The following is a 144,179-nucleotide window of genomic DNA, read 5'->3' on the forward strand; positions in this document are numbered from 1 at the left end:
GAGCACAACACATGTAAAAAGGACACAATACTGACAAGAACATTAGACGCCCCACGCTCAACATGTTTCTGGCTGACATATTTTTCATTGCTTATTCACAATCAAAGTAAAAAACTTAAGACCGACAAACACTAACTGTTTACTCTAAACAGTATATGTTACTCCTGGCCCCTTCTCTGCACTGTCTATTGTCTTTGCAATAAACTCCTCTCTTATCTTTCTATAGTCTGTGTTACACTGTACATTATACTTTTGACCCATTCTCTGGGTAGTGTATGTTGTACTCCTGACCTTTTTTCTGTATAGTCTTTATTGTACATTAAAAAGCTATGTTTCACATTACACTTCTGACCTCTTCTCAGCATATTCTGATTCTTTGATATGAAGGGCTTATGGAGCTTCTTTTTTTTTTTTTTTATAAATATTTATTTATTTTCAAGTCTTATACATGTCATTTCAACATTTCTATTATTATAATTATCAAAACAGTAATTTATATGATTTATTTGACCATATATATAAACTTCCTTTTCTTACCACCCCCCCTCCCAAAACTCCCCCTCCCCTCCCCCCCTTCCCTCTCCCACCCACGCTCCACTTTCCTTTTTCTCTCATTAACTCCATATCTTTCTATTCTTCCTAAACCCTATTCTAATTCCACTTCCAGGAATATTATCTCCTCATATATTTCATCTTTACTTTATATTCTTCCCAGACTTTCCATTTTTTATTATACAACTCCAACTTGTCCTCATATGTATAATACAATCTTTCTGTCCCGGATAGCTGATTTACTCTACTTATCCAATCCTCCTAAGTTGGCACCTCTCTTTTCTTCCAGAACCTGGGATCAGACTCTTTGCTGCGGTCAAGTATTGCCATATCCCGAGACTCTTGTATACTTTCGTAGAGAGCTTCGAGATATGGAGGAGACATAGTTCTGGATCCAATCCTATATTGATTTTAGTCATTTTCCCTATTACATAAACTATCTTCCGCCAAAACACCTGTATTTCTGAACACTCCCACCACATGTGATACCACGTGCCAACCTCACCACATCCTCTCCAACACATCCGTGACATCTCCGTATTCATCTTGTGCTCTACATTAGGGGTAATGTGCCATCTATTCAAACACTTATAATTTACTTCTACTTCCCTCATACTAATATTTTCATGAATTAATGTGAACATTTTCCTCTTCTCCTCCTCCTCTATTTTCCTTCCTATATCTCTTTCCCATTTCTCTATGTGCATTAATTTTGTGTCAGTGTCAATCTCCAATAATATCTTGTGTATTTTTGCCATTCCGTGTCTACCATTTCCCCGTGTCTCAAATAATCTCTCAAATGGGTTTCAATCCTTTCTAGTTCTTATGGGCTTAGGGAGACTCTCAAAAAAATACTTCAGTTGGTAATATCTTAATCTATCCATCTTATTAAAAACTTCTCCCTTTCTGTCTTCCATATCCTTATATGACCCAATTTCCTCACCTACCAATATATCTCTCAATTGCGCCTCTTGTTTTATAATCCATTTCCCTGCTATACTATCCATACCCGGGATCAAATATTTTGTGTTCCTAAGTGGTATTAATTGTGAATTAAAAACCCACCCTTTTTGTCTGTGTAATAAATCCCATTCTTTTAGAACATTCAAAGTATACTTACTAGTGCTCTCCTCTAATTCCCTATATTGTGCTGGTACCCAAATACTTTTACTTAAACTTATTCCACTCAGTGCTTTCTCAGTTTTAACCCAACTTTTCTCCGGATTATGGATCCAGTCAAAAATGCTCGCAATAATCCCCGCTCTATAATATCTCCTGAAATCTGGTACTCCCAATCCTCCTCTCTCTTTACTTCTAGTCAATATCTCATAGCCTATTCTAGGTTTTTTATTTCTCCATATATATTTTATCATCATTTTCCTAAGTTCTTTAAAATATGTCTCTGGGAGCTTAATTGGGATCATTTGAAATTTGTATAATACTTTAGGGACAATTATCATCTTTATCAGGTTTATGCGTGCCATCCACGATGGGTTTCCATTTCCCACCCTTCTCAGCTCCACCTTTATCTCATTTAATAGTGCTATATAATTGGCTTTATATAAGTTCGTAGTTGAGGCTGATAATTTTATTCCTAGATATTTTAAATCTTTATCTCTCCAAAGGAAAGGGAATTCCTCTTTTAGTTTTTCCTTTTCTTCATTTTAAAGGTTGATATTTAAAATTTCAGTCTTTGTCGGGTTTATTTTCAGATTCGACAGTTCTCCATACTCACTGAATGCTTTCATTAAATTTGGAAGTGATGTTCTGGGATTTCCTACATAGAACATCAAATCGTCCGCATACGCCGCTACCTTATTTTCTCTATCTCCTATCTTTATTCCTTTTATATCTATATTCTTCCTAATCCTAGACAGCAAGGGCTCCAGTGATAATACATATAACAGTGGGGACAATGGACATCCCTGTCTTGTACCATTTGACATCTTAAAATACTCTGATCTTCCTCCATTTACCATTATGGTGGCGGTAGGCCCTCTATCTAACTCTCCAATCCACCCTCTTATTCTATCTCCCATTCCTAATGCTTCCAGGGTGTCCATCATAAAACCCCAACTTACTCTGTCGAATGCCTTCTCGGCATCTATCGACATCAATATCATTGGGGTTTTCCCTTTCTTGCCCTCTTGTGTAAGCAGCAGTGATCTCAGAGCGTTGTCTCTACCCTCTCTTCCTGGAACAAACCCCACTTGATCTCTATGTATCCACTCCGGCATCAGTTCTTTTAATCTATTTGCCAACACCTTTGCAAATATTTTAGTGTCTACATTCAATAGCGCTATTGGTCGATAACTCGCACATTGCGAGGGATCTTTATCTTCCTTCTGAATCAGTACTATATTAGCCTGTAACGATTCTCCCCTCATCTCCATCCCATTCCCCAAGGCGTTCATATAAGTCTTCATCTTGGGTATTAAAAGCTCTATATATTTTTTATAGTATTTAACTGTGTATCCGTCTGGACCCGGACTTTTCCCTCCCGCCATGCTTTTTAACGCTATTTTTATTTCCTCTGAAGTTATTTCTTCCTCTAAAGAGTTCAGTTGTATTTCTCTTAATTTCGGTAGACCTGCTTCCTCTAGGTATATCTTTCTTTTCCCCCTATTTACTATTTCCATTTTCTTAAACTTATCCTGGGGTATAATATTATACAACTCATTGTAATACTCTTTAAATATTCTGGCAATATCCTTAGTTGAGTGTAGAAATTCACCCTTGGGGTTTCTTATTTTCTCAATATAATTTCTATTTTTCTTCTTTCTTAAAGTTCTCATTAAATACTTTCCCGGCCTATCTCCCCATCTATACCTTTCACATGTTATTTTATTAAAGACTCTTCTTTTTTCTTCCTCCATTACATTCTCTAGTTCTTCTTTCTTCTTTATTAACCCCTGCATTATCTCCTTAGATCTTTCCCTTTTATGCACCTGTTCAAGATCATTTATTTCATTTAATAATCTATTTATCTTTTCTTTCCTTTCTTTATTCTTTTTTGCCCCCATTGCAATGAGCAGACCTCTGATGTAAGCTTTATGAGCTTCCCACACCGTTGCTACCGATACATCCTCTGTCTCGTTCTCTTCAAAAAACCACTCAATTTCCCTCTCAATTCTTCGACTAATCTCTTCATCCATGAGGAGTGCCTCATTCATCCGCCACACATATCCCTCTCTCTCTTCTCTACCCCATCTTAACCTCATTTCTACCGGGGCATGATCCGATAGGGTGCTTACTCCTATTTTTACTTCCCCCACCCATTCTATCATTTGGTGTTCTACTAATATGTAATCTAGTCTAGAATAAGTCTCATGTACTTGCGAAAAGAAAGTATAATCTCTCTCTTTCATATTCCTAATTCTCCAGATGTCCACCAGTTGACACTCATGCATCCTTTTTTTTAACCTTCTCAAGGACTTGCTTTCCTCTCTCCTCACACAGGAAGTGGTATCCATCTTCAGGTCTATACAGAGGTTAAAATCACCCGCCACTAACATACACCCTTTTTTAAAGTCCATCAATCTCTTCAACACTTCTCTCACAAATGTCACTGGCTTCTTATTTGGACTATATATATTTGCTATTGTGCACTCAATTCCCTGTAATTTACCTCTCAAAAATAGGAACCTTCCCTCCGGGTCCGTCAATCTCTCCTCAACCACAAACCTTATATTTTTAGCAAAGCCTATAGCAACTCCTTTTGCTCTTTTAATTGGTGAATCCGCATAAAACCATGTCGGAAAGTATCTGGTTCTCAGTCTAACCTTCGACTCTATCTCTAAGTGTGTTTCTTGCAAGAATATCACTGAGGATTTTCTATGTTGTAGTTCTTTAAATAACCTAAATCTCTTTCCTGGACAATTTAGCCCTTTTACATTATAGGTTATATATTGGATTTCTTCCATCTTACTCTTTTCCTCCTGACTCCTTTTCCTCCTTACTTTCCTCTTTCTTATACCTGTAGAGCGTATTTATCCCGCTAACCTTTTCTCTCCCCTTATCCCTCCCCCCCCTCTTCCCACAATCCCTCCCCTCTCCCTCCCCTCCATCCCCTCCCCCCAACCTCACCACCATCCCTCCCCCCCTCCCCCCTCTTTTTAGGCCTTCACTTTGCCTATTCATCATTTGTGGAACTAACATCCACCTTTGATTTGGTCCTTAGGGCTACACTCCTCCCATGGCTAGCCTCCCCTCCATCCAGATCTCCCTATTGACCCCTTTCTACTTGTACTTCTTAACAAAAAGGGGAAGAATTAGAGCAAAGCTAGAGGACTGAAGGATGAAACAGGAGGCAAATTAGGGAAACGGAGGGGCAGAGAGAAAAAAAAAAAAAAAAAAAAAACATCTCTCCCCTCCACCCCCTTCTTTATGGAGCTTCTATACTGTTCGCAAGTACGTCTCTTAGAGGCTGATCCCTCTTTGCAGATCCCTCTCCTAGGTCGATCACTGTGTAAAGAGGTAAATCGCATCTTAGAGTTCGGAAACGAAGAGTTGGAACTCTGCACTGCTGTCCCGTCTGCGTGCCCAGTCTCGACTGTAAAAGTGGGAAGAAGGTATACCCTTTTACGGAGGATAGACAGCAGGACCTTTTTGCCCTGAATATCAGCTTTACATCCAATCAGCCCTTTTATCTTTGATGCATAGAAAAGTAGACAGACAAATATATAGATTGATAGATAGATAGATAGATAGATAGATAGATACCAACCGGGCATCCGCTTTTACCACAGAGTAAACTCAGACCAAATAATGTTCCAGAAAAGTAATCCACTCTGGCCAGAGCACAACACATGTAAAAAGGACACAATACTGACAAGAACATTAGACGCCCCACGCTCAACATGTTTCTGGCTGACATATTTTTCATTGCTTATTCACAATCAAAGTAAAAAACTTAAGACCGACAAACACTAACTGTTTACTCTAAACAGTATATGTTACTCCTGGCCCCTTCTCTGCACTGTCTATTGTCTTTGCAATAAACTCCTCTCTTATCTTTCTATAGTCTGTGTTACACTGTACATTATACTTTTGACCCATTCTCTGGGTAGTGTATGTTGTACTCCTGACCTTTTTTCTGTATAGTCTTTATTGTACATTAAAAAGCTATGTTTCACATTACACTTCTGACCTCTTCTCAGCATATTCTGATTCTTTGATATGAAGGGCTTATGGAGCTTCTTTTTTTTTTTTTTTATAAATATTTATTTATTTTCAAGTCTTATACATGTCATTTCAACATTTCTATTATTATAATTATCAAAACAGTAATTTATATGATTTATTTGACCATATATATAAACTTCCTTTTCTTACCACCCCCCCTCCCAAAACTCCCCCTCCCCTCCCCCCCTTCCCTCTCCCACCCACGCTCCACTTTCCTTTTTCTCTCATTAACTCCATATCTTTCTATTCTTCCTAAACCCTATTCTAATTCCACTTCCAGGAATATTATCTCCTCATATATTTCATCTTTACTTTATATTCTTCCCAGACTTTCCATTTTTTATTATACAACTCCAACTTGTCCTCATATGTATAATACAATCTTTCTGTCCCGGATAGCTGATTTACTCTACTTATCCAATCCTCCTAAGTTGGCACCTCTCTTTTCTTCCAGAACCTGGGATCAGACTCTTTGCTGCGGTCAAGTATTGCCATATCCCGAGACTCTTGTATACTTTCGTAGAGAGCTTCGAGATATGGAGGAGACATAGTTCTGGATCCAATCCTATATTGATTTTAGTCATTTTCCCTATTACATAAACTATCTTCCGCCAAAACACCTGTATTTCTGAACACTCCCACCACATGTGATACCACGTGCCAACCTCACCACATCCTCTCCAACACATCCGTGACATCTCCGTATTCATCTTGTGCTCTACATTAGGGGTAATGTGCCATCTATTCAAACACTTATAATTTACTTCTACTTCCCTCATACTAATATTTTCATGAATTAATGTGAACATTTTCCTCTTCTCCTCCTCCTCTATTTTCCTTCCTATATCTCTTTCCCATTTCTCTATGTGCATTAATTTTGTGTCAGTGTCAATCTCCAATAATATCTTGTGTATTTTTGCCATTCCGTGTCTACCATTTCCCCGTGTCTCAAATAATCTCTCAAATGGGTTTCAATCCTTTCTAGTTCTTATGGGCTTAGGGAGACTCTCAAAAAAATACTTCAGTTGGTAATATCTTAATCTATCCATCTTATTAAAAACTTCTCCCTTTCTGTCTTCCATATCCTTATATGACCCAATTTCCTCACCTACCAATATATCTCTCAATTGCGCCTCTTGTTTTATAATCCATTTCCCTGCTATACTATCCATACCCGGGATCAAATATTTTGTGTTCCTAAGTGGTATTAATTGTGAATTAAAAACCCACCCTTTTTGTCTGTGTAATAAATCCCATTCTTTTAGAACATTCAAAGTATACTTACTAGTGCTCTCCTCTAATTCCCTATATTGTGCTGGTACCCAAATACTTTTACTTAAACTTATTCCACTCAGTGCTTTCTCAGTTTTAACCCAACTTTTCTCCGGATTATGGATCCAGTCAAAAATGCTCGCAATAATCCCCGCTCTATAATATCTCCTGAAATCTGGTACTCCCAATCCTCCTCTCTCTTTACTTCTAGTCAATATCTCATAGCCTATTCTAGGTTTTTTATTTCTCCATATATATTTTATCATCATTTTCCTAAGTTCTTTAAAATATGTCTCTGGGAGCTTAATTGGGATCATTTGAAATTTGTATAATACTTTAGGGACAATTATCATCTTTATCAGGTTTATGCGTGCCATCCACGATGGGTTTCCATTTCCCACCCTTCTCAGCTCCACCTTTATCTCATTTAATAGTGCTATATAATTGGCTTTATATAAGTTCGTAGTTGAGGCTGATAATTTTATTCCTAGATATTTTAAATCTTTATCTCTCCAAAGGAAAGGGAATTCCTCTTTTAGTTTTTCCTTTTCTTCATTTTAAAGGTTGATATTTAAAATTTCAGTCTTTGTCGGGTTTATTTTCAGATTCGACAGTTCTCCATACTCACTGAATGCTTTCATTAAATTTGGAAGTGATGTTCTGGGATTTCCTACATAGAACATCAAATCGTCCGCATACGCCGCTACCTTATTTTCTCTATCTCCTATCTTTATTCCTTTTATATCTATATTCTTCCTAATCCTAGACAGCAAGGGCTCCAGTGATAATACATATAACAGTGGGGACAATGGACATCCCTGTCTTGTACCATTTGACATCTTAAAATACTCTGATCTTCCTCCATTTACCATTATGGTGGCGGTAGGCCCTCTATCTAACTCTCCAATCCACCCTCTTATTCTATCTCCCATTCCTAATGCTTCCAGGGTGTCCATCATAAAACCCCAACTTACTCTGTCGAATGCCTTCTCGGCATCTATCGACATCAATATCATTGGGGTTTTCCCTTTCTTGCCCTCTTGTGTAAGCAGCAGTGATCTCAGAGCGTTGTCTCTACCCTCTCTTCCTGGAACAAACCCCACTTGATCTCTATGTATCCACTCCGGCATCAGTTCTTTTAATCTATTTGCCAACACCTTTGCAAATATTTTAGTGTCTACATTCAATAGCGCTATTGGTCGATAACTCGCACATTGCGAGGGATCTTTATCTTCCTTCTGAATCAGTACTATATTAGCCTGTAACGATTCTCCCCTCATCTCCATCCCATTCCCCAAGGCGTTCATATAAGTCTTCATCTTGGGTATTAAAAGCTCTATATATTTTTTATAGTATTTAACTGTGTATCCGTCTGGACCCGGACTTTTCCCTCCCGCCATGCTTTTTAACGCTATTTTTATTTCCTCTGAAGTTATTTCTTCCTCTAAAGAGTTCAGTTGTATTTCTCTTAATTTCGGTAGACCTGCTTCCTCTAGGTATATCTTTCTTTTCCCCCTATTTACTATTTCCATTTTCTTAAACTTATCCTGGGGTATAATATTATACAACTCATTGTAATACTCTTTAAATATTCTGGCAATATCCTTAGTTGAGTGTAGAAATTCACCCTTGGGGTTTCTTATTTTCTCAATATAATTTCTATTTTTCTTCTTTCTTAAAGTTCTCATTAAATACTTTCCCGGCCTATCTCCCCATCTATACCTTTCACATGTTATTTTATTAAAGACTCTTCTTTTTTCTTCCTCCATTACATTCTCTAGTTCTTCTTTCTTCTTTATTAACCCCTGCATTATCTCCTTAGATCTTTCCCTTTTATGCACCTGTTCAAGATCATTTATTTCATTTAATAATCTATTTATCTTTTCTTTCCTTTCTTTATTCTTTTTTGCCCCCATTGCAATGAGCAGACCTCTGATGTAAGCTTTATGAGCTTCCCACACCGTTGCTACCGATACATCCTCTGTCTCGTTCTCTTCAAAAAACCACTCAATTTCCCTCTCAATTCTTCGACTAATCTCTTCATCCATGAGGAGTGCCTCATTCATCCGCCACACATATCCCTCTCTCTCTTCTCTACCCCATCTTAACCTCATTTCTACCGGGGCATGATCCGATAGGGTGCTTACTCCTATTTTTACTTCCCCCACCCATTCTATCATTTGGTGTTCTACTAATATGTAATCTAGTCTAGAATAAGTCTCATGTACTTGCGAAAAGAAAGTATAATCTCTCTCTTTCATATTCCTAATTCTCCAGATGTCCACCAGTTGACACTCATGCATCCTTTTTTTTAACCTTCTCAAGGACTTGCTTTCCTCTCTCCTCACACAGGAAGTGGTATCCATCTTCAGGTCTATACAGAGGTTAAAATCACCCGCCACTAACATACACCCTTTTTTAAAGTCCATCAATCTCTTCAACACTTCTCTCACAAATGTCACTGGCTTCTTATTTGGACTATATATATTTGCTATTGTGCACTCAATTCCCTGTAATTTACCTCTCAAAAATAGGAACCTTCCCTCCGGGTCCGTCAATCTCTCCTCAACCACAAACCTTATATTTTTAGCAAAGCCTATAGCAACTCCTTTTGCTCTTTTAATTGGTGAATCCGCATAAAACCATGTCGGAAAGTATCTGGTTCTCAGTCTAACCTTCGACTCTATCTCTAAGTGTGTTTCTTGCAAGAATATCACTGAGGATTTTCTATGTTGTAGTTCTTTAAATAACCTAAATCTCTTTCCTGGACAATTTAGCCCTTTTACATTATAGGTTATATATTGGATTTCTTCCATCTTACTCTTTTCCTCCTGACTCCTTTTCCTCCTTACTTTCCTCTTTCTTATACCTGTAGAGCGTATTTATCCCGCTAACCTTTTCTCTCCCCTTATCCCTCCCCCCCTCTTCCCACAATCCCTCCCCTCTCCCCCCCCTCCATCCCCTCCCCCCAACCTCACCACCATCCCTCCCCCCCTCCCCCCTCTTTTTAGGCCTTCACTTTGCCTATTCATCATTTGTGGAACTAACATCCACCTTTGATTTGGTCCTTAGGGCTACACTCCTCCCATGGCTAGCCTCCCCTCCATCCAGATCTCCCTATTGACCCCTTTCTACTTGTACTTCTTAACAAAAAGGGGAAGAATTAGAGCAAAGCTAGAGGACTGAAGGATGAAACAGGAGGCAAATTAGGGAAACGGAGGGGCAGAGAGAAAAAAAAAAAAAAAAAAAAAAACATCTCTCCCCTCCACCCCCTTCTTTATGGAGCTTCTATACTGTTCGCAAGTACGTCTCTTAGAGGCTGATCCCTCTTTGCAGATCCCTCTCCTAGGTCGATCACTGTGTAAAGAGGTAAATCGCATCTTAGAGTTCGGAAACGAAGAGTTGGAACTCTGCACTGCTGTCCCGTCTGCGTGCCCAGTCTCGACTGTAAAAGTGGGAAGAAGGTATACCCTTTTACGGAGGATAGACAGCAGGACCTTTTTGCCCTGAATATCAGCTTTACATCCAATCAGCCCTTTTATCTTTGATGCATAGAAAAGTAGACAGACAAATATATAGATTGATAGATAGATAGATAGATAGATAGATAGATACCAACCGGGCATCCGCTTTTACCACAGAGTAAACTCAGACCAAATAATGTTCCAGAAAAGTAATCCACTCTGGCCAGAGCACAACACATGTAAAAAGGACACAATACTGACAAGAACATTAGACGCCCCACGCTCAACATGTTTCTGGCTGACATATTTTTCATTGCTTATTCACAATCAAAGTAAAAAACTTAAGACCGACAAACACTAACTGTTTACTCTAAACAGTATATGTTACTCCTGGCCCCTTCTCTTCACTGTCTATTGTCTTTGCAATAAACTCCTCTCTTATCTTTCTATAGTCTGTGTTACACTGTACATTATACTTTTGACCCATTCTCTGGGTAGTGTATGTTGTACTCCTGACCTTTTTTCTGTATAGTCTTTATTGTACATTAAAAAGCTATGTTTCACATTACACTTCTGACCTCTTCTCAGCATATTCTGATTCTTTGATATGAAGGGCTTATGGAGCTTCTTTTTTTTTTTTTTTATAAATATTTATTTATTTTCAAGTCTTATACATGTCATTTCAACATTTCTATTATTATAATTATCAAAACAGTAATTTATATGATTTATTTGACCATATATATAAACTTCCTTTTCTTACCACCCCCCCTCCCAAAACTCCCCCTCCCCTCCCCCCCTTCCCTCTCCCACCCACGCTCCACTTTCCTTTTTCTCTCATTAACTCCATATCTTTCTATTCTTCCTAAACCCTATTCTAATTCCACTTCCAGGAATATTATCTCCTCATATATTTCATCTTTACTTTATATTCTTCCCAGACTTTCCATTTTTTATTATACAACTCCAACTTGTCCTCATATGTATAATACAATCTTTCTGTCCCGGATAGCTGATTTACTCTACTTATCCAATCCTCCTAAGTTGGCACCTCTCTTTTCTTCCAGAACCTGGGATCAGACTCTTTGCTGCGGTCAAGTATTGCCATATCCCGAGACTCTTGTATACTTTCGTAGAGAGTTTCGAGATATGGAGGAGACATAGTTCTGGATCCAATCCTATATTGATTTTAGTCATTTTCCCTATTACATAAACTATCTTCCGCCAAAACACCTGTATTTCTGAACACTCCCACCACATGTGATACCACGTGCCAACCTCACCACATCCTCTCCAACACATCCGTGACATCTCCGTATTCATCTTGTGCTCTACATTAGGGGTAATGTGCCATCTATTCAAACACTTATAATTTACTTCTACTTCCCTCATACTAATATTTTCATGAATTAATGTGAACATTTTCCTCTTCTCCTCCTCCTCTATTTTCCTTCCTATATCTCTTTCCCATTTCTCTATGTGCATTAATTTTGTGTCAGTGTCAATCTCCAATAATATCTTGTGTATTTTTGCCATTCCGTGTCTACCATTTCCCCGTGTCTCAAATAATCTCTCAAATGGGTTTCAATCCTTTCTAGTTCTTATGGGCTTAGGGAGACTCTCAAAAAAATACTTCAGTTGGTAATATCTTAATCTATCCATCTTATTAAAAACTTCTCCCTTTCTGTCTTCCATATCCTTATATGACCCAATTTCCTCCCCTACCAATATATCTCTCAATTGCGCCTCTTGTTTTATAATCCATTTCCCTGCTATACTATCCATACCCGGGATCAAATATTTTGTGTTCCTAAGTGGTATTAATTGTGAATTAAAAACCCACCCTTTTGGTCTGTGTAATAAATCCCATTCTTTTAGAACATTCAAAGTATACTTACTAGTGCTCTCCTCTAATTCCCTATATTGTGCTGGTACCCAAATACTTTTACTTAAACTTATTCCACTCAGTGCTTTCTCAGTTTTAACCCAACTTTTCTCCGGATTATGGATCCAGTCAAAAATTCTCGCAATAATCCCCGCTCTATAATATCTCCTGAAATCTGGTACTCCCAATCCTCCTCTCTCTTTACTTCTAGTCAATATCTCATAGCCTATTCTAGGTTTTTTATTTCTCCATATATATTTTATCATCATTTTCCTAAGTTCTTTAAAATATGTCTCTGGGAGCTTAATTGGGATCATTTGAAATTTGTATAATACTTTAGGGACAATTATCATCTTTATCAGGTTTATGCGTGCCATCCACGATGGGTTTCCATTTCCCACCCTTCTCAGCTCCACCTTTATCTCATTTAATAGTGCTATATAATTGGCTTTATATAAGTTCGTAGTTGAGGCTGATAATTTTATTCCTAGATATTTTAAATCTTTATCTCTCCAAAGGAAAGGGAATTCCTCTTTTAGTTTTTCCTTTTCTTCATTTTAAAGGTTGATATTTAAAATTTCAGTCTTTGTCGGGTTTATTTTCAGATTCGACAGTTCTCCATACTCACTGAATGCTTTCATTAAATTTGGAAGTGATGTTCTGGGATTTCCTACATAGAACATCAAATCGTCCGCATACGCCGCTACCTTATTTTCTCTATCTCCTATCTTTATTCCTTTTATATCTATATTCTTCCTAATCCTAGACAGCAAGGGCTCCAGTGATAATACATATAACAGTGGGGACAATGGACATCCCTGTCTTGTACCATTTGACATCTTAAAATACTCTGATCTTCCTCCATTTACCATTATGGTGGCGGTAGGCCCTCTATCTAACTCTCCAATCCACCCTCTTATTCTATCTCCCATTCCTAATGCTTCCAGGGTGTCCATCATAAAACCCCAACTTACTCTGTCGAATGCCTTCTCGGCATCTATCGACATCAATATCATTGGGGTTTTCCCTTTCTTGCCCTCTTGTGTAAGCAGCAGTGATCTCAGAGCGTTGTCTCTACCCTCTCTTCCTGGAACAAACCCCACTTGATCTCTATGTATCCACTCCGGCATCAGTTCTTTTAATCTATTTGCCAACACCTTTGCAAATATTTTAGTGTCTACATTCAATAGCGCTATTGGTCGATAACTCGCACATTGCGAGGGATCTTTATCTTCCTTCTGAATCAGTACTATATTAGCCTGTAACGATTCTCCCCTCATCTCCATCCCATTCCCCAAGGCGTTCATATAAGTCTTCATCTTGGGTATTAAAAGCTCTATATATTTTTTATAGTATTTAACTGTGTATCCGTCTGGACCCGGACTTTTCCCTCCCGCCATGCTTTTTAACGCTATTTTTATTTCCTCTGAAGTTATTTCTTCCTCTAAAGAGTTCAGTTGTATTTCTCTTAATTTCGGTAGACCTGCTTCCTCTAGGTATATCTTTCTTTTCCCCCTATTTACTATTTCCATTTTCTTAAACTTATCCTGGGGTATAATATTATACAACTCATTGTAATACTCTTTAAATATTCTGGCAATATCCTTAGTTGAGTGTAGAAATTCACCCTTGGGGTTTCTTATTTTCTCAATATAATTTCTATTTTTCTTCTTTCTTAAAGTTCTCATTAAATACTTTCCCGGCCTATCTCCCCATCTATACCTTTCACATGTTATTTTATTAAAGACTCTTCTTTTTTCTTCCTCCATTACATTCTCTAGTTCTTCTTTCTTCTTTATTAACCCCTGCATTATCTCCTTAGATCTTTCCGTTTTATGCACCTGTTCAAGATCATTTATTTCATTTAATAATCTATTTATCTTTTCTTTCCTTTCTTTATTCTTTTTTGCCCCCATTGCAATGAGCAGACCTCTGATGTAAGCTTTATGAGCTTCCCACACCGTTGCTACCGATACATCCTCTGTCTCGTTCTCTTCAAAAAACCACTCAATTTCCCTCTCAATTCTTCGACTAATCTCTTCATCCATGAGGAGTGCCTCATTCATCCACCACACATATCCCTCTCTCTCTTCTCTACCCCATCTTAACCTCATTTCTACCAGGGCATGATCCGATAGGGTGCTTACTCCTATTTTTACTTCCCCCACCCATTCTATCATTTGGTGTTCTACTAATATGTAATCTAGTCTAGAATAAGTCTCATGTACTTGCGAAAAGAAAGTATAATCTCTCTCTTTCATATTCCTAATTCTCCAGATGTCCACCAGTTGACACTCATGCATCCTTTTTTTTAACCTTCTCAAGGACTTGCTTTCCTCTCTCCTCACACAGGTAGTGGTATCCATCTTCAGGTCTATACAGAGGTTAAAATCACCCGCCACTAACATACACCCTTTTTTAAAGTCCATCAATCTCTTCAACACTTCTCTCACAAATGTCACTGGCTTCTTATTTGGACTATATATATTTGCTATTGTGCACTCAATTCCCTGTAATTTACCTCTCAAAAATAGGAACCTTCCCTCCGGGTCCGTCAATCTCTCCTCAACCACAAACCTTATATTTTTAGCAAAGCCTATAGCAACTCCTTTTGCTCTTTTAATTGGTGAATCCGCATAAAACCATGTTGGAAAGTATCTGGTTCTCAGTCTAACCTTCGACTCTATCTCTAAGTGTGTTTCTTGCAAGAATATCACTGAGGATTTTCTATGTTGTAGTTCTTTAAATAACCTAAATCTCTTTCCTGGACAATTTAGCCCTTTTACATTATAGGTTATATATTGGATTTCTTCCATCTTACTCTTTTCCTCCTGACTCCTTTTCCTCCTTACTTTCCTCTTTCTTATACCTGTAGAGCGTATTTATCCCGCTAACCTTTTCTCTCCCCTTATCCCTCCCCCCCCTCTTCCCACAATCCCTCCCCTCTCCCTCCCCTCCATCCCCTCCCCCCAACCTCACCACCATCCCTCCCCCCCTCCCCCCTCTTTTTAGGCCTTCACTTTGCCTATTCATCATTTGTGGAACTAACATCCACCTTTGATTTGGTCCTTAGGGCTACACTCCTCCCATGGCTAGCCTCCCCTCCATCCAGATCTCCCTATTGACCCCTTTCTACTTGTACTTCTTAACAAAAAGGGGAAGAATTAGAGCAAAGCTAGAGGACTGAAGGATGAAACAGGAGGCAAATTAGGGAAACGGAGGGGCAGAGAGAAAAAAAAAAAAAAAAAAAAAAACATCTCTCCCCTCCACCCCCTTCTTTATGGAGCTTCTATACTGTTCGCAAGTACGTCTCTTAGAGGCTGATCCCTCTTTGCAGATCCCTCTCCTAGGTCGATCACTGTGTAAAGAGGTAAATCGCATCTTAGAGTTCGGAAACGAAGAGTTGGAACTCTGCACTGCTGTCCCGTCTGCGTGCCCAGTCTCGACTGTAAAAGTGGGAAGAAGGTATACCCTTTTACGGAGGATAGACAGCAGGACCTTTTTGCCCTGAATATCAGCTTTACATCCAATCAGCCCTTTTATCTTTGATGCATAGAAAAGTAGACAGACAAATATATAGATTGATAGATAGATAGATAGATAGATAGATAGATAGATAGATACCAACCGGGCATCCGCTTTTACCACAGAGTAAACTCAGACCAAATAATGTTCCAGAAAAGTAATCCACTCTGGCCAGAGCACAACACATGTAAAAAGGACACAATACTGACAAGAACATTAGACGCCCCACGCTCAACATGTTTCTGGCTGACATATTTTTCATTGCTTATTCACAATCAAAGTAAAAAACTTAAGACCGACAAACACTAACTGTTTACTCTAAACAGTATATGTTACTCCTGGCCCCTTCTCTGCACTGTCTATTGTCTTTGCAATAAACTCCTCTCTTATCTTTCTATAGTCTGTGTTACACTGTACATTATACTTTTGACCCATTCTCTGGGTAGTGTATGTTGTACTCCTGACCTTTTTTCTGTATAGTCTTTATTGTACATTAAAAAGCTATGTTTCACATTACACTTCTGACCTCTTCTCAGCATATTCTGATTCTTTGATATGAAGGGCTTATGGAGCTTCTTTTTTTTTTTTTTTATAAATATTTATTTATTTTCAAGTCTTATACATGTCATTTCAACATTTCTATTATTATAATTATCAAAACAGTAATTTATATGATTTATTTGACCATATATATAAACTTCCTTTTCTTACCACCCCCCCTCCCAAAACTCCCCCTCCCCTCCCCCCCTTCCCTCTCCCACCCACGCTCCACTTTCCTTTTTCTCTCATTAACTCCATATCTTTCTATTCTTCCTAAACCCTATTCTAATTCCACTTCCAGGAATATTATCTCCTCATATACTTCATCTTTACTTTATATTCTTCCCAGACTTTCCATTTTTTATTATACAACTCCAACTTGTCCTCATATGTATAATACAATCTTTCTGTCCCGGATAGCTGATTTACTCTACTTATCCAATCCTCCTAAGTTGGCACCTCTCTTTTCTTCCAGAACCTGGGATCAGACTCTTTGCTGCGGTCAAGTATTGCCATATCCCGAGACTCTTGTATACTTTCGTAGAGAGCTTCGAGATATGGAGGAGACATAGTTCTGGATCCAATCCTATATTGATTTTAGTCATTTTCCCTATTACATAAACTATCTTCCGCCAAAACACCTGTATTTCTGAACACTCCCACCACATGTGATACCACGTGCCAACCTCACCACATCCTCTCCAACACATCCGTGACATCTCCGTATTCATCTTGTGCTCTACATTAGGGGTAATGTGCCATCTATTCAAACACTTATAATTTACTTCTACTTCCCTCATACTAATATTTTCATGAATTAATGTGAACATTTTCCTCTTCTCCTCCTCCTCTATTTTCCTTCCTATATCTCTTTCCCATTTCTCTATGTGCATTAATTTTGTGTCAGTGTCAATCTCCAATAATATCTTGTGTATTTTTGCCATTCCGTGTCTACCATTTCCCCGTGTCTCAAATAATCTCTCAAATGGGTTTCAATCCTTTCTAGTTCTTATGGGCTTAGGGAGACTCTCAAAAAAATACTTCAGTTGGTAATATCTTAATCTATCCATCTTATTAAAAACTTCTCCCTTTCTGTCTTCCATATCCTTATATGACCCAATTTCCTCCCCTACCAATATATCTCTCAATTGCGCCTCTTGTTTTATAATCCATTTCCCTGCTATACTATCCATACCCGGGATCAAATATTTTGTGTTCCTAAGTGGTATTAATTGTGAATTAAAAACCCACCCTTTTTGTCTGTGTAATAAATCCCATTCTTTTAGAACATTCAAAGTATACTTACTAGTGCTCTCCTCTAATTCCCTATATTGTGCTGGTACCCAAATACTTTTACTTAAACTTATTCCACTCAGTGCTTTCTCAGTTTTAACCCAACTTTTCTCCGGATTATGGATCCAGTCAAAAATTCTCGCAATAATCCCCGCTCTATAATATCTCCTGAAATCTGGTACTCCCAATCCTCCTCTCTCTTTACTTCTAGTCAATATCTCATAGCCTATTCTAGGTTTTTTATTTCTCCATATATATTTTATCATCATTTTCCTAAGTTCTTTAAAATATGTCTCTGGGAGCTTAATTGGGATCATTTGAAATTTGTATAATACTTTAGGGACAATTATCATCTTTATCAGGTTTATGCGTGCCATCCACGATGGGTTTCCATTTCCCACCCTTCTCAGCTCCACCTTTATCTCATTTAATAGTGCTATATAATTGGCTTTATATAAGTTCGTAGTTGAGGCTGATAATTTTATTCCTAGATATTTTAAATCTTTATCTCTCCAAAGGAAAGGGAATTCCTCTTTTAGTTTTTCCTTTTCTTCATTTTAAAGGTTGATATTTAAAATTTCAGTCTTTGTCGGGTTTATTTTCAGATTCGACAGTTCTCCATACTCACTGAATGCTTTCATTAAATTTGGAAGTGATGTTCTGGGATTTCCTACATAGAACATCAAATCGTCCGCATACGCCGCTACCTTATTTTCTCTATCTCCTATCTTTATTCCTTTTATATCTATATTCTTCCTAATCCTAGACAGCAAGGGCTCCAGTGATAATACATATAACAGTGGGGACAATGGACATCCCTGTCTTGTACCATTTGACATCTTAAAATACTCTGATCTTCCTCCATTTACCATTATGGTGGCGGTAGGCCCTCTATCTAACTCTCCAATCCACCCTCTTATTCTATCTCCCATTCCTAATGCTTCCAGGGTGTCCATCATAAAACCCCAACTTACTCTGTCGAATGCCTTCTCGGCATCTATCGACATCAATATCATTGGGGTTTTCCCTTTCTTGCCCTCTTGTGTAAGCAGCAGTGATCTCAGAGCGTTGTCTCTACCCTCTCTTCCTGGAACAAACCCCACTTGATCTCTATGTATCCACTCCGGCATCAGTTCTTTTAATCTATTTGCCAACACCTTTGCAAATATTTTAGTGTCTACATTCAATAGCGCTATTGGTCGATAACTCGCACATTGCGAGGGATCTTTATCTTCCTTCTGAATCAGTACTATATTAGCCTGTAACGATTCTCCCCTCATCTCCATCCCATTCCCCAAGGCGTTCATATAAGTCTTCATCTTGGGTATTAAAAGCTCTATATATTTTTTATAGTATTTAACTGTGTATCCGTCTGGACCCGGACTTTTCCCTCCCGCCATGCTTTTTAACGCTATTTTTATTTCCTCTGAAGTTATTTCTTCCTCTAAAGAGTTCAGTTGTATTTCTCTTAATTTCGGTAGACCTGCTTCCTCTAGGTATATCTTTCTTTTCCCCCTATTTACTATTTCCATTTTCTTAAACTTATCCTGGGGTATAATATTATACAACTCATTGTAATACTCTTTAAATATTCTGGCAATATCCTTAGTTGAGTGTAGAAATTCACCCTTGGGGTTTCTTATTTTCTCAATATAATTTCTATTTTTCTTCTTTCTTAAAGTTCTCATTAAATACTTTCCCGGCCTATCTCCCCATCTATACCTTTCACATGTTATTTTATTAAAGACTCTTCTTTTTTCTTCCTCCATTACATTCTCTAGTTCTTCTTTCTTCTTTATTAACCCCTGCATTATCTCCTTAGATCTTTCCCTTTTATGCACCTGTTCAAGATCATTTATTTCATTTAATAATCTATTTATCTTTTCTTTCCTTTCTTTATTCTTTTTTGCCCCCATTGCAATGAGCAGACCTCTGATGTAAGCTTTATGAGCTTCCCACACCGTTGCTACCGATACATCCTCTGTCTCGTTCTCTTCAAAAAACCACTCAATTTCCCTCTCAATTCTTCGACTAATCTCTTCATCCATGAGGAGTGCCTCATTCATCCGCCACACATATCCCTCTCTCTCTTCTCTACCCCATCTTAACCTCATTTCTACCGGGGCATGATCCGATAGGGTGCTTACTCCTATTTTTACTTCCCCCACCCATTCTATCATTTGGTGTTCTACTAATATGTAATCTAGTCTAGAATAAGTCTCATGTACTTGCGAAAAGAAAGTATAATCTCTCTCTTTCATATTCCTAATTCTCCAGATGTCCACCAGTTGACACTCATGCATCCTTTTTTTTAACCTTCTCAAGGACTTGCTTTCCTCTCTCCTCACACAGGAAGTGGTATCCATCTTCAGGTCTATACAGAGGTTAAAATCACCCGCCACTAACATACACCCTTTTTTAAAGTCCATCAATCTCTTCAACACTTCTCTCACAAATGTCACTGGCTTCTTATTTGGACTATATATATTTGCTATTGTGTCTTCAATTCCCTGTAATTTACCTCTCAAAAATAGGAACCTTCCCTCCGGGTCCGTCAATCTCTCCTCAACCACAAACCTTATATTTTTAGCAAAGCCTATAGCAACTCCTTTTGCTCTTTTAATTGGTGAATCCGCATAAAACCATGTCGGAAAGTATCTGGTTCTCAGTCTAACCTTCGACTCTATCTCTAAGTGTGTTTCTTGCAAGAATATCACTGAGGATTTTCTATGTTGTAGTTCTTTAAATAACCTAAATCTCTTTCCTGGACAATTTAGCCCTTTTACATTATAGGTTATATATTGGATTTCTTCCATCTTACTCTTTTCCTCCTGACTCCTTTTCCTCCTTACTTTCCTCTTTCTTATACCTGTAGAGCGTATTTATCCCGCTAACCTTTTCTCTCCCCTTATCCCTCCCCCCCCCTCTTCCCACAATCCCTCCCCTCTCCCTCCCCTCCATCCCCTCCCCCCAACCTCACCACCATCCCTCCCCCCCCTCCCCCCTCTTTTTAGGCCTTCACTTTGCCTATTCATCATTTGTGGAACTAACATCCACCTTTGATTTGGTCCTTAGTGCTACACTCCTCCCATGGCTAGCCTCCCCTCCATCCAGATCTCCCTATTGACCCCTTTCTACTTGTACTTCTTAACAAAAAGGGGAAGAATTAGAGCAAAGCTAGAGGACTGAAGGATGAAACAGGAGGCAAATTAGGGAAACGGAGGGGCAGAGAGAAAAAAAAAAAAAAAAAAAAAACATCTCTCCCCTCCACCCCCTTCTTTATGGAGCTTCTATACTGTTCGCAAGTACGTCTCTTAGAGGCTGATCCCTCTTTGCAGATCCCTCTCCTAGGTCGATCACTGTGTAAAGAGGTAAATCGCATCTTAGAGTTCGGAAACGAAGAGTTGGAACTCTGCACTGCTGTCCCGTCTGCGTGCCCAGTCTCGACTGTAAAAGTGGGAAGAAGGTATACCCTTTTACGGAGGATAGACAGCAGGACCTTTTTGCCCTGAATATCAGCTTTACATCCAATCAGCCCTTTTATCTTTGATGCATAGAAAAGTAGACAGACAAATATATAGATTGATAGATAGATAGATAGATAGATAGATAGATAGATAGATAGATAGATAGATACCAACCGGGCATCCGCTTTTACCACAGAGTAAACTCAGACCAAATAATGTTCCAGAAAAGTAATCCACTCTGGCCAGAGCACAACACATGTAAAAAGGACACAATACTGACAAGAACATTAGACGCCCCACGCTCAACATGTTTCTGGCTGACATATTTTTCATTGCTTATTCACAATCAAAGTAAAAAACTTAAGACCGACAAACACTAACTGTTTACTCTAAACAGTATATGTTACTCCTGGCCCCTTCTCTGCACTGTCTATTGTCTTTGCAATAAACTCCTCTCTTATCTTTCTATAGTCTGTGTTACACTGTACATTATACTTTTGACCCATTCTCTGGGTAGTGTATGTTGTACTCCTGACCTTTTTTCTGTATAGTCTTTATTGTACATTAAAAAGCTATGTTTCACATTACACTTCTGACCTCTTCTCAGCATATTCTGATTCTTTGATATGAAGGGCTTATGGAGCTTCTTTTTTTTTTTTTTTATAAATATTTATTTATTTTCAAGTCTTATACATGTCATTTCAACATTTCTATTATTATAATTATCAAAACAGTAATTTATATGATTTATTTGACCATATATATAAACTTCCTTTTCTTACCACCCCCCCTCCCAAAACTCCCCCTCCCCTCCCCCCCTTCCCTCTCCCACCCACGCTCCACTTTCCTTTTTCTCTCATTAACTCCATATCTTTCTATTCTTCCTAAACCCTATTCTAATTCCACTTCCAGGAATATTATCTCCTCATATATTTCATCTTTACTTTATATTCTTCCCAGACTTTCCATTTTTTATTATACAACTCCAACTTGTCCTCATATGTATAATACAATCTTTCTGTCCCGGATAGCTGATTTACTCTACTTATCCAATCCTCCTAAGTTGGCACCTCTCTTTTCTTCCAGAACCTGGGATCAGACTCTTTGCTGCGGTCAAGTATTGCCATATCCTGAGACTCTTGTATACTTTCGTAGAGAGCTTCGAGATATGGAGGAGACATAGTTCTGGATCCAATCCTATATTGATTTTAGTCATTTTCCCTATTACATAAACTATCTTCCGCCAAAACACCTGTATTTCTGAACACTCCCACCACATGTGATACCACGTGCCAACCTCACCACATCCTCTCCAACACATCCGTGACATCTCCGTATTCATCTTGTGCTCTACATTAGGGGTAATGTGCCATCTATTCAAACACTTATAATTTACTTCTACTTCCCTCATACTAATATTTTCATGAATTAATGTGAACATTTTCCTCTTCTCCTCCTCCTCTATTTTCCTTCCTATATCTCTTTCCCATTTCTCTATGTGCATTAATTTTGTGTCAGTGTCAATCTCCAATAATATCTTGTGTATTTTTGCCATTCCGTGTCTACCATTTCCCCGTGTCTCAAATAATCTCTCAAATGGGTTTCAATCCTTTCTAGTTCTTATGGGCTTAGGGAGACTCTCAAAAAAATACTTCAGTTGGTAATATCTTAATCTATCCATCTTATTAAAAACTTCTCCCTTTCTGTCTTCCATATCCTTATATGACCCAATTTCCTCCCCTACCAATATATCTCTCAATTGCGCCTCTTGTTTTATAATCCATTTCCCTGCTATACTATCCATACCCGGGATCAAATATTTTGTGTTCCTAAGTGGTATTAATTGTGAATTAAAAACCCACCCTTTTTGTCTGTGTAATAAATCCCATTCTTTTAGAACATTCAAAGTATACTTACTAGTGCTCTCCTCTAATTCCCTATATTGTGCTGGTACCCAAATACTTTTACTTAAACTTATTCCACTCAGTGCTTTCTCAGTTTTAACCCAACTTTTCTCCGGATTATGGATCCAGTCAAAAATTCTCGCAATAATCCCCGCTCTATAATATCTCCTGAAATCTGGTACTCCCAATCCTCCTCTCTCTTTACTTCTAGTCAATATCTCATAGCCTATTCTAGGTTTTTTATTTCTCCATATATATTTTATCATCATTTTCCTAAGTTCTTTAAAATATGTCTCTGGGAGCTTAATTGGGATCATTTGAAATTTGTATAATACTTTAGGGACAATTATCATCTTTATCAGGTTTATGCGTGCCATCCACGATGGGTTTCCATTTCCCACCCTTCTCAGCTCCACCTTTATCTCATTTAATAGTGCTATATAATTGGCTTTATATAAGTTCGTAGTTGAGGCTGATAATTTTATTCCTAGATATTTTAAATCTTTATCTCTCCAAAGGAAAGGGAATTCCTCTTTTAGTTTTTCCTTTTCTTCATTTTAAAGGTTGATATTTAAAATTTCAGTCTTTGTCGGGTTTATTTTCAGATTCGACAGTTCTCCATACTCACTGAATGCTTTCATTAAATTTGGAAGTGATGTTCTGGGATTTCCTACATAGAACATCAAATCGTCCGCATACGCCGCTACCTTATTTTCTCTATCTCCTATCTTTATTCCTTTTATATCTATATTCTTCCTAATCCTAGACAGCAAGGGCTCCAGTGATAATACATATAACAGTGGGGACAATGGACATCCCTGTCTTGTACCATTTGACATCTTAAAATACTCTGATCTTCCTCCATTTACCATTATGGTGGCGGTAGGCCCTCTATCTAACTCTCCAATCCACCCTCTTATTCTATCTCCCATTCCTAATGCTTCCAGGGTGTCCATCATAAAACCCCAACTTACTCTGTCGAATGCCTTCTCGGCATCTATCGACATCAATATCATTGGGGTTTTCCCTTTCTTGCCCTCTTGTGTAAGCAGCAGTGATCTCAGAGCGTTGTCTCTACCCTCTCTTCCTGGAACAAACCCCACTTGATCTCTATGTATCCACTCCGGCATCAGTTCTTTTAATCTATTTGCCAACACCTTTGCAAATATTTTAGTGTCTACATTCAATAGCGCTATTGGTCGATAACTCGCACATTGCGAGGGATCTTTATCTTCCTTCTGAATCAGTACTATATTAGCCTGTAACGATTCTCCCCTCATCTCCATCCCATTCCCCAAGGCGTTCATATAAGTCTTCATCTTGGGTATTAAAAGCTCTATATATTTTTTATAGTATTTAACTGTGTATCCGTCTGGACCCGGACTTTTCCCTCCCGCCATGCTTTTTAACGCTATTTTTATTTCCTCTGAAGTTATTTCTTCCTCTAAAGAGTTCAGTTGTATTTCTCTTAATTTCGGTAGACCTGCTTCCTCTAGGTATATCTTTCTTTTCCCCCTATTTACTATTTCCATTTTCTTAAACTTATCCTGGGGTATAATATTATACAACTCATTGTAATACTCTTTAAATATTCTGGCAATATCCTTAGTTGAGTGTAGAAATTCACCCTTGGGGTTTCTTATTTTCTCAATATAATTTCTATTTTTCTTCTTTCTTAAAGTTCTCATTAAATACTTTCCCGGCCTATCTCCCCATCTATACCTTTCACATGTTATTTTATTAAAGACTCTTCTTTTTTCTTCCTCCATTACATTCTCTAGTTCTTCTTTCTTCTTTATTAACCCCTGCATTATCTCCTTAGATCTTTCCCTTTTATGCACCTGTTCAAGATCATTTATTTCATTTAATAATCTATTTATCTTTTCTTTCCTTTCTTTATTCTTTTTTGCCCCCATTGCAATGAGCAGACCTCTGATGTAAGCTTTATGAGCTTCCCACACCGTTGCTACCGATACATCCTCTGTCTCGTTCTCTTCAAAAAACCACTCAATTTCCCTCTCAATTCTTCGACTAATCTCTTCATCCATGAGGAGTGCCTCATTCATCCGCCACACATATCCCTCTCTCTCTTCTCTACCCCATCTTAACCTCATTTCTACCGGGGCATGATCCGATAGGGTGCTTACTCCTATTTTTACTTCCCCCACCCATTCTATCATTTGGTGTTCTACTAATATGTAATCTAGTCTAGAATAAGTCTCATGTACTTGCGAAAAGAAAGTATAATCTCTCTCTTTCATATTCCTAATTCTCCAGATGTCCACCAGTTGACACTCATGCATCCTTTTTTTTAACCTTCTCAAGGACTTGCTTTCCTCTCTCCTCACACAGGAAGTGGTATCCATCTTCAGGTCTATACAGAGGTTAAAATCACCCGCCACTAACATACACCCTTTTTTAAAGTCCATCAATCTCTTCAACACTTCTCTCACAAATGTCACTGGCTTCTTATTTGGACTATATATATTTGCTATTGTGTCTTCAATTCCCTGTAATTTACCTCTCAAAAATAGGAACCTTCCCTCCGGGTCCGTCAATCTCTCCTCAACCACAAACCTTATATTTTTAGCAAAGCCTATAGCAACTCCTTTTGCTCTTTTAATTGGTGAATCCGCATAAAACCATGTCGGAAAGTATCTGGTTCTCAGTCTAACCTTCGACTCTATCTCTAAGTGTGTTTCTTGCAAGAATATCACTGAGGATTTTCTATGTTGTAGTTCTTTAAATAACCTAAATCTCTTTCCTGGACAATTTAGCCCTTTTACATTATAGGTTATATATTGGATTTCTTCCATCTTACTCTTTTCCTCCTGACTCCTTTTCCTCCTTACTTTCCTCTTTCTTATACCTGTAGAGCGTATTTATCCCGCTAACCTTTTCTCTCCCCTTATCCCTCCCCCCCCCTCTTCCCACAATCCCTCCCCTCTACCTCCCCTCCATCCCCTCCCCCCAACCTCACCACCATCCCTCCCCCCCCTCCCCCCTCTTTTTAGGCCTTCACTTTGCCTATTCATCATTTGTGGAACTAACATCCACCTTTGATTTGGTCCTTAGTGCTACACTCCTCCCATGGCTAGCCTCCCCTCCATCCAGATCTCCCTATTGACCCCTTTCTACTTGTACTTCTTAACAAAAAGGGGAAGAATTAGAGCAAAGCTAGAGGACTGAAGGATGAAACAGGAGGCAAATTAGGGAAACGGAGGGGCAGAGAGAAAAAAAAAAAAAAAAAAAAAACATCTCTCCCCTCCACCCCCTTCTTTATGGAGCTTCTATACTGTTCGCAAGTACGTCTCTTAGAGGCTGATCCCTCTTTGCAGATCCCTCTCCTAGGTCGATCACTGTGTAAAGAGGTAAATCGCATCTTAGAGTTCGGAAACGAAGAGTTGGAACTCTGCACTGCTGTCCCGTCTGCGTGCCCAGTCTCGACTGTAAAAGTGGGAAGAAGGTATACCCTTTTACGGAGGATAGACAGCAGGACCTTTTTGCCCTGAATATCAGCTTTACATCCAATCAGCCCTTTTATCTTTGATGCATAGAAAAGTAGACAGACAAATATATAGATTGATAGATAGATAGATAGATAGATAGATAGATAGATACCAACCGGGCATCCGCTTTTACCACAGAGTAAACTCAGACCAAATAATGTTCCAGAAAAGTAATCCACTCTGGCCAGAGCACAACACATGTAAAAAGGACACAATACTGACAAGAACATTAGACGCCCCACGCTCAACATGTTTCTGGCTGACATATTTTTCATTGCTTATTCACAATCAAAGTAAAAAACTTAAGACCGACAAACACTAACTGTTTACTCTAAACAGTATATGTTACTCCTGGCCCCTTCTCTGCACTGTCTATTGTCTTTGCAATAAACTCCTCTCTTATCTTTCTATAGTCTGTGTTACACTGTACATTATACTTTTGACCCATTCTCTGGGTAGTGTATGTTGTACTCCTGACCTTTTTTCTGTATAGTCTTTATTGTACATTAAAAAGCTATGTTTCACATTACACTTCTGACCTCTTCTCAGCATATTCTGATTCTTTGATATGAAGGGCTTATGGAGCTTCTTTTTTTTTTTTTTTATAAATATTTATTTATTTTCAAGTCTTATACATGTCATTTCAACATTTCTATTATTATAATTATCAAAACAGTAATTTATATGATTTATTTGACCATATATATAAACTTCCTTTTCTTACCACCCCCCCTCCCAAAACTCCCCCTCCCCTCCCCCCCTTCCCTCTCCCACCCACGCTCCACTTTCCTTTTTCTCTCATTAACTCCATATCTTTCTATTCTTCCTAAACCCTATTCTAATTCCACTTCCAGGAATATTATCTCCTCATATATTTCATCTTTACTTTATATTCTTCCCAGACTTTCCATTTTTTATTATACAACTCCAACTTGTCCTCATATGTATAATACAATCTTTCTGTCCCGGATAGCTGATTTACTCTACTTATCCAATCCTCCTAAGTTGGCACCTCTCTTTTCTTCCAGAACCTGGGATCAGACTCTTTGCTGCGGTCAAGTATTGCCATATCCCGAGACTCTTGTATACTTTCGTAGAGAGCTTCGAGATATGGAGGAGACATAGTTCTGGATCCAATCCTATATTGATTTTAGTCATTTTCCCTATTACATAAACTATCTTCCGCCAAAACACCTGTATTTCTGAACACTCCCACCACATGTGATACCACGTGCCAACCTCACCACATCCTCTCCAACACATCCGTGACATCTCCGTATTCATCTTGTGCTCTACATTAGGGGTAATGTGCCATCTATTCAAACACTTATAATTTACTTCTACTTCCCTCATACTAATATTTTCATGAATTAATGTGAACATTTTCCTCTTCTCCTCCTCCTCTATTTTCCTTCCTATATCTCTTTCCCATTTCTCTATGTGCATTAATTTTGTGTCAGTGTCAATCTCCAATAATATCTTGTGTATTTTTGCCATTCCGTGTCTACCATTTCCCCGTGTCTCAAATAATCTCTCAAATGGGTTTCAATCCTTTCTAGTTCTTATGGGCTTAGGGAGACTCTCAAAAAAATACTTCAGTTGGTAATATCTTAATCTATCCATCTTATTAAAAACTTCTCCCTTTCTGTCTTCCATATCCTTATATGACCCAATTTCCTCCCCTACCAATATATCTCTCAATTGCGCCTCTTGTTTTATAATCCATTTCCCTGCTATACTATCCATACCCGGGATCAAATATTTTGTGTTCCTAAGTGGTATTAATTGTGAATTAAAAACCCACCCTTTTTGTCTGTGTAATAAATCCCATTCTTTTAGAACATTCAAAGTATACTTACTAGTGCTCTCCTCTAATTCCCTATATTGTGCTGGTACCCAAATACTTTTACTTAAACTTATTCCACTCAGTGCTTTCTCAGTTTTAACCCAACTTTTCTCCGGATTATGGATCCAGTCAAAAATTCTCGCAATAATCCCCGCTCTATAATATCTCCTGAAATCTGGTACTCCCAATCCTCCTCTCTCTTTACTTCTAGTCAATATCTCATAGCCTATTCTAGGTTTTTTATTTCTCCATATATATTTTATCATCATTTTCCTAAGTTCTTTAAAATATGTCTCTGGGAGCTTAATTGGGATCATTTGAAATTTGTATAATACTTTAGGGACAATTATCATCTTTATCAGGTTTATGCGTGCCATCCACGATGGGTTTCCATTTCCCACCCTTCTCAGCTCCACCTTTATCTCATTTAATAGTGCTATATAATTGGCTTTATATAAGTTCGTAGTTGAGGCTGATAATTTTATTCCTAGATATTTTAAATCTTTATCTCTCCAAAGGAAAGGGAATTCCTCTTTTAGTTTTTCCTTTTCTTCATTTTAAAGGTTGATATTTAAAATTTCAGTCTTTGTCGGGTTTATTTTCAGATTCGACAGTTCTCCATACTCACTGAATGCTTTCATTAAATTTGGAAGTGATGTTCTGGGATTTCCTACATAGAACATCAAATCGTCCGCATACGCCGCTACCTTATTTTCTCTATCTCCTATCTTTATTCCTTTTATATCTATATTCTTCCTAATCCTAGACAGCAAGGGCTCCAGTGATAATACATATAACAGTGGGGACAATGGACATCCCTGTCTTGTACCATTTGACATCTTAAAATACTCTGATCTTCCTCCATTTACCATTATGGTGGCGGTAGGCCCTCTATCTAACTCTCCAATCCACCCTCTTATTCTATCTCCCATTCCTAATGCTTCCAGGGTGTCCATCATCAAACCCCAACTTACTCTGTCGAATGCCTTCTCGGCATCTATCGACATCAATATCATTGGGGTTTTCCCTTTCTTGCCCTCTTGTGTAAGCAGCAGTGATCTCAGAGCGTTGTCTCTACCCTCTCTTCCTGGAACAAACCCCACTTGATCTCTATGTATCCACTCCGGCATCAGTTCTTTTAATCTATTTGCCAACACCTTTGCAAATATTTTAGTGTCTACATTCAATAGCGCTATTGGTCGATAACTCGCACATTGCGAGGGATCTTTATCTTCCTTCTGAATCAGTACTATATTAGCCTGTAACGATTCTCCCCTCATCTCCATCCCATTCCCCAAGGCGTTCATATAAGTCTTCATCTTGGGTATTAAAAGCTCTATATATTTTTTATAGTATTTAACTGTGTATCCGTCTGGACCCGGACTTTTCCCTCCCGCCATGCTTTTTAACGCTATTTTTATTTCCTCTGAAGTTATTTCTTCCTCTAAAGAGTTCAGTTGTATTTCTCTTAATTTCGGTAGACCTGCTTCCTCTAGGTATATCTTTCTTTTCCCCCTATTTACTATTTCCATTTTCTTAAACTTATCCTGGGGTATAATATTATACAACTCATTGTAATACTCTTTAAATATTCTGGCAATTTCCTTAGTTGAGTGTAGAAATTCACCCTTGGGGTTTCTTATTTTCTCAATATAATTTCTATTTTTCTTCTTTCTTAAAGTTCTCATTAAATACTTTCCCGGCCTATCTCCCCATCTATACCTTTCACATGTTATTTTATTAAAGACTCTTCTTTTTTCTTCCTCCATTACATTCTCTAGTTCTTCTTTCTTCTTTATTAACCCCTGCATTATCTCCTTAGATCTTTCCCTTTTATGCACCTGTTCAAGATCATTTATTTCATTTAATAATCTATTTATCTTTTCTTTCCTTTCTTTATTCTTTTTTGCCCCCATTGCAATGAGCAGACCTCTGATGTAAGCTTTATGAGCTTCCCACACCGTTGCTACCGATACATCCTCTGTCTCGTTCTCTTCAAAAAACCACTCAATTTCCCTCTCAATTCTTCGACTAATCTCTTCATCCATGAGGAGTGCCTCATTCATCCGCCACACATATCCCTCTCTCTCTTCTCTACCCCATCTTAACCTCATTTCTACCGGGGCATAATCCGATAGGGTGCTTACTCCTATTTTTACTTCCCCCACCCATTCTATCATTTGGTGTTCTACTAATATGTAATCTAGTCTAGAATAAGTCTCATGTACTTGCGAAAAGAAAGTATAATCTCTCTCTTTCATATTCCTAATTCTCCAGATGTCCACCAGTTGACACTCATGCATCCTTTTTTTTAACCTTCTCAAGGACTTGCTTTCCTCTCTCCTCACACAGGAAGTGGTATCCATCTTCAGGTCTATACAGAGGTTAAAATCACCCGCCACTAACATACACCCTTTTTTAAAGTCCATCAATCTCTTCAACACTTCTCTCACAAATGTCACTGGCTTCTTATTTGGACTATATATATTTGCTATTGTGCACTCAATTCCCTGTAATTTACCTCTCAAAAATAGGAACCTTCCCTCCGGGTCCGTCAATCTCTCCTCAACCACAAACCTTATATTTTTAGCAAAGCCTATAGCAACTCCTTTTGCTCTTTTAATTGGTGAATCCGCATAAAACCATGTCGGAAAGTATCTGGTTCTCAGTCTAACCTTCGACTCTATCTCTAAGTGTGTTTCTTGCAAGAATATCACTGAGGATTTTCTATGTTGTAGTTCTTTAAATAACCTAAATCTCTTTCCTGGACAATTTAGCCCTTTTACATTATAGGTTATATATTGGATTTCTTCCATCTTACTCTTTTCCTCCTGACTCCTTTTCCTCCTTACTTTCCTCTTTCTTATACCTGTAGAGCGTATTTATCCCGCTAACCTTTTCTCTCCCCTTATCCCTCCCCCCCCCTCTTCCCACAATCCCTCCCCTCTCCCTCCCCTCCATCCCCTCCCCCCAACCTCACCACCATCCCTCCCCCCCCTCCCCCCTCTTTTTAGGCCTTCACTTTGCCTATTCATCATTTGTGGAACTAACATCCACCTTTGATTTGGTCCTTAGTGCTACACTCCTCCCATGGCTAGCCTCCCCTCCATCCAGATCTCCCTATTGACCCCTTTCTACTTGTACTTCTTAACAAAAAGGGGAAGAATTAGAGCAAAGCTAGAGGACTGAAGGATGAAACAGGAGGCAAATTAGGGAAACGGAGGGGCAGAGAGAAAAAAAAAAAAAAAAAAAACATCTCTCCCCTCCACCCCCTTCTTTATGGAGCTTCTATACTGTTCGCAAGTACGTCTCTTAGAGGCTGATCCCTCTTTGCAGATCCCTCTCCTAGGTCGATCACTGTGTAAAGAGGTAAATCGCATCTTAGAGTTCGGAAACGAAGAGTTGGAACTCTGCACTGCTGTCCCGTCTGCGTGCCCAGTCTCGACTGTAAAAGTGGGAAGAAGGTATACCCTTTTACGGAGGATAGACAGCAGGACCTTTTTGCCCTGAATATCAGCTTTACATCCAATCAGCCCTTTTATCTTTGATGCATAGAAAAGTAGACAGACAAATATATAGATTGATAGATAGATAGATAGATAGATAGATAGATAGATAGATAGATAGATAGATACCAACCGGGCATCCGCTTTTACCACAGAGTAAACTCAGACCAAATAATGTTCCAGAAAAGTAATCCACTCTGGCCAGAGCACAACACATGTAAAAAGGACACAATACTGACAAGAACATTAGACGCCCCACGCTCAACATGTTTCTGGCTGACATATTTTTCATTGCTTATTCACAATCAAAGTAAAAAACTTAAGACCGACAAACACTAACTGTTTACTCTAAACAGTATATGTTACTCCTGGCCCCTTCTCTGCACTGTCTATTGTCTTTGCAATAAACTCCTCTCTTATCTTTCTATAGTCTGTGTTACACTGTACATTATACTTTTGACCCATTCTCTGGGTAGTGTATGTTGTACTCCTGACCTTTTTTCTGTATAGTCTTTATTGTACATTAAAAAGCTATGTTTCACATTACACTTCTGACCTCTTCTCAGCATATTCTGATTCTTTGATATGAAGGGCTTATGGAGCTTCTTTTTTTTTTTTTTTATAAATATTTATTTATTTTCAAGTCTTATACATGTCATTTCAACATTTCTATTATTATAATTATCAAAACAGTAATTTATATGATTTATTTGACCATATATATAAACTTCCTTTTCTTACCACCCCCCCTCCCAAAACTCCCCCTCCCCTCCCCCCCTTCCCTCTCCCACCCACGCTCCACTTTCCTTTTTCTCTCATTAACTCCATATCTTTCTATTCTTCCTAAACCCTATTCTAATTCCACTTCCAGGAATATTATCTCCTCATATATTTCATCTTTACTTTATATTCTTCCCAGACTTTCCATTTTTTATTATACAACTCCAACTTGTCCTCATATGTATAATACAATCTTTCTGTCCCGGATAGCTGATTTACTCTACTTATCCAATCCTCCTAAGTTGGCACCTCTCTTTTCTTCCAGAACCTGGGATCAGACTCTTTGCTGCGGTCAAGTATTGCCATATCCCGAGACTCTTGTATACTTTCGTAGAGAGTTTCGAGATATGGAGGAGACATAGTTCTGGATCCAATCCTATATTGATTTTAGTCATTTTCCCTATTACATAAACTATCTTCCGCCAAAACACCTGTATTTCTGAACACTCCCACCACATGTTCTACCACGTGCCAACCTCACCACATCCTCTCCAACACATCCGTGACATCTCCGTATTCATCTTGTGCTCTACATTAGGGGTAATGTGCCATCTATTCAAACACTTATAATTTACTTCTACTTCCCTCATACTAATATTTTCATGAATTAATGTGAACATTTTCCTCTTCTCCTCCTCCTCTATTTTCCTTCCTATATCTCTTTCCCATTTCTCTATGTGCATTAATTTTGTGTCAGTGTCAATCTCCAATAATATCTTGTGTATTTTTGCCATTCCGTGTCTACCATTTCCCCGTGTCTCAAATAATCTCTCAAATGGGTTTCAATCCTTTCTAGTTCTTATGGGCTTAGGGAGACTCTCAAAAAAATACTTCAGTTGGTAATATCTTAATCTATCCATCTTATTAAAAACTTCTCCCTTTCTGTCTTCCATATCCTTATATGACCCAATTTCCTCCCCTACCAATATATCTCTCAATTGCGCCTCTTGTTTTATAATCCATTTCCCTGCTATACTATCCATACCCGGGATCAAATATTTTGTGTTCCTAAGTGGTATTAATTGTGAATTAAAAACCCACCCTTTTGGTCTGTGTAATAAATCCCATTCTTTTAGAACATTCAAAGTATACTTACTAGTGCTCTCCTCTAATTCCCTATATTGTGCTGGTACCCAAATACTTTTACTTAAACTTATTCCACTCAGTGCTTTCTCAGTTTTAACCCAACTTTTCTCCGGATTATGGATCCAGTCAAAAATTCTCGCAATAATCCCCGCTCTATAATATCTCCTGAAATCTGGTACTCCCAATCCTCCTCTCTCTTTACTTCTAGTCAATATCTCATAGCCTATTCTAGGTTTTTTATTTCTCCATATATATTTTATCATCATTTTCCTAAGTTCTTTAAAATATGTCTCTGGGAGCTTAATTGGGATCATTTGAAATTTGTATAATACTTTAGGGACAATTATCATCTTTATCAGGTTTATGCGTGCCATCCACGATGGGTTTCCATTTCCCACCCTTCTCAGCTCCACCTTTATCTCATTTAATAGTGCTATATAATTGGCTTTATATAAGTTCGTAGTTGAGGCTGATAATTTTATTCCTAGATATTTTAAATCTTTATCTCTCCAAAGGAAAGGGAATTCCTCTTTTAGTTTTTCCTTTTCTTCATTTTAAAGGTTGATATTTAAAATTTCAGTCTTTGTCGGGTTTATTTTCAGATTCGACAGTTCTCCATACTCACTGAATGCTTTCATTAAATTTGGAAGTGATGTTCTGGGATTTCCTACATAGAACATCAAATCGTCCGCATACGCCGCTACCTTATTTTCTCTATCTCCTATCTTTATTCCTTTTATATCTATATTCTTCCTAATCCTAGACAGCAAGGGCTCCAGTGATAATACATATAACAGTGGGGACAATGGACATCCCTGTCTTGTACCATTTGACATCTTAAAATACTCTGATCTTCCTCCATTTACCATTATGGTGGCGGTAGGCCCTCTATCTAACTCTCCAATCCACCCTCTTATTCTATCTCCCATTCCTAATGCTTCCAGGGTGTCCATCATCAAACCCCAACTTACTCTGTCGAATGCCTTCTCGGCATCTATCGACATCAATATCATTGGGGTTTTCCCTTTCTTGCCCTCTTGTGTAAGCAGCAGTGATCTCAGAGCGTTGTCTCTACCCTCTCTTCCTGGAACAAACCCCACTTGATCTCTATGTATCCACTCCGGCATCAGTTCTTTTAATCTATTTGCCAACACCTTTGCAAATATTTTAGTGTCTACATTCAATAGCGCTATTGGTCGATAACTCGCACATTGCGAGGGATCTTTATCTTCCTTCTGAATCAGTACTATATTAGCCTGTAACGATTCTCCCCTCATCTCCATCCCATTCCCCAAGGCGTTCATATAAGTCTTCATCTTGGGTATTAAAAGCTCTATATATTTTTTATAGTATTTAACTGTGTATCCGTCTGGACCCGGACTTTTCCCTCCCGCCATGCTTTTTAACGCTATTTTTATTTCCTCTGAAGTTATTTCTTCCTCTAAAGAGTTCAGTTGTATTTCTCTTAATTTCGGTAGACCTGCTTCCTCTAGGTATATCTTTCTTTTCCCCCTATTTACTATTTCCATTTTCTTAAACTTATCCTGGGGTATAATATTATACAACTCATTGTAATACTCTTTAAATATTCTGGCAATTTCCTTAGTTGAGTGTAGAAATTCACCCTTGGGGTTTCTTATTTTCTCAATATAATTTCTATTTTTCTTCTTTCTTAAAGTTCTCATTAAATACTTTCCCGGCCTATCTCCCCATCTATACCTTTCACATGTTATTTTATTAAAGACTCTTCTTTTTTCTTCCTCCATTACATTCTCTAGTTCTTCTTTCTTCTTTATTAACCCCTGCATTATCTCCTTAGATCTTTCCCTTTTATGCACCTGTTCAAGATCATTTATTTCATTTAATAATCTATTTATCTTTTCTTTCCTTTCTTTATTCTTTTTTGCCCCCATTGCAATGAGCAGACCTCTGATGTAAGCTTTATGAGCTTCCCACACCGTTGCTACCGATACATCCTCTGTCTCGTTCTCTTCAAAAAACCACTCAATTTCCCTCTCAATTCTTCGACTAATCTCTTCATCCATGAGGAGTGCCTCATTCATCCGCCACACATATCCCTCTCTCTCTTCTCTACCCCATCTTAACCTCATTTCTACCGGGGCATGATCCGATAGGGTGCTTACTCCTATTTTTACTTCCCCCACCCATTCTATCATTTGGTGTTCTACTAATATGTAATCTAGTCTAGAATAAGTCTCATGTACTTGCGAAAAGAAAGTATAATCTCTCTCTTTCATATTCCTAATTCTCCAGATGTCCACCAGTTGACACTCATGCATCCTTTTTTTTAACCTTCTCAAGGACTTGCTTTCCTCTCTCCTCACACAGGAAGTGGTATCCATCTTCAGGTCTATACAGAGGTTAAAATCACCCGCCACTAACATACACCCTTTTTTAAAGTCCATCAATCTCTTCAACACTTCTCTCACAAATGTCACTGGCTTCTTATTTGGACTATATATATTTGCTATTGTGCACTCAATTCCCTGTAATTTACCTCTCAAAAATAGGAACCTTCCCTCCGGGTCCGTCAATCTCTCCTCAACCACAAACCTTATATTTTTAGCAAAGCCTATAGCAACTCCTTTTGCTCTTTTAATTGGTGAATCCGCATAAAACCATGTCGGAAAGTATCTGGTTCTCAGTCTAACCTTCGACTCTATCTCTAAGTGTGTTTCTTGCAAGAATATCACTGAGGATTTTCTATGTTGTAGTTCTTTAAATAACCTAAATCTCTTTCCTGGACAATTTAGCCCTTTTACATTATAGGTTATATATTGGATTTCTTCCATCTTACTCTTTTCCTCCTGACTCCTTTTCCTCCTTACTTTCCTCTTTCTTATACCTGTAGAGCGTATTTATCCCGCTAACCTTTTCTCTCCCCTTATCCCTCCCCCCCCCTCTTCCCACAATCCCTCCCCTCTCCCTCCCCTCCATCCCCTCCCCCCAACCTCACCACCATCCCTCCCCCCCCTCCCCCCTCTTTTTAGGCCTTCACTTTGCCTATTCATCATTTGTGGAACTAACATCCACCTTTGATTTGGTCCTTAGTGCTACACTCCTCCCATGGCTAGCCTCCCCTCCATCCAGATCTCCCTATTGACCCCTTTCTACTTGTACTTCTTAACAAAAAGGGGAAGAATTAGAGCAAAGCTAGAGGACTGAAGGATGAAACAGGAGGCAAATTAGGGAAACGGAGGGGCAGAGAGAAAAAAAAAAAAAAAAAAAAACATCTCTCCCCTCCACCCCCTTCTTTATGGAGCTTCTATACTGTTCGCAAGTACGTCTCTTAGAGGCTGATCCCTCTTTGCAGATCCCTCTCCTAGGTCGATCACTGTGTAAAGAGGTAAATCGCATCTTAGAGTTCGGAAACGAAGAGTTGGAACTCTGCACTGCTGTCCCGTCTGCGTGCCCAGTCTCGACTGTAAAAGTGGGAAGAAGGTATACCCTTTTACGGAGGATAGACAGCAGGACCTTTTTGCCCTGAATATCAGCTTTACATCCAATCAGCCCTTTTATCTTTGATGCATAGAAAAGTAGACAGACAAATATATAGATTGATAGATAGATAGATAGATAGATAGATAGATAGATACCAACCGGGCATCCGCTTTTACCACAGAGTAAACTCAGACCAAATAATGTTCCAGAAAAGTAATCCACTCTGGCCAGAGCACAACACATGTAAAAAGGACACAATACTGACAAGAACATTAGACGCCCCACGCTCAACATGTTTCTGGCTGACATATTTTTCATTGCTTATTCACAATCAAAGTAAAAAACTTAAGACCGACAAACACTAACTGTTTACTCTAAACAGTATATGTTACTCCTGGCCCCTTCTCTGCACTGTCTATTGTCTTTGCAATAAACTCCTCTCTTATCTTTCTATAGTCTGTGTTACACTGTACATTATACTTTTGACCCATTCTCTGGGTAGTGTATGTTGTACTCCTGACCTTTTTTCTGTATAGTCTTTATTGTACATTAAAAAGCTATGTTTCACATTACACTTCTGACCTCTTCTCAGCATATTCTGATTCTTTGATATGAAGGGCTTATGGAGCTTCTTTTTTTTTTTTTTTATAAATATTTATTTATTTTCAAGTCTTATACATGTCATTTCAACATTTCTATTATTATAATTATCAAAACAGTAATTTATATGATTTATTTGACCATATATATAAACTTCCTTTTCTTACCACCCCCCCTCCCAAAACTCCCCCTCCCCTCCCCCCCTTCCCTCTCCCACCCACGCTCCACTTTCCTTTTTCTCTCATTAACTCCATATCTTTCTATTCTTCCTAAACCCTATTCTAATTCCACTTCCAGGAATATTATCTCCTCATATATTTCATCTTTACTTTATATTCTTCCCAGACTTTCCATTTTTTATTATACAACTCCAACTTGTCCTCATATGTATAATACAATCTTTCTGTCCCGGATAGCTGATTTACTCTACTTATCCAATCCTCCTAAGTTGGCACCTCTCTTTTCTTCCAGAACCTGGGATCAGACTCTTTGCTGCGGTCAAGTATTGCCATATCCCGAGACTCTTGTATACTTTCGTAGAGAGTTTCGAGATATGGAGGAGACATAGTTCTGGATCCAATCCTATATTGATTTTAGTCATTTTCCCTATTACATAAACTATCTTCCGCCAAAACACCTGTATTTCTGAACACTCCCACCACATGTTCTACCACGTGCCAACCTCACCACATCCTCTCCAACACATCCGTGACATCTCCGTATTCATCTTGTGCTCTACATTAGGGGTAATGTGCCATCTATTCAAACACTTATAATTTACTTCTACTTCCCTCATACTAATATTTTCATGAATTAATGTGAACATTTTCCTCTTCTCCTCCTCCTCTATTTTCCTTCCTATATCTCTTTCCCATTTCTCTATGTGCATTAATTTTGTGTCAGTGTCAATCTCCAATAATATCTTGTGTATTTTTGCCATTCCGTGTCTACCATTTCCCCGTGTCTCAAATAATCTCTCAAATGGGTTTCAATCCTTTCTAGTTCTTATGGGCTTAGGGAGACTCTCAAAAAAATACTTCAGTTGGTAATATCTTAATCTATCCATCTTATTAAAAACTTCTCCCTTTCTGTCTTCCATATCCTTATATGACCCAATTTCCTCCCCTACCAATATATCTCTCAATTGCGCCTCTTGTTTTATAATCCATTTCCCTGCTATACTATCCATACCCGGGATCAAATATTTTGTGTTCCTAAGTGGTATTAATTGTGAATTAAAAACCCACCCTTTTGGTCTGTGTAATAAATCCCATTCTTTTAGAACATTCAAAGTATACTTACTAGTGCTCTCCTCTAATTCCCTATATTGTGCTGGTACCCAAATACTTTTACTTAAACTTATTCCACTCAGTGCTTTCTCAGTTTTAACCCAACTTTTCTCCGGATTATGGATCCAGTCAAAAATTCTCGCAATAATCCCCGCTCTATAATATCTCCTGAAATCTGGTACTCCCAATCCTCCTCTCTCTTTACTTCTAGTCAATATCTCATAGCCTATTCTAGGTTTTTTATTTCTCCATATATATTTTATCATCACTTTCCTAAGTTCTTTAAAATATGTCTCTGGGAGCTTAATTGGGATCATTTGAAATTTGTATAATACTTTAGGGACAATTATCATCTTTATCAGGTTTATGCGTGCCATCCACGATGGGTTTCCATTTCCCACCCTTCTCAGCTCCACCTTTATCTCATTTAATAGTGCTATATAATTGGCTTTATATAAGTTGAGGCTGATAATTTTATTCCTAGATATTTTAAATCTTTATCTCTCCAAAGGAAAGGGAATTCCTCTTTTAGTTTTTCCTTTTCTTCATTTTAAAGGTTGATATTTAAAATTTCAGTCTTTGTCGGGTTTATTTTCAGATTCGACAGTTCTCCATACTCACTGAATGCTTTCATTAAATTTGGAAGTGATGTTCTGGGATTTCCTACATAGAACATCAAATCGTCCGCATACGCCGCTACCTTATTTTCTCTATCTCCTATCTTTATTCCTTTTATATCTATATTCTTCCTAATCCTAGACAGCAAGGGCTCCAGTGATAATACATATAACAGTGGGGACAATGGACATCCCTGTCTTGTACCATTTGACATCTTAAAATACTCTGATCTTCCTCCATTTACCATTATGGTGGCGGTAGGCCCTCTATCTAACTCTCCAATCCACCCTCTTATTCTATCTCCCATTCCTAATGCTTCCAGGGTGTCCATCATCAAACCCCAACTTACTCTGTCGAATGCCTTCTCGGCATCTATCGACATCAATATCATTGGGGTTTTCCCTTTCTTGCCCTCTTGTGTAAGCAGCAGTGATCTCAGAGCGTTGTCTCTACCCTCTCTTCCTGGAACAAACCCCACTTGATCTCTATGTATCCACTCCGGCATCAGTTCTTTTAATCTATTTGCCAACACCTTTGCAAATATTTTAGTGTCTACATTCAATAGCGCTATTGGTCGATAACTCGCACATTGCGAGGGATCTTTATCTTCCTTCTGAATCAGTACTATATTAGCCTGTAACGATTCTCCCCTCATCTCCATCCCATTCCCCAAGGCGTTCATATAAGTCTTCATCTTGGGTATTAAAAGCTCTATATATTTTTTATAGTATTTAACTGTGTATCCGTCTGGACCCGGACTTTTCCCTCCCGCCATGCTTTTTAACGCTATTTTTATTTCCTCTGAAGTTATTTCTTCCTCTAAAGAGTTCAGTTGTATTTCTCTTAATTTCGGTAGACCTTCTTCCTCTAGGTATATCTTTCTTTTCCCCCTATTTACTATTTCCATTTTCTTAAACTTATCCTGGGGTATAATATTATACAACTCATTGTAATACTCTTTAAATATTCTGGCAATATCCTTAGTTGAGTGTAGAAATTCACCCTTGTGGTTTCTTATTTTCTCAATATAATTTCTATTTTTCTTCTTTCTTAAAGTTCTCATTAAATACTTTCCCGGCCTATCTCCCCATCTATACCTTTCACATGTTATTTTATTAAAGACTCTTCTTTTTTCTTCCTCCATTACATTCTCTAGTTCTTCTTTCTTCTTTATTAACCCCTGCATTATCTCCTTAGATCTTTCCCTTTTATGCACCTGTTCAAGATCATTTATTTCATTTAATAATCTATTTATCTTTTCTTTCCTTTCTTTATTCTTTTTTGCCCCCATTGCAATGAGCAGACCTCTGATGTAAGCTTTATGAGCTTCCCACACCGTTGCTACCGATACATCCTCTGTCTCGTTCTCTTCAAAAAACCACTCAATTTCCCTCTCAATTCTTCGACTAATCTCTTCATCCATGAGGAGTGCCTCATTCATCCGCCACACATATCCCTCTCTCTCTTCTCTACCCCATCTTAACCTCATTTCTACCGGGGCATGATCCGATAGGGTGCTTACTCCTATTTTTACTTCCCCCACCCATTCTATCATTTGGTGTTCTACTAATATGTAATCTAGTCTAGAATAAGTCTCATGTACTTGCGAAAAGAAAGTATAATCTCTCTCTTTCATATTCCTAATTCTCCAGATGTCCACCAGTTGACACTCATGCATCCTTTTTTTTAACCTTCTCAAGGACTTGCTTTCCTCTCTCCTCACACAGGAAGTGGTATCCATCTTCAGGTCTATACAGAGGTTAAAATCACCCGCCACTAACATACACCCTTTTTTAAAGTCCATCAATCTCTTCAACACTTCTCTCACAAATGTCACTGGCTTCTTATTTGGACTATATATATTTGCTATTGTGCACTCAATTCCCTGTAATTTACCTCTCAAAAATAGGAACCTTCCCTCCGGGTCCGTCAATCTCTCCTCAACCACAAACCTTATATTTTTAGCAAAGCCTATAGCAACTCCTTTTGCTCTTTTAATTGGTGAATCCGCATAAAACCATGTCGGAAAGTATCTGGTTCTCAGTCTAACCTTCGACTCTATCTCTAAGTGTGTTTCTTGCAAGAATATCACTGAGGATTTTCTATGTTGTAGTTCTTTAAATAACCTAAATCTCTTTCCTGGACAATTTAGCCCTTTTACATTATAGGTTATATATTGGATTTCTTCCATCTTACTCTTTTCCTCCTGACTCCTTTTCCTCCTTACTTTCCTCTTTCTTATACCTGTAGAGCGTATTTATCCCGCTAACCTTTTCTCTCCCCTTATCCCTCCCCCCCCTCTTCCCACAATCCCTCCCCTCTCCCTCCCCTCCATCCCCTCCCCCCAACCTCACCACCATCCCTCCCCCCCTCCCCCCTCTTTTTAGGCCTTCACTTTGCCTATTCATCATTTGTGGAACTAACATCCACCTTTGATTTGGTCCTTAGGGCTACACTCCTCCCATGGCTAGCCTCCCCTCCATCCAGATCTCCCTATTGACCCCTTTCTACTTGTACTTCTTAACAAAAAGGGGAAGAATTAGAGCAAAGCTAGAGGACTGAAGGATGAAACAGGAGGCAAATTAGGGAAACGGAGGGGCAGAGAGAAAAAAAAAAAAAAAAAAAAACATCTCTCCCCTCCACCCCCTTCTTTATGGAGCTTCTATACTGTTCGCAAGTATGTCTCTTAGAGGCTGATCCCTCTTTGCAGATCCCTCTCCTAGGTCGATCACTGTGTAAAGAGGTAAATCGCATCTTAGAGTTCGGAAACGAAGAGTTGGAACTCTGCACTGCTGTCCCGTCTGCGTGCCCAGTCTCGACTGTAAAAGTGGGAAGAAGGTATACCCTTTTACGGAGGATAGACAGCAGGACCTTTTTGCCCTGAATATCAGCTTTACATCCAATCAGCCCTTTTATCTTTGATGCATAGAAAATTAGACAGACAAATATATAGATTGATAGATAGATAGATAGATAGATAGATACCAACCGGGCATCCGCTTTTACCACAGAGTAAACTCAGACCAAATAATGTTCCAGAAAAGTAATCCACTCTGGCCAGAGCACAACACATGTAAAAAGGACACAATACTGACAAGAACATTAGACGCCCCACGCTCAACATGTTTCTGGCTGACATATTTTTCATTGCTTATTCACAATCAAAGTAAAAAACTTAAGACCGACAAACACTAACTGTTTACTCTAAACAGTATATGTTACTCCTGGCCCCTTCTCTGCACTGTCTATTGTCTTTGCAATAAACTCCTCTCTTATCTTTCTATAGTCTGTGTTACACTGTACATTATACTTTTGACCCATTCTCTGGGTAGTGTATGTTGTACTCCTGACCTTTTTTCTGTATAGTCTTTATTGTACATTAAAAAGCTATGTTTCACATTACACTTCTGACCTCTTCTCAGCATATTCTGATTCTTTGATATGAAGGGCTTATGGAGCTTCTTTTTTTTTTTTTTTATAAATATTTATTTATTTTCAAGTCTTATACATGTCATTTCAACATTTCTATTATTATAATTATCAAAACAGTAATTTATATGATTTATTTGACCATATATATAAACTTCCTTTTCTTACCACCCCCCCTCCCAAAACTCCCCCTCCCCTCCCCCCCTTCCCTCTCCCACCCACGCTCCACTTTCCTTTTTCTCTCATTAACTCCATATCTTTCTATTCTTCCTAAACCCTATTCTAATTCCACTTCCAGGAATATTATCTCCTCATATATTTCATCTTTACTTTATATTCTTCCCAGACTTTCCATTTTTTATTATACAACTCCAACTTGTCCTCATATGTATAATACAATCTTTCTGTCCCGGATAGCTGATTTACTCTACTTATCCAATCCTCCTAAGTTGGCACCTCTCTTTTCTTCCAGAACCTGGGATCAGACTCTTTGCTGCGGTCAAGTATTGCCATATCCCGAGACTCTTGTATACTTTCGTAGAGAGCTTCGAGATATGGAGGAGACATAGTTCTGGATCCAATCCTATATTGATTTTAGTCATTTTCCCTATTACATAAACTATCTTCCGCCAAAACACCTGTATTTCTGAACACTCCCACCACATGTGATACCACGTGCCAACCTCACCACATCCTCTCCAACATATCCGTGACATCTCCGTATTCATCTTGTGCTCTACATTAGGGGTAATGTGCCATCTCTTCAAACACTTATAATTTACTTCTACTTCCCTCATACTAATATTTTCATGAATTAATGTGAACATTTTCCTCTTCTCCTCCTCCTCTATTTTCCTTCCTATATCTCTTTCCCATTTCTCTATGTGCATTAATTTTGTGTCAGTGTCAATCTCCAATAATATCTTGTGTATTTTTGCCATTCCGTGTCTACCATTTCCCCGTGTCTCAAATAATCTCTCAAATGGGTTTCAATCCTTTCTAGTTCTTATGGGCTTAGGGAGACTCTCAAAAAAATACTTCAGTTGGTAATATCTTAATCTATCCATCTTATTAAAAACTTCTCCCTTTCTGTCTTCCATATCCTTATATGACCCAATTTCCTCCCCTACCAATATATCTCTCAATTGCGCCTCTTGTTTTATAATCCATTTCCCTGCTATACTATCCATACCCGGGATCAAATATTTTGTGTTCCTAAGTGGTATTAATTGTGAATTAAAAACCCACCCTTTTGGTCTGTGTAATAAATCCCATTCTTTTAGAACATTCAAAGTATACTTACTAGTGCTCTCCTCTAATTCCCTATATTGTGCTGGTACCCAAATACTTTTACTTAAACTTATTCCACTCAGTGCTTTCTCAGTTTTAACCCAACTTTTCTCCGGATTATGGATCCAGTCAAAAATTCTCGCAATAATCCCCGCTCTATAATATCTCCTGAAATCTGGTACTCCCAATCCTCCTCTCTCTTTACTTCTAGTCAATATCTCATAGCCTATTCTAGGTTTTTTATTTCTCCATATATATTTTATCATCATTTTCCTAAGTTCTTTAAAATATGTCTCTGGGAGCTTAATTGGGATCATTTGAAATTTGTATAATACTTTAGGGACAATTATCATCTTTATCAGGTTTATGCGTGCCATCCACGATGGGTTTCCATTTCCCACCCTTCTCAGCTCCACCTTTATCTCATTTAATAGTGCTATATAATTGGCTTTATATAAGTTCGTAGTTGAGGCTGATAATTTTATTCCTAGATATTTTAAATCTTTATCTCTCCAAAGGAAAGGGAATTCCTCTTTTAGTTTTTCCTTTTCTTCATTTTAAAGGTTGATATTTAAAATTTCAGTCTTTGTCGGGTTTATTTTCAGATTCGACAGTTCTCCATACTCACTGAATGCTTTCATTAAATTTGGAAGTGATGTTCTGGGATTTCCTACATAGAACATCAAATCGTCCGCATACGCCGCTACCTTATTTTCTCTATCTCCTATCTTTATTCCTTTTATATCTATATTCTTCCTAATCCTAGACAGCAAGGGCTCCAGTGATAATACATATAACAGTGGGGACAATGGACATCCCTGTCTTGTACCATTTGACATCTTAAAATACTCTGATCTTCCTCCATTTACCATTATGGTGGCGGTAGGCCCTCTATCTAACTCTCCAATCCACCCTCTTATTCTATCTCCCATTCCTAATGCTTCCAGGGTGTCCATCATAAAACCCCAACTTACCCTGTCGAATGCCTTCTCGGCATCTATCGACATCAATATCATTGGGGTTTTCCCTTTCTTGCCCTCTTGTGTAAGCAGCAGTGATCTCAGAGCGTTGTCTCTACCCTCTCTTCCTGGAACAAACCCCACTTGATCTCTATGTATCCACTCCGGCATCAGTTCTTTTAATCTATTTGCCAACACCTTTGCAAATATTTTAGTGTCTACATTCAATAGCGCTATTGGTCGATAACTCGCACATTGCGAGGGATCTTTATCTTCCTTCTGAATCAGTACTATATTAGCCTGTAACGATTCTCCCCTCATCTCCATCCCATTCCCCAAGGCGTTCATATAAGTCTTCATCTTGGGTATTAAAAGCTCTATATATTTTTTATAGTATTTAACTGTGTATCCGTCTGGACCCGGACTTTTCCCTCCCGCCATGCTTTTTAACGCTATTTTTATTTCCTCTGAAGTTATTTCTTCCTCTAAAGAGTTCAGTTGTATTTCTCTTAATTTCGGTAGACCTGCTTCCTCTAGGTATATCTTTCTTTTCCCCCTATTTACTATTTCCATTTTCTTAAACTTATCCTGGGGTATAATATTATACAACTCATTGTAATACTCTTTAAATATTCTGGCAATATCCTTAGTTGAGTGTAGAAATTCACCCTTGGGGTTTCTTATTTTCTCAATATAATTTCTATTTTTCTTCTTTCTTAAAGTTCTCATTAAATACTTTCCCGGCCTATCTCCCCATCTATACCTTTCACATGTTATTTTATTAAAGACTCTTCTTTTTTCTTCCTCCATTACATTCTCTAGTTCTTCTTTCTTCTTTATTAACCCCTGCATTATCTCCTTAGATCTTTCCCTTTTATGCACCTGTTCAAGATCATTTATTTCATTTAATAATCTATTTATCTTTTCTTTCCTTTCTTTATTCTTTTTTGCCCCCATTGCAATGAGCAGACCTCTGATGTAAGCTTTATGAGCTTCCCACACCGTTGCTACCGATACATCCTCTGTCTCGTTCTCTTCAAAAAACCACTCAATTTCCCTCTCAATTCTTCGACTAATCTCTTCATCCATGAGGAGTGCCTCATTCATCCGCCACACATATCCCTCTCTCTCTTCTCTACCCCATCTTAACCTCATTTCTACCGGGGCATGATCCGATAGGGTGCTTACTCCTATTTTTACTTCCCCCACCCATTCTATCATTTGGTGTTCTACTAATATGTAATCTAGTCTAGAATAAGTCTCATGTACTTGCGAAAAGAAAGTATAATCTCTCTCTTTCATATTCCTAATTCTCCAGATGTCCACCAGTTGACACTCATGCATCCTTTTTTTTAACCTTCTCAAGGACTTGCTTTCCTCTCTCCTCACACAGGAAGTGGTATCCATCTTCAGGTCTATACAGAGGTTAAAATCACCCGCCACTAACATACACCCTTTTTTAAAGTCCATCAATCTCTTCAACACTTCTCTCACAAATGTCACTGGCTTCTTATTTGGACTATATATATTTGCTATTGTGCACTCAATTCCCTGTAATTTACCTCTCAAAAATAGGAACCTTCCCTCCGGGTCCGTCAATCTCTCCTCAACCACAAACCTTATATTTTTAGCAAAGCCTATAGCAACTCCTTTTGCTCTTTTAATTGGTGAATCCGCATAAAACCATGTCGGAAAGTATCTGGTTCTCAGTCTAACCTTCGACTCTATCTCTAAGTGTGTTTCTTGCAAGAATATCACTGAGGATTTTCTATGTTGTGGTTCTTTAAATAACCTAAATCTCTTTCCTGGACAATTTAGCCCTTTTACATTATAGGTTATATATTGGATTTCTTCCATCTTACTCTTTTCCTCCTGACTCCTTTTCCTCCTTACTTTCCTCTTTCTTATACCTGTAGAGCGTATTTTTCCCGCTAACCTTTTCTCTCCCCTTATACCTCCCCCCCCCTCTTCCCACAATCCCTCCCCTCTCCCTCCCCTCCATCCCCTCCCCCCAACCTCACCACCATCCCTCCCCCCTCCCCCCTCTTTTTAGGCCTTCACTTTGCCTATTCATCATTTGTGGAACTAACATCCACCTTTGATTTGGTCCTTAGGGCTACACTCCTCCCATGGCTAGCCTCCCCTCCATCCAGATCTCCCTATTGACCCCTTTCTACTTGTACTTCTTAACAAAAAGGGGAAGAATTAGAGCAAAGCTAGAGGACTGAAGGATGAAACAGGAGGCAAATTAGGGAAACGGAGGGGCAGAGAGAAAAAAAAAAAAAAAAAAAAAACATCTCTCCCCTCCACCCCCTTCTTTATGGAGCTTCTATACTGTTCGCAAGTACGTCTCTTAGAGGCTGATCCCTCTTTGCAGATCCCTCTCCTAGGTCGATCACTGTGTAAAGAGGTAAATCGCATCTTAGAGTTCGGAAACGAAGAGTTGGAACTCTGCACTGCTGTCCCGTCTGCGTGCCCAGTCTCGACTGTAAAAGTGGGAAGAAGGTATACCCTTTTACGGAGGATAGACAGCAGGACCTTTTTGCCCTGAATATCAGCTTTACATCCAATCAGCCCTTTTATCTTTGATGCATAGAAAAGTAGACAGACAAATATATAGATTGATAGATAGATAGATAGATAGATAGATAGATACCAACCGGGCATCCGCTTTTACCACAGAGTAAACTCAGACCAAATAATGTTCCAGAAAAGTAATCCACTCTGGCCAGAGCACAACACATGTAAAAAGGACACAATACTGACAAGAACATTAGACGCCCCACGCTCAACATGTTTCTGGCTGACATATTTTTCATTGCTTATTCACAATCAAAGTAAAAAACTTAAGACCGACAAACACTAACTGTTTACTCTAAACAGTATATGTTACTCCTGGCCCCTTCTCTGCACTGTCTATTGTCTTTGCAATAAACTCCTCTCTTATCTTTCTATAGTCTGTGTTACACTGTACATTATACTTTTGACCCATTCTCTGGGTAGTGTATGTTGTACTCCTGACCTTTTTTCTGTATAGTCTTTATTGTACATTAAAAAGCTATGTTTCACATTACACTTCTGACCTCTTCTCAGCATATTCTGATTCTTTGATATGAAGGGCTTATGGAGCTTCTTTTTTTTTTTTTTTTATAAATATTTATTTATTTTCAAGTCTTATACATGTCATTTCAACATTTCTATTATTATAATTATCAAAACAGTAATTAATATGATTTATTTGACCATATATATAAACTTCCTTTTCTTACCACCCCCCCTCCCAAAACTCCCCCTCCCCTCCCCCCCTTCCCTCTCCCACCCACGCTCCACTTTCCTTTTTCTCTCATTAACTCCATATCTTTCTATTCTTCCTAAACCCTATTCTAATTCCACTTCCAGGAATATTATCTCCTCATATATTTCATCTTTACTTTATATTCTTCCCAGACTTTCCATTTTTTATTATACAACTCCAACTTGTCCTCATATGTATAATACAATCTTTCTGTCCCGGATAGCTGATTTACTCTACTTATCCAATCCTCCTAAGTTGGCACCTCTCTTTTCTTCCAGAACCTGGGATCAGACTCTTTGCTGCGGTCAAGTATTGCCATATCCTGAGACTCTTGTATACTTTCGTAGAGAGCTTCGAGATATGGAGGAGACATAGTTCTGGATCCAATCCTATATTGATTTTAGTCATTTTCCCTATTACATAAACTATCTTCCGCCAAAACACCTGTATTTCTGAACACTCCCACCACATGTGATACCACGTGCCAACCTCACCACATCCTCTCCAACACATCCGTGACATCTCCGTATTCATCTTGTGCTCTACATTAGGGGTAATGTGCCATCTATTCAAACACTTATAATTTACTTCTACTTTCCTCATACTAATATTTTCATGAATTAATGTGAACATTTTCCTCTTCTCCTCCTCCTCTATTTTCCTTCCTATATCTCTTTCCCATTTCTCTATGTGCATTAATTTTGTGTCAGTGTCAATCTCCAATAATATCTTGTGTATTTTTGCCATTCCGTGTCTACCATTTCCCCGTGTCTCAAATAATCTCTCAAATGGGTTTCAATCCTTTCTAGTTCTTATGGGCTTAGGGAGACTCTCAAAAAAATACTTCAGTTGGTAATATCTTAATCTATCCATCTTATTAAAAACTTCTCCCTTTCTGTCTTCCATATCCTTATATGACCCAATTTCCTCCCCTACCAATATATCTCTCAATTGCGCCTCTTGTTTTATAATCCATTTCCCTGCTATACTATCCATACCCGGGATCAAATATTTTGTGTTCCTAAGTGGTATTAATTGTGAATTAAAAACCCACCCTTTTGGTCTGTGTAATAAATCCCATTCTTTTAGAACATTCAAAGTATACTTACTAGTGCTCTCCTCTAATTCCCTATATTGTGCTGGTACCCAAATACTTTTACTTAAACTTATTCCACTCAGTGCTTTCTCAGTTTTAACCCAACTTTTCTCCGGATTATGGATCCAGTCAAAAATTCTCGCAATAATCCCCGCTCTATAATATCTCCTGAAATCTGGTACTCCCAATCCTCCTCTCTCTTTACTTCTAGTCAATATCTCATAGCCTATTCTAGGTTTTTTATTTCTCCATATATATTTTATCATCATTTTCCTAAGTTCTTTAAAATATGTCTCTGGGAGCTTAATTGGGATCATTTGAAATTTGTATAATACTTTAGGGACAATTATCATCTTTATCAGGTTTATGCGTGCCATCCACGATGGGTTTCCATTTCCCACCCTTCTCAGCTCCACCTTTATCTCATTTAATAGTGCTATATAATTGGCTTTATATAAGTTCGTAGTTGAGGCTGATAATTTTATTCCTAGATATTTTAAATCTTTATCTCTCCAAAGGAAAGGGAATTCCTCTTTTAGTTTTTCCTTTTCTTCATTTTAAAGGTTGATATTTAAAATTTCAGTCTTTGTCGGGTTTATTTTCAGATTTGACAGTTCTCCATACTCACTGAATGCTTTCATTAAATTTGGAAGTGATGTTCTGGGATTTCCTACATAGAACATCAAATCGTCCGCATACGCCGCTACCTTATTTTCTCTATCTCCTATCTTTATTCCTTTTATATCTATATTCTTCCTAATCCTAGACAGCAAGGGCTCCAGTGATAATACATATAACAGTGGGGACAATGGACATCCCTGTCTTGTACCATTTGACATCTTAAAATACTCTGATCTTCCTCCATTTACCATTATGGTGGCGGTAGGCCCTCTATCTAACTCTCCAATCCACCCTCTTATTCTATCTCCCATTCCTAATGCTTCCAGGGTGTCCATCATAAAACCCCAACTTACTCTGTCGAATGCCTTCTCGGCATCTATCGACATCAATATCATTGGGGTTTTCCCTTTCTTGCCCTCTTGTGTAAGCAGCAGTGATCTCAGAGCGTTGTCTCTACCCTCTCTTCCTGGAACAAACCCCACTTGATCTCTATGTATCCACTCCGGCATCAGTTCTTTTAATCTATTTGCCAACACCTTTGCAAATATTTTAGTGTCTACATTCAATAGCGCTATTGGTCGATAACTCGCACATTGCGAGGGATCTTTATCTTCCTTCTGAATCAGTACTATATTAGCCTGTAACGATTCTCCCCTCATCTCCATCCCATTCTCCAAGGCGTTCATATAAGTCTTCATCTTGGGTATTAAAAGCTCTATATATTTTTTATAGTATTTAACTGTGTATCCGTCTGGACCCGGACTTTTCCCTCCCGCCATGCTTTTTAACGCTATTTTTATTTCCTCTGAAGTTATTTCTTCCTCTAAAGAGTTCAGTTGTATTTCTCTTAATTTCGGTAGACCTGCTTCCTCTAGGTATACCTTTCTTTTCCCCCTATTTACTATTTCCATTTTCTTAAACTTATCCTGGGGTATAATATTATACAACTCATTGTAATACTCTTTAAATATTCTGGCAATATCCTTAGTTGAGTGTAGAAATTCACCCTTGGGGTTTCTTATTTTCTCAATATAATTTCTATTTTTCTTCTTTCTTAAAGTTCTCATTAAATACTTTCCCGGCCTATCTCCCCATCTATACCTTTCACATGTTATTTTATTAAAGACTCTTCTTTTTTCTTCCTCCATTACATTCTCTAGTTCTTCTTTCTTCTTTATTAACCCCTGCATTATCTCCTTAGATCTTTCCCTTTTATGCACCTGTTCAAGATCATTTATTTCATTTAATAATCTATTTATCTTTTCTTTCCTTTCTTTATTCTTTTTTGCCCCCATTGCAATGAGCAGACCTCTGATGTAAGCTTTATGAGCTTCCCACACCGTTGCTACCGATACATCCTCTGTCTCGTTCTCTTCAAAAAACCACTCAATTTCCCTCTCAATTCTTCGACTAATCTCTTCATCCATGAGGAGTGCCTCATTCATCCGCCACACATATCCCTCTCTCTCTTCTCTACCCCATCTTAACCTCATTTCTACCGGGGCATGATCCGATAGGGTGCTTACTCCTATTTTTACTTCCCCCACCCATTCTATCATTTGGTGTTCTACTAATATGTAATCTAGTCTAGAATAAGTCTCATGTACTTGCGAAAAGAAAGTATAATCTCTCTCTTTCATATTCCTAATTCTCCAGATGTCCACCAGTTGACACTCATGCATCCTTTTTTTTAACCTTCTCAAGGACTTGCTTTCCTCTCTCCTCACACAGGAAGTGGTATCCATCTTCAGGTCTATACAGAGGTTAAAATCACCCGCCACTAACATACACCCTTTTTTAAAGTCCATCAATCTCTTCAACACTTCTCTCACAAATGTCACTGGCTTCTTATTTGGACTATATATATTTGCTATTGTGCACTCAATTCCCTGTAATTTACCTCTCAAAAATAGGAACCTTCCCTCCGGGTCCGTCAATCTCTCCTCAACCACAAACCTTATATTTTTAGCAAAGCCTATAGCAACTCCTTTTGCTCTTTTAATTGGTGAATCCGCATAAAACCATGTCGGAAAGTATCTGGTTCTCAGTCTAACCTTCGACTCTATCTCTAAGTGTGTTTCTTGCAAGAATATCACTGAGGATTTTCTATGTTGTAGTTCTTTAAATAACCTAAATCTCTTTCCTGGACAATTTAGCCCTTTTACATTATAGGTTATATATTGGATTTCTTCCATCTTACTCTTTTCCTCCTGACTCCTTTTCCTCCTTACTTTCCTCTTTCTTATACCTGTAGAGCGTATTTATCCCGCTAACCTTTTCTCTCCCCTTATCCCTCCCCCCCCCCTCTTCCCACAATCCCTCCCCTCTCCCTCCCCTCCATCCCCTCCCCCCAACCTCACCACCATCCCTCCCCCCCCTCCCCCCTCTTTTTAGGCCTTCACTTTGCCTATTCATCATTTGTGGAACTAACATCCACCTTTGATTTGGTCCTTAGTGCTACACTCCTCCCATGGCTAGCCTCCCCTCCATCCAGATCTCCCTATTGACCCCTTTCTACTTGTACTTCTTAACAAAAAGGGGAAGAATTAGAGCAAAGCTAGAGGACTGAAGGATGAAACAGGAGGCAAATTAGGGAAACGGAGGGGCAGAGAGAAAAAAAAAAAAAAAAAAAAAAACTTCTCTCCCCTCCACCCCCTTCTTTATGGAGCTTCTATACTGTTCGCAAGTACGTCTCTTAGAGGCTGATCCCTCTTTGCAGATCCCTCTCCTAGGTCGATCACTGTGTAAAGAGGTAAATCGCATCTTAGAGTTCGGAAACGAAGAGTTGGAACTCTGCACTGCTGTCCCGTCTGCGTGCCCAGTCTCGACTGTAAAAGTGGGAAGAAGGTATACCCTTTTACGGAGGATAGACAGCAGGACCTTTTTGCCCTGAATATCAGCTTTACATCCAATCAGCCCTTTTATCTTTGATGCATAGAAAAGTAGACAGACAAATATATAGATTGATAGATAGATAGATAGATAGATAGATAGATAGATACCAACCGGGCATCCGCTTTTACCACAGAGTAAACTCAGACCAAATAATGTTCCAGAAAAGTAATCCACTCTGGCCAGAGCACAACACATGTAAAAAGGACACAATACTGACAAGAACATTAGACGCCCCACGCTCAACATGTTTCTGGCTGACATATTTTTCATTGCTTATTCACAATCAAAGTAAAAAACTTAAGACCGACAAACACTAACTGTTTACTCTAAACAGTATATGTTACTCCTGGCCCCTTCTCTGCACTGTCTATTGTCTTTGCAATAAACTCCTCTCTTATCTTTCTATAGTCTGTGTTACACTGTACATTATACTTTTGACCCATTCTCTGGGTAGTGTATGTTGTACTCCTGACCTTTTTTCTGTATAGTCTTTATTGTACATTAAAAAGCTATGTTTCACATTACACTTCTGACCTCTTCTCAGCATATTCTGATTCTTTGATATGAAGGGCTTATGGAGCTTCTTTTTTTTTTTTTTATAAATATTTATTTATTTTCAAGTCTTATACATGTCATTTCAACATTTCTATTATTATAATTATCAAAACAGTAATTTATATGATTTATTTGACCATATATATAAACTTCCTTTTCTTACCACCCCCCCTCCCAAAACTCCCCCTCCCCTCCCCCCCTTCCCTCTCCCACCCACGCTCCACTTTCCTTTTTCTCTCATTAACTCCATATCTTTCTATTCTTCCTAAACCCTATTCTAATTCCACTTCCAGGAATATTATCTCCTCATATATTTCATCTTTACTTTATATTCTTCCCAGACTTTCCATTTTTTATTATACAACTCCAACTTGTCCTCATATGTATAATACAATCTTTCTGTCCCGGATAGCTGATTTACTCTACTTATCCAATCCTCCTAAGTTGGCACCTCTCTTTTCTTCCAGAACCTGGGATCAGACTCTTTGCTGCGGTCAAGTATTGCCATATCCTGAGACTCTTGTATACTTTCGTAGAGAGCTTCGAGATATGGAGGAGACATAGTTCTGGATCCAATCCTATATTGATTTTAGTCATTTTCCCTATTACATAAACTATCTTCCGCCAAAACACCTGTATTTCTGAACACTCCCACCACATGTGATACCACGTGCCAACCTCACCACATCCTCTCCAACACATCCGTGACATCTCCGTATTCATCTTGTGCTCTACATTAGGGGTAATGTGCCATCTATTCAAACACTTATAATTTACTTCTACTTCCCTCATACTAATATTTTCATGAATTAATGTGAACATTTTCCTCTTCTCCTCCTCCTCTATTTTCCTTCCTATATCTCTTTCCCATTTCTCTATGTGCATTAATTTTGTGTCAGTGTCAATCTCCAATAATATCTTGTGTATTTTTGCCATTCCGTGTCTACCATTTCCCCGTGTCTCAAATAATCTCTCAAATGGGTTTCAATCCTTTCTAGTTCTTATGGGCTTAGGGAGACTCTCAAAAAAATACTTCAGTTGGTAATATCTTAATCTATCCATCTTATTAAAAACTTCTCCCTTTCTGTCTTCCATATCCTTATATGACCCAATTTCCTCCCCTACCAATATATCTCTCAATTGCGCCTCTTGTTTTATAATCCATTTCCCTGCTATACTATCCATACCCGGGATCAAATATTTTGTGTTCCTAAGTGGTATTAATTGTGAATTAAAAACCCACCCTTTTTGTCTGTGTAATAAATCCCATTCTTTTAGAACATTCAAAGTATACTTACTAGTGCTCTCCTTTAATTCCCTATATTGTGCTGGTACCCAAATACTTTTACTTAAACTTATTCCACTCAGTGCTTTCTCAGTTTTAACCCAACTTTTCTCCGGATTATGGATCCAGTCAAAAATTCTCGCAATAATCCCCGCTCTATAATATCTCCTGAAATCTGGTACTCCCAATCCTCCTCTCTCTTTACTTCTAGTCAATATCTCATAGCCTATTCTAGGTTTTTTATTTCTCCATATATATTTTATCATCATTTTCCTAAGTTCTTTAAAATATGTCTCTGGGAGCTTAATTGGGATCATTTGAAATTTGTATAATACTTTAGGGACAATTATCATCTTTATCAGGTTTATGCGTGCCATCCACGATGGGTTTCCATTTCCCACCCTTCTCAGCTCCACCTTTATCTCATTTAATAGTGCTATATAATTGGCTTTATATAAGTTCGTAGTTGAGGCTGATAATTTTATTCCTAGATATTTTAAATCTTTATCTCTCCAAAGGAAAGGGAATTCCTCTTTTAGTTTTTCCTTTTCTTCATTTTAAAGGTTGATATTTAAAATTTCAGTCTTTGTCGGGTTTATTTTCAGATTCGACAGTTCTCCATACTCACTGAATGCTTTCATTAAATTTGGAAGTGATGTTCTGGGATTTCCTACATAGAACATCAAATCGTCCGCATACGCCGCTACCTTATTTTCTCTATCTCCTATCTTTATTCCTTTTATATCTATATTCTTCCTAATCCTAGACAGCAAGGGCTCCAGTGATAATACATATAACAGTGGGGACAATGGACATCCCTGTCTTGTACCATTTGACATCTTAAAATACTCTGATCTTCCTCCATTTACCATTATGGTGGCGGTAGGCCCTCTATCTAACTCTCCAATCCACCCTCTTATTCTATCTCCCATTCCTAATGCTTCCAGGGTGTCCATCATAAAACCCCAACTTACTCTGTCGAATGCCTTCTCGGCATCTATCGACATCAATATCATTGGGGTTTTCCCTTTCTTGCCCTCTTGTGTAAGCAGCAGTGATCTCAGAGCGTTGTCTCTACCCTCTCTTCCTGGAACAAACCCCACTTGATCTCTATGTATCCACTCCGGCATCAGTTCTTTTAATCTATTTGCCAACACCTTTGCAAATATTTTAGTGTCTACATTCAATAGCGCTATTGGTCGATAACTCGCACATTGCGAGGGATCTTTATCTTCCTTCTGAATCAGTACTATATTAGCCTGTAACGATTCTCCCCTCATCTCCATCCCATTCCCCAAGGCGTTCATATAAGTCTTCATCTTGGGTATTAAAAGCTCTATATATTTTTTATAGTATTTAACTGTGTATCCGTCTGGACCCGGACTTTTCCCTCCCGCCATGCTTTTTAACGCTATTTTTATTTCCTCTGAAGTTATTTCTTCCTCTAAAGAGTTCAGTTGTATTTCTCTTAATTTCGGTAGACCTGCTTCCTCTAGGTATATCTTTCTTTTCCCCCTATTTACTATTTCCATTTTCTTAAACTTATCCTGGGGTATAATATTATACAACTCATTGTAATACTCTTTAAATATTCTGGCAATATCCTTAGTTGAGTGTAGAAATTCACCCTTGGGGTTTCTTATTTTCTCAATATAATTTCTATTTTTCTTCTTTCTTAAAGTTCTCATTAAATACTTTCCCGGCCTATCTCCCCATCTATACCTTTCACATGTTATTTTATTAAAGACTCTTCTTTTTTCTTCCTCCATTACATTCTCTAGTTCTTCTTTCTTCTTTATTAACCCCTGCATTATCTCCTTAGATCTTTCCCTTTTATGCACCTGTTCAAGATCATTTATTTCATTTAATAATCTATTTATCTTTTCTTTCCTTTCTTTATTCTTTTTTGCCCCCATTGCAATGAGCAGACCTCTGATGTAAGCTTTATGAGCTTCCCACACCGTTGCTACCGATACATCCTCTGTCTCGTTCTCTTCAAAAAACCACTCAATTTCCCTCTCAATTCTTCGACTAATCTCTTCATCCATGAGGAGTGCCTCATTCATCCGCCACACATATCCCTCTCTCTCTTCTCTACCCCATCTTAACCTCATTTCTACCGGGGCATGATCCGATAGGGTGCTTACTCCTATATTTACTTCCCCCCACCCATTCTATCATTTGGTGTTCTACTAATATGTAATCTAGTCTAGAATAAGTCTCATGTACTTGCGAAAAGAAAGTATAATCTCTCTCTTTCATATTCCTAATTCTCCAGATGTCCACCAGTTGACACTCATGCATCCTTTTTTTTAACCTTCTCAAGGACTTGCTTTCCTCTCTCCTCACACAGGAAGTGGTATCCATCTTCAGGTCTATACAGAGGTTAAAATCACCCGCCACTAACATACACCCTTTTTTAAAGTCCATCAATCTCTTCAACACTTCTCTCACAAATGTCACTGGCTTCTTATTTGGACTATATATATTTGCTATTGTGCACTCAATTCCCTGTAATTTACCTCTCAAAAATAGGAACCTTCCCTCCGGGTCCGTCAATCTCTCCTCAACCACAAACCTTATATTTTTAGCAAAGCCTATAGCAACTCCTTTTGCTCTTTTAATTGGTGAATCCGCATAAAACCATGTCGGAAAGTATCTGGTTCTCAGTCTAACCTTCGACTCTATCTCTAAGTGTGTTTCTTGCAAGAATATCACTGAGGATTTTCTATGTTGTAGTTCTTTAAATAACCTAAATCTCTTTCCTGGACAATTTAGCCCTTTTACATTATAGGTTATATATTGGATTTCTTCCATCTTACTCTTTTCCTCCTGACTCCTTTTCCTCCTTACTTTCCTCTTTCTTATACCTGTAGAGCGTATTTATCCCGCTAACCTTTTCTCTCCCCTTATCCCTCCCCCCCCCTCTTCCCACAATCCCTCCCCTCTCCCTCCCCTCCATCCCCTCCCCCCAACCTCACCACCATCCCTCCCCCCCCTCCCCCCTCTTTTTAGGCCTTCACTTTGCCTATTCATCATTTGTGGAACTAACATCCACCTTTGATTTGGTCCTTAGTGCTACACTCCTCCCATGGCTAGCCTCCCCTCCATCCAGATCTCCCTATTGACCCCTTTCTACTTGTACTTCTTAACAAAAAGGGGAAGAATTAGAGCAAAGCTAGAGGACTGAAGGATGAAACAGGAGGCAAATTAGGGAAACGGAGGGGCAGAGAGAAAAAAAAAAAAAAAAAAAAAAAAAAAACATCTCTCCCCTCCACCCCCTTCTTTATGGAGCTTCTATACTGTTCGCAAGTACGTCTCTTAGAGGCTGATCCCTCTTTGCAGATCCCTCTCCTAGGTCGATCACTGTGTAAAGAGGTAAATCGCATCTTAGAGTTCGGAAACGAAGAGTTGGAACTCTGCACTGCTGTCCCGTCTGCGTGCCCAGTCTCGACTGTAAAAGTGGGAAGAAGGTATACCCTTTTACGGAGGATAGACAGCAGGACCTTTTTGCCCTGAATATCAGCTTTACATCCAATCAGCCCTTTTATCTTTGATGCATAGAAAAGTAGACAGACAAATATATAGATTGATAGATAGATAGATACCAACCGGGCATCCGCTTTTACCACAGAGTAAACTCAGACCAAATAATGTTCCAGAAAAGTAATCCACTCTGGCCAGAGCACAACACATGTAAAAAGGACACAATACTGACAAGAACATTAGACGCCCCACGCTCAACATGTTTCTGGCTGACATATTTTTCATTGCTTATTCACAATCAAAGTAAAAAACTTAAGACCGACAAACACTAACTGTTTACTCTAAACAGTATATGTTACTCCTGGCCCCTTCTCTGCACTGTCTATTGTCTTTGCAATAAACTCCTCTCTTATCTTTCTATAGTCTGTGTTACACTGTACATTATACTTTTGACCCATTCTCTGGGTAGTGTATGTTGTACTCCTGACCTTTTTTCTGTATAGTCTTTATTGTACATTAAAAAGCTATGTTTCACATTACACTTCTGACCTCTTCTCAGCATATTCTGATTCTTTGATATGAAGGGCTTATGGAGCTTCTTTTTTTTTTTTTTATAAATATTTATTTATTTTCAAGTCTTATACATGTCATTTCAACATTTCTATTATTATAATTATCAAAACAGTAATTTATATGATTTATTTGACCATATATATAAACTTCCTTTTCTTACCACCCCCCCTCCCAAAACTCCCCCTCCCCTCCCCCCCTTCCCTCTCCCACCCACGCTCCACTTTCCTTTTTCTCTCATTAACTCCATATCTTTCTATTCTTCCTAAACCCTATTCTAATTCCACTTCCAGGAATATTATCTCCTCATATATTTCATCTTTACTTTATATTCTTCCCAGACTTTCCATTTTTTATTATACAACTCCAACTTGTCCTCATATGTATAATACAATCTTTCTGTCCCGGATAGCTGATTTACTCTACTTATCCAATCCTCCTAAGTTGGCACCTCTCTTTTCTTCCAGAACCTGGGATCAGACTCTTTGCTGCGGTCAAGTATTGCCATATCCTGAGACTCTTGTATACTTTCGTAGAGAGCTTCGAGATATGGAGGAGACATAGTTCTGGATCCAATCCTATATTGATTTTAGTCATTTTCCCTATTACATAAACTATCTTCCGCCAAAACACCTGTATTTCTGAACACTCCCACCACATGTGATACCACGTGCCAACCTCACCACATCCTCTCCAACACATCCGTGACATCTCCGTATTCATCTTGTGCTCTACATTAGGGGTAATGTGCCATCTATTCAAACACTTATAATTTACTTCTACTTCCCTCATACTAATATTTTCATGAATTAATGTGAACATTTTCCTCTTCTCCTCCTCCTCTATTTTCCTTCCTATATCTCTTTCCCATTTCTCTATGTGCATTAATTTTGTGTCAGTGTCAATCTCCAATAATATCTTGTGTATTTTTGCCATTCCGTGTCTACCATTTCCCCGTGTCTCAAATAATCTCTCAAATGGGTTTCAATCCTTTCTAGTTCTTATGGGCTTAGGGAGACTCTCAAAAAAATACTTCAGTTGGTAATATCTTAATCTATCCATCTTATTAAAAACTTCTCCCTTTCTGTCTTCCATATCCTTATATGACCCAATTTCCTCCCCTACCAATATATCTCTCAATTGCGCCTCTTGTTTTATAATCCATTTCCCTGCTATACTATCCATACCCGGGATCAAATATTTTGTGTTCCTAAGTGGTATTAATTGTGAATTAAAAACCCACCCTTTTTGTCTGTGTAATAAATCCCATTCTTTTAGAACATTCAAAGTATACTTACTAGTGCTCTCCTCTAATTCCCTATATTGTGCTGGTACCCAAATACTTTTACTTAAACTTATTCCACTCAGTGCTTTCTCAGTTTTAACCCAACTTTTCTCCGGATTATGGATCCAGTCAAAAATTCTCGCAATAATCCCCGCTCTATAATATCTCCTGAAATCTGGTACTCCCAATCCTCCTCTCTCTTTACTTCTAGTCAATATCTCATAGCCTATTCTAGGTTTTTTATTTCTCCATATATATTTTATCATCATTTTCCTAAGTTCTTTAAAATATGTCTCTGGGAGCTTAATTGGGATCATTTGAAATTTGTATAATACTTTAGGGACAATTATCATCTTTATCAGGTTTATGCGTGCCATCCACGATGGGTTTCCATTTCCCACCCTTCTCAGCTCCACCTTTATCTCATTTAATAGTGCTATATAATTGGCTTTATATAAGTTCGTAGTTGAGGCTGATAATTTTATTCCTAGATATTTTAAATCTTTATCTCTCCAAAGGAAAGGGAATTCCTCTTTTAGTTTTTCCTTTTCTTCATTTTAAAGGTTGATATTTAAAATTTCAGTCTTTGTCGGGTTTATTTTCAGATTCGACAGTTCTCCATACTCACTGAATGCTTTCATTAAATTTGGAAGTGATGTTCTGGGATTTCCTACATAGAACATCAAATCGTCCGCATACGCCGCTACCTTATTTTCTCTATCTCCTATCTTTATTCCTTTTATATCTATATTCTTCCTAATCCTAGACAGCAAGGGCTCCAGTGATAATACATATAACAGTGGGGACAATGGACATCCCTGTCTTGTACCATTTGACATCTTAAAATACTCTGATCTTCCTCCATTTACCATTATGGTGGCGGTAGGCCCTCTATCTAACTCTCCAATCCACCCTCTTATTCTATCTCCCATTCCTAATGCTTCCAGGGTGTCCATCATAAAACCCCAACTTACTCTGTCGAATGCCTTCTCGGCATCTATCGACATCAATATCATTGGGGTTTTCCCTTTCTTGCCCTCTTGTGTAAGCAGCAGTGATCTCAGAGCGTTGTCTCTACCCTCTCTTCCTGGAACAAACCCCACTTGATCTCTATGTATCCACTCCGGCATCAGTTCTTTTAATCTATTTGCCAACACCTTTGCAAATATTTTAGTGTCTACATTCAATAGCGCTATTGGTCGATAACTCGCACATTGCGAGGGATCTTTATCTTCCTTCTGAATCAGTACTATATTAGCCTGTAACGATTCTCCCCTCATCTCCATCCCATTCCCCAAGGCGTTCATATAAGTCTTCATCTTGGGTATTAAAAGCTCTATATATTTTTTATAGTATTTAACTGTGTATCCGTCTGGACCCGGACTTTTCCCTCCCGCCATGCTTTTTAACGCTATTTTTATTTCCTCTGAAGTTATTTCTTCCTCTAAAGAGTTCAGTTGTATTTCTCTTAATTTCGGTAGACCTGCTTCCTCTAGGTATATCTTTCTTTTCCCCCTATTTACTATTTCCATTTTCTTAAACTTATCCTGGGCTATAATATTATACAACTCATTGTAATACTCTTTAAATATTCTGGCAATATCCTTAGTTGAGTGTAGAAATTCACCCTTGGGGTTTCTTATTTTCTCAATATAATTTCTATTTTTCTTCTTTCTTAAAGTTCTCATTAAATACTTTCCCGGCCTATCTCCCCATCTATACCTTTCACATGTTATTTTATTAAAGACTCTTCTTTTTTCTTCCTCCATTACATTCTCTAGTTCTTCTTTCTTCTTTATTAACCCCTGCATTATCTCCTTAGATCTTTCCCTTTTATGCACCTGTTCAAGATCATTTATTTCATTTAATAATCTATTTATCTTTTCTTTCCTTTCTTTATTCTTTTTTGCCCCCATTGCAATGAGCAGACCTCTGATGTAAGCTTTATGAGCTTCCCACACCGTTGCTACCGATACATCCTCTGTCTCGTTCTCTTCAAAAAACCACTCAATTTCCCTCTCAATTCTTCGACTAATCTCTTCATCCATGAGGAGTGCCTCATTCATCCGCCACACATATCCCTCTCTCTCTTCTCTACCCCATCTTAACCTCATTTCTACCGGGGCATGATCCGATAGGGTGCTTACTCCTATTTTTACTTCCCCCCACCCATTCTATCATTTGGTGTTCTACTAATATGTAATCTAGTCTAGAATAAGTCTCATGTACTTGCGAAAAGAAAGTATAATCTCTCTCTTTCATATTCCTAATTCTCCAGATGTCCACCAGTTGACACTCATGCATCCTTTTTTTTAACCTTCTCAAGGACTTGCTTTCCTCTCTCCTCACACAGGAAGTGGTATCCATCTTCAGGTCTATACAGAGGTTAAAATCACCCGCCACTAACATACACCCTTTTTTAAAGTCCATCAATCTCTTCAACACTTCTCTCACAAATGTCACTGGCTTCTTATTTGGACTATATATATTTGCTATTGTGCACTCAATTCCCTGTAATTTACCTCTCAAAAATAGGAACCTTCCCTCCGGGTCCGTCAATCTCTCCTCAACCACAAACCTTATATTTTTAGCAAAGCCTATAGCAACTCCTTTTGCTCTTTTAATTGGTGAATCCGCATAAAACCATGTCGGAAAGTATCTGGTTCTCAGTCTAACCTTCGACTCTATCTCTAAGTGTGTTTCTTGCAAGAATATCACTGAGGATTTTCTATGTTGTAGTTCTTTAAATAACCTAAATCTCTTTCCTGGACAATTTAGCCCTTTTACATTATAGGTTATATATTGGATTTCTTCCATCTTACTCTTTTCCTCCTGACTCCTTTTCCTCCTTACTTTCCTCTTTCTTATACCTGTAGAGCGTATTTATCCCGCTAACCTTTTCTCTCCCCTTATCCCTCCCCCCCTTCCCACAATCCCTCCCCTCTCCCTCCCCTCCATCCCCTCCCCCCAACCTCACCACCATCCCTCCCCCCCCTCCCCCCTCTTTTTAGGCCTTCACTTTGCCTATTCATCATTTGTGGAACTAACATCCACCTTTGATTTGGTCCTTAGGGCTACACTCCTCCCATGGCTAGCCTCCCCTCCATCCAGATCTCCCTATTGACCCCTTTCTACTTGTACTTCTTAACAAAAAGGGGAAGAATTAGAGCAAAGCTAGAGGACTGAAGGATGAAACAGGAGGCAAATTAGGGACACGGAGGGGCAGAGAGAAAAAAAAAAAAAAAAAAAAAAACCATCTCTCCCCTCCACCCCCTTCTTTATGGAGCTTCTATACTGTTCGCAAGTACGTCTCTTAGAGGCTGATCCCTCTTTGCAGATCCCTCTCCTAGGTCGATCACTGTGTAAAGAGGTAAATCGCATCTTAGAGTTCGGAAACGAAGAGTTGGAACTCTGCACTGCTGTCCCGTCTGCGTGCCCAGTCTCGACTGTAAAAGTGGGAAGAAGGTATACCCTTTTACGGAGGATAGACAGCAGGACCTTTTTGCCCTGAATATCAGCTTTACATCCAATCAGCCCTTTTATCTTTGATGCATAGAAAAGTAGACAGACAAATATATAGATTGATAGATAGATAGATACCAACCGGGCATCCGCTTTTACCACAGAGTAAACTCAGACCAAATAATGTTCCAGAAAAGTAATCCACTCTGGCCAGAGCACAACACATGTAAAAAGGACACAATACTGACAAGAACATTAGACGCCCCACGCTCAACATGTTTCTGGCTGACATATTTTTCATTGCTTATTCACAATCAAAGTAAAAAACTTAAGACCGACAAACACTAACTGTTTACTCTAAACAGTATATGTTACTCCTGGCCCCTTCTCTGCACTGTCTATTGTCTTTGCAATAAACTCCTCTCTTATCTTTCTATAGTCTGTGTTACACTGTACATTATACTTTTGACCCATTCTCTGGGTAGTGTATGTTGTACTCCTGACCTTTTTTCTGTATAGTCTTTATTGTACATTAAAAAGCTATGTTTCACATTACACTTCTGACCTCTTCTCAGCATATTCTGATTCTTTGATATGAAGGGCTTATGGAGCTTCTTTTTTTTTTTTTTATAAATATTTATTTATTTTCAAGTCTTATACATGTCATTTCAACATTTCTATTATTATAATTATCAAAACAGTAATTTATATGATTTATTTGACCATATATATAAACTTCCTTTTCTTACCACCCCCCCTCCCAAAACTCCCCCTCCCCTCCCCCCCTTCCCTCTCCCACCCACGCTCCACTTTCCTTTTTCTCTCATTAACTCCATATCTTTCTATTCTTCCTAAACCCTATTCTAATTCCACTTCCAGGAATATTATCTCCTCATATATTTCATCTTTACTTTATATTCTTCCCAGACTTTCCATTTTTTATTATACAACTCCAACTTGTCCTCATATGTATAATACAATCTTTCTGTCCCGGATAGCTGATTTACTCTACTTATCCAATCCTCCTAAGTTGGCACCTCTCTTTTCTTCCAGAACCTGGGATCAGACTCTTTGCTGCGGTCAAGTATTGCCATATCCTGAGACTCTTGTATACTTTCGTAGAGAGCTTCGAGATATGGAGGAGACATAGTTCTGGATCCAATCCTATATTGATTTTAGTCATTTTCCCTATTACATAAACTATCTTCCGCCAAAACACCTGTATTTCTGAACACTCCCACCACATGTGATACCACGTGCCAACCTCACCACATCCTCTCCAACACATCCGTGACATCTCCGTATTCATCTTGTGCTCTACATTAGGGGTAATGTGCCATCTATTCAAACACTTATAATTTACTTCTACTTCCCTCATACTAATATTTTCATGAATTAATGTGAACATTTTCCTCTTCTCCTCCTCCTCTATTTTCCTTCCTATATCTCTTTCCCATTTCTCTATGTGCATTAATTTTGTGTCAGTGTCAATCTCCAATAATATCTTGTGTATTTTTGCCATTCCGTGTCTACCATTTCCCCGTGTCTCAAATAATCTCTCAAATGGGTTTCAATCCTTTCTAGTTCTTATGGGCTTAGGGAGACTCTCAAAAAAATACTTCAGTTGGTAATATCTTAATCTATCCATCTTATTAAAAACTTCTCCCTTTCTGTCTTCCATATCCTTATATGACCCAATTTCCTCCCCTACCAATATATCTCTCAATTGCGCCTCTTGTTTTATAATCCATTTCCCTGCTATACTATCCATACCCGGGATCAAATATTTTGTGTTCCTAAGTGGTATTAATTGTGAATTAAAAACCCACCCTTTTTGTCTGTGTAATAAATCCCATTCTTTTAGAACATTCAAAGTATACTTACTAGTGCTCTCCTCTAATTCCCTATATTGTGCTGGTACCCAAATACTTTTACTTAAACTTATTCCACTCAGTGCTTTCTCAGTTTTAACCCAACTTTTCTCCGGATTATGGATCCAGTCAAAAATTCTCGCAATAATCCCCGCTCTATAATATCTCCTGAAATCTGGTACTCCCAATCCTCCTCTCTCTTTACTTCTAGTCAATATCTCATAGCCTATTCTAGGTTTTTTATTTCTCCATATATATTTTATCATCATTTTCCTAAGTTCTTTAAAATATGTCTCTGGGAGCTTAATTGGGATCATTTGAAATTTGTATAATACTTTAGGGACAATTATCATCTTTATCAGGTTTATGCGTGCCATCCACGATGGGTTTCCATTTCCCACCCTTCTCAGCTCCACCTTTATCTCATTTAATAGTGCTATATAATTGGCTTTATATAAGTTCGTAGTTGAGGCTGATAATTTTATTCCTAGATATTTTAAATCTTTATCTCTCCAAAGGAAAGGGAATTCCTCTTTTAGTTTTTCCTTTTCTTCATTTTAAAGGTTGATATTTAAAATTTCAGTCTTTGTCGGGTTTATTTTCAGATTCGACAGTTCTCCATACTCACTGAATGCTTTCATTAAATTTGGAAGTGATGTTCTGGGATTTCCTACATAGAACATCAAATCGTCCGCATACGCCGCTACCTTATTTTCTCTATCTCCTATCTTTATTCCTTTTATATCTATATTCTTCCTAATCCTAGACAGCAAGGGCTCCAGTGATAATACATATAACAGTGGGGACAATGGACATCCCTGTCTTGTACCATTTGACATCTTAAAATACTCTGATCTTCCTCCATTTACCATTATGGTGGCGGTAGGCCCTCTATCTAACTCTCCAATCCACCCTCTTATTCTATCTCCCATTCCTAATGCTTCCAGGGTGTCCATCATAAAACCCCAACTTACTCTGTCGAATGCCTTCTCGGCATCTATCGACATCAATATCATTGGGGTTTTCCCTTTCTTGCCCTCTTGTGTAAGCAGCAGTGATCTCAGAGCGTTGTCTCTACCCTCTCTTCCTGGAACAAACCCCACTTGATCTCTATGTATCCACTCCGGCATCAGTTCTTTTAATCTATTTGCCAACACCTTTGCAAATATTTTAGTGTCTACATTCAATAGCGCTATTGGTCGATAACTCGCACATTGCAAGGGATCTTTATCTTCCTTCTGAATCAGTACTATATTAGCCTGTAACGATTCTCCCCTCATCTCCATCCCATTCCCCAAGGCGTTCATATAAGTCTTCATCTTGGGTATTAAAAGCTCTATATATTTTTTATAGTATTTAACTGTGTATCCGTCTGGACCCGGACTTTTCCCTCCCGCCATGCTTTTTAACGCTATTTTTATTTCCTCTGAAGTTATTTCTTCCTCTAAAGAGTTCAGTTGTATTTCTCTTAATTTCGGTAGACCTGCTTCCTCTAGGTATATCTTTCTTTTCCCCCTATTTACTATTTCCATTTTCTTAAACTTATCCTGGGGTATAATATTATACAACTCATTGTAATACTCTTTAAATATTCTGGCAATATCCTTAGTTGAGTGTAGAAATTCACCCTTGGGGTTTCTTATTTTCTCAATATAATTTCTATTTTTCTTCTTTCTTAAAGTTCTCATTAAATACTTTCCCGGCCTATCTCCCCATCTATACCTTTCACATGTTATTTTATTAAAGACTCTTCTTTTTTCTTCCTCCATTACATTCTCTAGTTCTTCTTTCTTCTTTATTAACCCCTGCATTATCTCCTTAGATCTTTCCCTTTTATGCACCTGTTCAAGATCATTTATTTCATTTAATAATCTATTTATCTTTTCTTTCCTTTCTTTATTCTTTTTTGCCCCCATTGCAATGAGCAGACCTCTGATGTAAGCTTTATGAGCTTCCCACACCGTTGCTACCGATACATCCTCTGTCTCGTTCTCTTCAAAAAACCACTCAATTTCCCTCTCAATTCTTCGACTAATCTCTTCATCCATGAGGAGTGCCTCATTCATCCGCCACACATATCCCTCTCTCTCTTCTCTACCCCATCTTAACCTCATTTCTACCGGGGCATGATCCGATAGGGTGCTTACTCCTATTTTTACTTCCCCCACCCATTCTATCATTTGGTGTTCTACTAATATGTAATCTAGTCTAGAATAAGTCTCATGTACTTGCGAAAAGAAAGTATAATCTCTCTCTTTCATATTCCTAATTCTCCAGATGTCCACCAGTTGACACTCATGCATCCTTTTTTTTAACCTTCTCAAGGACTTGCTTTCCTCTCTCCTCACACAGGAAGTGGTATCCATCTTCAGGTCTATACAGAGGTTAAAATCACCCGCCACTAACATACACCCTTTTTTAAAGTCCATCAATCTCTTCAACACTTCTCTCACAAATGTCACTGGCTTCTTATTTGGACTATATATATTTGCTATTGTGCACTCAATTCCCTGTATTTTACCTCTCAAAAATAGGAACCTTCCCTCCGGGTCCGTCAATCTCTCCTCAACCACAAACCTTATATTTTTAGCAAAGCCTATAGCAACTCCTTTTGCTCTTTTAATTGGTGAATCCGCATAAAACCATGTCGGAAAGTATCTGGTTCTCAGTCTAACCTTCGACTCTATCTCTAAGTGTGTTTCTTGCAAGAATATCACTGAGGATTTTCTATGTTGTAGTTCTTTAAATAACCTAAATCTCTTTCCTGGACAATTTAGCCCTTTTACATTATAGGTTATATATTGGATTTCTTCCATCTTACTCTTTTCCTCCTGACTCCTTTTCCTCCTTACTTTCCTCTTTCTTATACCTGTAGAGCGTATTTATCCCGCTAACCTTTTCTCTCCCCTTATCCCTCCCCCCCTTCCCACAATCCCTCCCCTCTCCCTCCCCTCCATCCCCTCCCCCCAACCTCACCACCATCCCTCCCCCCCCTCCCCCCTCTTTTTAGGCCTTCACTTTGCCTATTCATCATTTGTGGAACTAACATCCACCTTTGATTTGGTCCTTAGGGCTACACTCCTCCCATGGCTAGCCTCCCCTCCATCCAGATCTCCCTATTGACCCCTTTCTACTTGTACTTCTTAACAAAAAGGGGAAGAATTAGAGCAAAGCTAGAGGACTGAAGGATGAAACAGGAGGCAAATTAGGGACACGGAGGGGCAGAGAGAAAAAAAAAAAAAAAAAAAAAAAACCATCTCTCCCCTCCACCCCCTTCTTTATGGAGCTTCTATACTGTTCGCAAGTACGTCTCTTAGAGGCTGATCCCTCTTTGCAGATCCCTCTCCTAGGTCGATCACTGTGTAAAGAGGTAAATCGCATCTTAGAGTTCGGAAACGAAGAGTTGGAACTCTGCACTGCTGTCCCGTCTGCGTGCCCAGTCTCGACTGTAAAAGTGGGAAGAAGGTATACCCTTTTACGGAGGATAGACAGCAGGACCTTTTTGCCCTGAATATCAGCTTTACATCCAATCAGCCCTTTTATCTTTGATGCATAGAAAAGTAGACAGACAAATATATAGATTGATAGATAGATAGATACCAACCGGGCATCCGCTTTTACCACAGAGTAAACTCAGACCAAATAATGTTCCAGAAAAGTAATCCACTCTGGCCAGAGCACAACACATGTAAAAAGGACACAATACTGACAAGAACATTAGACGCCCCACGCTCAACATGTTTCTGGCTGACATATTTTTCATTGCTTATTCACAATCAAAGTAAAAAACTTAAGACCGACAAACACTAACTGTTTACTCTAAACAGTATATGTTACTCCTGGCCCCTTCTCTGCACTGTCTATTGTCTTTGCAATAAACTCCTCTCTTATCTTTCTATAGTCTGTGTTACACTGTACATTATACTTTTGACCCATTCTCTGGGTAGTGTATGTTGTACTCCTGACCTTTTTTCTGTATAGTCTTTATTGTACATTAAAAAGCTATGTTTCACATTACACTTCTGACCTCTTCTCAGCATATTCTGATTCTTTGATATGAAGGGCTTATGGAGCTTCTTTTTTTTTTTTTTATAAATATTTATTTATTTTCAAGTCTTATACATGTCATTTCAACATTTCTATTATTATAATTATCAAAACAGTAATTTATATGATTTATTTGACCATATATATAAACTTCCTTTTCTTACCACCCCCCCTCCCAAAACTCCCCCTCCCCTCCCCCCCTTCCCTCTCCCACCCACGCTCCACTTTCCTTTTTCTCTCATTAACTCCATATCTTTCTATTCTTCCTAAACCCTATTCTAATTCCACTTCCAGGAATATTATCTCCTCATATATTTCATCTTTACTTTATATTCTTCCCAGACTTTCCATTTTTTATTATACAACTCCAACTTGTCCTCATATGTATAATACAATCTTTCTGTCCCGGATAGCTGATTTACTCTACTTATCCAATCCTCCTAAGTTGGCACCTCTCTTTTCTTCCAGAACCTGGGATCAGACTCTTTGCTGCGGTCAAGTATTGCCATATCCCGAGACTCTTGTATACTTTCGTAGAGAGCTTCGAGATATGGAGGAGACATAGTTCTGGATCCAATCCTATATTGATTTTAGTCATTTTCCCTATTACATAAACTATCTTCCGCCAAAACACCTGTATTTCTGAACACTCCCACCACATGTGATACCACGTGCCAACCTCACCACATCCTCTCCAACACATCCGTGACATCTCCGTATTCATCTTGTGCTCTACATTAGGGGTAATGTGCCATCTATTCAAACACTTATAATTTACTTCTACTTCCCTCATACTAATATTTTCATGAATTAATGTGAACATTTTCCTCTTCTCCTCCTCCTCTATTTTCCTTCCTATATCTCTTTCCCATTTCTCTATGTGCATTAATTTTGTGTCAGTGTCAATCTCCAATAATATCTTGTGTATTTTTGCCATTCCGTGTCTACCATTTCCCCGTGTCTCAAATAATCTCTCAAATGGGTTTCAATCCTTTCTAGTTCTTATGGGCTTAGGGAGACTCTCAAAAAAATACTTCAGTTGGTAATATCTTAATCTATCCATCTTATTAAAAACTTCTCCCTTTCTGTCTTCCATATCCTTATATGACCCAATTTCCTCCCCTACCAATATATCTCTCAATTGCGCCTCTTGTTTTATAATCCATTTCCCTGCTATACTATCCATACCCGGGATCAAATATTTTGTGTTCCTAAGTGGTATTAATTGTGAATTAAAAACCCACCCTTTTTGTCTGTGTAATAAATCCCATTCTTTTAGAACATTCAAAGTATACTTACTAGTGCTCTCCTCTAATTCCCTATATTGTGCTGGTACCCAAATACTTTTACTTAAACTTATTCCACTCAGTGCTTTCTCAGTTTTAACCCAACTTTTCTCCGGATTATGGATCCAGTCAAAAATTCTCGCAATAATCCCCGCTCTATAATATCTCCTGAAATCTGGTACTCCCAATCCTCCTCTCTCTTTACTTCTAGTCAATATCTCATAGCCTATTCTAGGTTTTTTATTTCTCCATATATATTTTATCATCATTTTCCTAAGTTCTTTAAAATATGTCTCTGGGAGCTTAATTGGGATCATTTGAAATTTGTATAATACTTTAGGGACAATTATCATCTTTATCAGGTTTATGCGTGCCATCCACGATGGGTTTCCATTTCCCACCCTTCTCAGCTCCACCTTTATCTCATTTAATAGTGCTATATAATTGGCTTTATATAAGTTCGTAGTTGAGGCTGATAATTTTATTCCTAGATATTTTAAATCTTTATCTCTCCAAAGGAAAGGGAATTCCTCTTTTAGTTTTTCCTTTTCTTCATTTTAAAGGTTGATATTTAAAATTTCAGTCTTTGTCGGGTTTATTTTCAGATTCGACAGTTCTCCATACTCACTGAATGCTTTCATTAAATTTGGAAGTGATGTTCTGGGATTTCCTACATAGAACATCAAATCGTCCGCATACGCCGCTACCTTATTTTCTCTATCTCCTATCTTTATTCCTTTTATATCTATATTCTTCCTAATCCTAGACAGCAAGGGCACAAGTGATAATACATATAACAGTGGGGACAATGGACATCCCTGTCTTGTACCATTTGACATCTTAAAATACTCTGATCTTCCTCCATTTACCATTATGGTGGCGGTAGGCCCTCTATCTAACTCTCCAATCCACCCTCTTATTCTATCTCCCATTCCTAATGCTTCCAGGGTGTCCATCATAAAACCCCAACTTACTCTGTCGAATGCCTTCTCGGCATCTATCGACATCAATATCATTGGGGTTTTCCCTTTCTTGCCCTCTTGTGTAAGCAGCAGTGATCTCAGAGCGTTGTCTCTACCCTCTCTTCCTGGAACAAACCCCACTTGATCTCTATGTATCCACTCCGGCATCAGTTCTTTTAATCTATTTGCCAACACCTTTGCAAATATTTTAGTGTCTACATTCAATAGCGCTATTGGTCGATAACTCGCACATTGCGAGGGATCTTTATCTTCCTTCTGAATCAGTACTATATTAGCCTGTAACGATTCTCCCCTCATCTCCATCCCATTCCCCAAGGCGTTCATATAAGTCTTCATCTTGGGTATTAAAAGCTCTATATATTTTTTATAGTATTTAACTGTGTATCCGTCTGGACCCGGACTTTTCCCTCCCGCCATGCTTTTTAACGCTATTTTTATTTCCTCTGAAGTTATTTCTTCCTCTAAAGAGTTCAGTTGTATTTCTCTTAATTTCGGTAGACCTGCTTCCTCTAGGTATATCTTTCTTTTCCCCCTATTTACTATTTCCATTTTCTTAAACTTATCCTGGGGTATAATATTATACAACTCATTGTAATACTCTTTAAATATTCTGGCAATATCCTTAGTTGAGTGTAGAAATTCACCCTTGGGGTTTCTTATTTTCTCAATATAATTTCTATTTTTCTTCTTTCTTAAAGTTCTCATTAAATACTTTCCCGGCCTATCTCCCCATCTATACCTTTCACATGTTATTTTATTAAAGACTCTTCTTTTTTCTTCCTCCATTACATTCTCTAGTTCTTCTTTCTTCTTTATTAACCCCTGCATTATCTCCTTAGATCTTTCCCTTTTATGCACCTGTTCAAGATCATTTATTTCATTTAATAATCTATTTATCTTTTCTTTCCTTTCTTTATTCTTTTTTGCCCCCATTGCAATGAGCAGACCTCTGATGTAAGCTTTATGAGCTTCCCACACCGTTGCTACCGATACATCCTCTGTCTCGTTCTCTTCAAAAAACCACTCAATTTCCCTCTCAATTCTTCGACTAATCTCTTCATCCATGAGGAGTGCCTCATTCATCCGCCACACATATCCCTCTCTCTCTTCTCTACCCCATCTTAACCTCATTTCTACCGGGGCATGATCCGATAGGGTGCTTACTCCTATTTTTACTTCCCCCACCCATTCTATCATTTGGTGTTCTACTAATATGTAATCTAGTCTAGACTAAGTCTCATGTACTTGCGAAAAGAAAGTATAATCTCTCTCTTTCATATTCCTAATTCTCCAGATGTCCACCAGTTGACACTCATGCATCCTTTTTTTTAACCTTCTCAAGGACTTGCTTTCCTCTCTCCTCACACAGGAAGTGGTATCCATCTTCAGGTCTATACAGAGGTTAAAATCACCCGCCACTAACATACACCCTTTTTTAAAGTCCATCAATCTCTTCAACACTTCTCTCACAAATGTCACTGGCTTCTTATTTGGACTATATATATTTGCTATTGTGCACTCAATTCCCTGTAATTTACCTCTCAAAAATAGGAACCTTCCCTCCGGGTCCGTCAATCTCTCCTCAACCACAAACCTTATATTTTTAGCAAAGCCTATAGCAACTCCTTTTGCTCTTTTAATTGGTGAATCCGCATAAAACCATGTCGGAAAGTATCTGGTTCTCAGTCTAACCTTCGACTCTATCTCTAAGTGTGTTTCTTGCAAGAATATCACTGAGGATTTTCTATGTTGTAGTTCTTTAAATAACCTAAATCTCTTTCCTGGACAATTTAGCCCTTTTACATTATAGGTTATATATTGGATTTCTTCCATCTTACTCTTTTCCTCCTGACTCCTTTTCCTCCTTACTTTCCTCTTTCTTATACCTGTAGAGCGTATTTATCCCGCTAACCTTTTCTCTCCCCTTATCCCTCCCCCCCTTCCCACAATCCCTCCCCTCTCCCTCCCCTCCATCCCCTCCCCCCAACCTCACCACCATCCCTCCCCCCCCTCCCCCCTCTTTTTAGGCCTTCACTTTGCCTATTCATCATTTGTGGAACTAACATCCACCTTTGATTTGGTCCTTAGGGCTACACTCCTCCCATGGCTAGCCTCCCCTCCATCCAGATCTCCCTATTGACCCCTTTCTACTTGTACTTCTTAACAAAAAGGGGAAGAATTAGAGCAAAGCTAGAGGACTGAAGGATGAAACAGGAGGCAAATTAGGGACACGGAGGGGCAGAGAGAAAAAAAAAAAAAAAAAAAAAACCATCTCTCCCCTCCACCCCCTTCTTTATGGAGCTTCTATACTGTTCGCAAGTACGTCTCTTAGAGGCTGATCCCTCTTTGCAGATCCCTCTCCTAGGTCGATCACTGTGTAAAGAGGTAAATCGCATCTTAGAGTTCGGAAACGAAGAGTTGGAACTCTGCACTGCTGTCCCGTCTGCGTGCCCAGTCTCGACTGTAAAAGTGGGAAGAAGGTATACCCTTTTACGGAGGATAGACAGCAGGACCTTTTTGCCCTGAATATCAGCTTTACATCCAATCAGCCCTTTTATCTTTGATGCATAGAAAAGTAGACAGACAAATATATAGATTGATAGATAGATAGATACCAACCGGGCATCCGCTTTTACCACAGAGTAAACTCAGACCAAATAATGTTCCAGAAAAGTAATCCACTCTGGCCAGAGCACAACACATGTAAAAAGGACACAATACTGACAAGAACATTAGACGCCCCACGCTCAACATGTTTCTGGCTGACATATTTTTCATTGCTTATTCACAATCAAAGTAAAAAACTTAAGACCGACAAACACTAACTGTTTACTCTAAACAGTATATGTTACTCCTGGCCCCTTCTCTGCACTGTCTATTGTCTTTGCAATAAACTCCTCTCTTATCTTTCTATAGTCTGTGTTACACTGTACATTATACTTTTGACCCATTCTCTGGGTAGTGTATGTTGTACTCCTGACCTTTTTTCTGTATAGTCTTTATTGTACATTAAAAAGCTATGTTTCACATTACACTTCTGACCTCTTCTCAGCATATTCTGATTCTTTGATATGAAGGGCTTATGGAGCTTCTTTCTTTTTTTTTTTTATAAATATTTATTTATTTTCAAGTCTTATACATGTCATTTCAACATTTCTATTATTATAATTATCAAAACAGTAATTTATATGATTTATTTGACCATATATATAAACTTCCTTTTCTTACCACCCCCCCTCCCAAAACTCCCCCTCCCCTCCCCCCCTTCCCTCTCCCACCCACGCTCCACTTTCCTTTTTCTCTCATTAACTCCATATCTTTCTATTCTTCCTAAACCCTATTCTAATTCCACTTCCAGGAATATTATCTCCTCATATATTTCATCTTTACTTTATATTCTTCCCAGACTTTCCATTTTTTATTATACAACTCCAACTTGTCCTCATATGTATAATACAATCTTTCTGTCCCGGATAGCTGATTTACTCTACTTATCCAATCCTCCTAAGTTGGCACCTCTCTTTTCTTCCAGAACCTGGGATCAGACTCTTTGCTGCGGTCAAGTATTGCCATATCCCGAGACTCTTGTATACTTTCGTAGAGAGCTTCGAGATATGGAGGAGACATAGTTCTGGATCCAATCCTATATTGATTTTAGTCATTTTCCCTATTACATAAACTATCTTCCGCCAAAACACCTGTATTTCTGAACACTCCCACCACATGTGATACCACGTGCCAACCTCACCACATCCTCTCCAACACATCCGTGACATCTCCGTATTCATCTTGTGCTCTACATTAGGGGTAATGTGCCATCTATTCAAACACTTATAATTTACTTCTACTTCCCTCATACTAATATTTTCATGAATTAATGTGAACATTTTCCTCTTCTCCTCCTCCTCTATTTTCCTTCCTATATCTCTTTCCCATTTCTCTATGTGCATTAATTTTGTGTCAGTGTCAATCTCCAATAATATCTTGTGTATTTTTGCCATTCCGTGTCTACCATTTCCCCGTGTCTCAAATAATCTCTCAAATGGGTTTCAATCCTTTCTAGTTCTTATGGGCTTAGGGAGACTCTCAAAAAAATACTTCAGTTGGTAATATCTTAATCTATCCATCTTATTAAAAACTTCTCCCTTTCTGTCTTCCATATCCTTATATGACCCAATTTCCTCCCCTACCAATATATCTCTCAATTGCGCCTCTTGTTTTATAATCCATTTCCCTGCTATACTATCCATACCCGGGATCAAATATTTTGTGTTCCTAAGTGGTATTAATTGTGAATTAAAAACCCACCCTTTTTGTCTGTGTAATAAATCCCATTCTTTTAGAACATTCAAAGTATACTTACTAGTGCTCTCCTCTAATTCCCTATATTGTGCTGGTACCCAAATACTTTTACTTAAACTTATTCCACTCAGTGCTTTCTCAGTTTTAACCCAACTTTTCTCCGGATTATGGATCCAGTCAAAAATTCTCGCAATAATCCCCGCTCTATAATATCTCCTGAAATCTGGTACTCCCAATCCTCCTCTCTCTTTACTTCTAGTCAATATCTCATAGCCTATTCTAGGTTTTTTATTTCTCCATATATATTTTATCATCATTTTCCTAAGTTCTTTAAAATATGTCTCTGGGAGCTTAATTGGGATCATTTGAAATTTGTATAATACTTTAGGGACAATTATCATCTTTATCAGGTTTATGCGTGCCATCCACGATGGGTTTCCATTTCCCACCCTTCTCAGCTCCACCTTTATCTCATTTAATAGTGCTATATAATTGGCTTTATATAAGTTCGTAGTTGAGGCTGATAATTTTATTCCTAGATATTTTAAATCTTTATCTCTCCAAAGGAAAGGGAATTCCTCTTTTAGTTTTTCCTTTTCTTCATTTTAAAGGTTGATATTTAAAATTTCAGTCTTTGTCGGGTTTATTTTCAGATTCGACAGTTCTCCATACTCACTGAATGCTTTCATTAAATTTGGAAGTGATGTTCTGGGATTTCCTACATAGAACATCAAATCGTCCGCATACGCCGCTACCTTATTTTCTCTGTCTCCTATCTTTATTCCTTTTATATCTATATTCTTCCTAATCCTAGACAGCAAGGGCTCCAGTGATAATACATATAACAGTGGGGACAATGGACATCCCTGTCTTGTACCATTTGACATCTTAAAATACTCTGATCTTCCTCCATTTACCATTATGGTGGCGGTAGGCCCTCTATCTAACTCTCCAATCCACCCTCTTATTCTATCTCCCATTCCTAATGCTTCCAGGGTGTCCATCATAAAACCCCAACTTACTCTGTCGAATGCCTTCTCGGCATCTATCGACATCAATATCATTGGGGTTTTCCCTTTCTTGCCCTCTTGTGTAAGCAGAAGTGATCTCAGAGCGTTGTCTCTACCCTCTCTTCCTGGAACAAACCCCACTTGATCTCTATGTATCCACTCCGGCATCAGTTCTTTTAATCTATTTGCCAACACCTTTGCAAATATTTTAGTGTCTACATTCAATAGCGCTATTGGTCGATAACTCGCACATTGCGAGGGATCTTTATCTTCCTTCTGAATCAGTACTATATTAGCCTGTAACGATTCTCCCCTCATCTCCATCCCATTCCCCAAGGCGTTCATATAAGTCTTCATCTTGGGTATTAAAAGCTCTATATATTTTTTATAGTATTTAACTGTGTATCCGTCTGGACCCGGACTTTTCCCTCCCGCCATGCTTTTTAACGCTATTTTTATTTCCTCTGAAGTTATTTCTTCCTCTAAAGAGTTCAGTTGTATTTCTCTTAATTTCAGTAGACCTGCTTCCTCTAGGTATATCTTTCTTTTCCCCCTATTTACTATTTCCATTTTCTTAAACTTATCCTGGGGTATAATATTATACAACTCATTGTAATACTCTTTAAATATTCTGGCAATATCCTTAGTTGAGTGTAGAAATTCACCCTTGGGGTTTCTTATTTTCTCAATATAATTTCTATTTTTCTTCTTTCTTAAAGTTCTCATTAAATACTTTCCCGGCCTATCTCCCCATCTATACCTTTCACATGTTATTTTATTAAAGACTCTTCTTTTTTCTTCCTCCATTACATTCTCTAGTTCTTCTTTCTTCTTTATTAACCCCTGCATTATCTCCTTAGATCTTTCCCTTTTATGCACCTGTTCAAGATCATTTATTTCATTTAATAATCTATTTATCTTTTCTTTCCTTTCTTTATTCTTTTTTGCCCCCATTGCAATGAGCAGACCTCTGATGTAAGCTTTATGAGCTTCCCACACCGTTGCTACCGATACATCCTCTGTCTCGTTCTCTTCAAAAAACCACTCAATTTCCCTCTCAATTCTTCGACTAATCTCTTCATCCATGAGGAGTGCCTCATTCATCCGCCACACATATCCCTCTCTCTCTTCTCTACCCCATCTTAACCTCATTTCTACCGGGGCATGATCCGATAGGGTGCTTACCCCTATTTTTACTTCCCCCACCCATTCTATCATTTGGTGTTCTACTAATATGTAATCTAGTCTAGAATAAGTCTCATGTACTTGCGAAAAGAAAGTATAATCTCTCTCTTTCATATTCCTAATTCTCCAGATGTCCACCAGTTGACACTCATGCATCCTTTTTTTTAACCTTCTCAAGGACTTGCTTTCCTCTCTCCTCACACAGGAAGTGGTATCCATCTTCAGGTCTATACAGAGGTTAAAATCACCCGCCACTAACATACACCCTTTTTTAAAGTCCATCAATCTCTTCAACACTTCTCTCACAAATGTCACTGGCTTCTTATTTGGACTATATATATTTGCTATTGTGCACTCAATTCCCTGTAATTTACCTCTGAAAAATAGGAACCTTCCCTCCGGGTCCGTCAATCTCTCCTCAACCACAAACCTTATATTTTTAGCAAAGCCTATAGCAACTCCTTTTGCTCTTTTAATTGGTGAATCCGCATAAAACCATGTCGGAAAGTATCTGGTTCTCAGTCTAACCTTCGACTCTATCTCTAAGTGTGTTTCTTGCAAGAATATCACTGAGGATTTTCTATGTTGTAGTTCTTTAAATAACCTAAATCTCTTTCCTGGACAATTTAGCCCTTTTACATTATAGGTTATATATTGGATTTCTTCCATCTTACTCTTTTCCTCCTGACTCCTTTTCCTCCTTACTTTCCTCTTTCTTATACCTGTAGAGCGTATTTATCCCGCTAACCTTTTCTCTTCCCTTATCCCTCCCCCCCCCTTCCCACAATCCCTCCCCTCTCCCTCCCCTCCATCCCCTCCCCCCAACCTCACCACCATCCCTCCCCCCCCTCCCCCCTCTTTTTAGGCCTTCACTTTGCCTATTCATCATTTGTGGAACTAACATCCACCTTTGATTTGGTCCTTAGGGCTACACTCCTCCCATGGCTAGCCTCCCCTCCATCCAGATCTCCCTATTGACCCCTTTCTACTTGTACTTCTTAACAAAAAGGGGAAGAATTAGAGCAAAGCTAGAGGACTGAAGGATGAAACAGGAGGCAAATTAGGGACACGGAGGGGCAGAGAGAAAAAAAAAAAAAAAAAAAAAAACATCTCTCCCCTCCACCCCCTTCTTTATGGAGCTTCTATACTGTTCGCAAGTACGTCTCTTAGAGGCTGATCCCTCTTTGCAGATCCCTCTCCTAGGTCGATCACTGTGTAAAGAGGTAAATCGCATCTTAGAGTTCGGAAACGAAGAGTTGGAACTCTGCACTGCTGTCCCGTCTGCGTGCCCAGTCTCGACTGTAAAAGTGGGAAGAAGGTATACCCTTTTACAGAGGATAGACAGCAGGACCTTTTTGCCCTGAATATCAGCTTTACATCCAATCAGCCCTTTTATCTTTGATGCATAGAAAAGTAGACAGACAAATATATATATTGATAGATAGATAGATACCAACCGGGCATCCGCTTTTACCACAGAGTAAACTCAGACCAAATAATGTTCCAGAAAAGTAATCCACTCTGGCCAGAGCACAACACATGTAAAAAGGACACAATACTGACAAGAACATTAGACGCCCCACGCTCAACATGTTTCTGGCTGACATATTTTTCATTGCTTATTCACAATCAAAGTAAAAAACTTAAGACCGACAAACACTAACTGTTTACTCTAAACAGTATATGTTACTCCTGGCCCCTTCTCTGCACTGTCTATTGTCTTTGCAATAAACTCCTCTCTTATCTTTCTATAGTCTGTGTTACACTGTACATTATACTTTTGACCCATTCTCTGGGTAGTGTATGTTGTACTCCTGACCTTTTTTCTGTATAGTCTTTATTGTACATTAAAAAGCTATGTTTCACATTACACTTCTGACCTCTTCTCAGCATATTCTGATTCTTTGATATGAAGGGCTTATGGAGCTTCTTTTTTTTTTTTTTTTATAAATATTTATTTATTTATTTTCAAGTCTTATACATGTCATTTCAACATTTCTATTATTATAATTATCAAAACAGTAATTTATATGATTTATTTGACCATATATATAAACTTCCTTTTCTTACCATCCCCCCTCCCAAAACTCCCCCTCCCCTCCCCCCCTTCCCTCTCCCACCCACGCTCCACTTTCCTATTTCTCTCATTAACTCCATATCTTTCTATTCTTCCTAAACCCTATTCTAATTCCACTTCCAGGAATATTATCTCCTCATATATTTCATCTTTACTTTATATTCTTCCCAGACTTTCCATTTTTTATTATACAACTCCAACTTGTCCTCATATGTATAATACAATCTTTCTGTCCCGGATAGCTGATTTACTCTACTTATCCAATCCTCCTAAGTTGGCACCTCTCTTTTCTTCCAGAACCTGGGATCAGACTCTTTGCTGCGGTCAAGTATTGCCATATCCCGAGACTCTTGTATACTTTCGTAGAGAGCTTCGAGATATGGAGGAGACATAGTTCTGGATCCAATCCTATATTGATTTTAGTCATTTTCCCTATTACATAAACTATCTTCCGCCAAAACACCTGTATTTCTGAACACTCCCACCACATGTGATACCACGTGCCAACCTCACCACATCCTCTCCAACACATCCGTGACATCTCCGTATTCATCTTGTGCTCTACATTAGGGGTAATGTGCCATCTATTCAAACACTTATAATTTACTTCTACTTCCCTCATACTAATAATTTCATGAATTAATGTGAACATTTTCCTCTTCTCCTCCTCCTCTATTTTCCTTCCTATATCTCTTTCCCATTTCTCTATGTGCATTAATTTTGTGTCAGTGTCAATCTCCAATAATATCTTGTGTATTTTTGCCATTCCGTGTCTACCATTTCCCCGTGTCTCAAATAATCTCTCAAATGGGTTTCAATCCTTTCTAGTTCTTATGGGCTTAGGGAGACTCTCAAAAAAATACTTCAGTTGGTAATATCTTAATCTATCCATCTTATTAAAAACTTCTCCCTTTCTGTCTTCCATATCCTTATATGACCCAATTTCCTCCCCTACCAATATATCTCTCAATTGCGCCTCTTGTTTTATAATCCATTTCCCTGCTATACTATCCATACCCGGGATCAAATATTTTGTGTTGCTAAGTGGTATTAATTGTGAATTAAAAACCCACCCTTTTTGTCTGTGTAATAAATCCCATTCTTTTAGAACATTCAAAGTATACTTACTAGTGCTCTCCTCTAATTCCCTATATTGTGCTGGTACCCAAATACTTTTACTTAAACTTATTCCACTCAGTGCTTTCTCAGTTTTAACCCAACTTTTCTCCGGATTATGGATCCAGTCAAAAATTCTCGCAATAATCCCCGCTCTATAATATCTCCTGAAATCTGGTACTCCCAATCCTCCTCTCTCTTTACTTCTAGTCAATATCTCATAGCCTATTCTAGGTTTTTTATTTCTCCATATATATTTTATCATCATTTTCCTAAGTTCTTTAAAATATGTCTCTGGGAGCTTAATTGGGATCATTTGAAATTTGTATAATACTTTAGGGACAATTATCATCTTTATCAGGTTTATGCGTGCCATCCACGATGGGTTTCCATTTCCCACCCTTCTCAGCTCCACCTTTATCTCATTTAATAGTGCTATATAATTGGCTTTATATAAGTTCGTAGTTGAGGCTGATAATTTTATTCCTAGATATTTTAAATCTTTATCTCTCCAAAGGAGAGGGAATTCCTCTTTTAGTTTTTCCTTTTCTTCATTTTAAAGGTTGATATTTAAAATTTCAGTCTTTGTCGGGTTTATTTTCAGATTCGACAGTTCTCCATACTCACTGAATGCTTTCATTAAATTTGGAAGTGATGTTCCCACACCGTTGCTACCGATACATCCTCTGTCTCGTTCTCTTCAAAAAACCACTCAATTTCCCTCTCAATTCTTCGACTAATCTCTTCATCCATGAGGAGTGCCTCATTCATCCGCCACACATATCCCTCTCTCTCTTCTCTACCCCATCTTAACCTCATTTCTACCGGGGCATGATCCGATAGGGTGCTTACTCCTATTTTTACTTCCCCCACCCATTCTATCATTTGGTGTTCTACTAATATGTAATCTAGTCTAGAATAAGTCTCATGTACTTGCGAAAAGAAAGTATAATCTCTCTCTTTCATATTCCTAATTCTCCAGATGTCCACCAGTTGACACTCATGCATCCTTTTTTTTAACCTTCTCAAGGACTTGCTTTCCTCTCTCCTCACACAGGAAGTGGTATCCATCTTCAGGTCTATACAGAGGTTAAAATCACCCGCCACTAACATACACCCTTTTTTAAAGTCCATCAATCTCTTCAACACTTCTCTCACAAATGTCACTGGCTTCTTATTTGGACTATATATATTTGCTATTGTGCACTCAATTCCCTGTAATTTACCTCTCAAAAATAGGAACCTTCCCTCCGGGTCCGTCAATCTCTCCTCAACCTCAAACCTTATATTTTTAGCAAAGCCTATAGCAACTCCTTTTGCTCTTTTAATTGGTGAATCCGCATAAAACCATGTCGGAAAGTATCTGGTTCTCAGTCTAACCTTCGACTCTATCTCTAAGTGTGTTTCTTGCAAGAATATCACTGAGGATTTTCTATGTTGTAGTTCTTTAAATAACCTAAATCTCTTTCCTGGACAATTTAGCCCTTTTACATTATAGGTTATATATTGGATTTCTTCCATCTTACTCTTTTCCTCCTGACTCCTTTTCCTCCTTACTTTCCTCTTTCTTATACCTGTAGAGCGTATTTATCCCGCTAACCTTTTCTCTCCCCTTATCCCTCCCCCCCCCTCTTCCCACAATCCCTCCCCTCTCCCTCCCCTCCATCCCCTCCCCCCAACCTCACCACCATCCCTCCCCCCCTCCCCCCTCTTTTTAGGCCTTCACTTTGCCTATTCATCATTTGTGGAACTAACATCCACCTTTGATTTGGTCCTTAGGGCTACACTCCTCCCATGGCTAGCCTCCCCTCCATCCAGATCTCCCTATTGACCCCTTTCTACTTGTACTTCTTAACAAAAAGGGGAAGAATTAGAGCAAAGCTAGAGGACTGAAGGATGAAACAGGAGGCAAATTAGGGACACGGAGGGGCAGAGAGAAAAAAAAAAAAAAAAAAACCATCTCTCCCCTCCACCCCCTTCTTTATGGAGCTTCTATACTGTTCGCAAGTACGTCTCTTAGAGGCTGATCCCTCTTTGCAGATCCCTCTCCTAGGTCGATCACTGTGTAAAGAGGTAAATCGCATCTTAGAGTTCGGAAACGAAGAGTTGGAACTCTGCACTGCTGTCCCGTCTGCGTGCCCAGTCTCGACTGTAAAAGTGGGAAGAAGGTATACCCTTTTACGGAGGATAGACAGCAGGACCTTTTTGCCCTGAATATCAGCTTTACATCCAATCAGCCCTTTTATCTTTGATGCATAGAAAAGTAGACAGACAAATATATAGATTGATAGATAGATAGATACCAACCGGGCATCCGCTTTTACCACAGAGTAAACTCAGACCAAATAATGTTCCAGAAAAGTAATCCACTCTGGCCAGAGCACAACACATGTAAAAAGGACACAATACTGACAAGAACATTAGACGCCCCACGCTCAACATGTTTCTGGCTGACATATTTTTCGTTGCTTATTCACAATCAAAGTAAAAAACTTAAGACCGACAAACACTAACTGTTTACTCTAAACAGTATATGTTACTCCTGGCCCCTTCTCTGCACTGTCTATTGTCTTTGCAATAAACTCCTCTCTTATCTTTCTATAGTCTGTGTTACACTGTACATTATACTTTTGACCCATTCTCTGGGTAGTGTATGTTGGATGTTGTACTCCTGACCTTTTTTCTGTATAGTCTTTATTGTACATTAAAAAGCTATGTTTCACATTACACTTCTGACCTCTTCTCAGCATATTCTGATTCTTTGATATGAAGGGCTTATGGAGCTTCTTTTTTTTTTTTTTATAAATATTTATTTATTTTCAAGTCTTATACATGTCATTTCAACATTTCTATTATTATAATTATCAAAACAGTAATTTATATGATTTATTTGACCATATATATAAACTTCCTTTTCTTACCATCCCCCCTCCCAAAACTCCCCCTCCCCTCCCCCCCTTCCCTCTCCCACCCACGCTCCACTTTCCTTTTTCTCTCATTAACTCCATATCTTTCTATTCTTCCTAAACCCTATTCTAATTCCACTTCCAGGAATATTATCTCCTCATATATTTCATCTTTACTTTATATTCTTCCCAGACTTTCCATTTTTTATTATACAACTCCAACTTGTCCTCATATGTATAATACAATCTTTCTGTCTCGGATAGCTGATTTACTCTACTTATCCAATCCTCCTAAGTTGACACCTCTCTTTTCTTCCAGAACCTGGGATCAGACTCTTTGCTGCGGTCAAGTATTGCCATATCCCGAGACTCTTGTATACTTTCGTAGAGAGCTTCGAGATATGGAGGAGACATAGTTCTGGATCCAATCCTATATTGATTTTAGTCATTTTCCCTATTACATAAACTATCTTCCGCCAAAACACCTGTATTTCTGAACACTCCCACCACATGTGATACCACGTGCCAACCTCACCACATCCTCTCCAACACATCCGTGACATCTCCGTATTCATCTTGTGCTCTACATTAGGGGTAATGTGCCATCTATTCAAACAATTATAATTTACTTCTACTTCCCTCATACTAATATTTTCATGAATTAATGTGAACATTTTCCTCTTCTCCTCCTCCTCTATTTTCCTTCCTATATCTCTTTCCCATTTCTCTATGTGCATTAATTTTGTGTCAGTGTCAATCTCCAATAGTATCTTGTGTATTTTTGCCATTCCGTGTCTACCATTTCCCCGTGTCTCAAATAATCTCTCAAATGGGTTTCAATCCTTTCTAGTTCTTATGGGCTTAGGGAGACTCTCAAAAAAATACTTCAGTTGGTAATATCTTAATCTATCCATCTTATTAAAAACTTCTCCCTTTCAGTCTTCCATATCCTTATATGACCCAATTTCCTCCCCTACCAATATATCTCTCAATTGCGCTTCTTGTTTTATAATCCATTTCCCTGCTATACTATCCATACCCGGGATCAAATATTTTGTGTTCCTAAGTGGTATTAATTGTGAATTAAAAACCCACCCTTTTTGTCTGTGTAATAAATCCCATTCTTTTAGAACATTCAAATTATACTTACTAGTTCTCTCCTCTAATTCCCTATATTGTGCTGGTACCCAAATACTTTTACTTAAACTTATTCCACTCAGTGCTTTCTCAATTTTAACCCAACTTTTCTCCGGATTATGGATCCAGTCAAAAATTGTCGCAATAATCCCCGCTCTATAATATCTCCTGAAATCTGGTACTCCCAATCCTCCTCTCTCTTTACTTCTAGTCAATATCTCATAGCCTATTCTAGGTTTTTTATTTCTCCATATATATTTTATCATCATTTTCCTAAGTTCTTTAAAATATGTCTCTGGGAGCTTAATTGGGATCATTTGAAATTTGTATAATACTTTAGGGACAATTATCATTTTTATCAGGTTTATGCGTGCCATCCACGATGGGTTTCCATTTCCCACCCTTCTCAGCTCCACCTTTATCTCATTTAATAGTGCTATATAATTGGCTTTATATAAGTTCGTAGTTGAGGCTGATAATTTTATTCCTAGATATTTTAAATCTTTATCTCTCCAAAGGAGAGGGAATTCCTCTTTTAGTTTTTCCTTTTCTTCATTTTAAAGGTTGATATTTAAAATTGCAGTCTTTGTCGGGTTTATTTTCAGATTTGACAGTTCTCCATACTCACTCAATGCTTTCATTAAATTTGGAAGTGATGTTCTGGGATTTCCTACATAGAAAATCAAATCGTCCGCATACGCCGCTACCTTATTTTCTCTATCTCCTATCTTTATTCCTTTTATATCTATATTCTTCCTAATCCTAGACAGCAAGGGCTCCAGTGATAATACATATAACAGTGGGGACAATGGACATCCCTGTCTTGTACCATTTGACATCTTAAAATACTCTGATCTTCCTCCATTTACCATTATGGTGGCGGTAGGCCCTCTATCTAACTCTCCAATCCACCCTCTTATTCTATCTCCCATTCCTAATGCTTCCAGGGTGTCCATCATAAAACCCCAACTTACTCTGTCGAATGCCTTCTCGGCATCGATCGACATCAATATCATTGGGGTTTTCCCTTTCTTGCCCTCTTGTGTAAGCAGCAGTGATCTCAGAGCGTTGTCTCTACCCGCTCTTCCTGGAACAAACCCCACTTGATCTCTATGTATCCACTCCGGCATCCGTTCTTTTAATCTATTTGCCAACACCTTTGCAAATATTTTAGTGTCTACATTCAATAGCGCTATTGGTCGATAACTCGCACATTGCGAGGGATCTTTATCTTCCTTCTGAATCAGTACTATATTAGCCTGTAACGATTCTCCCCTCATCTCCATCCCATTCCCCAAGGCGTTCATATAAGTCTTCATCTTGGGTATTAAAAGCTCTATATATTTTTTATAGTATTTAACTGTGTATCCGTCTGGACCCGGACTTTTCCCTCCCGCCATGCTTTTTAACGCTATTTTTATTTCCTCTGAAGTTATTTCTTCCTCTAAAGAGTTCAGTTGTATTTCTCTTAATTTCGGTAGACCTGCTTCCTCTAGGTATATCTTTCTTTTCCCCCTATTTACTATTTTCATTTTCTTAAACTTATCCTGGGGTATAATATTATACAACTCATTGTAATACTCTTTAAATATTCTGGCAATATCCTTAGTTGAGTGTAGAAATTCACCCTTGGGGTTTCTTATTTTCTCAATATAATTTCTATTTTTCTTCTTTCTTAAAGTTCTCATTAAATACTTTCCCGGCCTATCTCCCCATCTATACCTTTCACATGTTATTTTATTAAAGACTCTTCTTTTTTCTTCCTCCATTACATTCTCTAGTTCTTCTTTCTTCTTTATTAACCCCTGCATTATCTCCTTAGATCTTTCCCTTTTATGCACCTGTTCAAGATCATTTATTTCATTTAATAATCTATTTATCTTTTCTTTCCTTTCTTTATTCTTTTTTGCCCCCATTGCAATGAGCAGACCTCTGATGTAAGCTTTATGAGCTTCCCACACCGTTGCTACCGATACATCCTCTGTCTCGTTCTCTTCAAAAAACCACTCAATTTCCCTCTCAATTCTTCGACTAATCTCTTCATCCATGAGGAGTGCCTCATTCATCCGCCAAACATATCCCTCTCTCTCTTCTCTACCCCATCTTAACCTCATTTCTACCGGGGCATGATCCGATAGGGTGCTTACTCCTATTTTTACTTCCCCCACCCATTCTATCATTTGGTGTTCTACTAATATGTAATCTAGTCTAGAATAAGTCTCATGTACTTGCGAAAAGAAAGTATAATCTCTCTCTTTCATATTCCTAATTCTCCAGATGTCCACCAGTTGACACTCATGCATCCTTTTTTTTAACCTTCTCAAGGACTTGCTTTCCTCTCTCCTCACACAGGAAGTGGTATCCATCTTCAGGTCTATACAGAGGTTAAAATCACCCGCCACTAACATACACCCTTTTTTAAAGTCCATCAATCTCTTCAACACTTCTCTCACAAATGTCACTGGCTTCTTATTTGGACTATATATATTTGCTATTGTGCACTCAATTCCCTGTAATTTACCTCTGAAAAATAGGAACCTTCCCTCCGGGTCCGTCAATCTCTCCTCAACCACAAACCTTATATTTTTAGCAAAGCCTATAGCAACTCCTTTTGCTCTTTTAATTGGTGAATCCGCATAAAACCATGTCGGAAAGTATCTGGTTCTTATTGTAACCTTCGACTCTATCTCTAAGTGTGTTTCTTGCAAGAATATCACTGAGGATTTTCTATGTTGTAGTTCTTTAAATAACCTAAATCTCTTTCCTGGACAATTTAGCCCTTTTACATTATAGGTTATATATTGGATTTCTTCCATCTTACTCTTTTCCTCCTGACTCCTTTTCCTCCTTACTTTCCTCTTTCTTATACCTGTAAAGCGTATTTATCCCGCTAACCTTTTCTCTCCCCTTATCCCTCCCCCCCCCTCTTCCCACAATCCCTCCCCTCCATCCCCTCCCCCCCCTCCATCCCCTCCCCCCAACCTCACCACCATCCCCCCCCCCCTCTTTTTAGGCCTTCACTTTGCCTATTCATCATTTGTGGAACTAACATCCACCTTTGATTTGGTCCTTAGGGCTACACTCCTCCCATGGCTAGCCTCCCCTCCATCCAGATCTCCCTATTGACCCCTTTCTACTTGTACTTCTTAACAAAAAGGGGAAGAATTAGAGCAAAGCTAGAGGACTGAAGGATGAAACAGGAGGCAAATTAGGGACACGGAGGGGCAGAGAGAAAAAAAAAAAAAACATCTCTCCCCTCCACCCCCTTCTTTATAGAGCTTCTATACTGTTCGCAAGTACGTCTCTTAGAGGCTGATCCCTCTTTGCAGATCCCTCTCCTAGGTCGATCACTGTGTAAAGAGGTAAACCGCATCTTAGAGTTCGGAAACGAAGAGTTGGAACTCTGCACTGCTGTCCCGTCTGCGTGCCCAGTCTCGACTGTAAAAGTGGGAAGAAGGTATACCCTTTTACGGAGGATAGAAAGCAGGACCTTTTTGCCCTGAATATCAGTTTTACATCCAATCAGACCTTTTGTCTTTCATGCATAGAAAAGTTGACAGACAAATATATAGATTGATAGATAGATAGATACCAACCGGGCATCCGCTTTTACCACAGAGTAAACTCAGACCAAATAATGTTCCAGAAAAGTAATCCACTCTGGCCAGAGCACAACACATGTAAAAAGGACACAATACTGACAAGAACATTAGACGCCCCACGCTCAACATTTTTCTGGCTAACATATTTTTCATTGCTTATTCACAATCAAAGTAAAAAACTTAAGACCGACAAACACTAACTGTTTACTCTAAACAGTATATGTTACTCCTGGCCCCTTCTCTGCACTGTCTATTGTCTTTGCAATAAACTCCTCTCTTATCTTTCTGTAGTCTGTGTTACACTGTACATTATACTTTTGACCCATTCTCTGGGTAGTGTATGTTGTATGTTGTACTCCTGACCTTTTTTCTGTATAGTCTTTATTGTACATTAAAAAGCTATGTTTCACATTACACTTCTGACCTCTTCTCAGCATATTCTGATTCTTTGATATGAAGGGCTTATGGAGCTTCTTTTTTTTTTTTTTTATAAATATTTATTTATTTTCAAGTCTTATACATGTCATTTCAACATTTCTATTATTATAATTATCAAAACAGTAATTTATATGATTTATTTGACCATATATATAAACTTCCTTTTCTTACCATCCCCCCTCCCAAAACTCCCCCTCCCCTCCCCCCCTTCCCTCTCCCACCCACGCTCCACTTTCCTATTTCTCTCATTAACTCCATATCTTTCTATTCTTCCTAAACCCTATTCTAATTCCACTTCCAGGAATATTATCTCCTCATATATTTCATCTTTACTTTATATTCTTCCCAGACTTTCCATTTTTTATTATACAACTCCAACTTGTCCTCATATGTATAATACAATCTTTCTGTCCCGGATAGCTGATTTACTCTACTTATCCAATCCTCCTAAGTTGGCACCTCTCTTTTCTTCCAGAACCTGGGATCAGACTCTTTGCTGCGGTCAAGTATTGCCATATCCCGAGACTCTTGTATACTTTTGTAGAGAGTTTCGAGATATGGAGGAGACATAGTTCTGGATCCAATCCTATATTGATTTTAGTCATTTTCCCTATTACATAAACTATCTTCCGCCAAAACACCTGTATTTCTGAACACTCCCACCACATGTGATACCACGTGCCAACCTCACCACATCCTCTCCAACACATCCGTGACATCTCCGTATTCATCTTGTGCTCTACATTAGGGGTAATGTGCCATCTATTCAAACACTTATAATTTACTTCTACTTCCCTCATACTAATATTTTCATGAATTAATGTGAACATTTTCCTCTTCTCCTCCTCCTCTATTTTCCTTCCTATATCTCTTTCCCATTTCTCTATGTGCATTAATTTTGTGTCAGTGTCAATCTCCAATAATATCTTGTGTATTTTTGCCATTCCGTGTCTACCATTTCCCCGTGTCTCAAATAATCTCTCAAATGGGTTTCAATCCTTTCTAGTTCTTATGGGCTTAGGGAGACTCTCAAAAAAATACTTCAGTTGGTAATATCTTAATCTATCCATCTTATTAAAAACTTCTCCCTTTCTGTCTTCCATATCCTTATATGACCCAATTTCCTCCCCTACCAATATATCTCTCAATTGCGCCTCTTGTTTTATAATCCATTTCCCTGCTATACTATCCATACCCGGGATCAAATATTTTGTGTTCCTAAGTGGTATTAATTGTGAATTAAAAACCCACCCTTTTTGTCTGTGTAATAAATCCCATTCTTTTAGAACATTCAAAGTATACTTACTAGTGCTCTCCTCTAATTCCCTATATTGTGCTGGTACCCAAATACTTTTACTTAAACTTATTCCACTCAGTGCTTTCTCAGTTTTAACCCAACTTTTCTCCGGATTATGGATCCAGTCAAAAATTCTCGCAATAATCCCCGCTCTATAATATCTCCTGAAATCTGGTACTCCCAATCCTCCTCTCTCTTTACTTCTAGTCAATATCTCATAGCCTATTCTAGGTTTTTTATTTCTCCATATATATTTTATCATCATTTTCCTAAGTTCTTTAAAATATGTCTCTGGGAGCTTAATTGGGATCATTTGAAATTTGTATAATACTTTAGGGACAATTATCATCTTTATCAGGTTTATGCGTGCCATCCACGATGGGTTTCCATTTCCCACCCTTCTCAGCTCCACCTTTATCTCATTTAATAGTGCTATATAATTGGCTTCATAAAAGTTCGTAGTTGAGGCTGATAATTTTATTCCTAGATATTTTAAATCTTTATCTCTCTAAAGGAAAGGGAATTCCTCTTTTAGTTTTTCCTTTTCTTCATTTTAAAGGTTGATATTTAAAATGTCAGTCTTTGTCGGGTTTATTTTCAGATTCGACAGTTCTCCATACTCACTGAATGCTTTCATTAAATTTGGAAGTGATGTTCTGGGATTTCCTACATAGAACATCAAATCGTCCGCATACGCCGCTACCTTATTTTCTCTATCTCCTATCTTTATTCCTTTTATATCTATATTCTTCCTAATCCTAGACAGCAAGGGCTCCAGTGATAATACATATAACAGTGGGGACAATGGACATCCCTGTCTTGTACCATTTGACATCTTAAAATACTCTGATCTTCCTCCATTTACCATTATGGTGGCGGTAGGCCCTCTATCTAACTCTCCAATCCACCCTCTTATTCTATCTCCCATTCCTAATGCTTCCAGGGTGTCCATCATAAAACCCCAACTTACTCTGTCGAATGCCTTCTCGGCATCTATCGACATCAATATCATTGGGGTTTTCCCTTTCTTGCCCTCTTGTGTAAGCAGCAGTGATCTCAGAGCGTTGTCTCTACCCTCTCTTCCTGGAACAAACCCCACTTGATCTCTATGTATCCACTCCGGCATCAGTTCTTTTAATCTATTTGCCAACACCTTTGCAAATATTTTAGTGTCTACATTCAATAGCGCTATTGGTCGATAACTCGCACATTGCGAGGGATCTTTATCTTCCTTCTGAATCAGTACTATATTAGCCTGTAACGATTCTCCCCTCATCTCCATCCCATTCCCGAAGGCGTTCATATAACTCTTCATCTTGGGTATTAAAAGCTCTATATATTTTTTATAGTATTTAACTGTGTATCCGTCTGGACCCGGACTTTTCCCTCCCGCCATGCTTTTTAACGCTATTTTTATTTCCTCTGAAGTTATTTCTTCCTCTAAAGAGTTCAGTTGTATTTCTCTTAATTTCGGTAGACCTGCTTCCTCTAGGTATATCTTTCTTTTCCCCCTATTTGCTATTTCCATTTTCTTAAACTTATCCTGGGGTATAATATTATACAACTCATTGTAATACTCTTTAAATATTCTGGCAATATCCTTAGTTGAGTGTAGAAATTCACCCTTGGGGTTTCTTATTTTTTCAATATAATTTCTATTTTTCTTCTTTCTTAAAGTTCTCATTAAATACTTTCCCGTCCTATCTCCCCATCTATACTTTTCACATGTTATTTTATTAAAGACTCTTCTTTTTTCTTCCTCCATTACATTCTCTAGTTCTTCTTTCTTCTTTATTAACCCCTGCATTATCTCCTTAGATCTTTCCCTTTTATGCACCTGTTCAAGATCATTTATTTCATTTAATAATCTATTTATCTTTTCTTTCCTTTCTTTATTCTTTTTTGCCCCCATTGCAATGAGCAGACCTCTGATGTAAGCTTTATGAGCTTCCCACACCGTTGCTACCGATACATCCTCTGTCTCGTTCTCTTCAAAAAACCACTCAATTTCCCTCTCAATTCTTCGACTAATCTCTTCATCCATGAGGAGTGCCTCATTCATCCGCCACACATATCCCTCTCTCTCTTCTCTACCCCATCTTAACCTCATTTCTACCAGGGCATGATCCGATAGGGTGCTTACTCCTATTTTTACTTCCCCCACCCATTCTATCATTTGGTGTTCTACTAATATGTAATCTAGTCTAGAATAAGTCTCATGTACTTGCGAAAAGAAAGTATAATCTCTCTCTTTCATATTCCTAATTCTCCAGATGTCCACCAGTTGACACTCATGCATCCTTTTTTTTAACCTTCTCAAGGACTTGCTTTCCTCTCTCCTCACACAGGAAGTGGTATCCATCTTCAGGTCTATACAGAGGTTAAAATCACCCGCCACTAACATACACCCTTTTTTAAAGTCCATCAATCTCTTCAACACTTCTCTCACAAATGTCACTGGCTTCTTATTTGGACTATATATATTTGCTATTGTGCACTCAATTCCCTGTAATTTACCTCTCAAAAATAGGAACCTTCCCTCCGGGTCCGTCAATCTCTCCTCAACCACAAACCTTATATTTTTAGCAAAGCCTATAGCAACTCCTTTTGCTCTTTTAATTGGTGAATCCGCATAAAACCATGTCGGAAAGTATCTGGTTCTCAGTCTAACCTTCGACTCTATCTCTAAGTGTGTTTCTTGCAAGAATATCACTGAGGATTTTCTATGTTGTAGTTCTTTAAATAACCTAAATCTCTTTCCTGGACAATTTAGCCCTTTTACATTATAGGTTATATATTGGATTTCTTCCATCTTACTCTTTTCCTCCTGACTCCTTTTCCGCCTTACTTTCCTCTTTCTTATACCTGTAGAGCGTATTTATCCCGCTAACCTTTTCTCTCCCCTTATCCCTCCCCCCCCTCTTCCCACAATCCCTCCCCTCTCCCTCCTCTCCATCCCCTCCCCCCAACCTCACCACCATCCCTCCCCCCCCCCCTCTTTTTAGGCCTTCACTTTGCCTATTCATCATTTGTGGAACTAACATCCACCTTTGATTTGGTCCTTAGGGCTACACTCCTCCCATGGCTAGCCTCCCCTCCATCCAGATCTCCCTATTGACCCCTTTCTACTTGTACTTCTTAACAAAAAGGGGAAGAATTAGAGCAAAGCTAGAGGACTGAAGGATGAAACAGGAGGCAAATTAGGGACACGGAGGGGCAGAGAGAAAAAAAAAAAAAAAAAAAACCATCTCTCCCCTCCACCGCCTTCTTTATGGAGCTTCTATACTGTTCGCAAGTACGTCTCTTAGAGGCTGATCCCTCTTTGCAGATCCCTCTCCTAGGTCGATCACTGTGTAAAGAGGTAAATCGCATCTTAGAGTTCGGAAACGAAGAGTTGGAACTCTGCACTGCTGTCCCGTCTGCGTGCCCAGTCTCAACTGTAAAAGTGGGAAGAAGGTATACCCTTTTACGGAGGATAGACAGCAGGACCTTTTTGCCCTGAATATCAGCTTTACATCCAATCAGCCCTTTTATCTTTGATGCATAGAAAAGTAGACAGACAAATATATAGATTGATAGATAGATAGATACCAACCGGGCATCCTCTTTTACCACAGAGTAAACTCAGACCAAATAATGTTCCAGAAAAGTAATCCACTCTGGCCAGAGCACAACACATGTAAAAAGGACACAATACTGACAAGAACATTAGACGCCCCACGCTCAACATGTTTCTGGCTGACATATTTTTCATTGCTTATTCACAATCAAAGTAAAAAACTTAAGACCGACAAACACTAACTGTTTACTGTAAACAGTATATGTTACTCCTGGCCCCTTCTCTGCACTGTCTATTGTCTTTGCAATAAACTCCTCTCTTATCTTTCTATAGTCTGTGTTACACTGTACATTATACTTTTGACCCATTCTCTGGGTAGTGTATGTTGTACTCCTGACCTTTTTTCTGTATAGTCTTTACTGTACATTAAAAAGCTATGTTTCACATTACACTTCTGACCTCTTCTCAGCATATTCTGATTCTTTGATATGAAGGGCTTATGGAGCTTCTTTTTTTTTTTTTTTATAAATATTTATTTATTTTCAAGTCTTATACATGTCATTTCAACATTTCTATTATTATAATTATCAAAACAGTAATTTATATGATTTATTTGACCATATATATAAACTTCCTTTTCTTACCATCCCCCCTCCCAAAACTCCCCCTCCCCTCCCCCCCTTCCCTCTCCCACCCACGCTCCACTTTCCTATTTCTCTCATTAACTCCATATCTTTCTATTCTTCCTAAACCCTATTCTAATTCCACTTCCAGGAATATTATCTCCTCATATATTTCATCTTTACTTTATATTCTTCCCAGACTTTCCATTTTTTATTATACAACTCCAACTTGTCCTCATATGTATAATACAATCTTTCTGTCCCGGATAGCTGATTTACTCTACTTATCCAATCCTCCTAAGTTGGCACCTCTCTTTTCTTCCAGAACCTGGGATCAGACTCTTTGCTGCGGTCAAGTATTGCCATATCCCGAGACTCTTGTATACTTTCGTAGAGAGCTTCGAGATAAGGAGGAGACATAGTTCTGGATCCAATCCTATATTGATTTTAGTCATTTTCCCTATTACATAAACTATCTTCCGCCAAAACACCTGTATTTCTGAACACTCCCACCACATGTGATACCACGTGCCAACCTCACCACATCCTCTCCAACACATCCGTGACATCTCCGTATTCATCTTGTGCTCTACATTAGGGGTAATGTGCCATCTATTCAAACACTTATAATTTACTTCTACTTCCCTCATACTAATATTTTCATGAATTAATGTGAACATTTTCCTCTTCTCCTCCTCCTCTATTTTCCTTCCTATATCTCTTTCCCATTTCTCTATGTGCATTAATTTTGTGTCAGTGTCAATCTCCAATAATATCTTGTGTATTTTTGCCATTCCGTGTCTACCATTTCCCCGTGTCTCAAATAATCTCTCAAATGGGTTTCAATCCTTTCTAGTTCTTATGGGCTTAGGGAGACTCTCAAAAAAATACTTCAGTTGGTAATATCTTAATCTATCCATCTTATTAAAAACTTCTCCCTTTCTGTCTTCCATATCCTTATATGACCCAATTTCCTCCCCTACCAATATATCTCTCAATTGCGCCTCTTGTTTTATAATCCATTTCCCTGCTATACTATCCATACCCGGGATCAAATATTTTGTGTTCCTAAGTGGTATTAATTGTGAATTAAAAACCCACCCTTTTTGTCTGTGTAATAAATCCCATTCTTTTAGAACATTCAAAGTATACTTACTAGTGCTCTCCTCTAATTCCCTATATTGTGCTGGTACCCAAATACTTTTACTTAAACTTATTCCACTCAGTGCTTTCTCAGTTTTAACCCAACTTTTCTCCGGATTATGGATCCAGTCAAAAATTCTCGCAATAATCCCCACTCTATAATATCTCCTGAAATCTGGTACTCCCAATCCTCCTCTCTCTTTACTTCTAGTCAATATCTCATAGCCTATTCTAGGTTTTTTATTTCTCCATATATATTTTATCATCATTTTCCTAAGTTCTTTAAAATATGTCTCTGGGAGCTTAATTGGGATCATTTGAAATTTGTATAATACTTTAGGGACAATTATCATCTTTATCAGGTTTATGCGTGCCATCCACGATGGGTTTCCATTTCCCACCCTTCTCAGCTCCGCCTTTATCTCATTTATTAGTGCTATATAATTGGCTTTATATAAGTTCGTAGTTGAGGCTGATAATTTTATTCCTAGATATTTTAAATCTTTATCTCTCCAAAGGAAAGGGAATTCCTCTTTTAGTTTTTCCTTTTCTTCATTTTAAAGGTTGATATTTAAAATGTCAGTCTTTGTCGGGTTTATTTTCAGATTCGACAGTTCTCCATACTCACTGAATGCTTTCATTAAATTTGGAAGTGATGTTCTGGGATTTCCTACATAGAACATCAAATCGTCCGCATACTCCGCTACCTTATTTTCTCTATCTCCTATCTTTATTCCTTTTATATCTATATTCTTCCTAATCCTAGACAGCAAGGGCTCCAGTGATAATACATATAACAGTGGGGACAATGGACATCCCTGTCTTGTACCATTTGACATCTTAAAATACTCTGATCTTCCTCCATTTACCATTATGGTGGCGGTAGGCCCTCTATCTAACTCTCCAATCCACCCTCTTATTCTATCTCCCATTCCTAATGCTTCCAGGGTGTCCATCATAAAACCCCAACTTACTCTGTCGAATGCCTTCTCGGCATCTATCGACATCAATATCATTGGGGTTTTCCCTTTCTTGCCCTCTTGTGTAAGCAGCAGTGATCTCAGAGCGTTGTCTCTACCCTCTCTTCCTGGAACAAACCCCACTTGATCTCTATGTATCCACTCCGGCATCAGTTCTTTTAATCTATTTGCCAACACCTTTGCAAATATTTTAGTGTCTACATTCAATAGCGCTATTGGTCGATAACTCGCACATTGCGAGGGATCTTTATCTTCCTTCTGAATCAGTACTATATTAGCCTGTAACGATTCTCCCCTCATCTCCATCCCATTCCCCAAGGCGTTCATATAACTCTTCATCTTGGGTATTAAAAGCTCTATATATTTTTTATAGTATTTAACTGTGTATCCGTCTGGACCCGGACTTTTCCCTCCCGCCATGCTTTTTAACGCTATTTTTATTTCCTCTGAAGTTATTTCTTCCTCTAAAGAGTTCAGTTGTATTTCTCTTAATTTCGGTAGACCTGCTTCCTCTAGGTATATCTTTCTTTTCCCCCTATTTGCTATTTCCATTTTCTTAAACTTATCCTGGGGTATAATATTATACAACTCATTGTAATACTCTTTAAATATTCTGGCAATATCCTTAGTTGAGTGTAGAAATTCACCCTTGGGGTTTCTTATTTTTTCAATATAATTTCTATTTTTCTTCTTTCTTAAAGTTCTCATTAAATACTTTCCCGTCCTATCTCCCCATCTATACCTTTCACATGTTATTTTATTAAAGACTCTTCTTTTTTCTTCCTCCATTACATTCTCTAGTTCTTCTTTCTTCTTTATTAACCCCTGCATTATCTCCTTAGATCTTTCCCTTTTATGCACCTGTTCAAGATCATTTATTTCATTTAATAATCTATTTATCTTTTCTTTCCTTTCTTTATTCTTTTTTGCCCCCATTGCAATGAGCAGACCTCTGATGTAAGCTTTATGAGCTTCCCAAACCGTTGCTACCGATACATCCTCTGTCTCGTTCTCTTCAAAAAACCACTCAATTTCCCTCTCAATTCTTCGACTAATCTCTTCATCCATGAGGAGTGCCTCATTCATCCGCCACACATATCCCTCTCTCTCTTCTCTACCCCATCTTAACCTCATTTCTACCGGGGCATGATCCGATAGGGTGCTTACTCCTATTTTTACTTCCCCCACCCATTCTATCATTTGGTGTTCTACTAATATGTAATCTAGTCTAGAATAAGTCTCATGTACTTGCGAAAAGAAAGTATAATCTCTCTCTTTCATATTCCTAATTCTCCAGATGTCCACCAGTTGACACTCATGCATCCTTTTTTTTAACCTTCTCAAGGACTTGCTTTCCTCTCTCCTCACACAGGAAGTGGTATCCATCTTCAGGTCTATACAGAGGTTAAAATCACCCGCCACTAACATACACCCTTTTTTAAAGTCCATCAATCTCTTCAACACTTCTCTCACAAATGTCACTGGATTCTTATTTGGACTATATATATTTGCTATTGTGCACTCAATTCCCTGTAATTTACCTCTCAAAAATAGGAACCTTCCCTCCGGGTCCGTCAATCTCTCCTCAACCACAAACCTTATATTTTTAGCAAAGCCTATAGCAACTCCTTTTGCTCTTTTAATTGGTGAATCCGCATAAAACCATGTCGGAAAGTATCTGGTTCTCAGTCTAACCTTCGACTCTATCTCTAAGTGTGTTTCTTGCAAGAATATCACTGAGGATTTTCTATGTTGTAGTTCTTTAAATAACCTAAATCTCTTTCCTGGACAATTTAGCCCTTTTACATTATAGGTTATATATTGGATTTCTTCCATCTTACTCTTTTCCTCCTGACTCCTTTTCCGCCTTACTTTCCTCTTTCTTATACCTGTAGAGCGTATTTATCCCGCTAACCTTTTCTCTCCCCTTATCCCTCCCCCCCCTCTTCCCACAATCCCTCCCCTCTCCCTCCTCTCCATCCCCTCCCCCCAACCTCACCACCATCCCTCCCCCCCTCCCCCCTCTTTTTAGGCCTTCACTTTGCCTATTCATCATTTGTGGAACTAACATCCACCTTTGATTTGGTCCTTAGGGCTACACTCCTCCCATGGCTAGCCTCCCCTCCATCCAGATCTCCCTATTGACCCCTTTCTACTTGTACTTCTTAACAAAAAGGGGAAGAATTAGAGCAAAGCTAGAGGACTGAAGGATGAAACAGGAGGCAAATTAGGGACACGGAGGGGCAGAGAGAAAAAAAAAAAAAAAAAAAACATCTCTCCCCTCCACCGCCTTCTTTATGGAGCTTCTATACTGTTCGCAAGTACGTCTCTTAGAGGTTGATCCCTCTTTGCAGATCCCTCTCCTAGGTCGATCACTGTGTAAAGAGGTAAATCGCATCTTAGAGTTCGGAAACGAAGAGTTGGAACTCTGCACTGCTGTCCCGTCTGCGTGCCCAGTCTCGACTGTAAAAGTGGGAAGAAGGTATACCCTTTTACGGAGGATAGACAGCAGGACCTTTTTGCCCTGAATATCAGCTTTACATCCATTCAGCCCTTTTATCTTTGATGCATAGAAAAGTAGACAGACAAATATATAGATTGATAGATAGATAGATACCAACCGGGCATCCTCTTTTACCACAGAGTAAACTCAGACCAAATAATGTTCCAGAAAAGTAATCCACTCTGGCCAGAGCACAACACATGTAAAAAGGACACAATACTGACAAGAACATTAGACGCCCCACGCTCAACATGTTTCTGGCTGACATATTTTTCATTGCTTATTCACAATCAAAGTAAAAAACTTAAGACCGACAAACACTAACTGTTTACTGTAAACAGTATATGTTACTCCTGGCCCCTTCTCTGCACTGTCTATTGTCTTTGCAATAAACTCCTCTCTTATCTTTCTATAGTCTGTGTTACACTGTACATTATACTTTTGACCCATTCTCTGGGTAGTGTATGTTGTACTCCTGACCTTTTTTCTGTATAGTCTTTATTGTACATTAAAAAGCTATGTTTCACATTACACTTCTGACCTCTTCTCAGCATATTCTGATTCTTTGATATGAAGGGCTTATGGAGCTTCTTTTTTTTTTTTTTATAAATATTTATTTTCAAGTCTTATACATGTCATTTCAACATTTCTATTATTATAATTATCAAAACAGTAATTTATATGATTTATTTGACCATATATATAAACTTCCTTTTCTTACCATCCCCCCTCCCAAAACTCCCCCTCCCCTCCCCCCCTTCCCTCTCCCACCCACGCTCCACTTTCCTATTTCTCTCATTAACTCCATATCTTTCTATTCTTCCTAAACCCTATTCTAATTCCACTTCCAGGAATATTATCTCCTCATATATTTCATCTTTACTTTATATTCTTCCCAGACTTTCCATTTTTTATTATACAACTCCAACTTGTCCTCATATGTATAATACAATCTTTCTGTCCCGGATAGCTGATTTACTCTACTTATCCAATCCTCCTAAGTTGGCACCTCTCTTTTCTTCCAGAACCTGGGATCAGACTCTTTGCTGCGGTCAAGTATTGCCATATCCCGAGACTCTTGTATACTTTCGTAGAGAGCTTCGAGATAAGGAGGAGACATAGTTCTGGATCCAATCCTATATTGTTTTTAGTCATTTTCCCTATTACATAAACTATCTTCCGCCAAAACACCTGTATTTCTGAACACTCCCACCACATGTGATACCACGTGCCAACCTCACCACATCCTCTCCAACACATCCGTGACATCTCCGTATTCATCTTGTGCTCTACATTAGGGGTAATGTGCCATCTATTCAAACACTTATAATTTACTTCTACTTCCCTCATACTAATATTTTCATGAATTAATGTGAACATTTTCCTCTTCTCCTCCTCCTCTATTTTCCTTCCTATATCTCTTTCCCATTTCTCTATGTGCATTAATTTTGTGTCAGTGTCAATCTCCAATAATATCTTGTGTATTTTTGCCATTCCGTGTCTACCATTTCCCCGTGTCTCAAATAATCTCTCAAATGGGTTTCAATCCTTTCTAGTTCTTATGGGCTTAGGGAGACTCTCAAAAAAATACTTCAGTTGGTAATATCTTAATCTATCCATCTTATTAAAAACTTCTCCCTTTCTGTCTTCCATATCCTTATATGACCCAATTTCCTCCCCTACCAATATATCTCTCAATTGCGCCTCTTGTTTTATAATCCATTTCCCTGCTATACTATCCATACCCGGGATCAAATATTTTGTGTTCCTAAGTGGTATTAATTGTGAATTAAAAACCCACCCTTTTTGTCTGTGTAATAAATCCCATTCTTTTAGAACATTCAAAGTATACTTACTAGTGCTCTCCTCTAATTCCCTATATTGTGCTGGTACCCAAATACTTTTACTTAAACTTATTCCACTCAGTGCTTTCTCAGTTTTAACCCAACTTTTCTCCGGATTATGGATCCAGTCAAAAATTCTCGCAATAATCCCCGCTCTATAATATCTCCTGAAATCTGGTACTCCCAATCCTCCTCTCTCTTTACTTCTAGTCAATATCTCATAGCCTATTCTAGGTTTTTTATTTCTCCATATATATTTTATCATCATTTTCCTAAGTTCTTTAAAATATGTCTCTGGGAGCTTAATTGGGATCATTTGAAATTTGTATAATACTTTAGGGACAATTATCATCTTTATCAGGTTTATGCGTGCCATCCACGATGGGTTTCCATTTCCCACCCTTCTCAGCTCCACCTTTATCTCATTTAATAGTGCTATATAATTGGCTTTATATAAGTTCGTAGTTGAGGCTGATAATTTTATTCCTAGATATTTTAAATCTTTATCTCTCCAAAGGAAAGGGAATTCCTCTTTTAGTTTTTCCTTTTCTTCATTTTAAAGGTTGATATTTAAAATGTCAGTCTTTGTCGGGTTTATTTTCAGATTCGACAGTTCTCCATACTCACTGAATGCTTTCATTAAATTTGGAAGTGATGTTCTGGGATTTCCTACATAGAACATCAAATCGTCCGCATACGCCGCTACCTTATTTTCTCTATCTCCTATCTTTATTCCTTTTATATCTATATTCTTCCTAATCCTAGACAGCAAGGGCTCCAGTGATAATACATATAACAGTGGGGACAATGGACATCCCTGTCTTGTACCATTTGACATCTTAAAATACTCTGATCTTCCTCCATTTACCATTATGGTGGCGGTAGGCCCTCTATCTAACTCTCCAATCCACCCTCTTATTCTATCTCCCATTCCTAATGCTTCCAGGGTGTCCATCATAAAACCCCAACTTACTCTGTCGAATGCCTTCTCGGCATCTATCGACATCAATATCATTGGGGTTTTCCCTTTCTTGCCCTCTTGTGTAAGCAGCAGTGATCTCAGAGCGTTGTCTCTACCCTCTCTTCCTGGAACAAACCCCACTTGATCTCTATGTATCCACTCCGGCATCAGTTCTTTTAATCTATTTGCCAACACCTTTGCAAATATTTTAGTGTCTACATTCAATAGCGCTATTGGTCGATAACTCGCACATTGCGAGGGATCTTTATCTTCCTTCTGAATCAGTACTATATTAGCCTGTAACGATTCTCCCCTCATCTCCATCCCATTCCCGAAGGCGTTCATATAACTCTTCATCTTGGGTATTAAAAGCTCTATATATTTTTTATAGTATTTAACTGTGTATCCGTCTGGACCCGGACTTTTCCCTCCCGCCATGCTTTTTAACGCTATTTTTATTTCCTCTGAAGTTATTTCTTCCTCTAAAGAGTTCAGTTGTATTTCTCTTAATTTCGGTAGACCTGCTTCCTCTAGGTATATCTTTCTTTTCCCCCTATTTGCTATTTCCATTTTCTTAAACTTATCCTGGGGTATAATATTATACAACTCATTGTAATACTCTTTAAATATTCTGGCAATATCCTTAGTTGAGTGTAGAAATTCACCCTTGGGGTTTCTTATTTTTTCAATATAATTTCTATTTTTCTTCTTTCTTAAAGTTCTCATTAAATACTTTCCCGTCCTATCTCCCCATCTATACTTTTCACATGTTATTTTATTAAAGACTCTTCTTTTTTCTTCCTCCATTACATTCTCTAGTTCTTCTTTCTTCTTTATTAACCCCTGCATTATCTCCTTAGATCTTTCCCTTTTATGCACCTGTTCAAGATCATTTATTTCATTTAATAATCTATTTATCTTTTCTTTCCTTTCTTTATTCTTTTTTGCCCCCATTGCAATGAGCAGACCTCTGATGTAAGCTTTATGAGCTTCCCACACCGTTGCTACCGATACATCCTCTGTCTCGTTCTCTTCAAAAAACCACTCAATTTCCCTCTCAATTCTTCGACTAATCTCTTCATCCATGAGGAGTGCCTCATTCATCCGCCACACATATCCCTCTCTCTCTTCTCTACCCCATCTTAACCTCATTTCTACCGGGGCATGATCCGATAGGGTGCTTACTCCTATTTTTACTTCCCCCACCCATTCTATCATTTGGTGTTCTACTAATATGTAATCTAGTCTAGAATAAGTCTCATGTACTTGCGAAAAGAAAGTATAATCTCTCTCTTTCATATTCCTAATTCTCCAGATGTCCACCAGTTGACACTCATGCATCCTTTTTTTTAACCTTCTCAAGGACTTGCTTTCCTCTCTCCTCACACAGGAAGTGGTATCCATCTTCAGGTCTATACAGAGGTTAAAATCACCCGCCACTAACATACACCCTTTTTTAAAGTCCATCAATCTCTTCAACACTTCTCTCACAAATGTCACTGGCTTCTTATTTGGACTATATATATTTGCTATTGTGCACTCAATTCCCTGTAATTTACCTCTCAAAAATAGGAACCTTCCCTCCGGGTCCGTCAATCTCTCCTCAACCACAAACCTTATATTTTTAGCAAAGCCTATAGCAACTCCTTTTGCTCTTTTAATTGGTGAATCCGCATAAAACCATGTCGGAAAGTATCTGGTTCTCAGTCTAACCTTCGACTCTATCTCTAAGTGTGTTTCTTGCAAGAATATCACTGAGGATTTTCTATGTTGTAGTTCTTTAAATAACCTAAATCTCTTTCCTGGACAATTTAGCCCTTTTACATTATAGGTTATATATTGGATTTCTTCCATCTTACTCTTTTCCTCCTGACTCCTTTTCCGCCTTACTTTCCTCTTTCTTATACCTGTAGAGCGTATTTATCCCGCTAACCTTTTCTCTCCCCTTATCCCTCCCCCCCCTCTTCCCACAATCCCTCCCCTCTCCCTCCTCTCCATCCCCTCCCCCCAACCTCACCACCATCCCTCCCCCCCCCCCTCTTTTTAGGCCTTCACTTTGCCTATTCATCATTTGTGGAACTAACATCCACCTTTGATTTGGTCCTTAGGGCTACACTCCTCCCATGGCTAGCCTCCCCTCCATCCAGATCTCCCTATTGACCCCTTTCTACTTGTACTTCTTAACAAAAAGGGGAAGAATTAGAGCAAAGCTAGAGGACTGAAGGATGAAACAGGAGGCAAATTAGGGACACGGAGGGGCAGAGAGAAAAAAAAAAAAAAAAAAAACCATCTCTCCCCTCCACCGCCTTCTTTATGGAGCTTCTATACTGTTCGCAAGTACGTCTCTTAGAGGCTGATCCCTCTTTGCAGATCCCTCTCCTAGGTCGATCACTGTGTAAAGAGGTAAATCGCATCTTAGAGTTCGGAAACGAAGAGTTGGAACTCTGCACTGCTGTCCCGTCTGCGTGCCCAGTCTCAACTGTAAAAGTGGGAAGAAGGTATACCCTTTTACGGAGGATAGACAGCAGGACCTTTTTGCCCTGAATATCAGCTTTACATCCAATCAGCCCTTTTATCTTTGATGCATAGAAAAGTAGACAGACAAATATATAGATTGATAGATAGATAGATACCAACCGGGCATCCTCTTTTACCACAGAGTAAACTCAGACCAAATAATGTTCCAGAAAAGTAATCCACTCTGGCCAGAGCACAACACATGTAAAAAGGACACAATACTGACAAGAACATTAGACGCCCCACGCTCAACATGTTTCTGGCTGACATATTTTTCATTGCTTATTCACAATCAAAGTAAAAAACTTAAGACCGACAAACACTAACTGTTTACTGTAAACAGTATATGTTACTCCTGGCCCCTTCTCTGCACTGTCTATTGTCTTTGCAATAAACTCCTCTCTTATCTTTCTATAGTCTGTGTTACACTGTACATTATACTTTTGACCCATTCTCTGGGTAGTGTATGTTGTACTCCTGACCTTTTTTCTGTATAGTCTTTATTGTACATTAAAAAGCTATGTTTCACATTACACTTCTGACCTCTTCTCAGCATATTCTGATTCTTTGATATGAAGGGCTTATGGAGCTTCTTTTTTTTTTTTTTTATAAATATTTATTTATTTTCAAGTCTTATACATGTCATTTCAACATTTCTATTATTATAATTATCAAAACAGTAATTTATATGATTTATTTGACCATATATATAAACTTCCTTTTCTTACCATCCCCCCTCCCAAAACTCCCCCTCCCCTCCCCCCCTTCCCTCTCCCACCCACGCTCCACTTTCCTATTTCTCTCATTAACTCCATATCTTTCTATTCTTCCTAAACCCTATTCTAATTCCACTTCCAGGAATATTATCTCCTCATATATTTCATCTTTACTTTATATTCTTCCCAGACTTTCCATTTTTTATTATACAACTCCAACTTGTCCTCATATGTATAATACAATCTTTCTGTCCCGGATAGCTGATTTACTCTACTTATCCAATCCTCCTAAGTTGGCACCTCTCTTTTCTTCCAGAACCTGGGATCAGACTCTTTGCTGCGGTCAAGTATTGCCATATCCCGAGACTCTTGTATACTTTCGTAGAGAGCTTCGAGATAAGGAGGAGACATAGTTCTGGATCCAATCCTATATTGATTTTAGTCATTTTCCCTATTACATAAACTATCTTCCGCCAAAACACCTGTATTTCTGAACACTCCCACCACATGTGATACCACGTGCCAACCTCACCACATCCTCTCCAACACATCCGTGACATCTCCGTATTCATCTTGTGCTCTACATTAGGGGTAATGTGCCATCTATTCAAACACTTATAATTTACTTCTACTTCCCTCATACTAATATTTTCATGAATTAATGTGAACATTTTCCTCTTCTCCTCCTCCTCTATTTTCCTTCCTATATCTCTTTCCCATTTCTCTATGTGCATTAATTTTGTGTCAGTGTCAATCTCCAATAATATCTTGTGTATTTTTGCCATTCCGTGTCTACCATTTCCCCGTGTCTCAAATAATCTCTCAAATGGGTTTCAATCCTTTCTAGTTCTTATGGGCTTAGGGAGACTCTCAAAAAAATACTTCAGTTGGTAATATCTTAATCTATCCATCTTATTAAAAACTTCTCCCTTTCTGTCTTCCATATCCTTATATGACCCAATTTCCTCCCCTACCAATATATCTCTCAATTGCGCCTCTTGTTTTATAATCCATTTCCCTGCTATACTATCCATACCCGGGATCAAATATTTTGTGTTCCTAAGTGGTATTAATTGTGAATTAAAAACCCACCCTTTTTGTCTGTGTAATAAATCCCATTCTTTTAGAACATTCAAAGTATACTTACTAGTGCTCTCCTCTAATTCCCTATATTGTGCTGGTACCCAAATACTTTTACTTAAACTTATTCCACTCAGTGCTTTCTCAGTTTTAACCCAACTTTTCTCCGGATTATGGATCCAGTCAAAAATTCTCGCAATAATCCCCACTCTATAATATCTCCTGAAATCTGGTACTCCCAATCCTCCTCTCTCTTTACTTCTAGTCAATATCTCATAGCCTATTCTAGGTTTTTTATTTCTCCATATATATTTTATCATCATTTTCCTAAGTTCTTTAAAATATGTCTCTGGGAGCTTAATTGGGATCATTTGAAATTTGTATAATACTTTAGGGACAATTATCATCTTTATCAGGTTTATGCGTGCCATCCACGATGGGTTTCCATTTCCCACCCTTCTCAGCTCCGCCTTTATCTCATTTATTAGTGCTATATAATTGGCTTTATATAAGTTCGTAGTTGAGGCTGATAATTTTATTCCTAGATATTTTAAATCTTTATCTCTCCAAAGGAAAGGGAATTCCTCTTTTAGTTTTTCCTTTTCTTCATTTTAAAGGTTGATATTTAAAATGTCAGTCTTTGTCGGGTTTATTTTCAGATTCGACAGTTCTCCATACTCACTGAATGCTTTCATTAAATTTGGAAGTGATGTTCTGGGATTTCCTACATAGAACATCAAATCGTCCGCATACGCCGCTACCTTATTTTCTCTATCTCCTATCTTTATTCCTTTTATATCTATATTCTTCCTAATCCTAGACAGCAAGGGCTCCAGTGATAATACATATAACAGTGGGGACAATGGACATCCCTGTCTTGTACCATTTGACATCTTAAAATACTCTGATCTTCCTCCATTTACCATTATGGTGGCGGTAGGCCCTCTATCTAACTCTCCAATCCACCCTCTTATTCTATCTCCCATTCCTAATGCTTCCAGGGTGTCCATCATAAAACCCCAACTTACTCTGTCGAATGCCTTCTCGGCATCTATCGACATCAATATCATTGGGGTTTTCCCTTTCTTGCCCTCTTGTGTAAGCAGCAGTGATCTCAGAGCGTTGTCTCTACCCTCTCTTCCTGGAACAAACCCCACTTGATCTCTATGTATCCACTCCGGCATCAGTTCTTTTAATCTATTTGCCAACACCTTTGCAAATATTTTAGTGTCTACATTCAATAGCGCTATTGGTCGATAACTCGCACATTGCGAGGGATCTTTATCTTCCTTCTGAATCAGTACTATATTAGCCTGTAACGATTCTCCCCTCATCTCCATCCCATTCCCCAAGGCGTTCATATAACTCTTCATCTTGGGTATTAAAAGCTCTATATATTTTTTATAGTATTTAACTGTGTATCCGTCTGGACCCGGACTTTTCCCTCCCGCCATGCTTTTTAACGCTATTTTTATTTCCTCTGAAGTTATTTCTTCCTCTAAAGAGTTCAGTTGTATTTCTCTTAATTTCGGTAGACCTGCTTCCTCTAGGTATATCTTTCTTTTCCCCCTATTTGCTATTTCCATTTTCTTAAACTTATCCTGGGGTATAATATTATACAACTCATTGTAATACTCTTTAAATATTCTGGCAATATCCTTAGTTGAGTGTAGAAATTCACCCTTGGGGTTTCTTATTTTTTCAATATAATTTCTATTTTTCTTCTTTCTTAAAGTTCTCATTAAATACTTTCCCGTCCTATCTCCCCATCTATACCTTTCACATGTTATTTTATTAAAGACTCTTCTTTTTTCTTCCTCCATTACATTCTCTAGTTCTTCTTTCTTCTTTATTAACCCCTGCATTATCTCCTTAGATCTTTCCCTTTTATGCACCTGTTCAAGACCATTTATTTCATTTAATAATCTATTTATCTTTTCTTTCCTTTCTTTATTCTTTTTTGCCCCCATTGCAATGAGCAGACCTCTGATGTAAGCTTTATGAGCTTCCCAAACCGTTGCTACCGATACATCCTCTGTCTCGTTCTCTTCAAAAAACCACTCAATTTCCCTCTCAATTCTTCGACTAATCTCTTCATCCATGAGGAGTGCCTCATTCATCCGCCACACATACCCCTCTCTCTCTTCTCTACCCCATCTTAACCTCATTTCTACCGGGGCATGATCCGATAGGGTGCTTACTCCTATTTTTACTTCCCCCACCCATTCTATCATTTGGTGTTCTACTAATATGTAATCTAGTCTAGAATAAGTCTCATGTACTTGCGAAAAGAAAGTATAATCTCTCTCTTTCATATTCCTAATTCTCCAGATGTCCACCAGTTGACACTCATGCATCCTTTTTTTTAACCTTCTCAAGGACTTGCTTTCCTCTCTCCTCACACAGGAAGTGGTATCCATCTTCAGGTCTATACAGAGGTTAAAATCACCCGCCACTAACATACACCCTTTTTTAAAGTCCATCAATCTCTTCAACACTTCTCTCACAAATGTCACTGGATTCTTATTTGGACTATATATATTTGCTATTGTGCACTCAATTCCCTGTAATTTACCTCTCAAAAATAGGAACCTTCCCTCCGGGTCCGTCAATCTCTCCTCAACCACAAACCTTATATTTTTAGCAAAGCCTATAGCAACTCCTTTTGCTCTTTTAATTGGTGAATCCGCATAAAACCATGTCGGAAAGTATCTGGTTCTCAGTCTAACCTTCGACTCTATCTCTAAGTGTGTTTCTTGCAAGAATATCACTGAGGATTTTCTATGTTGTAGTTCTTTAAATAACCTAAATCTCTTTCCTGGACAATTTAGCCCTTTTACATTATAGGTTATATATTGGATTTCTTCCATCTTACTCTTTTCCTCCTGACTCCTTTTCCGCCTTACTTTCCTCTTTCTTATACCTGTAGAGCGTATTTATCCCGCTAACCTTTTCTCTCCCCTTATCCCTCCCCCCCCTCTTCCCACAATCCCTCCCCTCTCCCTCCTCTCCATCCCCTCCCCCCAACCTCACCACCATCCCTCCCCCCCTCCCCCCTCTTTTTAGGCCTTCACTTTGCCTATTCATCATTTGTGGAACTAACATCCACCTTTGATTTGGTCCTTAGGGCTACACTCCTCCCATGGCTAGCCTCCCCTCCATCCAGATCTCCCTATTGACCCCTTTCTACTTGTACTTCTTAACAAAAAGGGGAAGAATTAGAGCAAAGCTAGAGGACTGAAGGATGAAACAGGAGGCAAATTAGGGACACGGAGGGGCAGAGAGAAAAAAAAAAAAAAAAAAAACCATCTCTCCCCTCCACCGCCTTCTTTATGGAGCTTCTATACTGTTCGCAAGTACGTCTCTTAGAGGCTGATCCCTCTTTGCAGATCCCTCTCCTAGGTCGATCACTGTGTAAAGAGGTAAATCGCATCTTAGAGTTCGGAAACGAAGAGTTGGAACTCTGCACTGCTGTCCCGTCTGCGTGCCCAGTCTCGACTGTAAAAGTGGGAAGAAGGTATACCCTTTTACGGAGGATAGACAGCAGGACCTTTTTGCCCTGAATATCAGCTTTACATCCATTCAGCCCTTTTATCTTTGATGCATAGAAAAGTAGACAGACAAATATATAGATTGATAGATAGATAGATACCAACCGGGCATCCTCTTTTACCACAGAGTAAACTCAGACCAAATAATGTTCCAGAAAAGTAATCCACTCTGGCCAGAGCACAACACATGTAAAAAGGACACAATACTGACAAGAACATTAGACGCCCCACGCTCAACATGTTTCTGGCTGACATATTTTTCATTGCTTATTCACAATCAAAGTAAAAAACTTAAGACCGACAAACACTAACTGTTTACTCTAAACAGTATATGTTACTCCTGGCCCCTTCTCTGCACTGTCTATTGTCTTTGCAATAAACTCCTCTCTTATCTTTCTATAGTCTGTGTTACACTGTACATTATACTTTTGACCCATTCTCTGGGTAGTGTATGTTGTACTCCTGACCTTTTTTCTGTATAGTCTTTATTGTACATTAAAAAGCTATGTTTCACATTACACTTCTGACCTCTTCTCAGCATATTCTGATTCTTTGATATGAAGGGCTTATGGAGCTTCTTTTTTTTTTTTTTATAAATATTTATTTTCAAGTCTTATACATGTCATTTCAACATTTCTATTATTATAATTATCAAAACAGTAATTTATATGATTTATTTGACCATATATATAAACTTCCTTTTCTTACCATCCCCCCTCCCAAAACTCCCCCTCCCCTCCCCCCCTTCCCTCTCCCACCCACGCTCCACTTTCCTATTTCTCTCATTAACTCCATATCTTTCTATTCTTCCTAAACCCTATTCTAATTCCACTTCCAGGAATATTATCTCCTCATATATTTCATCTTTACTTTATATTCTTCCCAGACTTTCCATTTTTTATTATACAACTCCAACTTGTCCTCATATGTATAATACAATCTTTCTGTCCCGGATAGCTGATTTACTCTACTTATCCAATCCTCCTAAGTTGGCACCTCTCTTTTCTTCCAGAACCTGGGATCAGACTCTTTGCTGCGGTCAAGTATTGCCATATCCCGAGACTCTTGTATACTTTCGTAGAGAGCTTCGAGATAAGGAGGAGACATAGTTCTGGATCCAATCCTATATTGTTTTTAGTCATTTTCCCTATTACATAAACTATCTTCCGCCAAAACACCTGTATTTCTGAACACTCCCACCACATGTGATACCACGTGCCAACCTCACCACATCCTCTCCAACAAATCCGTGACATCTCCGTATTCATCTTGTGCTCTACATTAGGGGTAATGTGCCATCTATTCAAACACTTATAATTTACTTCTACTTCCCTCATACTAATATTTTCATGAATTAATGTGAACATTTTCCTCTTCTCCTCCTCCTCTATTTTCCTTCCTATATCTCTTTCCCATTTCTCTATGTGCATTAATTTTGTGTCAGTGTCAATCTCCAATAATATCTTGTGTATTTTTGCCATTCCGTGTCTACCATTTCCCCGTGTCTCAAATAATCTCTCAAATGGGTTTCAACCCTTTCTAGTTCTTATGGGCTTAGGGAGACTCTCAAAAAAATACTTCAGTTGGTAATATCTTAATCTATCCATCTTATTAAAAACTTCTCCCTTTCTGTCTTCCATATCCTTATATGACCCAATTTCTTCCCCTACCAATATATCTCTCAATTGCGCCTCTTGTTTTATAATCCATTTCCCTGCTATACTATCCATACCCGGGATCAAATATTTTGTGTTCCTAAGTGGTATTAATTGTGAATTAAACACCCACCCTTTTTGTCTGTGTAATAAATCCCATTCTTTTAGAACATTCAAAGTATACTTACTAGTGCTCTCCTCTAATTCCCTATATTGTGCTGGTACCCAAATACTTTTACTTAAACTTATTCCACTCAGTGCTTTCTCAGTTTTAACCCAACTTTTCTCCGGATTATGGATCCAGTCAAAAATTCTCGCAATAATCCCCGCTCTATAATATCTCCTGAAATCTGGTACTCCCAATCCTCCTCTCTCTTTACTTCTAGTCAATATCTCATAGCCTATTCTAGGTTTTTTATTTCTCCATATATATTTTATCATCATTTTCCTAAGTTCTTTAAAATATGTCTCTGGGAGCTTAATTGGGATCATTTGAAATTTGTATAATACTTTAGGGACAATTATCATCTTTATCAGGTTTATGCGTGCCATCCACGATGGGTTTCCATTTCCCACCCTTCTCAGCTCCACCTTTATCTCATTTAATAGTGCTATATAATTGGCTTTATATAAGTTCGTAGTTGAGGCTGATAATTTTATTCCTAGATATTTTAAATCTTTATTTCTCCAAAGGAAAGGGAATTCCTCTTTTAGTTTTTCCTTTTCTTCATTTTAAAGGTTGATATTTAAAATTTCAGTCTTTGTCGGGTTTATTTTCAGATTCGACAGTTCTCCATACTCACTGAATGCTTTCATTAAATTTGGAAGTGATGTTCTGGGATTTCCTACATAGAACATCAAATCGTCCGCATACGCCGCTACCTTATTTTCTCTATCTCCTATCTTTATTCCTTTTATATCTATATTCTTCCTAATCCTAGACAGCTAGGGCTCCAGTGATAATACATATAACAGTGGGGACAATGGACATCCCTGTCTTGTACCATTTGACATCTTAAAATACTCTGATCTTCCTCCATTTACCATTATGGTGGCGGTAGGCCCTCTATCTAACTCTCCAATCCACCCTCTTATTCTATCTCCCATTCCTAATGCTTCCAGGGTGTCCATCATAAAACCCCAACTTACTCTGTCGAATGCCTTCTCGGCATCTATCGACATCAATATCATTGGGGTTTTCCCTTTCTTGCCCTCTTGTGTAAGCAGCAGTGATCTCAGAGCGTTGTCTCTACCCTCTCTTCCTGGAACAAACCCCACTTGATCTCTATGTATCCACTCCGGCATCAGTTCTTTTAATCTATTTGCCAACACCTTTGCAAATATTTTAGTGTCTACATTCAATAGCGCTATTGGTCGATAACTCGCACATTGCGAGGGATCTTTATCTTCCTTCTGAATCAGTACTATATTAGCCTGTAACGATTCTCCCCTCATCTCCATCCCATTCTCCAAGGCGTTCATATAACTCTTCATCTTGGGTATTAAAAGCTCTATATATTTTTTATAGTATTTAACTGTGTATCCGTCTGGACCCGGACTTTTCCCTCCCGCCATGCTTTTTAACGCTATTTTTATTTCCTCTGAAGTTATTTCTTCCTCTAAAGAGTTCAGTTGTATTTCTCTTAATTTCGGTAGACCTGCTTCCTCTAGGTATATCTTTCTTTTCCCCCTATTTGCTATTTCCATTTTCTTAAACTTATCCTGGGGTATAATATTATACAACTCATTGTAATACTCTTTAAATATTCTGGCAATATCCTTAGTTGAGTGTAGAAATTCACCCTTGGGGTTTCTTATTTTTTCAATATAATTTCTATTTTTCTTCTTTCTTAAAGTTCTCATTAAATACTTTCCCGTCCTATCTCCCCATCTATACTTTTCACATGTTATTTTATTAAAGACTCTTCTTTTTTCTTCCTCCATTACATTCTCTAGTTCTTCTTTCTTCTTTATTAACCCCTGCATTATCTCCTTAGATCTTTCCCTTTTATGCACCTGTTCAAGATCATTTATTTCATTTAATAATCTATTTATCTTTTCTTTCCTTTCTTTATTCTTTTTTGCCCCCATTGCAATGAGCAGACCTCTGATGTAAGCTTTATGAGCTTCCCACACCGTTGCTACCGATACATCCTCTGTCTCGTTCTCTTCAAAAAACCACTCAATTTCCCTCTCAATTCTTCGACTAATCTCTTCATCCATGAGGAGTGCCTCATTCATCCGCCACACATATCCCTCTCTCTCTTCTCTACCCCATCTTAACCTCATTTCTACCGGGGCATGATCCGATAGGGTGCTTACTCCTATTTTTACTTCCCCCACCCATTCTATCATTTGGTGTTCTACTAATATGTAATCTAGTCTAGAATAAGTCTCATGTACTTGCGAAAAGAAAGTATAATCTCTCTCTTTCATATTCCTAATTCTCCAGATGTCCACCAGTTGACACTCATGCATCCTTTTTTTTAACCTTCTCAAGGACTTGCTTTCCTCTCTCCTCACACAGGAAGTGGTATCCATCTTCAGGTCTATACAGAGGTTAAAATCACCCGCCACTAACATACACCCTTTTTTAAAGTCCATCAATCTCTTCAACACTTCTCTCACAAATGTCACTGGCTTCTTATTTGGACTATATATATTTGCTATTGTGCACTCAATTCCCTGTAATTTACCTCTCAAAAATAGGAACCTTCCCTCCGGGTCCGTCAATCTCTCCTCAACCACAAACCTTATATTTTTAGCAAAGCCTATAGCAACTCCTTTTGCTCTTTTAATTGGTGAATCCGCATAAAACCATGTCGGAAAGTATCTGGTTCTCAGTCTAACCTTCGACTCTATCTCTAAGTGTGTTTCTTGCAAGAATATCACTGAGGATTTTCTATGTTGTAGTTCTTTAAATAACCTAAATCTCTTTCCTGGACAATTTAGCCCTTTTACATTATAGGTTATATATTGGATTTCTTCCATCTTACTCTTTTCCTCCTGACTCCTTTTCCGCCTTACTTTCCTCTTTCTTATACCTGTAGAGCGTATTTATCCCGCTAACCTTTTCTCTCCCCTTATCCCTCCCCCCCCTCTTCCCACAATCCCTCCCCTCTCCCTCCTCTCCATCCCCTCCCCCCAACCTCACCACCATCCCTCCCCCCTCCCCCCTCTTTTTAGGCCTTCACTTTGCCTATTCATCATTTGTGGAACTAACATCCACCTTTGATTTGGTCCTTAGGGCTACACTCCTCCCATGGCTAGCCTCCCCTCCATCCAGATCTCCCTATTGACCCCTTTCTACTTGTACTTCTTAACAAAAAGGGGAAGAATTAGAGCAAAGCTAGAGGACTGAAGGATGAAACAGGAGGCAAATTAGGGACACGGAGGGGCAAAGAGAAAAAAAAAACAAAAAAAAACCATCTCTCCCCTCCACCGCCTTCTTTATGGAGCTTCTATACTGTTCGCAAGTACGTCTCTTAGAGGCTGATCCCTCTTTGCAGATCCCTCTCCTAGGTCGATCACTGTGTAAAGAGGTAAATCGCATCTTAGAGTTCGGAAACGAAGAGTTGGAACTCTGCACTGCTGTCCCGTCTGCGTGCCCAGTCTCGACTGTAAAAGTGGGAAGAAGGTATACCCTTTTACGGAGGATAGACAGCAGGACCTTTTTGCCCTGAATATCAGCTTTACATCCATTCAGCCCTTTTATCTTTGATGCATAGAAAAGTAGACAGACAAATATATAGATTGATAGATAGATAGATACCAACCGGGCATCCTCTTTTACCACAGAGTAAACTCAGACCAAATAATGTTCCAGAAAAGTAATCCACTCTGGCCAGAGCACAACACATGTAAAAAGGACACAATACTGACAAGAACATTAGACGCCCCACGCTCAACATGTTTCTGGCTGACATATTTTTCATTGCTTATTCACAATCAAAGTAAAAAACTTAAGACCGACAAACACTAACTGTTTACTCTAAACAGTATATGTTACTCCTGGCCCCTTCTCTGCACTGTCTATTGTCTTTGCAATAAACTCCTCTCTTATCTTTCTATAGTCTGTGTTACACTGTACATTATACTTTTGACCCATTCTCTGGGTAGTGTATGTTGTACTCTTGACCTTTTTTCTGTATAGTCTTTATTGTACATTAAAAAGCTATGTTTCACATTACACTTCTGACCTCTTCTCAGCATATTCTGATTCTTTGATATGAAGGGCTTATGGAGCTTCTTTTTTTTTTTTTTATAAATATTTATTTTCAAGTCTTATACATGTCATTTCAACATTTCTATTATTATAATTATCAAAACAGTAATTTATATGATTTATTTGACCATATATATAAACTTCCTTTTCTTACCATCCCCCCTCCCAAAACTCCCCCTCCCCTCCCCCCCTTCCCTCTCCCACCCACGCTCCACTTTCCTATTTCTCTCATTAACTCCATATCTTTCTATTCTTCCTAAACCCTATTCTAATTCCACTTCCAGGAATATTATCTCCTCATATATTTCATCTTTACTTTATATTCTTCCCAGACTTTCCATTTTTTATTATACAACTCCAACTTGTCCTCATATGTATAATACAATCTTTCTGTCCCGGATAGCTGATTTACTCTACTTATCCAATCCTCCTAAGTTGGCACCTCTCTTTTCTTCCAGAACCTGGGATCAGACTCTTTGCTGCGGTCAAGTATTGCCATATCCCGAGACTCTTGTATACTTTCGTAGAGAGCTTCGAGATAAGGAGGAGACATAGTTCTGGATCCAATCCTATATTGTTTTTAGTCATTTTCCCTATTACATAAACTATCTTCCGCCAAAACACCTGTATTTCTGAACACTCCCACCACATGTGATACCACGTGCCAACCTCACCACATCCTCTCCAACACATCCGTGACATCTCCGTATTCATCTTGTGCTCTACATTAGGGGTAATGTGCCATCTATTCAAACACTTATAATTTACTTCTACTTCCCTCATACTAATATTTTCATGAATTAATGTGAACATTTTCCTCTTCTCCTCCTCCTCTATTTTCCTTCCTATATCTCTTTCCCATTTCTCTATGTGCATTAATTTTGTGTCAGTGTCAATCTCCAATAATATCTTGTGTATTTTTGCCATTCCGTGTCTACCATTTCCCCGTGTCTCAAATAATCTCTCAAATGGGTTTCAATCCTTTCTAGTTCTTATGGGCTTAGGGAGACTCTCAAAAAAATACTTCAGTTGGTAATATCTTAATCTATCCATCTTATTAAAAACTTCTCCCTTTCTGTCTTCCATATCCTTATATGACCCAATTTCCTCCCCTACCAATATATCTCTCAATTGCGCCTCTTGTTTTATAATCCATTTCCCTGCTATACTATCCATACCCGGGATCAAATATTTTGTGTTCCTAAGTGGTATTAATTGTGAATTAAAAACCCACCCTTTTTGTCTGTGTAATAAATCCCATTCTTTTAGAACATTCAAAGTATACTTACTAGTGCTCTCCTCTAATTCCCTATATTGTGCTGGTACCCAAATACTTTTACTTAAACTTATTCCACTCAGTGCTTTCTCAGTTTTAACCCAACTTTTCTCCGGATTATGGATCCAGTCAAAAATTCTCGCAATAATCCCCGCTCTATAATATCTCCTGAAATCTGGTACTCCCAATCCTCCTCTCTCTTTACTTCTAGTCAATATCTCATAGCCTATTCTAGGTTTTTTATTTCTCCATATATATTTTATCATCATTTTCCTAAGTTCTTTAAAATATGTCTCAGGGAGCTTAATTGGGATCATTTGAAATTTGTATAATACTTTAGGGACAATTATCATCTTTATCAGGTTTATGCGTGCCATCCACGATGGGTTTCCATTTCCCACCCTTCTCAGCTCCACCTTTATCTCATTTAATAGTGCTATATAATTGGCTTTATATAAGTTCGTAGTTGAGGCTGATAATTTTATTCCTAGATATTTTAAATCTTTATCTCTCCAAAGGAAAGGGAATTCCTCTTTTAGTTTTTCCTTTTCTTCATTTTAAAGGTTGATATTTAAAATGTCAGTCTTTGTCGGGTTTATTTTCAGATTCGACAGTTCTCCATACTCACTGAATGCTTTCATTAAATTTGGAAGTGATGTTCTGGGATTTCCTACATAGAACATCAAATCGTCCGCATACGCCGCTACCTTATTTTCTCTATCTCCTATCTTTATTCCTTTTATATCTATATTCTTCCTAATCCTAGACAGCAAGGGCTCCAGTGATAATACATATAACAGTGGGGACAATGGACATCCCTGTCTTGTACCATTTGACATCTTAAAATACTCTGATCTTCCTCCATTTACCATTATGGTGGCGGTAGGCCCTCTATCTAACTCTCCAATCCACCCTCTTATTCTATCTCCCATTCCTAATGCTTCCAGGGTGTCCATCATAAAACCCCAACTTACTCTGTCGAATGCCTTCTCGGCATCTATCGACATCAATATCATTGGGGTTTTCCCTTTCTTGCCCTCTTGTGTAAGCAGCAGTGATCTCAGAGCGTTGTCTCTACCCTCTCTTCCTGGAACAAACCCCACTTGATCTCTATGTATCCACTCCGGCATCAGTTCTTTTAATCTATTTGCCAACACCTTTGCAAATATTTTAGTGTCTACATTCAATAGCGCTATTGGTCGATAACTCGCACATTGCAAGGGATCTTTATCTTCCTTCTGAATCAGTACTATATTAGCCTGTAACGATTCTCCCCTCATCTCCATCCCATTCTCCAAGGCGTTCATATAACTCTTCATCTTGGGTATTAAAAGCTCTATATATTTTTTATAGTATTTAACTGTGTATCCGTCTGGACCCGGACTTTTCCCTCCCGCCATGCTTTTTAACGCTATTTTTATTTCCTCTGAAGTTATTTCTTCCTCTAAAGAGTTCAGTTGTATTTCTCTTAATTTCGGTAGACCTGCTTCCTCTAGGTATATCTTTCTTTTCCCCCTATTTGCTATTTCCATTTTCTTAAACTTATCCTGGGGTATAATATTATACAACTCATTGTAATACTCTTTAAATATTCTGGCAATATCCTTAGTTGAGTGTAGAAATTCACCCTTGGGGTTTCTTATTTTTTCAATATAATTTCTATTTTTTTCTTCTTTCTTAAAGTTCTCATTAAATACTTTCCCGTCCTATCTCCCCATCTATACTTTTCACATGTTATTTTATTAAAGACTCTTCTTTTTTCTTCCTCCATTACATTCTCTAGTTCTTCTTTCTTCTTTATTAACCCCTGCATTATCTCCTTAGATCTTTCCCTTTTATGCACCTGTTCAAGATCATTTATTTCATTTAATAATCTATTTATCTTTTCTTTCCTTTCTTTATTCTTTTTTGCCCCCATTGCAATGAGCAGACCTCTGATGTAAGCTTTATGAGCTTCCCACACCGTTGCTACCGATACATCCTCTGTCTCGTTCTCTTCAAAAAACCACTCAATTTCCCTCTCAATTCTTCGACTAATCTCTTCATCCATGAGGAGTGCCTCATTCATCCGCCACACATATCCCTCTCTCTCTTCTCTACCCCATCTTAACCTCATTTCTACCGGGGCATGATCCGATAGGGTGCTTACTCCTATTTTTACTTCCCCCACCCATTCTATCATTTGGTGTTCTACTAATATGTAATCTAGTCTAGAATAAGTCTCATGTACTTGCGAAAAGAAAGTATAATCTCTCTCTTTCATATTCCTAATTCTCCAGATGTCCACCAGTTGACACTCATGCATCCTTTTTTTTAACCTTCTCAAGGACTTGCTTTCCTCTCTCCTCACACAGGAAGTGGTATCCATCTTCAGGTCTATACAGAGGTTAAAATCACCCGCCACTAACATACACCCTTTTTTAAAGTCCATCAATCTCTTCAACACTTCTCTCACAAATGTCACTGGCTTCTTATTTGGACTATATATATTTGCTATTGTGCACTCAATTCCCTGTAATTTACCTCTCAAAAATAGGAACCTTCCCTCCGGGTCCGTCAATCTCTCCTCAACCACAAACCTTATATTTTTAGCAAAGCCTATAGCAACTCCTTTTGCTCTTTTAATTGGTGAATCCGCATAAAACCATGTCGGAAAGTATCTGGTTCTCAGTCTAACCTTCGACTCTATCTCTAAGTGTGTTTCTTGCAAGAATATCACTGAGGATTTTCTATGTTGTAGTTCTTTAAATAACCTAAATCTCTTTCCTGGACAATTTAGCCCTTTTACATTATAGGTTATATATTGGATTTCTTCCATCTTACTCTTTTCCTCCTGACTCCTTTTCCGCCTTACTTTCCTCTTTCTTATACCTGTAGAGCGTATTTATCCCGCTAACCTTTTCTCTCCCCTTATCCCTCCCCCCCCTCTTCCCACAATCCCTCCCCTCTCCCTCCTCTCCATCCCCTCCCCCCAACCTCACCACCATCCCTCCCCCCCTCCCCCCTCTTTTTAGGCCTTCACTTTGCCTATTCATCATTTGTGGAACTAACATCCACCTTTGATTTGGTCCTTAGGGCTACACTCCTCCCATGGCTAGCCTCCCCTCCATCCAGATCTCCCTATTGACCCCTTTCTACTTGTACTTCTTAACAAAAAGGGGAAGAATTAGAGCAAAGCTAGAGGACTGAAGGATGAAACAGGAGGCAAATTAGGGACACGGAGGGGCAGAGAGAAAAAAAAACAAAAAAAAAACCATCTCTCCCCTCCACCGCCTTCTTTATGGAGCTTCTATACTGTTCGCAAGTACGTCTCTTAGAGGCTGATCCCTCTTTGCAGATCCCTCTCCTAGGTCGATCACTGTGTAAAGAGGTAAATCGCATCTTAGAGTTCGGAAACGAAGAGTTGGAACTCTGCACTGCTGTCCCGTCTGCGTGCCCAGTCTCGACTGTAAAAGTGGGAAGAAGGTATACCCTTTTACGGAGGATAGACAGCAGGACCTTTTTGCCCTGAATATCAGCTTTACATCCATTCAGCCCTTTTATCTTTGATGCATAGAAAAGTAGACAGACAAATATATAGATTGATAGATAGATAGATACCAACCGGGCATCCTCTTTTACCACAGAGTAAACTCAGACCAAATAATGTTCCAGAAAAGTAATCCACTCTGGCCAGAGCACAACACATGTAAAAAGGACACAATACTGACAAGAACATTAGACGCCCCACGCTCAACATGTTTCTGGCTGACATATTTTTCATTGCTTATTCACAATCAAAGTAAAAAACTTAAGACCGACAAACACTAACTGTTTACTCTAAACAGTATATGTTACTCCTGGTCCCTTCTCTGCACTGTCTATTGTCTTTGCAATAAACTCCTCTCTTATCTTTCTATAGTCTGTGTTACACTGTACATTATACTTTTGACCCATTCTCTGGGTAGTGTATGTTGTACTCCTGACCTTTTTTCTGTATAGTCTTTATTGTACATTAAAAAGCTATGTTTCACATTACACTTCTGACCTCTTCTCAGCATATTCTGATTCTTTGATATGAAGGGCTTATGGAGCTTCTTTTTTTTTTTTTTATAAATATTTATTTTCAAGTCTTATACATGTCATTTCAACATTTCTATTATTATAATTATCAAAACAGTAATTTATATGATTTATTTGACCATATATATAAACTTCCTTTTCTTACCATCCCCCCTCCCAAAACTCCCCCTCCCCTCCCCCCCTTCCCTCTCCCACCCACGCTCCACTTTCCTATTTCTCTCATTAACTCCATATCTTTCTATTCTTCCTAAACCCTATTCTAATTCCACTTCCAGGAATATTATCTCCTCATATATTTCATCTTTACTTTATATTCTTCCCAGACTTTCCATTTTTTATTATACAACTCCAACTTGTCCTCATATGTATAATACAATCTTTCTGTCCCGGATAGCTGATTTACTCTACTTATCCAATCCTCCTAAGTTGGCACCTCTCTTTTCTTCCAGAACCTGGGATCAGACTCTTTGCTGCGGTCAAGTATTGCCATATCCCGAGACTCTTGTATACTTTCGTAGAGAGCTTCGAGATAAGGAGGAGACATAGTTCTGGATCCAATCCTATATTGATTTTAGTCATTTTCCCTATTACATAAACTATCTTCCGCCAAAACACCTGTATTTCTGAACACTCCCACCACATGTGATACCACGTGCCAACCTCACCACATCCTCTCCAACACATCCGTGACATCTCCGTATTCATCTTGTGCTCTACATTAGGGGTAATGTGCCATCTATTCAAACACTTATAATTTACTTCTACTTCCCTCATACTAATATTTTCATGAATTAATGTGAACATTTTCCTCTTCTCCTCCTCCTCTATTTTCCTTCCTATATCTCTTTCCCATTTCTCTATGTGCATTAATTTTGTGTCATTGTCAATCTCCAATAATATCTTGTGTATTTTTGCCATTCCGTGTCTACCATTTCCCCGTGTCTCAAATAATCTCTCAAATGGGTTTCAATCCTTTCTAGTTCTTATGGGCTTAGGGAGACTCTCAAAAAAATACTTCAGTTGGTAATATCTTAATCTATCCATCTTATTAAAAACTTCTCCCTTTCTGTCTTCCATATCCTTATATGACCCAATTTCCTCCCCTACCAATATATCTCTCAATTGCGCCTCTTGTTTTATAATCCATTTCCCTGCTATACTATCCATACCCGGGATCAAATATTTTGTGTTCCTAAGTGGTATTAATTGTGAATTAAAAACCCACCCTTTTTGTCTGTGTAATAAATCCCATTCTTTTAGAACATTCAAAGTATACTTACTAGTGCTCTCCTCTAATTCCCTATATTGTGCTGGTACCCAAATACTTTTACTTAAACTTATTCCACTCAGTGCTTTCTCAGTTTTAACCCAACTTTTCTCCGGATTATGGATCCAGTCAAAAATTCTCGCAATAATCCCCGCTCTATAATATCTCCTGAAATCTGGTACTCCCAATCCTCCTCTCTCTTTACTTCTAGTCAATATCTCATAGCCTATTCTAGGTTTTTTATTTCTCCATATATATTTTATCATCATTTTCCTAAGTTCTTTAAAATATGTCTCTGGGAGCTTAATTGGGATCATTTGAAATTTGTATAATACTTTAGGGACAATTATCATCTTTATCAGGTTTATGCGTGCCATCCACGATGGGTTTCCATTTCCCACCCTTCTCAGCTCCACCTTTATCTCATTTAATAGTGCTATATAATTGGCTTTATATAAGTTTGTAGTTGAGGCTGATAATTTTATTCCTAGATATTTTAAATCTTTATCTCTCCAAAGGAAAGGGAATTCCTCTTTTAGTTTTTCCTTTTCTTCATTTTAAAGGTTGATATTTAAAATGTCAGTCTTTGTCTGGTTTATTTTCAGATTCGACAGTTCTCCATACTCACTGAATGCTTTCATTAAATTTGGAAGTGATGTTCTGGGATTTCCTACATAGAACATCAAATCGTCCGCATACGCCGCTACCTTATTTTCTCTATCTCCTATCTTTATTCCTTTTATATCTATATTCTTCCTAATCCTAGACAGCAAGGGCTCCAGTGATAATACATATAACAGTGGGGACAATGGACATCCCTGTCTTGTACCATTTGACATCTTAAAATACTCTGATCTTCCTCCATGTACCATTATGGTGGCGGTAGGCCCTCTATCTAACTCTCCAATCCACCCTCTTATTCTATCTCCCATTCCTAATGCTTCCAGGGTGTCCATCATAAAACCCCAACTTACTCTGTCGAATGCCTTCTCGGCATCTATCGACATCAATATCATTGGGGTTTTCCCTTTCTTGCCCTCTTGTGTAAGCAGCAGTGATCTCAGAGCGTTGTCTCTACCCTCTCTTCCTGGAACAAACCCCACTTGATCTCTATGTATCCACTCCGGCATCAGTTCTTTTAATCTATTTGCCAACACCTTTGCAAATATTTTAGTGTCTACATTCAATAGCGCTATTGGTCGATAACTCGCACATTGCGAGGGATCTTTATCTTCCTTCTGAATCAGTACTATATTAGCCTGTAACGATTCTCCCCTCATCTCCATCCCATTCCCCAAGGCGTTCATATAAGTCTTCATCTTGGGTATTAAAAGCTCTATATATTTTTTATAGTATTTAACTGTGTATCCGTCTGGACCCGGACTTTTCCCTCCCGCCATGCTTTTTAACGCTATTTTTATTTCCTCTGAAGTTATTTCTTCCTCTAAAGAGTTCAGTTGTATTTCTCTTAATTTCGGTAGACCTGCTTCCTCTAGGTATATCTTTCTTTTCCCCCTATTTGCTATTTCCATTTTATTAAACTTATCCTGGGGTATAATATTATACAACTCATTGTAATACTCTTTAAATATTCTGGCAATATCCTTAGTTGAGTGTAGAAATTCACCCTTGGGGTTTCTTATTTTTTCAATATAATTTCTATTTTTCTTCTTTCTTAAAGTTCTCATTAAATACTTTCCCGGCCTATCTCCCCATCTATACCTTTCACATGTTATTTTATTAAAGACTCTTCTTTTTTCTTCCTCCATTACATTCTCTAGTTCTTCTTTCTTCTTTATTAACCCCTGCATTATCTCCTTAGATCTTTCCCTTTTATGCACCTGTTCAAGATCATTTATTTCATTTAATAATCTATTTATCTTTTCTTTCCTTTCTTTATTCTTTTTTGCCCCCATTGCAATGAGCAGACCTCTGATGTAAGCTTTATGAGCTTCCCAAACCGTTGCTACCGATACATCCTCTGTCTCGTTCTCTTCAAAAAACCACTCAATTTCCCTCTCAATTCTTCGACTAATCTCTTCATCCATGAGGAGTGCCTCATTCATCCGCCACACATATCTCTCTCTCTCTTCTCTACCCCATCTTAGCCTCATTTCTACCGGGGCATGATCCGATAGGGTGCTTACTCCTATTTTTACTTCCCCCACCCATTCTATCATTTGGTGTTCTACTAATATGTAATCTAGTCTAGAATAAGTCTCATGTACTTGCGAAAAGAAAGTATAATCTCTCTCTTTCATATTCCTAATTCTCCAGATGTCCACCAGTTGACACTCATGCATCCTTTTTTTTAACCTTCTCAAGGACTTGGTTTCCTCTCTCCTCACACAGGAAGTGGTATCCATCTTCAGGTCTATACAGAGGTTAAAATCACCCGCCACTAACATACACCCTTTTTTAAAGTCCATCAATCTCTTCAACACTTCTCTCACAAATGTCACTGGCTTCTTATTTGGACTATATATATTTGCTATTGTGCACTCAATTCCCTGTAATTTACCTCTCAAAAATAGGAACCTTCCCTCCGGGTCCGTCAATCTCTCCTCAACCACAAACCTTATATTTTTAGCAAAGCCTATAGCAACTCCTTTTGCTCTTTTAATTGGTGAATCCGCATAAAACCATGTCGGAAAGTATCTGGTTCTCAGTCTAACCTTCGACTCTATCTCTAAGTGTGTTTCTTGCAAGAATATCACTGAGGATTTTCTATGTTGTAGTTCTTTAAATAACCTAAATCTCTTTCCTGGACAAATTAGCCCTTTTACATTATAGGTTATATATTGGATTTCTTCCATCTTACTCTTTTCCTCCTGACTCCTTTTCCGCCTTACTTTCCTCTTTCTTATACCTGTAGAGCGTATTTATCCCGCTAACCTTTTCTCTCCCCTTATCCCTCCCCCCCCCTCTTCCCACAATCCCTCCCCTCTCTTCCCCTCCATCCCCTCCCCCCAACCTCACCACCATCCCTCCCCCCCCCCCTCTTTTTAGGCCTTCACTTTGCCTATTCATCATTTGTGGAACTAACATCCACCTTTGATTTGGTCCTTAGGGCTACACTCCTCCCATGGCTAGCCTCCCCTCCATCCAGATCTCCCTATTGACCCCTTTCTACTTGTACTTCTTAACAAAAAGGGGAAGAATTAGAGCAAAGCTAGAGGACTGAAGGATGAAACAGGAGGCAAATTAGGGACACGGAGGGGCAGAGAGAAAAAAAAAAAAAAAAAACCATCTCTCCCCTCCACCCCCTTCTTTATGGAGCTTCTATACTGTTCGCAAGTACGTCTCTTAGAGGCTGATCCCTCTTTGCAGATCCCTCTCCTAGGTCGATCACTGTGTAAAGAGGTAAATCGCATCTTAGAGTTCGGAAACGAAGAGTTGGAACTCTGCACTGCTGTCCCGTCTGCGTGCCCAGTCTCGACTGTAAAAGTGGGAAGAAGGTATACCCTTTTACGGAGGATAGACAGCAGGACCTTTTTGCCCTGAATATCAGCTTTACATCCAATCAGCCCTTTTATCTTTGATGCATAGAAAAGTAGACAGACAAATATATAGATTGATAGATAGATAGATACCAACCGGGCATCCGCTTTTACCACAGAGTAAACTCAGACCAAATAATGTTCCAGAAAAGTAATCCACTCTGGCCAGAGCACAACACATGTAAAAAGGACACAATACTGACAAGAACATTAGACGCCCCACGCTCAACATGTTTCTGGCTGACATATTTTTCATTGCTTATTCACAATCAAAGTAAAAAACTTAAGACCGACAAACACTGTTTACTCTAAACAGTATATGTTACTCCTGGCCCCTTCTCTGCACTGTCTATTGTCTTTGCAATAAACTCCTCTCTTATCTTTCTATAGTCTGTGTTACACTGTACATTATACTTTTGACCCATTCTCTGGGTAGTGTATGTTGTACTCCTGACCTTTTTTCTGTATAGTCTTTATTGTACATTAAAAAGCTATGTTTCACATTACACTTCTGACCTCTTCTCAGCATATTCTGATTCTTTGATATGAAGGGCTTATGGAGCTTCTTTTTTTTTTTTTTTATAAATATTTATTTATTTTCAAGTCTTATACATGTCATTTCAACATTTCTATTATTATAATTATCAAAACAGTAATTTATATGATTTATTTGACCATATATATAAACTTCCTTTTCTTACCATCCCCCCTCCCAAAACTCCCCCTCCCCTCCCCCCCTTCCCTCTCCCACCCACGCTCCACTTTCCTATTTCTCTCATTAACTCCATATCTTTCTATTCTTCCTAAACCCTATTCTAATTCCACTTCCAGGAATATTATCTCCTCATATATTTCATCTTTACTTTATATTCTTCCCAGACTTTCCATTTTTTATTATACAACTCCAACTTGTCCTCATATGTATAATACAATCTTTCTGTCCCGGATAGCTGATTTACTCTACTTATCCAATCCTCCTAAGTTGGCACCTCTCTTTTCTTCCAGAACCTGGGATCAGACTCTTTGCTGCGGTCAAGTATTGCCATATCCCGAGACTCTTGTATACTTTCGTAGAGAGCTTCGAGATATGGAGGAGACATAGTTCTGGATCCAATCCTATATTGATTTTAGTCATTTTCCCTATTACATAAACTATCTTCCGCCAAAACACCTGTATTTCTGAACACTCCCACCACATGTGATACCACGTGCCAACCTCACCACATCCTCTCCAACACATCCGTGACATCTCCGTATTCATCTTGTGCTCTACATTAGGGGTAATGTGCCATCTATTCAAACACTTATAATTTTTTTTATTCCATAAAAGTTTATTTAGAAGTGACAACATGTTACAGGAAAATATAAAGAAATGCACACGCAGCATCAATCAGGTCATAGACACAGCTTAAACCAAAATACAGGAAGAAACAACATGGTAGAGTGCGACACTATGGATAACATAAGCATGGCAAATTACGGCAGAGATATGCCTGTAGTACTCAAGATTCAAAAATGTACAATATAGAAGGTGATAACAGCTTACTTCCACCAAGTGAATATTGGCGTACTGGCCTAAGCATGGAGGAAATGAACCTTCAGAGCCTAAACCAAAAGCAGTACACTATCATGAGGCTAAGTGAGCATCGTAGTATAAGAGAAGACGTCGTGAGTACCATTGACTATCCTAGAGGAGAGAAGCTAACCATATACCAAGTAATCCTGGATAAAATGAAGATTAAGCCTGATCGAAGACTAAGAGGTTGTCGAGAAAGAAAAGAAAAAAGGGGAATAGAAAAAAAGAAAAGGATAAGAAAAGGAAAAGAATGGGAGTCATAGTAGAGAGAGAGAAGAGAAAGAGGGGGAGAGAAAAAAAAAAAAGGGGGTGGGGGGGTAGAGTAAGGGGAGAGGGAGAAGGGGGAATAAGAGGCAAAAAAAAAAAAAAGGGAGGGAAGCGAAGGGTCCGGGCTGCGACGTTTGTGTCAGCATTGTTATTGGAGATCATAAATGAGAGTGTCAAGAATTTAAACACTCACCGAAGCTAAGCAGGCAAATATAAATTACCGGAAAAGAGGTCATAACCACACAGATTATGAGAGAACCAAGGGCATAACCAGAGGTAGGGCTGAGCTCAATCAGGTATCCCGACCCATGAGAGATCCGAATTCAGGGGTAGTTACAAAGTGGGTCCAGCAGGCCCAAACATGTGAGTATTTAGTTGGCAGATCAAGTGCAGTCGCAATCAGTTCCTCCATTTCCGCCACTTTGCCTACTCGATTGAGCCAATCGCGTATAGTTGGGGGGTGAGTGGAGCCCCATAGCACAGGAAGACAGAGTCTGGCTGCGTTGATCATATGCATCGCTAGGGACTTGAAATATTGACTCCTAGGAATGGGGGTATGATGAAGCAATAGCTGAGCAGCAGAGAAAACTATGGGCAGAGTGGTCACTGAAGTCACCAACCGGTGGACCTCCTGCCAGAATGGTTGAATAAGTGGACAGGACCACCAAATATGCAAGAAAGAGCCATCAGGTGTCCCACATCTCCAGCACACGTCAGGGACAGAAGAGTTAAACCGATGAATTCTGGAGGGAGTACGATACCATCTAGTGGCTAATTTGAAGCCATTTTCCTGCGTCGAAACATTACTCGAGCAGGAGTGGGAGTACATAAAAATGCGGTCCCAATCCGACTGATAAATCCGTCTTTAGGTCTCTGTTCCACGCACGGCAAGAGGGGAAAGAAGTGCAAGTCCTGCTGTCCCCTAGGAGAGGATAAATCTCAGAGATCAAATGCTTCCGCGGTTCGGATTGAGAGCATAAGGATTCAAATGGAGTAACAGGGCGAGTCCAATTATGGCGGGATTTATGGAAAAGCAGGAAGTGTCTAATCTGAAGAAAGGCCCAGAGAGGGAATTCGCGGATATTCAAGCTAACCTTCAGCTCCTGTAATGTTTTCACCTTACCGGAGTGAAGAAAATGTTTTACTAAAATCTGAGCGTATGGCCAGTAATTTGATAAAAAATCCTTGTGCAACCCTGGGGGAAAATCTGGATTCAGGCGGATCGACGTCAAGGGACTAGGAGAGTCCGAAACGGAAGACGTTTTACAGGCCTTACGGAAAACTGCTAACGTGGGACCTATCAAAGGATGGGAGAGGAGAACTTGAGGTGTGTGTTTCGGCAATAGCCAAGGGATCGATGGTAGGGGAGTGGGCGAAAAAGCCTTCTCCAAAAGGACCCAGTCTTTGGAAGCAGAATGAATGTGCCAATCGACTATGCGGGAAAGATGACACGCCCAGTAATAGCGGTGTAGGTCAGGGAGCCCAATGCCCCCGCTGAGCTTGGAATGAGTCAGCTGAGAGAACGAGACCCGCGGACGCTTGTGATTCCATAAAAATAAGGAACATAGTTTCTTGCAAGAAGCAAAGAATGTCAATGGAAGTTGAATTGGCAAAGTTTGGAAGAGATAAAGGAGACGCGGAAGTATATTCATTTTAATAATGGCAGCCCTACCAAACCAAGAGAAGCAGGGGCGATGCCACTTGTTTAGGTCTTCCTGAATGACTTTGAAAACCGGTAAGAAATTGTTGGCATAAAGGTCGTCCAGATTGCGAGTAAGTTGTACACCAAGATATGGAAGGGCATCCTTCACCCACTGAAATGGAAAATGAGACTCACAGAAGGAGACGAGATCAGTGGGAAGGGTTATGTTAAGGGCGTATGACTTTGAAAAATTAATTTTCAAGTTTGACAAAAAGCGGAAAAAAGCAAAGTCTTTCAGCAAACTCGGTAGGGTGGTGCGAGGGTCAGCCAAAAAAAGGAGGATATCATCCGCATAAGCAGCAAGTTTGTATTCTTTGTCTGCTATCCTGATCCCCTTAATATCTGGGTTAGCGCGAATTTGTCTCAGAAGAGGTTCAAGGGAAATGACGAACAGAAGCGGGGATAGGGGGCAACCCTGACGAGTGCCATTTCCCAGGCGGAAAGGGTTCGATAAGTGTCCATTGACCCGAACTTGAGCGGTAGGGCCCGAGTATAGGGTCATAATAAAGTTTATCATTTTCTCGCCCAGGCCCAAAGCCATCAGTGATCCCTGCAAATAATCCCAAGCAATCCTGTCAAAGGCCTTCTCAGCATCCAATGAAAGGAAGAAGGCCGGAGAGTTAGATTTGCAAAGCCAGTGTTGGAGATTAAGGGCCTTGATAGTGTTGTCCCTAGCTTCTCTACCAGGGATAAATCCCACCTGATCCAAGTCAATGAGGGAAGGGAGCAAAGGGAGAAGTCGGTTAGCAAGCATCTTTGCAAACAACTTAATATCCACATTTAGCAGGGAGATGGGTCTGTAATTAGATACCTGGGAGGTATCTTTACCGCTTTTGGGGATGACGGAAATGTGTGCTTCCAACAGCCTATGGTGTGGCCTAGGGGACTGAGAAAGAGTATTGAAAGCGGAAAGAAATGGAGTACTCAGAATGTCCAGAAAGGATTTATAATAAGCCGCAGAGAAGCCGTCAGGACCCGGACTTTTGCCCGTTTTCAACTGCCGTACCGCGCACTGCAATTCGCTTAAGGTCAAATCTTGGTCCAGCGATAGAACCGTCTCCTCAGAGAGAGCGTTTGGACCATGAAGACGAAGAAATTCAGAGATTAGGGACGCTCTAGGCCTGTCAATGTGCATCGGGGGACGTTCTGGTGGAAGATTATAAAGGGACTTATAAAAATGTTCGAACTGAGAGGCAATATCAGGATTGGACGTGGCCATCACACCGTCAGGGCCTCTTATTTTATGTATAGTCATATGGGATCGTTTTTCCCGAAGAGCCCGAGCAAGAAACCTCCCACTTTTATTGGCAAACTCATAATAAAGCTTTTGGGAGAGGATGAATCTTTTCTTGACCACTTTGCCCAGCTCAGTAAGAAGTCGCAAGCGAGCACTTGTGAGTTCCGAAAGAGTCGACGCAGCCAGAGTCTGTTTATGTGCCCTCTCCAGAGAGCGTATCCTATCTGTAAGTAGCTTCAAACGTTGCTGTCTGTCTTTCTTACGTCTCGTTGCTGCCGCTATAAGGCAACCCCGGATAACACATTTATGAGCTTCCCATTGCGTAAGGGGGGAGGTATCCGAAGAGCCCAAACACTTATAATTTACTTCTACTTCCCTCATACTAATATTTTCATGAATTAATGTGAACATTTTCCTCTTCTCCTCCTCCTCTATTTTCCTTCCTATATCTCTTTCCCATTTCTCTATGTGCATTAATTTTGTGTCAGTGTCAATCTCCAATAATATCTTGTGTATTTTTGCCATTCCGTGTCTACCATTTCCCCGTGTCTCAAATAATCTCTCAAATGGGTTTCAATCCTTTCTAGTTCTTATGGGCTTAGGGAGACTCTCAAAAAATACTTCAGTTGGTAATATCTTAATCTATCCATCTTATTAAAAACTTCTCCCTTTCTGTCTTCCATATCCTTATATGACCCAATTTCCTCCCCTACCAATATATCTCTCAATTGCGCCTCTTGTTTTATAATCCATTTCCCTGCTATACTATCCATACCCGGGATCAAATATTTTGTGTTCCTAAGTGGTATTAATTGTGAATTAAAAACCCACCCTTTTTGTCTGTGTAATAAATCCCATTCTTTTAGAACATTCAAAGTATACTTACTAGTGCTCTCCTCTAATTCCCTATATTGTGCTGGTACCCAAATACTTTTAATTAAACTTATTCCACTCAGTGCTTTCTCAATTTTAACCCAACTTTTCTCCGGATTATGGATCCAGTCAAAAATTCTCGCAATAATCCCCGCTCTATAATATCTCCTGAAATCTGGTACTCCCAATCCTCCTCTCTCTTTACTTCTAGTCAATATCTCATAGCCTATTCTAGGTTTTTTATTTCTCCATATATATTTTATCATCATTTTCCTAAGTTCTTTAAAATATGTCTCTGGGAGCTTAATTGGGATCATTTGAAATTTGTATAATACTTTAGGGACAATTATCATCTTTATCAGGTTTATGCGTGCCATCCACGATGGGTTTCCATTTCCCACCCTTCTCAGCTCCACCTTTATCTCATTTAATAGTGCTATATAATTGGCTTTATATAAGTTCGTAGTTGAGGCTGATAATTTTATTCCTAGATATTTTAAATCTTTATCTCTGCAAAGGAAAGGGAATTCCTCTTTTAATTTTTCCTTTTCTTCATTTTAAAGGTTGATATTTAAAATTTCAGTCTTTGTCGGGTTTATTTTCAGATTCGACAGTTCTCCATACTCACTCAATGCTTTCATTAAATTTGGAAGTGATGTTCTGGGATTTCCTACATAGAACATCAAATCGTCCGCATACGCCGCTACCTTATTTTCTCTATCTCCTATCTTTATTCCTTTTATATCTATATTCTTCCTAATCCTAGACAGCAAGGGCTCCAGTGATAATACATATAACAGTGGGGACAATGGACATCCCTGTCTTGTACCATTTGACATCTTAAAATACTCTGATCTTCCTCCATTTACCATTGTGGTGGCGGTAGGCCCTCTATCTAACTCTCCAATCCACCCTCTTATTCTATCTCCCATTCCTAATGCTTCCAGGGTGTCCATCATAAAACCCCAACTTACTCTGTCGAATGCCTTCTCGGCATCTATCGACATCAATATCATTGGGGTTTTCCCTTTCTTGCCCTCTTGTGTAAGCAGCAGTGATCTCAGAGCGTTGTCTCTACCCTCTCTTCCTGGAACAAACCCCACTTGATCTCTATGTATCCACTCCGGCATCAGTTCTTTTAATCTATTTGCCAACACCTTTGCAAATATTTTAGTGTCTACATTCAATAGCGCTATTGGTCGATAACTCGCACATTGCGAGGGATCTTTATCTTCCTTCTGAATCAGTACTATATTAGCCTGTAACGATTCTCCCCTCATCTCCATCCCATTCCCCAAGGCGTTCATATAACTCTTCATCTTGGGTATTAAAAGCTCTATATATTTTTTATAGTATTTAACTGTGTATCCGTCTGGACCCGGACTTTTCCCTCCCGCCATGCTTTTTAACGCTATTTTTATTTCCTCTGAAGTTATTTCTTCCTCTAAAGAGTTCAGTTGTATTTCTCTTAATTTCGGTAGACCTGCTTCCTCTAGGTATATCTTTCTTTTCCCCCTATTTACTATTTCCATTTTCTTAAACTTATCCTGGGGTATAATATTATACAACTCATTGTAATACTCTTTAAATATTCTGGCAATATCCTTAGTTGAGTGTAGAAATTCACCCTTGGGGTTTCTTATTTTTTCAATATAATTTCTATTTTTCTTCTTTCTTAAAGTTCTCATTAAACACTTTCCCGGCCTATCTCCCCATCTATACCTTTCACATGTTATTTTATTAAAGACTCTTCTTTTTTCTTCCTCCATTACATTCTCTAGTTCTTCTTTCTTCTTTATTATCCCCTGCATTATCTCCTTAGATCTTTCCCTTTTATGCACCTGTTCAAGATCATTTATTTCATTTAATAATCTATTTATCTTTTCTTTCCTTTCTTTATTCTTTTTTGCCCCCATTGCAATGAGCAGACCTCTGATGTAAGCTTTATGAGCTTCCCACACCGTTGCTACCGATACATCCTCTGTCTCGTTCTCTTCAAAAAACCACTCAATTTCCCTCTCAATTCTTCGACTAATCTCTTCATCCATGAGGAGTGCCTCATTCATCCGCCACACATATCTCTCTCTCTCTTCTCTACCCCATCTTAACCTCATTTCTACCGGGGCATGATCCGATAGGGTGCTTACTCCTATTTTTACTTCCCCCACCCATTCTATCATTTGGTGTTCTACTAATATGTAATCTAGTCTAGAATAAGTCTCATGTACTTGCGAAAAGAAAGTATAATCTCTCTCTTTCATATTCCTAATTCTCCAGATGTCCACCAGTTGACACTCATGCATCCTTTTTTTTAACCTTCTCAAGGACTTGCTTTCCTCTCTCCTCACACAGGAAGTGGTATCCATCTTCAGGTCTATACAGAGGTTAAAATCACCCGCCACTAACATACACCCTTTTTTAAAGTCCATCAATCTCTTCAACACTTCTCTCACAAATGTCACTGGCTTCTTATTTGGACTATATATATTTGCTATTGTGCACTTAATTCCCTGTAATTTACCTCTCAAAAATAGGAACCTTCCCTCCGGGTCCGTCAATCTCTCCTCAACCACAAACCTTATATTTTTAGCAAAGCCTATAGCAACTCCTTTTGCTCTTTTAATTGGTGAATCCGCATAAAACCATGTCGGAAAGTATCTGGTTCTCAGTCTAACCTTCGACTCTATCTCTAAGTGTGTTTCTTGCAAGAATATCACTGAGGATTTTCTATGTTGTAGTTCTTTAAATAACCTAAATCTCTTTCCTGGACAAATTAGCCCTTTTACATTATAGGTTATATATTGGATTTCTTCCATCTTACTCTTTTCCTCCTGACTCCTTTTCCGCCTTACTTTCCTCTTTCTTATACCTGTAGAGCGTATTTATCCCGCTAACCTTTTCTCTCCCCTTATCCCTCCCCCCCCCTCTTCCCACAATCCCTCCCCTCTCTCTCACCTCCATCCCCTCCCCCCAACCTCACCACCATCCCTCCCCCCCCCCTCTTTTTAGGCCTTCACTTTGCCTATTCATCATTTGTGGAACTAACATCCACCTTTGATTTGGTCCTTAGGGCTACACTCCTCCCATGGCTAGCCTCCCCTCCATCCAGATCTCCCTATTGACCCCTTTCTACTTGTACTTCTTAACAAAAAGGGGAAGAATTAGAGCAAAGCTAGAGGACTGAAGGATGAAACAGGAGGCAAATTAGGGACACGGAGGGGCAGAGAGAAAAAAAAAAAAAAAAAAACCATCTCTCCCCTCCACCCCCTTCTTTATGGAGCTTCTATACTGTTCGCAAGTACGTCTCTTAGAGGCTGATCCCTCTTTGCAGATCCCTCTCCTAGGTCGATCACTGTGTAAAGAGGTAAATCGCATCTTAGAGTTCGGAAACGAAGAGTTGGAACTCTGCACTGCTGTCCCGTCTGCGTGCCCAGTCTCGACTGTAAAAGTGGGAAGAAGGTATACCCTTTTACGGAGGATAGACAGCAGGACCTTTTTGCCCTGAATATCAGCTTTACATCCAATCAGCCCTTTTATCTTTGATGCATAGAAAAGTAGACAGACAAATATATAGATTGATAGATAGATAGATACCAACCGGGCATCCGCTTTTACCACAGAGTAAACTCAGACCAAATAATGTTCCAGAAAAGTAATCCACTCTGGCCAGAGCACAACACATGTAAAAAGGACACAATACTGACAAGAACATTAGACGCCCCACGCTCAACATGTTTCTGGCTGACATATTTTTCATTGCTTATTCACAATCAAAGTAAAAAACTTAAGACCGACAAACACTAACTGTTTACTCTAAACAGTATATGTTACTCCTGGCCCCTTCTCTGCACTGTCTATTGTCTTTGCAATAAACTCCTCTCTTATCTTTCTATAGTCTGTGTTACACTGTACATTATACTTTTGACCCATTCTCTGGGTAGTGTATGTTGTACTCCTGACCTTTTTTCTGTATAGTCTTTATTGTACATTAAAAAGCTATGTTTCACATTACACTTCTGACCTCTTCTCAGCATATTCTGATTCTTTGATATGAAGGGCTTATGGAGCTTCTTTTTTTTTTTTTTTATAAATATTTATTTATTTTCAAGTCTTATACATGTCATTTCAACATTTCTATTATTATAATTATCAAAACAGTAATTTATATGATTTATTTGACCATATATATAAACTTCCTTTTCTTACCATCCCCCCTCCCAAAACTCCCCCTCCCCTCCCCCCCTTCCCTCTCCCACCCACGCTCCACTTTCCTATTTCTCTCATTAACTCCATATCTTCCTATTCTTCCTAAACCCTATTCTAATTCCACTTCCAGGAATATTATCTCCTCATATATTTCATCTTTACTTTATATTCTTCCCAGACTTTCCATTTTTTATTATACAACTCCAACTTGTCCTCATATGTATAATACAATCTTTCTGTCCCGGATAGCTGATTTACTCTACTTATCCAATCCTCCTAAGTTGGCACCTCTCTTTTCTTCCAGAACCTGGGATCAGACTCTTTGCTGCGGTCAAGTATTGCCATATCCCGAGACTCTTGTATACTTTCGTAGAGAGCTTCGAGATATGGAGGAGACATAGTTCTGGATCCAATCCTATATTGATTTTAGTCATTTTCCCTATTACATAAACTATCTTCCGCCAAAACACCTGTATTTCTGAACACTCCCACCACATGTGATACCACGTGCCAACCTCACCACATCCTCTCCAACACATCCGTGACATCTCCGTATTCATCTTGTGCTCTACATTAGGGGTAATGTGCCATCTATTCAAACACTTATAATTTACTTCTACTTCCCTCATACTAATATTTTCATGAATTAATGTGAACATTTTCCTCTTCTCCTCCTCCTCTATTTTCCTTCCTATATCTCTTTCCCATTTCTCTATGTGCATTAATTTTGTGTCAGTGTCAATCTCCAATAATATCTTGTGTATTTTTGCCATTCCGTGTCTACCATTTCCCCGTGTCTCAAATAATCTCTCAAATGGGTTTCAATCCTTTCTAGTTCTTATGGGCTTAGGGAGACTCTCAAAAAAATACTTCAGTTGGTAATATCTTAATCTATCCATCTTATTAAAAACTTCTCCCTTTCAGTCTTCCATATCCTTATATGACCCAATTTCCTCCCCTACCAATATATCTCTCAATTGCGCCTCTTGTTTTATAATCCATTTCCCTGCTATACTATCCATACCCGGGATCAAATATTTTGTGTTCCTAAGTGGTATTAATTGTGAATTAAAAACCCACCCTTTTTGTCTGTGTAATAAATCCCATTCTTTTAGAACATTCAAAGTATACTTACTAGTTCTCTCCTCTAATTCCCTATATTGTGCTGGTACCCAAAAACTTTTACTTAAACTTATTCCACTCAGTGCTTTCTCAATTTTAACCCAACTTTTCTCCGGATTATGGATCCAGTCAAAAATTCTCGCAATAATCCCCGCTCTATAATATCTCCTGAAATCTGGTACTCCCAATCCTCCTCTCTCTTTACTTCTAGTCAATATCTCATAGCCTATTCTAGGTTTTTTATTTCTCCATATATATTTTATCATCATTTTCCTAAGTTCTTTAAAATATGTCTCTGGGAGCTTAATTGGGATCATTTGAAATTTGTATAATACTTTAGGGACAATTATCATCTTTATCAGGTTTATGCGTGCCATCCACGATGGGTTTCCATTTCCCACCCTTCTCAGCTCCGCCTTTATCTCATTTATTAGTGCTATATAATTGGCTTTATATAAGTTCGTAGTTGAGGCTGATAATTTTATTCCTAGATATTTTAAATCTTTATCTCTGCAAAGGAAAGGGAATTCCTCTTTTAGTTTTTCCTTTTCTTCATTTTAAAGGTTGATATTTAAAATTTCAGTCTTTGTAGGGTTTATTTTCAGATTTCACAGTTCTCCATACTCACTCAATGCTTTCATTAAATTTGGAAGTGATGTTCTGGGATTTCCTACATAGAACATCAAATCGTCCGCATACGCCGCTACCTTATTTTCTCTATCTCCTATCTTTATTCCTTTTATATCTATATTCTTCCTAATCCTAGACAGCAAGGGCTCCAGTGATAATACATATAACAGTGGGGACAATGGACATCCCTGTCTTGTACCATTTGACATCTTAAAATACTCTGATCTTCCTCCATTTACCATTATGGTGGCGGTAGGCCCTCTATCTAACTCTCCAATCCACCCTCTTATTCTATCTCCCATTCCTAATGCTTCCAGGGTGTCCATCATAAAACCCCAACTTACTCTGTCGAATGCCTTCTCGGCATCGATCGACATCAATATCAATGGGGTTTTCCCTTTCTTGCCCTCTTGTGTAAGCAGCAGTGATCTCAGAGCGTTGTCTCTACCCTCTCTTTCTGGAACAAACCCCACTTGATCTCTATGTATCCACTCCGGAATCCGTTCTTTTAATCTATTTGCCAACACCTTTGCAAATATTTTAGTGTCTACATTCAATAGCGCTATTGGTCGATAACTCGCACATTGCGAGGGATCTTTATCTTCCTTCTGAATCAGTACTATATTAGCCTGTAACGATTCTCCCCTCATCTCCATCCCATTCCCCAAGGCGTTCATATAACTCTTCATCTAGGGTATTAAAAGCTCTATATATTTTTTATAGTATTTAACTGTGTATCCGTCTGGACCCGGACTTTTCCCTCCCGCCATGCTTTTTAACGCTATTTTTATTTCCTCTGAAGTTATTTCTTCCTCTAAAGAGTTCAGTTGTATTTCTCTTAATTTCGGTAGACCTGCTTCCTCTAGGTATATCTTTCTTTTCCCCCTATTTACTATTTCCATTTTCTTAAACTTATCCTGGGGTATAATATTATACAACTCATTGTAATACTCTTTAAATATTCTGGCAATATCCTTAGTTGAGTGTAGAAATTCACCCTTGGGGTTTCTTATTTTCTCAATATAATTTCTATTTTTCTTCTTTCTTAAAGTTCTCATTAAATACTTTCCCGGCCTATCTCCCCATCTATACCTTTCACATGTTATTTTATTAAAGACTCTTCTTTTTTCTACCTCCATTACATTCTCTAGTTCTTCTTTCTTCTTTATTAACCCCTGCATTATCTCCTTAGATCTTTCCCTTTTATGCACCTGTTCAAGATCATTTATTTCATTTAATAATCTATCTTTTCTTTCCTTTCTTTATTCTTTTTTGCCCCCATTGCAATGAGCAGACCTCTGATGTAATATTTATGAGCTTCCCACACCGTTGCTACCGATACATCCTCTGTCTCGTTCTCTTCAAAAAACCACTCAATTTCCCTCTCAATTCTTCGACTAATCTCTTCATCCATGAGGAGTGCCTCATTCATCCGCCACACATATCCCTCTCTCTCTTCTCTACCCCATCTTAACCTCATTTCTACCGGGGCATGATCCGATAGGGTGCTTACTCCTATTTTTACTTCCCCCACCCATTCTATCATTTGGTGTTCTACTAATATGTAATCTAGTCTAGAATAAGTCTCATGTACTTGCGAAAAGAAAGTATAATCTCTCTCTTTCATATTCCTAATTCTCCAGATGTCCACCAGTTGACACTCATGCATCCTTTTTTTTAACCTTCTCAAGGACTTGCTTTCCTCTCTCCTCACACAGGAAGTGGTATCCATCTTCAGGTCTATACAGAGGTTAAAATCACCCGCCACTAACATACACCCTTTTTTAAAGTCCATCAATCTCTTCAACACTTCTCTCACAAATGTCACTGGCTTCTTATTTGGACTATATATATTTGCTATTGTGCACTCAATTCCCTGTAATTTACCTCTCAAAAATAGGAACCTTCCCTCCGGGTCCGTCAATCTCTCCTCAACCACAAACCTTATATTTTTAGCAAAGCCTATAGCAACTCCTTTTGCTCTTTTAATTGGTGAATCCGCATAAAACCATGTCGGAAAGTATCTGGTTCTCAGTCTAACCTTCGACTCTATCTCTAAGTGTGTTTCTTGCAAGAATATCACTGAGGATTTTCTATGTTGTAGTTCTTTAAATAACCTAAATCTCTTTCCTGGACAATTTAGCCCTTTTACATTATAGGTTATATATTGGATTTCTTCCATCTTACTCTTTTCCTCCTGACTCCTTTTCCTCCTTACTTTCCTTTTTCTTATACCTGTAGAGCGTATTTATCCCGCTAACCTTTTCTCTCCCCTTATCCCTCCCCCCCCTCTTCCCACAATCCCTCCCCTCTCCCTCCCCTCCATCCCCTCCCCCCAACCTCACCACCATCCCTCCCCCCCTCCCCCCTCTTTTTAGGCCTTCACTTTGCCTATTCATCATTTGTGGAACTAACATCCACCTTTGATTTGGTCCTTAGGGCTACACTCCTCCCATGGCTAGCCTCCCCTCCATCCAGATCTCCCTATTGACCCCTTTCTACTTGTACTTCTTAACAAAAAGGGGAAGAATTAGAGCAAAGCTAGAGGACTGAAGGATGAAACAGGAGGCAAATTAAGGACACGGAGGGGCAGAGAGAAAAAAAAAAAAAAAAAACATCTCTCCCCTCCACCCCCTTCTTTATGGAGCTTCTATACTGTTCGCAAGTACGTCTCTTAGAGGCTGATCCCTCTTTGCAGATCCCTCTCCTAGGTCGATCACTGTGTAAAGAGGTAAATCGCATCTTAGAGTTCGGAAACGAAGAGTTGGAACTCTGCACTGCTGTCCCGTCTGCGTGCCCAGTCTCGACTGTAAAAGTGGGAAGAAGGTATACCCTTTTACGGAGGATAGACAGCAGGACCTTTTTGCCCTGAATATCAGCTTTACATCCAATCAGCCCTTTTATCTTTGATGCATAGAAAAGTAGACAGACAAATATATAGATTGATAGATAGATAGATACCAACCGGGCATCCGCTTTTACCACAGAGTAAACTCAGACCAAATAATGTTCCAGAAAAGTAATCCACTCTGGCCAGAGCACAACACATGTAAAAAGGACACAATACTGACAAGAACATTAGACGCCCCACGCTCAACATGTTTCTGGCTGACATATTTTTCATTGCTTATTCACAATCAAAGTAAAAAACTTAAGACCGACAAACACTAACTGTTTACTCTAAACAGTATATGTTACTCCTGGCCCCTTCTCTGCACTGTCTATTGTCTTTGCAATAAACTCCTCTCTTATCTTTCTATAGTCTGTGTTACACTGTACATTATACTTTTGACCCATTCTCTGGGTAGTGTATGTTGTACTCCTGACCTTTTTTCTGTATAGTCTTTATTGTACATTAAAAAGCTATGTTTCACATTACACTTCTGACCTCTTCTCAGCATATTCTGATTCTTTGATATGAAGGGCTTATGGAGCTTCTTTTTTTTTTTTTTTATAAATATTTATTTATTTTCAAGTATTATACATGTCATTTCAACATTTCCATTATTATAATTATCAAAACAGTAATTTATATGATTTATTTGACCATATATATAAACTTCCTTTTCTTACCATCCTCCCTCCCAAAACTCCCCCTCCCCCCCTTCCCTCTCCCACCCACGCTCCACTTTCCTTTTTCTCTCATTAACTCCATATCTTTCTATTCTTCCTAAACCCTATTCTAATTCCACTTCCAGGAATATTATCTCCTCATATATTTCATCTTTACTTTATATTCTTCCCAGACTTTCCATTTTTTATTATACAACTCCAACTTGTCCTCATATGTATAATACAATCTTTCTGTCCCGGATAGCTGATTTACTCTACTTATCCAATCCTCCTAAGTTGGCACCTCTCTTTTCTTCCAGAACCTGGGATCAGACTTTTTGCTGCGGTCAAGTATTGCCATATCCCGAGACTCTTGTATACTTTCGTAGAGAGCTTCGAGATATGGAGGAGACAAAGTTCTGGATCCAATCCTATATTGATTTTAGTCATTTTCCCTATTACATAAACTATCTTCCGCCAAAACACCTGTATTTCTGAACACTCCCACCACATGTGATACCACGTGCCAACCTCACCACATCCTCTCCAACACATCCGTGACATCTCCGTATTCATCTTGTGCTCTACATTAGGGGTAATGTGCCATCTATTCAAACACTTATAATTTACTTCTATTTCCCTCATACTAATATTTTCATGAATTAATGTGAACATTTTCCTCTTCTCCTCCTCCTCTATTTTCCGTCCTATATCTCTTTCCCATTTCTCTATGTGCATTAATTTTGTGTCAGTGTCAATCTCCAATAATATCTTGTGTATTTTTGCCATTCCATGTCTACCATTTCCCCGTGTCTGAAATAATCTCTCAAATGGGTTTCAATCCTTTCTAGTTCTTATGGGCTTAGGGAGACTCTCAAAAAATACTTCAGTTGGTAATATCTTAATCTATCCATCTTATTAAAAACTTCTCCCTTTCAGTCTTCCATATCCTTATATGACCCAATTTCCTCCCCTACCAATACATCTCTCAATTGCGCCTCTTGTTTTATAATCCATTTCCCTGCTATACTATCCATACCCGGGATCAAATATTTTGTGTTCCTAAGTGGTATTAATTGTGAATTAAAAACCCACCCTTTTTGTCTGTGTAATAAATCCCATTCTTTTAGAACATTCAAAGTATACTTACTAGTGCTCTCCTCTAATTCCCTATATTGTGCTGGTACCCAAATACTTTTACTTAAACTTATTCCACTCAGTGCTTTCTCAGTTTTAACCCAACTTTTCTCCGGATTATGGATCCAGTCAAAAATTCTCGCAATAATCCCCGCTCTATAATATCTCCTGAAATCTGGTACTCCCAATCCTCCTCTCTCTTTACTTCTAGTCAATATCTCATAGCCTATTCTAGGTTTTTTATTTCTCCATATATATTTTATCATCATTTTCCTAAGTTCTTTAAAATATGTCTCTGGGAGCTTAATTGGGATCATTTGAAATTTGTATAATACTTTAGGGACAATTATCATCTTTATCAGGTTTATGCGTGCCATCCACGATGGGTTTCCATTTCCCACCCTTCTCAGCTCCACCTTTATCTCATTTAATAGTGCTATATAATTGGCTTTATATAAGTTCGTAGTTGAGGCTGATAATTTTATTCCTAGATATTTTAAATCTTTATCTCTGCAAAGGAAAGAGAATTCCTATTTTAGTTTTTCCTTTTCTTCATTTTAAAGGTTGATATTTAAAATTTCAGTCTTTGTCGGGTTTATTTTCAGATTCGACAGTTCTCCATACTCACTGAATGCTTTCCTTAAATTTGGAAGTGATGTTCTGGGATTTCCTACATAGAACATCAAATCGTCCGCATACGCCGCTACCTTATTTTCTCTATCTCCTATCTTTATTCCTTTTATATCTATATTCTTCCTAATCCTAGACAGCAAGGGCTCCAGTGATAATACATATAACAGTGGGGACAATGGACATCCCTGTCTTGTACCATTTGACATCTTAAAATACTCTGATCTTCCTCCATTTACCATTATGGTGGCGGTAGGCCCTCTATCTAACTCTCCAATCCACCCTCTTATTCTATCTCCCATTCCTAATGCTTCCAGGGTGTCCATCATAAAACCCCAACTTACTCTGTCGAATGCCTTCTCGGCATCTATCGACATCAATATCATTGGGGTTTTCCCTTTCTTGCCCTCTTGTGTAAGCAGCAGTGATCTCAGAGCGTTGTCTCTACCCTCTCTTCCTGGAACAAACCCCACTTGATCTCTATGTATCCACTCCGGCATCAGTTCTTTTAATCTATT

Source organism: Staurois parvus, unplaced genomic scaffold, assembly GCF_062004578.1.
Source record: "Staurois parvus isolate SC_StPar_1 unplaced genomic scaffold, SC_StPar_1.0 ptg000209l, whole genome shotgun sequence".
Lineage (NCBI taxonomy): Eukaryota > Metazoa > Chordata > Amphibia > Anura > Ranidae > Staurois > Staurois parvus.